Raw genomic sequence first — 144,179 nt, 5'->3', positions numbered from 1 at the left:
CCGGCAAGCCAAGGGCCGCCCTGATTGGGCCCCTTGGGCCCATTCTCTCGGCCCATCTCACCGGCCCATGCCAGTCCCATCCTAGCCTTCTAGCAACAACATCATTACAGTCGTAACTGGATTTTCAAGCATCCCCCTCAGATCCTATTCTCATTAATGACAGATTCCATCCGCATTAATGGGAGATCCTATCCTCATTAATAAGGGTCTCGTCGCGACAGGGACACCCCTGCGGCTATTCCATCCCATCACATCTACACGTACAGAACAGACAAGAAAGCTTTTTGTTGATATATATATCAACAAGTCCTCTTAAGGGCCACGGTACGTACTCTTTACAAAAAAACCTAAAAAACACCCAACATATTTGCTTACTCATTCACTAATTGGAGCGTCGGAGTATCTTGTAGGGACGGGTGGTGGTCGACTCGACAAACCAGACCGAATACCTCATTGTTCACCTCTCGGATCTACCATACAAGTGCGGATTAACAAATCTCTGTCGACGATTCAAAACGTCAACAGATTCAATTTTGGTTGTTAGAATCATTATTTTTATACTTTAACAATTATTCAACTAATGTTTAAAAGTAGAAAACGAGATATGATTGCGATTGAGAATTCGATACGAGCTCGAATTTGAGTTCAATTTTAATTGTTAGAGTCATTGTTTTTATACTTTAACAATTATTCAACTAATGTTTAAAAGCAAAAGGGATTATCTAACCCTTTTAAAAGTGCAGGAATTACTTTTAACCCTCTTAAGCCAAAGAATACGAACCAATTTGGCCAAGGGTTAATCACTAAAAATATTCATATTTTACTATATTTATAATTTATGTATCAGATTTTTATTTTTGCAATACTAAGTCTAGACCTTTAATTTGTATCAAATATGTAATGTTATTAATTTATCATTAAAATAAATCTTAATTGTTGACATGTTATTCTTAATTAAATGACAAAATTTTAAAAGAGATTAATTGATCAAATGAGGTGGTTTAAAATGCTATATCATTTCCCTCTAAATCTTTTACTTGCTAAACATGACGGATCAAATTAAACATTTGGGTGATGCAAATAAAAAATTTTATACCTTCGGTATAGTGAAAAAACATAACATTTCAAATTGTTATATTCTTAGGTAACGTTTATTAAAATAAGTAAGATAAGGTTGAAATATTTTCTAGACCAATATATGGAATAGTGAAGATAAAATTGTGAAATATTCTAAGATTTTTATCAAATTGTTTATTAAATTTTTTAGAATATACTAAATGACATATGCGTCATTTTTTTTTATCTATAAGATCCAAGATATGCTTATCTGGAGAGATAAAAAGTCACGTGTCTTCTTTTTAATAGTTGTCAGGTAATTTAACAAACACATTAAAAAAGATAAAAGTCTAAAATCTTGTCCATATCTTATCTTTCATGGTTTATATCTTGGTCAATAAATACTATCTTAATGAATTATTTTAAAAAAAGATAACAATATAAACTAATTAAACATTTTAAAAAAAATTAAATTTTGAAAAAAATAGAGGATTATTTTTGGTAATTAACCCTTATAATAAATAAGAATTCTAAAAAATATTTTAGATAAATTTTACAAACATTTGAAAATTGTCTAAATTACACCAATCACCCTTATATTTTTAAAAATGACATTGGCCTCCTTAAAGTCAATAAACGAAATACCATTTACCTTTATAGTTAGGATATTTTTTTCTTTTTTCTCTATCATCTTGCTTTATTTCTCTCTCTCGTCTATCTCGTTCTCTTTTCTCTATTATGCCATCGCCAATAATCTTTCTTTTTCTCTATATTGGGTCATTGTTTAACGATCTCTCCCCTTTGTATTCTCTCTTTCTATATAAAGTTAATTTATTGCTCTTTTTTGAAGTGATTTTCGAAAGATCAAAAAATGAAAATATAAAAAAATTTCTTAATCTACCATCACTCCCATGCTTTACTTTTCTTGAGTTTTATAACATATCTCTTTCATATAAATATGAGTGTTTCCTCAAAAATACTATTTGGTGGTGATTTTTGAATTCATGAGTATATATATATATATATATATATATCAAGTGGATTAAGTCATAACAAATTATTCTTATTTTCAATATGCATGCTATGTGAAAAATTAAGTAAAAAAAAGTTGAATACAAATACATAAATTTATATTCACTCAAACCACACCCTGGCCAAGAGCGACATAACCGCTCCCTCTTTTAACCGTACGTTTTAATTAGCCAGAAAAGGGCAACCCAAAGAAAGGTCAATGCAGTTTAAGTATTATCCCTACTTTTATTGATCAACTTTTGATTAAATATGGAACTGCACATGCATACATAACTACAGCTTCTTCTACTCTCAGAAGAAGGGAGGGAGGGAGGGAGGGAGATTGGCGTTGAGGTCGTTGCGAGTACAAAAAACCTTACTGGTGCTAGGCACTGATCTCTTTAGCGTTGAGGTAACTTACCCGGTGCTAGGGGCAGGGGCAGGGCTCATCCTTTCCTTCCTTTCCCGGGCGATGCGACTCGAGAGCATCCTTGGGAGACAGCAGTGGACAGACTTCGTCGACTTCTCCTCCTCCGGTCTGCTGCTGCTATCATCATTGGGAGTTCTTTCACTGCTGCACATAGAGTTGGTCCCGGAGACAAAAGGGGTACCATCTCTGGATCTTGGCAGTATGCTGCGTATAGTACTCCTATTTTCAATATCTCCATTCATACCGTTTTGGTTAGCTGATGCTGATGTGTTCTGGAAATCAAAATCTTGGTCGCGTCCTAAGCTCTCCTGGAAAAGTTCAGCCAATCTCTTTTTTTTCTCTCCTGGGGATGATTCTGCTATGGTACCGGGTGTTTTCTCATTCAAAAGGTCTGTAATGGGCCCCCGTGGGATCCCCACTGATAATAAGCTTGGGTGGATTGGAGTACTACCACGAGATGGGGTAAAATCTGCATTAGGACACATTAAATCTTAAGGCAATGTTAAGATACCAAAACAATTGTGCTAACACAGCTGTTGAAGAAAGGAAAGAAAAAGATTTTGCATCTTCAGGTTTCCCTATCTTTGGTAATTGTACAGTACTGGCATCCAACAAGAAAACTACTTTTGAAATTTATTGGCCTGTTTTAGCTGTTTTTAGATAATTCTTGTGATCATATGACACTGAGTCAGAGAAATAGTTATGAAAACTTCATTGCTTGTAGCATGTTCGTGCCAAGAGAACATAGGAGTGCAAAGGACAGCAGTCTACTGGGTTCTTACCGCCATTAACGCTCAAGAAATCATCTTCGGTGTCTGAATCTAGCCAGGGTCGAGAATCAAAAAATGCCTCTTCTTTACTACCTGCAAATAAACAAGACATCCATGAAATTCAGGCTTTAGACGGTTGACAATAAGTACCTGAAGATCATTGATAAAATGGAGTCAGATATGGAAGGATATTTTGGTCAACTCCTCCTCAGATATACACCAGCCTTGATCAATGCCTCAAATGAAAAATTTCCTTATGTTTTGCTTACTTTCATTGAAACTATTTTATGCTAAGTAATAAACTACAAATACAATTAACATGCGCCAGATTTTCTTAATTGCCTTCCAAGAACAATGGACCCAAATCCATCTGCTGTATTTTGCAACAACAATTCTGTGGATTTCCCTGACTATATTCCATTTCCGGATAACACAAAAAAAATGGGCTGCACATTTCAGCATGCTCTAAGATTTAGATAATCCAAAAATAGGACCAGTTACTTCAGGCTTCAAATTAGTATTAGCAAGAATTGTGTCGAATAGACATCTCACAATTTAGGTAGAAAGCTTTACCCATGAAGGAAAAGGAAAAGAAACTATATTGAACTGGAAGAAAAAACAAAAAACCCGAACTTACATTCAATCAACTCCTGTATGACCCAGAAAAACAGCGGAAAATGTGTATTTTGCAGTCAATCACCATTCAATACTAGGATGAGATTTCAATATGAAGTGGGTAGATTTCGCCCTATTGACTCCATATATACAACAGACTAGTGATTTCGTCAAACAAAGTTCCACCAACAAAGAGACATAAACCAGCAGTTTTGCCATTGCGTAGTGTCACAGGGTGTGTATTCAGTAATCCTGGGTTGTAAAGGGGTTAGACAATCACTAAAGCAACTGTTTTTGGGTTGGATCTCATTGTCAAGAACCCTAATCATGAGAAAGATATTTGAGGCTTTGAGCCACTTGAGGATAGAAGATGATTAGAAATAGGTAGGACTGTAGAAGCTTGTTTAGCAAAGGTGAGCATGAAACATGGGGTGCAACAGGAGAGGAACAAAAGGGGGCGCAAGTGGTAAAGAGATGAGTTGTTGCAAAAGAATGACAGCATATGAGACCTTCAAGAATCAACTCCAGTTATGCACAGCCTAGAAGGAATGGCACGCGCATGGATGTTGTTTCTCTGATATTCTACTTGTTAAAACAATTAGTGCATAAATTACAATAACACACATATCAGATTCAACAATAATAATCAACTGCATATTAAATGACCAAAGAAATTGTTCCTTAAAACACAACTAAATGAGTTGTTTGTTAACTTAAACCTATGACCTCCAAATCACAATGGAGCAAAAGTAATCTTACCATTACAAAGCTTAAGGGATAATACTTAATTTGAGAATAAAAGATGCCAATGCCCCAACCACAAGTTATTTCTTGATTTGAACTTATCACCTCTAATAAACTTAAGAACAACCTTACCATTGCACCAAGACTAATATTCAAACAACTTAATCACTACCCCAAGACTGCCTTCAAAACACAACTTAAAGAAATCATTTCTTGACTTGAACCTACTAAAAAAATAAAATAGTAGTAACATAAAAGAGTTGACAGACTACTCAACTCTTTAAAATTTACCGGAAAAAAAAAAAACATTGTTTATTAATACAAGCAAAAAAAAATAGTCCTGTTGGATGATCCCCAAAGGCTGCTGCCGCAGAAGCCCGAGTAAAAATACGATTATATAATATAGAGAAAAAATAGGAGAGAAATAGCAAAAATTGAAGAAAAATAGGAGAATTTTCTGTCAAGATAGAAGATCAAGCAAAGTTTCTGCATGAATCGGATGGACCATGTACATCATGTCGTTAGAGTCCTCCATTTACAGAATTTGGAGATCAAAAGAAGCAGTTCTTTTTGTAAAGGCACGTCTCATCGAGAGACATGACGTTAATTCAAATGTTAACTAGCCAATCAAAAGTTTAACAATAAATGAATTTATGAAACTTCAGTTATTTAAACTTCTCTTCACTTTTATGGTCAGACAAAAATATGGAGTCCCACTAGGACCATACAGACATAGCATAGGATTCCGTATAGCATTGACTATACGTTCTGGGAAAGCGTGCCACTGCATGATTTCACCTTCCTCAGTCTTACGCTTTTACTCCAAATTTTTTTATGATTTGTTTTCTACGCGAGTGTATGTTCCATTTACCTCTGTTCTGTCCTAAAAGAGTTTCACTCAGAAAGTGTACCAGTGTGAATCTATGGAGTTGTTACCGCCCAATTTAATAGTGATAAAAATCTTTGGCCCCATACGATATGTAGATAAATCAAAGACTCCAACAGTATCATAAATAAGCCATTCGTCCGATACGGCAGGTAAGCTGTTCCCAGAGGAGATAGACGTGTGCACTATATTGAGCTGAAAAATTGTCCCCCATAATAAAATAGTACACCTACCAGCACTGACGTAACCAGGACCATTTAATGTTCTCTTTTATCTAAGTGGGGCACTGGGTGTGCCATTTCCACTCTTATATCATTTCAACACTATTGGATCATGCCACTTCTCAGCAGGCTTTATCAGAGCCCTAGCCCGTTTTCAGTGAAAATCTTTTGAAAAGGTAATGTTATATTACATCCCTCTTGTTCACAAAAACAGAAAAAAAAAACAAAAAAGTCGGTACAGTGTTTATAATCATAGCGCTTTCTGTATATAATATTTGTAAAAAAAAAAAGTCTGAATGTAATTTTCCATCTAAAGCCCTCTGGCTTTTACCCACCCTCTTAACTTGGATTTGGGGAAGAAATAATCCCAAATAGTTAACTGATAAATGAAAACTTTGAACTTTGAACCTTAGGTAGAGGGACTACGCGGGTTGAAGTTTTCCAACCCTTCTGCTGTGTGTGTGTGTTTTTAATTTGTGAAAAAAAGGAAAAACACTCAGATAGGACAAGACCTCAGGAACTAGTACCACTACTCTACCCTCCAAATGCAGTTGCCGATCTGGGTACTCGAACTCATTGTCCACAAGCTTGTCCATATGCTATAATATCCAAAAACATGCAATCCAACTGCTACAGATTACAGTTCTATCTTCGAAAGAAAAACAAGGAAAAGAACATATATTCCCGCATCAATCAGATCATATAACGACAAAGAGAATTTGATCCTTTGGATTAACTTAATTGATAAATAAATGAATGAGAGGGAATGTGAAAATTTTGGAATCCGAGAAGGCCAGCTACCAAAAGTAAATATCACGCTTCTTCATCTAAGAAGCCAAATGAAACGTAAAGCGCCAATTGCTTCCAGCGAAAATGAACTAAAGAAATGCGAAATTTTATGATCCACGCGCGTGTTGCGTGTGATATGAAGAAAACGGATTTAACGCCAAACTTCAGAGCTTTATGGCAGAAATTATTCCATTTCCGAGCCATTTTTTTTATATGTATGCATGTACGTTTTGGTCTTGTGGAAATCCCAAAAAAATAGAGTTTTTACCTCTGTTTATTGAACATAGAAAAATCAGGCCTGCTTGGTTGTAGACTTACAGTTCATCGCTGGCTTTAGAAGTGAAATTATGGAAATTACGCAACCGTTATTTGCCACAATTTGTATTTCTGTACAATAGCCATTTTTAGAATCAGAGAAGCTAATTTTTATTATTTCTTTAAATCGAGTCGTTTTCGCATAATTTTCTTCTTTTTTTTTTTTTGAATTTTTCGGAACAGATCACCAGACGCCAGCACAGAAGACGAAGACGATCGGTGAAATAATAGGATTAGAAAACTACATAAAATCCAGTATAAATCTTTGAAAATCTATCCAAATAGTAAGATCAAGATCATACCAAAATCACGAAGAGTAGTCACCGGACGAGACGGTGACCACTGGGACTTGAGACCGGAGATCGGACCGCCAGCGTGGAAGACGGCCTTGTCGTCGACAGGCGACGGAATCACAAGCTTATCAGTCTTAGAGACGACCGATAGTCTGAACTGCTTCTTGCTCGAATCCGAAGATTCTTTACGAACTGAAACACAAGCCCCCATTTATGAGTCAAAAGCTCTCTCCATTCTGCATAAACATCCACTTGAGAGAGAGAATAAAGAAGAAGCAGAGGAGAACAACTTTTACTGGCGTTATGCTTCAACTACTCGAAAATTCTCGCAAAGAAAATCTAAGAGAGAGAGAGAGAGAGAGAGATTAAGCTTGAAAGCGAAGTTGTTGCATTCACAATAGTGCGGGTCCCAACGGAAAGCAATGCTAATACTTACTTCTCGATAGCGGTTCGTTTCAGATCTGGCCGTGAAAGCGGAAAATGACGGAAAAAGCTGTCTCTGAAAGTTAAAAAACAAACCTCGCGTGGCTGCGTTTTCATGTGGTCAGCGTTGGCGGAGTGGTCAGTTTCTCGGCCTTCTGTTTGGCTGCCGAGAAAGTTCAAAGCGTATATATATATATATATATTGGAGACGAGATTGCGCATGGTTTCCGCTCACCTCAGTTGGAAAAGCTACTGTGAGGATGACGATGCAGCAACAGCGGATTGCTTGTAGACCAGACGGATCATGGACGAAAGTCACGAAACGAATTCAATTGCAAATTCTTCGATTTTCCACCGTCGGATCTCAGGGGGAAGAAAGTAAGTTTAGCCAATCATGCATTCAATCCCATTCAATTCAATTTCTCAACAACAATATTATAATAATGACGTCTTAACAATACCCTCTCGTTCTTCTCAACCTAGTGGCATTGGTTCGAGGTATTGGAAGGATCACTTTAGTTGCAAGTAAAATTTATTAAGCTTAAATTTGTTAAAACGATTAAAATATATCTATATTAAGATAAGATTAAAATACTTTACAGATTAAAATATGAAATAGTTAAGATAAATTTAAAAATTATTTTAAAATTTTTAACAAATTATTTGTTAAATTTTTTAAAATACACTAGAGAATATATATGTTATTTTTCTTATTCGTAAAGTCTAACATAAATTTATTTTAACAGTAGAAGAGGTAAGTTTATCTGAAAAATTTTAAATAAAAAGTTACGTGATTTTTTTTATAAAGGTCTTCAGATAAATTTAACAAATACAATGAAAAATATGAAAATACTTTTGTCTGGAATATTTTCTATATCTCACTTTTTCGATCAATATCTCAGTTAACAGACACTAATTAAACGGGAAGAGAAAAAAATTTCACAATGAAAATAAAGGTTACAAGATAGAGATGGCAGCTACAAAAACCAGTGCTACACCTAGCAAATATACATGTATGTATATATATATATATACACACATGAAAAAAAAAATACACTGAGAAAAAGAGGTTGCAACTGCCCTCAACTACCTAAATTTGGGTCACACCTAATGTATAGTAAATCTCCACCTTGACATGAATTTTGTAATATCTCGAGAGCCCAAAATCAAGTCTAAGAAAGGACTCTAGAGAAGTTAGTATATATATCGATGATAATAAGAAAAAAGAAACAACACCAGCTAAATATTTTTTGGGCTGAATGTGAATAAAAAACTCCTGAATTAAGTGTGCTTGAGTTAAAGTAGCTCAAGGATGGATGATTCCTGAAAAATTCGTGTAGGCCTATCAGGGTAAGTTGATCTGGTCATTCATATCGTTCGATGCAGAATATTACAAATTTCAAATAAGAAAAAGATGTTTTGATCATCAATAACTCTCCCCATCTTCCAACAAAATCACAAAGAGTTAATCTCAATAATGAACAACAAAGAAAGATCGAGTAGCGATAATGGCATGATCTTAGTGATGGATTAAGCTAAGATATAGTGGCTTAGTAGACGCCCTAAGCTACAGTGGGATAACAAATAACAGTAGTAACACTACTAAGTGATGCATTGTACCTTTAACAATGTTGCCTTCACTTGAATTATATGGTTTACTCTTTTAGTAAGTTTCATGTCTCTTATTTTTGTTTATTTTTATAACTTAAAACACTTTCTTTTGATGTGTTCTTTCTTCTTACAATAGTTATAGGTTTTATCTCAATTTTTAGATTTTGATCTACCTTTTCCTTTGTCACCAAATTTTCTCTCTTGTGTCCTTCTTTTAAGAAAAAAATCCTCTACTTGAGCCCCTGAATTGCATGTTAGTTAATTATCAATTTTTTCCTTTGAGAACAAAATATCATAAACTTCATCTAAAATAAGAGTATCACAACTATATAGTATAATATCTCTAAAAGTTGCATATGAAACAAACAAAGAACACAATAGAATTAATCATAAATTTTCTTCATCATATTTAGCCTCCATCTCTCTAAATCATAAGTAATTTCTTTATTGTTAAATAGTCATCAATAGCCGTACCTTCTGGCATACAATAAGAATATAATCGTTACTTTAGATGCAATTTGTTGGTTAGACTTTTATCCATATGTAACTATTCCAATTTTAACCATAATGTAGCATCAATTTTCTCCTTCAAAACATCTTGCAAAATTTGATATAATAAATGCAAATAAATCTAAGACAAATCTTTGCGATCTTTACATTGTTTTTCTTCATCATTCCATGACTAAGGCATCTTAGCAAAATCTTAACAATGTATCGTCCAACTCCATTGGTGAAAGAACTACCCATATCTTAACTTACTAGTCTAACAAAAGAATATCATATTTCAAAGTTGACATTAGAGTAAAGGAACAAATCAGAGATGCAACATGATGACATAGGAGAGTGAACTTCTTGTCAACATCAATGACCACAAAGACAAAAGGTGTTGGCAATTGTAAAGGCAAAAGGCGTCATCGGTATACTACTTTTCGGAGGTAAAGAGTGCTTGGCTCCTAGAATGGAACGAGAGTTGGTTTCTGATTATGGAAGAGAAAATGAGAGGAGAAAATAAAAGATCAAATTTGAGACTTTGATATTAGGTTAATGGAACCATAGACACATCCACAACATAACAAAATACATGGACAACACAATCAACACAATGATTTACGTGAAAAACTCCAAAATCGGAGAAAAAAACACAAGCAAAGAAGAAGAATTCACTATGAAAATGGACATTACAAGGCAAAGATGGAGAACACAAAAAATAGTTCTACACCTAGCAAATATACATGTATGTGTAAATATATACATGAAAAGAAAATGGGCTGAGAAACAAAGGCTTCAATTGCTTGAATTGGGGTTATACTCAAGTAATATTTGTTAATCAAGATATAGACTAAAAAATGTAAGAAATAGAAAATATTCCATATTTTTGTCCTTTTTAATGTGTTTGTTAAATTTATCTGATAATTCTTGAAAAAGAAGTCACGTGACTTATTATCTGGGTTCTTCTAGTGCATTTTACAAAATTTAACAAATAATTTGATAAAAATCTTAAAATGCTTTACAGACTTATCTTAACAATTTCATATCTTGATCTGAAAAGTATTCTAATATCATTTTAATATAATTTTACCTTACTCGTTTTAACAATTGCTATCATTTACATCATATTCATTTCCACTTCACTTCATTAGTAATACCTTTCTCAAACAAGAAAGAACCTTCTTCTATCTCTGTCTTATTTTATCCCTCACCCAAAAGTACCAAATTCCACAAGAACCCACAAACTTTTCAATTGCACATTAGATAATTCTTGACACAATAGTTCATAAATTACATATACCAAAGAAATTAACCAACCAATGGACAATAAGCCCACTGCTTAATAAGTCATTATATATGATAACCATTTACCTCTACTAGTAACCCTTCTACCATTTTCCATGGTTGGTAGATAGCTATTGTTGGTCTATCACAATGTGATATTATCATGGCTAGTAACCCACAATTTATGGCTAGGGAAGTCTAAATAACCATCATAACAAATTGACAATTATGTTCCTGCCCATTTCTTTAACACGATTTTTTGTTAAGAATTCTAGCCATAATTAATGTTTATCCATTAAGAACATCCAAGACTTTTTAATCTCTTAAATTACATCATAATTTACTATTAATTTATAATTTTTTATTCACATCACATGATTCAACCACATATATATATATATATATATTATTGACTTATTTCGCCAACAAATCCAAGCAGATACCCTAATCTAATAATATCTATTATTATATAGATGATGCACTTAGGTGGGTTATTTTTTTTATAAGTATTAGTAGTACATTCATCTTGTAATCATCGTTTTTACACAGTTTCTCATCACTTGTATTCTCGATTTCGGTATAAAAGATAAATCATGAAAATTTTACCTCCCAAGATAATAAATTAAACCCATAATCTATTAATATAAACTTTAATTTATTATGATGTAATCACTTAATCTATACCCTAAAAACAATGTTACCTTTTATCTTTTTGTCTTTGAGTTGGAGAGCTTTGAAGCCCATGCAAATCTAGTAGGCGGCCGCGGCCGACATGATATATATATGTATATATATATAAGCTGCATAATTCTCCAGTCTTAGCCAAATAACATGAATAATACATGTGGATGTGACGCGTCCTTCGTGGCAAGTTGGGTTGCCTTAAATTAAAACTAGTGGTGTGGTCTTCCATGGCATGTGAATGAGATATTTTATATATATAATGACTCATTCGATGGTCGGTGATTTTAGCTGCCAAATTTAGATTCTATCTTTTAATTTTATCCACCTCTTGAAGTATTTCACTTTGGGCTTAATTTTAATTTCAAATTATCGTTAATAGTGTTACATTTTTATTTTTGATTAATTATAATATGATAAGATAAAGTGACAAATATTCATCAACATTATTATCATATTAGTCTCCGTTCTCTATTTCCCTCTTGTCTTTCTTCTCGGGAAGAATAGTAGCCATGTGATAGTCCCTTTCGTCGTTTGTTAGGAAAATGACTACCATAGTCTTGTCTTTTTCTTTGAATTTACTTTTTCATCTTTTTTCATTATTTTTTTTCTTATTCTTCTTTCTTGTTTTTACACTTAGGGGCAAAGTCAAAAAAAAAATTCGGTGCAAACGAAACTTAAGTAAAAATTTTGGGGGAAAAAGATGATTCAAACGAAGAAAGAGGGAAAGAGGAAATTCGGGGGTGAGATTTGAAATTGGATTATCAGATTTTATAATTTTAATTTATTAATTAACTTTTTTATAATTAAAGTAGTTGAATTTAGATAAAAATTCAGTTCAACATAAATAAGGATTATTAAAAATTTTATGCCAATGTAAGTCTCAATGAATGGCGGGTCAAGGCCCAATGAGAGCCAACAACCATGTCTAAAATCACTATTGGTTTGGCCATCACAGTCCAAAAAGGCCAAAATTGAAATTAAGCTGCTTGTGTGACAACTATGTAGGTGAATATTTATTACCTCAATTTATCACCTTAATAATTAATAATAAAAAATAATGATGTTTTTATCTTATAATAATTATTTAAAATAAAAAAATTATATTTAAATACTATTATTTAGATCTTTTTATTTCATAACAATTGATGTCGGGCGATTTATAAATTTTCGAGAGACTCTCACAAAAGTATGATGAGAGATTCTCGAGTGAAATCACTCGATTTCGATGTTAGTTACCTGGAATAGAGAATCTCTCGAACTTCATAATTTAATGATTTCAAGTCAATCATTTGATTATTTGGTAGTCATGTGACTTATTTGAAAAAAATTCTTCTTCTCACAAACTTTTCAACCCTTTTTTGCCGACTTAAACCCACCTTTTTGTACACAACGAAAGTGCAATGCGTGTGAGCATAATGTGATTTAAAATTAATAAATAAAACTATATAATTTACGTCCAGGGTGGCAATTGAGTGGTCAGCGCCCTAAATTTGTTTCCACGTGGGTACTAATTTAATTAAAGGCTTTTATATATTTTAAAATTTGATCTTCCATGATAGAGTTAATATATGAGATTCATATGAAATTAATGTGAATTAGAGGTTAATATTTGATAATCAAACTAAATTATTGGGGTTTATATGTAAAAGAGTCAAAATTTTAGAAACAAATTAATGATAATTTCACAGATAACTTAAAAATTAGTGGAGCCTTTTGTAAAATAACCATATATTTCTTCAATTAAAATCTAAAATATTAATATTAAAATACAAACTGATAAAAAAAACTTCAAACATGATATGAGATAAAATAATGGTTATACCAAAATAATTGACTCATGACTTTTGAAGAAGGTCTTGGGATTAATTTTCACGTGATTTGTAGTATTATAGTTGTATTCTTCTTAGGTTTCTTTTACTTTTGAGATAGTCATAGCTATTCTCCGGCTTGAAACTATTCTTCCTATAAAAGAAGGGTGGGGCCTAGTCTCTCAGTAGATTTTCTAACGTTCAAGTCAATCACTATATTCAGGAATGACACGGTAATAATATAATAAATGTCATACACGGCTAGAGGTGTCAAACTGCATAATGAGGTTGGGTTTGGATCGAGTCATTATCAGGTCACTCGCAATATATTAAGGCTCAATTCTAACATGATGTGATAACTTCTTGGTTCAAAAACTCTCAATCTTATACATTTTAATTAAGGTAGCGTTTGTTAAAATAAGCAAGATAAAGGAGTATCAAAATAAATCCGGAATGATTTTCGGACGAAGATATGGAATGATCCAGATAAAGTTGGGAAGCATTTCAATATTTTTATCAAACTATTTGTTAAATTCTTTGGAATGCATTAAAGGATACAGACGTCATTTTTTTCTTATATGTAGGGATCAATATATGCTTATCTTGAGGGAAATAAGAGATATGCATATCTTGAAAAATCAATATAAGAGGTCATTATAAAAAAATCTTCAAACATGATATGAGATAAAATAATAGTTGCACCAAAATAATTGACTCGTGACTTATGAAGAAGGTCTTGGGATTAATTTCCACATGATTTGTAGTATTATAATTGTATTCTTTTTAGGTTTCTTTCTGTAACATCCCGTTCGAGCGATAGGAAGAACCAGAACAACTTACCCTGATGGGCCTACACGAACTTCCCAGGGGGTCACCCATCCCTGGATTACCCCAGATCAAGCACGCTTAACTTGGGAGTTCTTTGCCAACATTCAGCTCAAAAGGTATCCAGCTGGTGTTGTTTCCTTCCTTACACTATCCTCGATATATACTAACTTCTCTGGGCTCTCGGGGTATTACATTCTCCCCCCCTTGAGCACATGACGTCCTCGTCATGCGACCTTACAACCGGTCCCAGATCTCCCCCCGATGCATGGCCGATGTGGGATTCGCCTAAGGTGCCTACACGCACCCCCCCTCGGGGACTCAGCGTCCTCGCTGAGGTTTGCCCCACCACCGCGCTCAGAGGCTTGGGGGTCGGCTCTGATACCATTTGTAACATCCCGTTCGAGCGATAGGAAGAACCAGAACAACTTACCCTGATGGGCCTACACGAACTTCCCAGGGGGTCACCCATCCCTGGATTACCCCAGATCAAGCACGCTTAACTTGGGAGTTCTTTGCCAACATTCAGCTCAAAAGGTATCCAGCTGGTGTTGTTTCCTTCCTTACACTATCCTCGATATATACTAACTTCTCTGGGCTCTCGGGGTATTACACTTTCAATTTTGAGATAGTCGTAGCAACCCTCCAGTCTGAGACTATTCTTCCTATAAAATGAGGGTGGGGCCTAATCTCTCAGTAGATTTTCCAACGTTCAAGTCAATCACTATATTCAGGAATGACACGGTAATAATATAATAAATGTCATACACAGCTAGAGGTGTCAAATTGCGTAATGAAGTCGAGTTTGGATCAAGTCATTATCAGGTCACTCGCAATATATTAAGGCTCAATTCTAACATGACGTGTTAATTTCCTAGGTCAAAAACTCTCAATCTTATACGTTTTAACTAAGGTAGCGTTTGTTAAAATAAGCGAGATAAAGGAGTATCAAGATAAATGCACTAGAAGAACATGGCTAAGGGTGTCAAACCAGATAATGAAGTCGAGTTTGGATCAAATCATTATCAAGTCACTTGCGATATATTAAGACTCAATTCTAACTTGATTTGCTAATTTCTTGGGTCAAAAACCCTCAACCCTAGACATTCTAACTAAATAGGTAAACATGTTAAAATGTTAAATACTTAGTTAAGGCTAACATGTACAATTTAGGCTGACCTATTAAATTATTTAAATACTTATTTAAATTTAAATAGTATTTAAAATATTAAAACTAAAAATAAAATAAAGTAACTCACAAATTACTAATTAAGTGATTAGTTTAATTCTGATTCTTCTGAACAATCCAAAATAGTCGAGACATAAACCAAGAATACATCCATCATCCATAATACAACTTGAAAAATAATCAAAATTATGTCTTGTTACTCGGCCAATTCCATATTTTCTCGAATTCACCTACTATTATCCCAAACCCAATAAACCCTTATTGAGTTAAGCCAATAACGACCCAAACTCACTAATTTTGTGTCAATTTCGTGGGTCGGACATTCTATTGACAACTCTATACATGATTTTTGACAAACTACACTTTTATTTAGGTAGACTAAAAAATCTGCATAAGTCAAGATAATGCCACATGAATAGTCAAATTTAATCCCCTAACATAGTATTTCTTAAAATGAGTAAGATGTGATTGTATCAAGATAATATTGGAATGCTTTCCAAACCAAAATATGAAATAATTAAGATAAAACTAGGAAACATTTCAAGATTTTTATCAAACTGTTTACTAAATTTTTTAGAATGCACTAAATGACATATGCGTCATTTTTTTTTATCCATAAAATCTAAAATAAGTTTATCTGGACAGAGCAGAGAGAAATTTATCTGAAAAATTTTAGATAAGAAATTACGTGATTTCTTTTTGAAATATTATTAAATAAATTTAGCAAACCCATTAAAAATAACAAAAAAATCTGAAATAATTTTTATATTTTAATTTTTAATTTATATTTTAATTAGCAAATATTATTACCTAAATAAATTAGATAAATTAACTATAGGTGAGAGTTGAACCCAAGCCTCTTTGCTAATCCTTGTTGAGATAACATTGAGCCAAATTTTTAAATGACCCAACTCTTCCGGCCGGCTGTATAAAGTGGCTTGGAAGGAACTTGAAATCAAATTAAATCTAAGTTAGTATCCATCACCAATGACAATGACCTCAAAATGAAGCAGCATCACAAGCTTAGGGATTAATAATAATCAGTATAAACAAAGAAAATGTAATTAAGACAAAACCACCATTACGTGTGATCCTGTTGATTCTCAGGTTGTGCTTTCCCTTTCCCCAAATCAAATAATAATTGAGTACATGCATGTTGTTTCTTTTTAATTAAAATTTAATATATTATCATTACTAAATTTTATTTTATTTTATATAATTAAAGACCGATAAATTAATTTATCGCTATTTGTTAGTAAACCCGATTAGTCAAAAAAACAATTATGGATCGCTATACTAAGAGTCAGAAAAAATTCAAACAATTATCAAGTATTAATCATCGCTTAAAGCGTCCTTAGATAATGTGAGAATTATCTCATGACTCACATGATAATTAATAGAAAATATCTCATCAGTGAGACAAAGTCTCCACTTGCGATTTACCTCCTCTGTTAAAATTGAGGGTACAAGTGGCGAGAGATTACGTAAGAACAGTAATCCCAAGAAAATATCTTATCGGATAAATCAATAATAATTATTTAATATATTACAATATAATCAATCAAATCTAATATCAGATATGATTGTGCTAATTTGGTGAGATAATTAAAAGATTTAATAAGATAATTAATTCTTTATATATTTTATTTAGTTTAGAAGATATAGAGAATAACTCATAAAAAATCTTGACGGGAGACTATTTTTACTATCATAAATAAGGGATTTGATCATCTTCTTCATCTAACACAGAAAAATAATTATAATTTTATTGTATATCCATCACTACGATTGAAGTGAAGGGAGAGAAATCAAATTTCAAGTATTTTGTCATCAATCGATAGTTCTCTTTACGATTTAATTTTTGATAGATCCAAATACACATTTAATTATTAATTTACGTGAATTACATGAATTTCTTAGATTTATGAATATAATATATAATTATATATTATGATTGCACATACAATATTATAACTTACAAACACATTCATAATCTAAAATTTAAAATATGGTGCCTCCTAAGATACTGTAAAAAATATTTATATATTATTTCTATCAATAATTCAATGTATTATTGAACAGCACAATGGCGGAGAGGGGACCACTTTTGGAGTTTCAGTTGACGTTTTAATGAGCAATTTGAGAGAAGGAGACATTAATATACAAACAATGGTTGATATGATGATGCCAGCACCCTTCCTTAAAGCCTGTCAATGGCTTCATCATTGTCTCCTCCTCCGTGGATGAATGACTTGTTTTGTTGTCGACTTCTCATTGGCTACCCCAAATGCAACTATCTACAAGGACAAAGTTTGTGAGGATGTGAATGTGACAAAAATATTTTACAAAATATTATTATTTTTTTTTTGTATTTTTAAATTTAAAATATTTTTTTTAAAAAACTGCACTAAACTAATACGAATGTGATAATAGTATTTGAAATTGATTACCACAAGTCTATCTTAATGCGAGTACCTATAAGAATAAGTGAGGTTTGTTGTTACGATATAGTCTTCGACTAAGAACATTATGAATTTTATAGTTTATCTTAAGGGTTCTATATTTTTGTATAGGTGAGGTGGGGTAAGGTATTTAGAGTTATCATTATCGAGATTTTTATGATAGTGCATGGTAGGCGCCAAATGATGATAGTATTGGGGATTGCTTCCTACAACTCTATTTTAATGCGAACACCTACAAGAATAGAAAGAGTTTGTCTTTCGATATGGTCTACAATGTTTAACTCAGTATAATAAATATGTATAAACGTTATGAATTTGTGACTTATTTGTGGATCTTCCTTACCTTTATACAGGCAAGGTTGACTAAAATGCTCAGAGTTATCATGTATGAGGTTCTCTTGCTTGATTATCTTGACTTTGAGTCAAATGTTTTAGACTAAATAAAGATAGAATTGAATTTTTTATATATGAAGTAAGTTGGGATATCGGAAATTTTTATCATTACTTTCGTGCTCGGTTATCTTGAATTAAATAAAGAGTTTATCGAACCAAATAGAAATAATGTCAATTCCAGAATTTTTAAAAATAATATGAGCTACATATGAATTGAGATATTCGAAGTTTATCTATAATATTCCCATGCTACTTTATTTCTCGTCCAAATAAAAATAAACACTAAGTTTGGATTTTTCGAAATGAGAATCCAAGAATTAGAGATTAGTAGTCATCATTTAAAATTAAAATAGACGATGAGACACATGCCATCTTTCTATTACTTATCAATAAGAATATGTGATTAAATGAGACTAGTCAATCTTTTAGGAGTAGCTTAGTAATTTTCTTTTTTTTAAGTTTTTCGCCGTCAAAATTGACTGTTCATTTTATTCAAGTTGTAGTTAGGCTACTACGTGTTTTAATATTTACCCTAAAATATGTTTTTTCTAAATTAAAATATACTACCTTAGAAAAAGTTATAGTAATATTTAAGATTTAAAAGTTAAAATATGACAAAATATAATATTTTTAAATTTCTTTGAGTTTCCTTATTGATGATAGTATTTTTAATTTAGAAAATATGTGATACACTTGAAAATAATACACGAAAGACAACTTTGTATTAGAGATTGCTGAAATTCTCTCTATTACTTTCGTACTCAATTATCTTGAATTAACAGAGAGTTTATCAAATCAAATAAAGATAATGTCAATTTCAAATTTTTCAGAGAGCCAAATATGAACTAAGATTTTTTTTACAAAAAATTAGCTCAAGAATCCAAAATTCAAAGTCTTACTATCATCGACAATGTTTTCTTTATAAATATATTAGTGACATCATCAAAGTGCCTAATGAATGAAAAAGAATCATCGTCAAATTACCCTTTATTATAATTTTAAAATAATAATTAAAAAAATTGAACTTCCAAGTAACAGTGAGTGATCTCAAGTTAGAAATGAAGCGAATCAATAATTTCTTTCATTCTGATTAGGAAAAAAAAAAGAAGAAAGAAAGAAAGAAGGAATAATGGAAATTAGTTTCAACATATGGCCACGTTACGTACGTATCAGTACTGATCGGGCCCAAGTCTTTTGGGCTCTCTTGAAACATAACTGGGCCTAATAAAAGCCCAAGTACGAGAAACTATATCTCCTATATATCAATCAATCATGAGACATCACGTTACGAAAACCTCGTGCCAGCAAGGTGTGTGAAGCCGCGGTTTTCCCGAAAACATTAACAGATACCATTAACAGATATCAATCGAATGGCGGCGCCGGGGGGAAATCATTAATGATAAACGTGTCAATTGATTAGCTGCATGCATGGCCCGCCACCACCATCATCATCATCTCTTTTTTAATCTTATCTTATAAAAAGGTCCCTACCGACCACCCACTTGTCCCAATTAATGTCATCTTATCATCATGCAATACAAGTCAAAAGACATATTATATATATATATATATAGTGAAATGTTAACGTTGCCCTATCGTGGGTCTCATTTGTGTGTTCATGCATAGTATCATAATATTTGTTTTACGTAATTAATATAATATTTGTTTAACGTAATTAATTTGAGAGTAAGTAGCTCGTATCGGGTATAATGTTTGTTGAAAAATTCTTGAAAGTCAGATAAGTTGATAAATAGACTTACAAAATGAGGTTATAAGACTAAAATGTTATCACTCATATTGTATTGTATTTTTTTTAATGCAATGTGGGTGAGGGTATTTTAATCTTTTAACTTTCATTCTGTAAGCCTGTCTGTCAATCTATCTGGCCATGTAAAAGAACTCTTGTTTGTTTGTAAAATCATGCTATTTGTACATTATTTATGTACATTTTAAACTACACAATATACATAAATGACATAAATACCTCTTATCTCATTGCATCTTAACGCCTTGAGTGAAGGCAGTTTAGACATTAGAACATCATTATGTAATCCAAGATGTACACCATGATGTATCAATAGTATTTTTCTTGAATTATTATGTAGTATTTATTAATTAAGATATAAATTAAAAAATAAAATATGAAAACATCTCCAACTTTTGTCATTTTTAATATATTTGTTAAATTTATCTGATAACCCTTAAAAAGAAATCACGTGACTTCTTATTTAGATTTTTACAAATATATTTATTTCTCTCCTCTTAATATAAACATATCTTGATTTTTAGAGATAAGAAAAAATTGATATTTATCCCTTCTAGTGCATTTTAAAAACTTTAGCAAATAATTTGATATAAAATTTAAAATACTTTCCAACCTTATTTTAATCATTACATATTTTGATTTAGAAAGTATTTTAATTTTATTTTGTACAACCTTATCACTTTAAAAAATATTAACTTAATATAAAAAAATTATATATATATAATTTGAAGGGGTATATTTTATATAATATAAAAGTCTTTATATAATAGTTATATATAATATACTTTTCATTGTCAATCATACTCTTTTATATTGTCCACTGTGCCATAAATTTCCCATGAAAAACACTTTGTTTAGTTTTTCAACACCGTCGTCTTATCATGGTCATTTATTATGATGTTAATTCTAATTTTAAAGTACAAATAATTAAGATTGTTATTGTTTGAATATAATAATAATATTTAGATTTATTTTTAAGTCTATAAGTTACTACAAGGACTAATACTCTCATAAAGTATAAAATGATCAAGATAAAATTGAAAAATATTCAAAAAAATTTATCAAATTATTTGTTAATTTTTTTATAATATATTAGAGGATTTATGCATCATTTTTTTTTATATGTAAGATTCAAGATATGCTTATCTGAAAGGGGAGAGAGATAAACATATCTGAAAAATACTAAATAAAAAGTCTCGTGAATTTTTTTCAATGGTTGTCAAATAAGTTTAACGAGCACATTAAAAATGACAAAAGTCTGATATGCTTTCTATATTTTGCATTTTTCGATTTATATCTTAATTAACAAAGACTACCTAAGAGAGATAGAACTTCTTACTAATATAGGATAAAGACACTTATCAAATAAATTTTATTTATTGAGAGATTTTGAGTAGATATCGAATGTAAAACTACACATTTTTTTGTGGAATACCCTATAACTGGTCACATAAGAGACTTGGTCAAAGGATGTTTTTTTTTACTCTCTCGCGAGGCAACTTAGAGGGCCAACGCAGAAAAAGTCTCCCAAAGACTTCTCCCTTGCCCGAGAGACTTTACCAGGTCTTTTAGCCTAGTTTTTTTTAGCTTTTTTTGTTTTTTTATTTTCTTATTTTATATTATTTTATTGATTATTTTTGTTCACTTTTTTTTATTACACAAATAAAAAATGTTACAATTAATGTCTTAGTAAATGATATGTTTAGTTCCATGACCAATTCCTAAGGGGAAAGAGTTTATATAGGGTTAGTAAAGCGTAAGGAATATGACACGTGAATCCCCTAAGTCTAGTTTATAACATGGACATGGGCTTGTGCCCAACCCTCTTTTGTCTTCATGACTTAGATAATTTTGAATTCGACATTAAGTCTATTCTAAATTTAGGCTCAACTCTTCAACCCTTTAATATAAATATGAATATGGGTTGTTGGCTTATATTTTATCCCCTTGTATGGAACTTTCACATTTTTTTTTTTTTTGGAATTGGGATGCATCAATGAAGAGTCATCACAAGTATCAAATTTGGGTCTTCGAATAGTATTTTTGTAATTTGAATAGGAGTTTCAAATAGAACACGCCTAAAAGCATATTAAAATTGAGAAAAAGAGAAGCACGTAAATACCACACCTATATATTATTTGATATGTATGTGGACCAAGACGTAGTAAAATAAACATAAAGGAAGACCTAGAAGGAAATTTAGAGAAAAACCCATAGAAAGACAAGAAGTAGTAAAATCAACACAAGGGGAGACCTAGAAGGAAATTTAGAGGAAAACCCATGGAAAGACAAGAAGTAGTAAAATAAACATAAGGGGAGATGATTTTTAATATTCCTGAAAATGTTAAGTTGTGAATTTATATTCCCATATTTGGTACAACTTTTTTATAAAAAAGAATCTTTGAAAATAAGATTTTCATAAATAATTTTTAAGCGACTTTCTTACAAAAAGATTTTTATTGAGGGTTTGGGAATTCAAATTTTTTATTGACTTGGGAATGTTTTTAATAAAGAAAAAAACTAAAACACCCCTTACCCTTTTATAACCCCGTACAAACATATTATATATATGTAATATATTTATATTAAATATTATATATATATTAAAGTAGATATTCATACAAATATATATATTATGTATATATTATATGTATATAATATGCACATGCTATATATATACATAACATATAAAAAAATGACATTTTTTTTACTTTCTAAATTAAGATGTTGTGGGTCTTAATATTTTATATAATAGAAGGAATTTATCATTTTTAAACAAAAAATCAAAGAAAGGTAATTTTAAAAAAAGAACATAAATTTTCAAGAATGTTACATTTAAACCAAACATAAGAATATAAGATTATCAAAAAAGAATACTCAACATTTTTTTAGAATGTTTAAATCTAACCAAATATAGAATTACATAAATCCTAGGAATCAAAAATTTCCAAGAGCATTCCCATAAATTATGAATTTCAGGAATTTAAAATTTTCTCCCGTACCAAACGCATCCTAAAGAAAAACGATATGGGTCAAACGGATCCATTCAATGAATACATATCGATTCAATCACAAAACTCACGAAGAAATAAAACCCAAAAGTAAAAGATAAAACAAAAGGATCAAAAGAAAAGTTTCAAGCAAAAAAATCCTTAGAAACCCTCTTAGCCAAGAGGTCCTTGGAAATGTCTTGGTAGATCTCGCCAAAAAGATATCTGAGAGACCTTAAAGTCTCCAGAAGAGTTCCTCACAAGATATTTCTAGATTTTTCAATCACTTTATAGCCGGAGTGGGTGACGTGGCGCTGATGTGACTAATAATAAAAATATCATGCAATAATATTTTAATATAATATTATTATATATTGACACGTAGTACGTTCTGATTGGTTGTTATTGCATAATAATTTTTATTATTTTCATATTAGCAAAAAAATCTTATATGTGATCACATTGCAAAACTTTTTAAACTTCTGTGATCACATTGAAAATAATTAAAATTTAGTGATCAAAATGAAAAACACACTAAAGTTTAGTGATCTTTGGTGTAATTTACCACACAAACAAGACAACTACGAATCTCCCTTCATAAATCTCACAAAAGATAAGAATTATTCATAAGAGTGCAAATTCTAATTGATTTCAGAATATCAAGAATGTTTATCACAAACTGTGACGCCCCGTCCCCATTACCACGTGTCACCGTAACCCAGGATTACGTCAATAGGTCATACTCCGAAGGTCAATTATGCCCTAGCAACAGGGGGATAAAGATAACGTGGGCGCCCTGGGTGGGGTCCAGGCTTCATCGCCTCCGGCCATCGAGAACTCGAGGTCTAGGACTCATTTGCAGCGGAATGACACTCGAGTCTCGAATCTAACCTGTGCCTTATGAGCAGATTAATAAATTGCAATTAGGGTATAACATAATTTGCTCACATGAAGTACTCATTAAAAATAATAAGTCCAACTGGAAAATACAAGCTGCGTTCAGCACAACCACAAAATAATTACATGACAGACACAAATTACTAGGTTGCATTCCCGTCATGGGTTGCCATTCCCATCATTCAGCTGGTCTTTGGCATACATCGCCTTCCCTTTACCAGACCCCGAGCTATCTGTGCGGTTAGTGGGAATGAAAATGTGAGTCCTAGGACTCAGTAAAGGTAATATGCACTGCAGTAAATTATTCAGCATGACATTATAGATAAATATGAAGTGCAACATGCATGCAAGCCTGTCCACCGCACCTATCTCAGGCTTTAGGTGGCCCCTAGTGGTTCCATTTATGACCCCGTCCTAGGACCCTCACGGTCAACAATCAACTGCCTCATGCCTAGACACTTCCTCAATATCTTATGCAAGCCATGACAAAAGAAATTTACATACAGAGCATATTAACCCTTACCTCGAGATACATGTCGCCTGATAGTTTGTACCGTTGACGCACTCAATTCCCTTAACAAAAATATTTTCAAAGCAAGGTTAACTCATAATTAAATTTATTAACTATCGAATCTACAAAGTTATTAACTAATTAACTAATTTAAACATTGTCTGTTATTAATTAATTTAACTAACTAACTAATAATTAAACTAACTAATTAGAATAGACTTTAACTTAATCAAATACACCACCTTACTAATCAATTCATCAATTAACAAACAATAGAATAGATTTAAAATTAAGCATACTTTACTGCTCTACTTCTCCTCAAATTGCCGTTCACTTCTCCTTTGGACAATATCATTGATATTCTTTACAAGTTCCTAGGGCAATTGCATCAAAATGTGAAGTGAATTTGGGTTGTGGCAGACAAAAATCAATAGGCAAAACAGAAGGCAGCGCATGGCTGCCACTTAGAGTGGCCAGGAAGGCTACGCGCGCCTACGCATTGGGCGCTGTTTAGCGCCTGGCTGGGAATTAAGCCTTTCTTTTGCGCCTGCAAGGGTTTGATCGCTCGCCTCTCACGTGCACACGAGCACTTCAGCCACTTGGTCCAACCACTCCTTACTTCATATTACCCCCATTTTATTTTTAAGGTGAGTTTTTCTCTAATTTTCAATATTTCTATAATTACTTCTAAGTGAAATAATTAATTACTTTAATTTTTCATTTCCTCGAAACACTATAAATAAATATTTTTTCCAAAACTTTCAAATATTTCATAATAACCTCAACCAAACTATTATTTATTTTTCAAAATTTTGGATTTACAAAAATTTGGGACGTTACACAAACCCTCAACCTCTCCCATGAGTAAGTGAGTTATATTAAAAAAAAAAAAATACATCTCTAATACTAATTCAAAAGCTCTGTAAATCCTTCAATATTATCAAAAATATGACTTAGTGCAAAAAAATACATTGAACTTTTTGATCATTTTCTTTCTTACAGAATTTTGACAGTTAAAAAATAAATTTTTTAATAAATAAATTATATTATTATATTCAGACAACTATTTTATTAATATTAATATTATTGTTCAAACATCTTAGACCTCGTGATTCCACCGACGCAAAGATACAAACTTAATAAATTATTTAGAATACATTTAACTACAAGTCACTCATTATATATACTTATATTTCTTTTTAACTTCTTATTATTCTCATAACTTAAATCGACGGCAAATGACAAATTTGAAAGAATGGACTTTTATTTTGTATTAAAAGAATGCCTTTACAAATAGAAACCAAAAATAGAAATTACGGCAAACAAGTAGTACGGCCACCGCCCACCGTTTGACTCCTTATATGTATGAGAGATCCGACCGTTGCGCGTACCGAACGCCATAATTCAAGACATCATAGCCCTAAACTCCTCAAAACTAAGGACGCCGTCGCCATTGATGTCGAAGCAGGAGATCATGAGCCTACACTCCTCGATGCTCTTCTTCTCCCCGAGCCGACGGAGCGTCCTCCTCAAGCTCTTCGCAGTAATGCAGCCGCTCCCACCCATTTCCTCGTACATTCTGAAAGCTTCTCGAAGGTCCTTGGCCTTCTCCTCCTCCTCTCCCCCTTCCATCAACTTCAGGAAGTCCTTCATCCCCAGCTCCCCGTCGCCGTCCGCGTCCATCGCCGCCACCGCCTCCTCCGCGTCCGCCTCCGTCAGCTCCACCCCCAGCGTCGCCACGCACTGTCGCAGCTCCGCCGCCGATATCTTCCCGTCCCCGTTCTCGTCGAAGCGCTTGAACACACGCTCGTACTCCCCGCCCTTTTCCATTGAGCTCCGCTCATCATCAATTCCCATCGCCAATGAATTCACTCTTGTATGTGTATATATATATATATATATATAGAAGATGAAGAAGATTCAAAGGTTAATCGAGTCAAAAACAATAGAGGGTATATATAAATACTACCAGAAAACGACAAGAATCGGGATATATATGGGCATATAAGAAGAAGACAAGAAATTAATCAAAAGGGAAAGACCTCTATATAAGAGAATAATTTTTGGGTTTATGTATAGATAGATGTATATATGTATGTATAGGTGGAGAGATTGAAGTGGAAATTAAGGAATGGATAACGAGAGACTGGCTGATTTGGTTTATATAGGGTGGGGATTCCGCGTTCCAAACGCGGAGGTGGACATGCCGACCGGGGGATGGTGGAAATGGAGGAAGCTGCGAGGGAGTTTCGTAATTAGATAAAAGTATGGGGGGGAAGTTGAAAGGGAAGACAAGAGAAGGGGGGGAGGGGATGGGGACGAGGCGACTTGGAAACGATACGCAAGCGGTGCCGTCAAGCCAGGAGGAGGAGGAAGCAGCCGGGAAGCCGCCCGCCCTTCAGTGGAAGGGCGTAGATGAATGATGACGTGCACCTTAGGCTGGATTCCAGAAGGATAACGGCGTCCTGTCCTGCCCTCTCAAACCGTCAAAACCGCCCTAACGACCGGAATTGGGTAAAACTGTTTTGACAAGTATTGGTATGAAAACAAATACAAAAATATTGCTTGACCATAAGGATAAATATAGGTTTACAGAATTCAATTAATAATAATGTGAATAAACTGAGGGCGGCCGAAGCCAGTTTTGAGGAGACAGTTGAGGAGTGAAAGCCTCTATGAATTGCTTATATTAGACTTATCAACAAAGGATGGAATATGTACCTATATATGAATATATATATATAACGGATAAGGTCAGTGTCCATTTAATTAAAATTAAATATTGAGGTTATGGTTGCGCAGTCTCCTTGAAGACCCTAAGTTGTGGAATATGAATTGGAATTCGGTCCAGCTCAGTCCTCTGTCAACCAGTCGATAGAGGCGCAACGCAAGGCTCTCAACACCCTTTTACTACGTTCTTTACAGCCTTTTTCCAATTTGGCTTTTTTCGGAGATTCCTACCTCCAAAATATATAACACTAACAGCTCATAACGAGTACCTTCAACTTCCAGATAAAAGTTTCATAGGCTCAGCAAAAACCAGCTGTTTGATTTTGTTACATTTTGAAGGTTTTGAATTGTGAGGAACATCTTTATTTTCTTCTTTTTATTTCATAAAAATTTTGCATACCCATACCATAAACAAAAATAATTATATAATTAAATCATAGCCAAATAGAAAATTTTTAAATAACTACAAACCCATTTATTTCAAATGACAATTTAAAAGGCAAATACTATTTAAAGAAAAATGCTATTAGTACACCTTTGTATATACCTTGAACTACATAAAGATGTACCAATGATAAAAAAATCCCTCATGAGGCGCGTGAGGTGCATATGAGATGAAGAGTATTTCAGTCATAATACTCCCTTATGTAGCTCAAAATATACAAAAGAGTTATACATCTAGCATGATTCCTATTTAAAATCTCTTTGTCCAAAACGCAAGCAAGCTTCGGGTTAATTGATCAAAATCTTCTAGAGGCCACAAAAATAAATGACAAAGATGGCTGTAAATCTATGTATAACATACAAGTATTTGAGCAATAAGAACCTTACAAAAGATCGGGACACAAGTAGAAATGATCAGCAATTCATGTATTCTAGTGAGAGAGAACGGCTTGTTAAGTTCCTGGGAGATCTAAGAGAAGAGCAGGCAATCACATGTCAAGTAGTGCAGTGTAAAGACTCTGGAAATTGTGCGCTTGAGAGAGATGATACCTACGCTATTACGAAACCATCATATGTGTACTTGTGATGTTAAAATTATTGATTCTTTTTGGCCCACGTCCTCTTTCACCCTGGTGAGATAGAGATACACTCACCTGGGGCTCCTAATCCCTGAAACTGTCGAGCTATTGCATGCTTCTAGTTTTTACCCAAAAAATAAAGAACTTACAGCCATGGAACTTGAGCTGTAAAGCCTTGAAATGAAGACTGAAGAGAGAGTTTGTACTTTCTGTAATATTTGAAATAGTCGGTCATAAGCCACAACTCAGCCTGCAGTGATCTCCTTTTCCTTCGCCTTGCACATATCGTCTGCTAACTTGATAAACTTTTTAGTCAATTCGTCAACCTAAGGAAATGTACAAGCATTAGAAACGAGCAACATCTTAGAAACACCAAAAGTGCCTCTTCCGATAGTTACTTATTAACTCACTTCTTTCTCCAGTCTTTTGGCTTCGTCTTTTGGGAAACTTGAACCTGCTTTCTTCGTCGAATCCAATGCCTGTACAACACAGTTTAAGTTTGCTCAGTTAGTTAAGCAATTAAGGCTTGTGATTGTTGCAGTTGATGTTCAAGTCTGTTAAGCAATGCCAACGTGGATCAGTAAATCAAATTAAAATATAATTTGCAACCAATTTTGTTACTTTTACCCTAGGTAGATGCCAGTAATATATTCATCCTTTATAAGATTTTAGCAGTTTAGTTTATAGATAAATGTTATGGTAGTCACTCAAAAAATGAAGAGAAATGGTGATTTAGAGATATTATATGGTCCTCTTTCCCTGAAATCTACAAAAATAAGCCAAAATATTGAAAAATAACAAGACATTCATTCCATCTAGTCACTACATTCATGACTAAGACTAACAAAAAAAAACACACACACACACACATTTATATATATCTTATGCAGAGGCGAGAGTGCATTCCTCTTTTAACTTTCCCCGACTCCATGGACCATAGTAACGGAATGGCAGCCTCCAGGCTCTGAGATTGCCATCCAGAATGTAAATTTGTGAGAAATTGCAATTTCTCTATTAAGCCACCACATTTACCAAAATGCAGAAATTCACAACTGGTGGTCAAGGTTGAAGGATTTAGATATTCATAAACATCATTTTAGAACTCTATTGTGAGGTTAAAATGAGAACAAATAATTCAAAGGAAATCTATGCCCACTGAGGCAACGGACTTGGGGATCCTCTAGGATGGACGATCAAGTGTTGTCAACCCCTTGACTTCTGAACATGCCTTTTGCAGCAACACGTGGCAGAAATGCCTTTAGTTTGGGTTCATTATTGGCATTTAGTGGTGTTCACTTCTTATTCAGTTTACTGCCCAAGGAATAATGGAACTCCATAAAAGCATACCTTGAATAGAGAAATAGCTCAAGCTGAAGAAATGAAAAAGAAAAAAGAAAAACATATTTTTCAGCTATACCTTCTGGCGAGCTCTTCTTATACTCTGCTTGACATCTTCGGAAGATTTGGCCACCACCTTACATAGGGCCTAATAGAAAAGCAGACTGATGGTGATGGACTTGACCAATTAATTGAAGAGATAAAGGGATAATGAAGAAAATCAATATGAACACACCTGCATATGCTCCTTAGTCAATCTGTTCATTGAAGTGTAAAATAAATATGCATTAGCCAAGAGATAGAAGAAAACAACCATGGTTCATATGTGTTAACTTTACGTAGTCCATATATGTGTGAAGTTTGAACTTCATATTTTCTATTGTGGATGATGAAGTTGGGTAGGGAAAATTCAGAAGCATATTAGAACCAAAACCATATAAGAGGATGTGAAATTAGGAAGGGCTGATGGGAAGAATGAAATAGTGATATAAATAGGGGTCTGGAAGATAAAGGCCCCTCTAAAGATGGCATGTATTTGAGCCAGAACAAGGACCAGTACTGTCAGATCCTACGATCTGACAGTGGCTATTTAGGGAAGAACTTAAAGAGTTAAGAGAGAAATTTGGAGGAAGAATTAGACTGATGAGGGAGAACAGAAAGAATGGGCGAAAAACACAGAGGGTTAGAGAGAGAGAGAGAGAGAGAGAGAGAGAGAAAAGAGAGAGGAAAAGGATTCAATTAATAATCGCATAATCCCCATCCTCTTACAAGCAACCTTTTATAGACATCAGCTGGCTGCCAACTGAAAGCATGTTCTAAAATATCAGCACCCATGTGCCCCTAACAGAAATACAAAATATCCCCTAACAAACAATTGTAGCCCAATGTTAGATCCTCGGGATCTAACAAGCAATCCTCAATAATTCGATGGAGAATTCTAGAGAATTTATGGAACCAATCAAAGAAAAGAGAGGGAAACAAGAGAAAACAGAAATGAGAGAGAATTCAATGAGGTTCAAATTCAAATTATCGATGCCTCATTACAAGGGAAAAGGGTCCTTAGAATCCCACGAACCAATTCCCACCAACCATACAGCCTTATTTGCATTACTGTCCCTTCTAGAATTAGCTAACATCTTCTAACTACCTGCACGTGTATCCCTTCGCCTCTACATCTGCCTCCAGATCATGACAAATTCCCCCCTACTTGGATATTTTTTGTCCTCAAGAAATGCTAAGGAGGCTGGCTGTTTGAGGGAACTGCCTAAGCAAATCAAGCAAGTATTTCCAAGCATTGTCATCCTAGTGACGATTGGACCACTTCACCAGTACCTATATGAGGGGTGCTCCATGCTTGTACATGACCCTCCGATCTAGAATGGAGCCGGACTCTGCTGTCACATCTACATCTTTAGATAGTTGAGGCAAGTAAGAGGCCACCTGCTGTGTTCCCACAGATCTCTTAAGTAAAAAGACGTGGAAAATCGGGTGGATCCTTTATTCTTTGAGTAGTTGCAATTTGTATGCCACCTTGCCAACATTGTTTACAATGAGGTAGGGTCCATAATACCTAGGCCTTGAGATGAGTTGGCGGGAGCTTCAAGTACACCCTCTCCCCCACCTTGAACTCCCTATCACTCCTCTTGCGATCCACATATTGCTTCATGCGGTTCTGAGCCAAGGGAAGCTCCTCCTTCAACTGCTATAACATCCATTGCCTTTTCTCCTTGTAGACTTCTATTGTGGCCACTGGGGTCTGCTCTCCTACAACTGGGAGTCATGGAGGTTTGTAACCGAATAAAGCTTCAAAATGTGATCTCTTAATTGATGTATGATGGCTGGAATTATACCACCATTGTGCAAGTGAGATCCATCTATGCCAACCCTTAGGATGTAGGAAGCATAGGCACCGCAATAACTCTCCACACACTTATTTACTCGTTCGGTCTGACCATCTGTTTGCGGATGGTAGGCTGTGGACATCTTGAACTTCACTCCCAAGGACTTCATCAACCCTTGCCAAAACAAGCTAGTGAATACCTTATCTCTGTCTAAGATTATTGCATTTGGAACCCCATGTAGCTTCACCACCTAATCCAAGAAGACCCTAGCCACTTCTTGGGCAGTGTAAGGATGAGTGAGACTCAAGAAGTGTGCAAATTTGCTAAACTAATTAACCACTACCAGAACATAATCCCTCCCTTTTGATTTAGGGAGGCCTTCTATAAAGTCCATAGTCACACTTTCCAAGGCCTCTGCAGGGTGGGCAAAAGGTTGTAATAGGCTCGGCTGAGCTATAGTCTCATACTTACATCACCTACAAGTATCACATGCCAACACAAATTCAGTGACATACTTTTTGAGTTGAGGCCAATGAAAAATTTGCTTCATCTTATGGTACGTATTCTGAATTCCCGAGAAAGGGGATTCATGAAGGGAACTTAGTATCCTCCTTAATTCTTCATAGTTGCCAATCACTAGCCTCCCCTTGTACCTCACAATCCCTTGGTTCAACGAATATCCAAGTCTCCCATTAGGGTTCAAGATTAGCTAATCCAACAACTCCTTCATTTCCTCATCTCCTTCATAGCTGGCTCCACTTCCCTATACCAGTCCAGTACAATAGTAGTGGTGGCAGTCACTTGTCCCTCTGTAAACTTGGACAAAGCATCTGCAACCACATTTTCTCTTCCCTTTATATACTAAATGGTGTAATCCAGGCCCATAAGTTTAGCCATACCCTTCCTTTGGAGGTGTGTGTGGAGCTTTTGATGCATAAAAACTTCAAGCTTTCATGGTCAGCTCTAATTATGAATTGACTCCCTTCCAAGTAGTGCCTCCACCTATCCACCGCCATCACCACTGCCAATAATTCCTTCATGTATATACTAAGCCCCAATTGTCAAGGGGACAAGGCTTGGCTGAGATAGGTCAGGGGTCTCCCGACTCTCCCTTCTTGCATCAATACCACCCCAACTCCCACACCACAAAGCATCAGTTTCTAGTATAAAGGGCTTACTAAAATCCGATAAACCCAACACTAGGGTTGATGTGCTAATATTTCTTATATATTTTCTATATCATTCTTACTTAATTTTATGCTTAATTTTTATGATTTTATATGTTTTTATATTAATTTTAGGTAATTTATCACTTTGATAGGATTAAAAGGAAAAGTGAGAAAGAAGAGTAAAAATTATAGATTTTTGTTTCTCAAAGAATTAAAAGAGGCAGCGTGCCATTGGAGGCAGAATTGGAAAAGAAGCTGCAATTGGAGAAGAATTTCAAAGGAGGCAACCGAAATTGGATTTGAAATTGAACAAAAAGTCCAATTGGACTATGGTGGCTTTGGTTTTATGCTTTTATATATATTATAATATTATATAAGGGATAAACTGGAGATTGAATTGGAGGTAGGGCGGTGCACATATATATATATTATAATATAAGAGATTGAATAAGGGAGGAATTGGAATTGAAAACGTCTTGGAGAATTGGAAAGTAGGTTGCATGCTTTACATATAATAATATAAGAGGATTGTGAGAAAGGGAAAAAGCTAGGGCAGCCCACATATTATATATATTATGCTAAAAAGTAGAGAAAGGCGGAAGAAATTGGAGGATCATGTGTTGCACATGTATTAATATAATAATATTATAGGGCAGTTAGAGGAGAATGGAAATTGAAGGCAAAATTGAAGGGAGCGTAGCCATGTCATGCATATAAATATAATATTATAAATGGAGGAGGAGGAATTGGGAAAGTTGTATACATATTTATATAAATATTAAATTGGAGATTTGAAAGGGAAAATTGCAGAAGCAAGGTGCGGCGGATTGATTTGGTGGAGAGAATTTCAAAAGATGCCGCAATTAAAGGTGGTGATTTGGTAACCGCAATTGAATAATTGAGAATTAGAGAGAGGGAGCGGCAAATAAAGGAAGAAGCAAGGATCAATATAAAAAGAACTAAAAGGAGTAGAGAAAGAAAGCATTCTTGGTGGAGGATTTCTTGGATTTTCTTTAAGGATTGGTTGTAGCATTTTTGGACAACGAAATTCTGCACATCAAAAGAGTTTTTATTCTCTTCTTCCATTTCCTTTAAATTCTAAGTTTATGTTTATTTATTTTGTTATGGATTTTATCATTTGTAATATAACTAAACTCTATAACTATGGTATAAAAGTTTATGTTTATTTATTTTGTTATGGATTTTATCATTTGTAATATGAACTAAACTCTATAACTATGGTATAAAAGTTTATGTTCATTTATTTTGTTATGGATTTTATCATTTGTAATATGAACTAAACTCTATAACTAGGGTATTTTGATCATTGGAAGGAAATGGAAGAAGAAAATAAAAACTCTTTTAATGTGCAGAATTTCCTTCTCAAAAAATGTTGTCACTAATTCTTGAAGAAAGAATAAGAAATTCTCCACTAAGAATGCTCCAATTCTCAACTCCTTCCAGTTCCTTTTATATTGATCATTGCTTCTTCCTCTATCCGCCGCTCCTTCTCTCCAATTCTCAATTGTTCAATTGCGGCAGCCAAATTGCTGCCTTTAATTGCGGCATCTTTTGAAATTCTCTCCACCAAATCAATCCACCGCACCCAACTTCTACAATTTTCATAGCTTTCCCAATTCCTCCATCATTTATAATATTATATTTATATGCATGACATGGCTACCCTACCTTTAATTCTGCCTTCAATTTTCATTCTCCTCTAATTGCCCTTTATAATATTATATTAATACATGTGCAGCACATGATCCTCCAATTTCTTCCTCCTTTCTCTACTTTTAGTAAAATATATATAATATTATGCAAGACGCCTTAGCTTTTTTCCTTTCTCACAATCCTCTTATATTATTACATGTAAAGCATGCCAACCTACTTTCCAATTCTCCAAAACATCTTCAATTCCAATTCCTCCCTTATTCAATCCATTATATTATAATATATATATGCACATCGCCCTACCTCCAATTCAATCTTCAGCTTATCCCTTATATTATATTATATATATATAAGCATAAAACCACATGCACCATAGTCCAATTGGACTTTTCCTTCAATTTCAAATCCAATTGCAGTTGACTCCTTTGAAATTCATCTCCAATTGTGGCTTCTTTTCCAATTCTGCCTTCAATGGCATGCTACCTCCTCTTTTAATTCTTTGAGAAACAAAAATCCATAATTTTTGCTCTTCTTTATCACTTTTCCTTCAAATCCTATCAAAATGATAAATTACCTAAAATTAATATAAAATCATGAGAATTAAGCGTAAAATTAAGTAAGAATGGTATAGAAAATATGTAGGAAATATTAGCACATCAAATACTCCCAAGCTTAAAAGTTTTTGCTTGTCCTCAAGCAAAACAAACACAAATAAAAATAGAAAATAAAGAGACTTTATTTGATTTAGATTTCTCAAAGGTTTTCCACAAAGATATCCACAAATTTATAACTTAAAAGAAAATTCCAAACATTACAACAATTTATATTTAAATCATGAATCAACTTATCTTCACAAAGAAATTTTTGAAGTGTGTGTGTAGCCAATTGTAAATTATTGATGCACTTAAGATGAGTTTATGCAAATAAGTAGCTATAAAATGAACTCTAGATGGAAAAAATTCAAACTCTAAAGGCATACTTTTCATTCCTTTCTCCACTAATGTAGAACAATGTACATTCAAGGATCAATAGGTCTTTATTAGGTTATAATATAAAGGTTAGGGTAAGGGTTAACAAGAAAAGATCCGGATTACAAAGTAAAAAAAGAAAAAAGTTGATGAAAATTTTTCCTCACTAACCCAAGAGAATTTCACTCAAAGCCCCAAAAACAATGCAAAATTATATTCATATGTTGAGTTGAATCCCACATGAAGAGCAAATTGCCGTTTTTTTTAAATATATATTTTTTATTTTTTTTTCATTCTTTCTCTCTTTTTTTTTTAATATATGTTTTTATTTTTTATTTTTTTAAAATATATGCAAATAAATGCAATCACAAATATAAATACAAACAAGAAATGATTACAAAATATCTATTGCTCTTTCACATTTTCTCTATTTTCACCATTTCCCCCCACTTAATTTTTCATCATGTATGCGAGAATGGTCACTTCCCATTTTGTTTCATCAATTTTAATAAATTAACTCTTAAATTTATAGCACTCACACTCACATCATCTCTCTTTCTCTCATATTTTTCACTAACAATTCCTTTTGAAGGGTAGGTTTGGTGTTTAGGCTATGAGAGATAGGTTAATGTTGTTTACCAAAGAAAAAGGCTCAAATATACACAAGGCTCAAAGGGGTAAATTAGGGATAAATTTAAAATACATGGTAAGTTTAAAGGCTATTAATTTCGATCCAAATAATGCTTAAATCATATCATTAATTGTGCAATGCCTAGGATTTCGCCTCTAGAGGTAAGCAAGCAAGTTCTAGAGTTTGTTGAGATCTATTTAAAGTTACAAAATTTACATAAACCTTCTCTAAGTAGCAAAACAATTCATTACTCAAGGCTATGTGCTCAAATTGTTCCAAAAATTTTAAATGAAAAATAAACTAACTCAATCTTTAAATACAAATTATCATAATGTAGAGTATTTTTCAAAAGTCATAATTTATTTCAATCAAGTCTTATCATAAGCTCTTCAATCATCCAAACAAACAAGCCTCAAATTAAAACAAGACAAAAAAAATATTTTTTTTTTCAATGTCCTCAATATTGTAAGAGAAATAAAATATATAAAGAACAAAAATTCTCCCCAGTCGCCCTAAAAAACCACTCAAAGCCTTAATGTTAACAAGCCTTGGCCAAGCCACCATTGCTGCCACTTTGTTAGGATCTATACTTACTCCTACACCCGAGATTACACGCCCAAGATACTCAACTTGCTTCTGGCCAAAGGCACATTTAGACTTCTTAATATACAATTGGTTGGATTTAAGTATCTCAAATGTAGTCCTTAAGTGTTGTAAATGTTGGTTAACGGTTTAGCTGTAAATCAAGAGATCATCAAAGAAGACTAGAATGAATTTGCATAAGGGTTCAAAGACTTGGTTCATGAGTAATTGAAAGCTGGTCAGGGCATTGGTGAGCCCAAATGGCATCACCAAGAATTCATAGTGGCCATGATGGGTTCTAAAGGCTGTCTTGTGGATATCATCAGAATTCATATGAATTTGATGATACCCCGAATGTAGGTCTAGTTTAGAAAAAATAGTAGCATCCTTTAGCTCATCAAGGAGGTCTTCAATTATGAGGATGCGAAACTTATCTTTGATGGTCAAGGCATTGAGTTAACGATTGTCAACATAAAAGCGTCATGTACCATCCTTTTTCTTGACAAGTAGGGAAGCAAAGGAACTTCGGTTGGGCCTAATTACGGATATGTTTACCATTTTCTTAACTATCTTTTCGATTTCAATTTTCTGGTGGGGAGGGTATCGATAGGATCTTATGTTGACAAGTTCTGAGTTGGGTTTGAGATTAATTGAATGATCAAAGGATTGCTTGGGGGGCAAGGTAATAGGTTCTACAAATAAGTCCCCATCAGCTGTAACGCCCTGCTCCCACCTACGAGTGTTACTCACGAATAATCAGCTTACTATTCACATGCTAAGACCAAAATGAAGAGACGGGCTACGTTTCAATGAGAAACGACCAACGTGGGAACTAGACTTTGCCCTCCCTTCGCTCCACTCAAGGATCCGGGAAAATATCGAAACAACCCCGCGAAAATAAACCCAAAACCTCGTAAAGTGTCACCCCTTCTCAAACTCTTAATGAAGAGCCAAGGATGACATTTCCCAGGATACGACAAAAATAAGCAAATCACACTTGCTTTATTATGGCATAAGGCCTTAATTATTAGAAAATAAATTTTGGCCCAATTATTAACCAATTTTTCTCACTTCCAAATCCTTAGAAAATTATTTGGGTTAATATTTCTTTGGAAAAATTTAAAAAAATTTCCTTATCAAATCTCCATTGATTTTTCTTTTTTTATTTCAAAAATACCTCAAATTCTCAATCCTTAGGAAATAAATTTTTTTGAAATTCAAACATCAGGCTTCCTCATCCATTTTCCAAAATTCAAGGAAAATACTCCCTTATTTATTTTCTAAAATATAGGAATTTTTCCACAAATGCCTCAAAATTTACATTAATTTAATAATTAATTTGGAGGCCTAAATACTTATTTATTTATTTATTTAAACATGCTTTTATTTCAGAAATTCCCAAAATAGCATACATAAATAAATAAACAATAAATAAAATAATAAAAAAAAATTAAACAGCAGCAGCAGGGGGCAGCAGCAGCACCAGTCACACGCCCCCAGCGCGGGGGCCGCGCACGCACAGGCCGCGAGCGCTGGCCACCTGCTGTGCGAGGCCGCACCCAGACACGCCCCTGGCCTCGCCAACCCAACCTTCACCAAAAATTTATTTATTTATTTATTTGTCTTTTAATCCAAAATTTCTAGAATACTTAGATACATCAAAAACCTTCCAAAACATCCAAGTTTTCCACCATTCATCCACATTAAGCATACATACATAAAAGCTAAATAAATACATCAACATCCACTATACCAACAAAATACATTCAACTTCACATGCATTTTTCTTGCACCATTACCTTCAACCTTCCAATACTTTCTTTCCTTTAGATGATTCCCCACCTACAAAGAGGTCAAGGACCTTATGAGCCATTGCTCAGTAAGGGTGCTATGCATAAGTAAATGTAACATGAGAAATGAACATGTAATGCAAATGCAATGCAATGAATGGGTAGTCTTCCATTGCCCTCATAACCACATAGGTTAAGGCACCAACTAACCCCTCCCACATCACTAGTCCTCCATATGGCCATAGGTACACTAGAACACAAATCATGCAAATATGAACATTATATGCAACTCATACAAACAATTACCAATGCAAGCAAACCCCACCACTTGGGGTCATCCCTTACCTCTATTTCCTTGAAACTTCAAGACTTCACTTGCCAAGACTCTCTTTGACTTTCAACCACCTTAAGAAAAGAATTCTTAAAGCATTAAATGATCTTGAAGACTAGAGAAATGAAATGAGAAATGAAGACTTTCTTTCTTTCTAAAAAAGATTTAGATCAAACCTTACCTTCCTCTCCTTTGGAAGCTCACAAGAGAACTCTCCCTTGTTCTCTAATTTCTGCCACCAAGCAAAACTTCCTCTTAGAGATTTTTTCTTCCTTATATGTAATGTCTTGACATCTCACAAGTTCAAGACTAATTTCTAGCCCTTGATCAATCTTTTGAAGAACAAATCCTAACCCTTGAAACTAGCACAATCCTTGTGCTTTTGATAAACTTAATCCTAGCCTTTGATTTTGAAAGAACTAATCTCTACTCTCTAGAAAAATACAATCCTTGCCATCTAGCCTCTTTAAATCTCCACCCTTGATGATAAACTAGAGACTAAATCTCCATCATCCATTCTTTTTATTAGGCTTATTAGATATTTATTTATTTACAAATTTGGCAATCATGCCACTTTCAAGAATCAATTGTAGCCATTAGATCTTGATCCTTTCCAAGCTAAATCCGCAACCATTGGATCAAAACTCTAATTCCCATAATTCCCCAATTTTCAAAATTAAGAAATATTGACTAATTTCAAGATTGACTATTTTCTCCATTTCTCATTTAATTTAAATTTCATAAATTTTCAAGCATTTAATGGAGACTAATATCTATTTCTTTTCTATTTAATTTAAATCACTCTTGAAAGACATAATCCCCTTTAATTTGCATTTACTTTAATCCACTATTTTCCCACATAAATGCATGACTAATTTCTATTTAATAAAGAATTTCTTTAATTCACACCATAACAACTCTCATTTAATGCTTGAGAGACTATTTTCCTTTTCTTTTTAAATTATTTTTAATCTCACTCTTGCTTCACAAGATCATGCCAAGTGTCCCACTTACACTTAATCCAACTAATTTCTTATTCCCATATTTAATTAAATCCCTTCCATGAGATCTTGCCAAGTGTCACCAATCTACCTTACTTGGCTTCCATTTTAATTCCACATTTTCCATTCATTTTTTCATGCATTTAAACAATAATTAATTTCTCCCAAAATCAATTCTCTAATATATAAATATTTTTTCTACAAAAATAATTTACCTTTTATGGGATGGGACTCCAAATTACCATTTTGCCCTTCTTAGGGCATCCTATAAATTAAGTGTCTTCTCTATGATTCAAGGGCAATTATGAAAATTTCCATATACCATTATTCTCTTAATTGACAATTTTATCATGACTCATCAAGGGTATTATATTTCACCCCTCTTAAAAGAATTTCGTCCTCGAAATTTCATTTCTATTAATATAATTGATCAATACATCAAAGCTACTCTTCTATTACATCAACAAATAATTCGGGAAATTGGCGCCTTAAATCTTCTTCTAGCTCCCATGTTGCTTCCCAATCAGAGTGATGGTTCCACTAAACTTTAACTAGCGGAATTGATTTGCTCCTCAACCTCTTCTCCTTGCAGTCCAAGATTTTCACCGACCTCTCAATATAGGTTAGGTTCTAACGAACCTCAACCTCTTCCTCTGGGACTTCCATTCTTGGATCCGGTATGTACTTCCGCAATTGAGAAACATGGAACACGTCATGAAATCCAGCTAATTAGTTGGGCAAGGCCAATCGATAGGCCAAAGGACCCACTCGCTCAATGATCTTGTACGGTCCCATAAACCTCGGACTAAGCTTCCCTTGCTTCTGATTCCTCATTGATGGTCTTTGTGGTGAAATCCGAAGATACTCTATCCCCTTCTTGAAACTCCAAATCCCGCGTGTGGTGATCCATATAGTACTTTTGGCGATCTTAAGCAATCTTCATACACCTTCTCGCCACATCAATCTTCTCAGAGGCTTGCTGCACCATTTCAGTCCTGGCCAACTGCCTTTCACCCACCTCAAGCCAGCACGAAGTCATGATAAAATTGTCAATTAAGAGAATAATGGTATATGAAAATTTCATAATTGCCCTTGAATCAAAGAGAAGGCACTTAAATTATAGGATGCCCTAAGAAGGGCAAAACGGTAATTTGGAGTCCCGTCCATAAAAGGTAAATTATTTTTGTGGAGAAAATATTTATATGTTAGAGAATTGATTTTGGGAGAAATTAATTATTGTTTAAATGCATGGAAAAATGAATGAAAAATGTGGAATTAAAATGAAAGCCAAATAAGGTAGATTGGTGACACTTGGCAAGATCTCATGGAAGGGATTTAATTAAATATGGGAATAAGAAATTAGTTGGATTAAGTGTAAGTGGAACACATGGCATGATCTTGTGAAGCAAGAGTGAGATTAAAAGTAATTCAAAAAGAAAAGGAAAATAATACCTCAAGCATTAAATGAGTTATTATGGTGTGAATTAAAGAAATTCTTTATTAAATAGAAATTAGTCATGCATTTATGTGGGAAAATAGTGGATTAAAGTAAATGCAAATTAAAGGGGATTATGTCTTTCAAGAGTGATTTAAATTAAATAGAAAAGAAATAGATATTAGTCTCCATTAAATGCTTGAAAATTTATGAAATTTAAATTAAATGAGAAATGGAGAAAATAGTCAATCTTGAAATTAGTCAATATTTCTTAATTTTGAAAATTGGGGAATTATGGGAATTGGAGCTTTGATCCAATGGTTGAGGATTTAGCTTGGAAAGGATCAAGATCTAATGGCTACAATTGATTCTTGAAAGTGGCATGATTGCCAAATTTGTAAATAAATAAATATCTAATAAGCCTAAAAAAAAGAATGGATGATGGAGATTTAGTCTCTAGTTTATCATCAAGGGTGGAGATTTAAAAAGGCTAGATGGCAATGATTGTGTTTTTCTAGAGAGTAGAGATTAGTTCTTTCTAAATCAAAGGCTAGGATTAAGTTTATCAAAAGCACAAGGATTGTGCTAGTTTCAAGGGTTAGGATTTGTTCTTCAAAAGATTGATTAAGGGCTAGAAATTAGTCTTGAACTTGTGAGATGTCAAGACATTACATATAAGGAAGAAAAAATCTCTAAGAGGAAGTTTTGCTTAGTGGCAGAAATTAGAGAATAAGGGAGAGTTCTCTTGTGAGCTTCCAAAGGAGAGGAAGGTAAGCTTTGATCTAAATCTTTTCTAGAAAGAAAGAAAGTCTTCATTTCTCCTTTCATTTCTCTAATCTTCAAGATCATTTAATGCTTTAAGAATTCTTTTCTTAAGGTGGTTGAAAGCTAAAGAGAGTCTTCGCAAGTGAAGTCTTGAAGTTTCAAGGAAATAGAGGTAAGGGGTGACCCTATGTGGAGGTGGCCTTGCAAGTTGGTAAATATGTTTGATAATGCTTTTATGTAGCATTTGCATGTAGTGATTATATCTTGCGTGATGTGAGATCTAGTGGACCTATGGCCATATGGAAGACATGATGCGAGCATGTGTCCTGGAATTTGGAGGAAGTTGGGATGAGTACTTGTCGTTGGTGGAAGCCAAAAGCATATTAAGTTTATGTAAGTCATGTACCTCCCAATTACTCTGATCTGGTGTAGAAAATGCTAGTTGTAACTCCCCTTCTCCTTCTGACTCCTCCATGACATGAATAGAGAATAGTTGGACAACTTGTGCTTGCTTACTCTTGAACAGCCTCAGAAGCTTCCTTCCCGTAATTCATTTTGCAGGTCCCTACCTCCTTACTTCTAGTGAGAGTTCAGTCTTCTTCCTTCCTTCTCGAAGGTCACTTCCATCTTGTTAAAATCAAAACTAATAGAGCTCACATTTTTCGTCCAATCTACTCCTAGCACCACATCACAACCCCCCAATTTAAGTAGCCTTAGATTAGCTTCAAATAATTCTCCTTGCATCTCCCAACAAAATCTCATGCAAGCTGACTTGCTTAGCACCTTGTTGCTAGGCAACAGTAACTGTCAAAGGTTGTGTCCTTGTAAGCTTACAATGGAGCTTCTTAGTAGTACCCTCATCTAGAAAACTATGGGTACTCCCACTATCAATTAAAATCATCAAGCTCCCTTCCTACACCTTACCCTCTACTTTAATGATCTCATTGTTGGTCAATCCCTTTAAGGCATGTAGAGAGATTTCTCCATTGTCCTCCCCTTCTAACTCCACTGCCTCTGGTGTTTCCTCCCCTACTTCCCATTCGCCATCCTCTCTTCCAGCAAGAGCAGTTGTCTCTTGCATTGGTGCCCTGGGTAATACCAGTCACTACACTTAAAACATAGCCTCCTTTGCTCTACTAACTTCCTATTCTAACGTACTGAAGAGTGAGCAGGAGCAGGCACAATCATTCCCTTCTGCCCAAGGTTCATCCTCATTATCTCCTTCCCATAGCCTTTACTCACCGGAGGTGCAGATTCCATACCAATTCCCCTGTTTTGTTACCTCTACTTCTTGATTATGGCTTCCACCATAATCTCCTACATCCTGGCATTCTCCGTTGCTTGCTCCACCATGTCCGAGTACAACATCTTAACCATAGGCCTGAGTTCTTCATTGAGTCCACTCAGAAAACGAAATAGAGTTCTGAGAGGTGAAGATTTAAATTGACCATAACATATCTCAACTCTTCAAATCGAGCCTAGTAGGCATGTATTCCTTCTTGCTTGAATTTATTAAACTCTTCTACCACATCCATCTTGTTCCTATCCCCGAACCTCTCACATAAATTGTCTACAAATTCATCCCATGTGCAATCTCCTCTCACCTTAGACCAACCTTGATATCAAGCATCCCCAACATCATTGAGGTAAGCAGTTGCCAAAGCTACTCTATGCCCTTTGGGTACATTGTACCAACTGAACATGCGTCCACACCTCCTTACCCACCATCTAGGATTACTCCCATTAAACAAAGGTATCTCCAATTTGGGCATAAGGAACCCTCGACTGGTTGGGGCCAACCGGTGCCTCTAGCCTTTGATCCACTTTCGTATCCCCTTCTCCTCCTGGGATCACCTCAATTTCAGAGGGCCCTACATTCGCATTCCTTACCCTAGGGTCGGTAAGGACCAGCTCTATTCTTTCTCTAACAAGGAATTCAAGTGACAGGCTTACCTGATTCTGACATGTGAATGTAACCATGAAGCTCTCCAATTGACCCCTAATCTGAGCCCCTACCTCGTCTCTAATTTTGCCCAACCTTCTCTCTAAACCCCCTAAGGAGGAATCCAACTTCCGACCCATCGCCACAATTGCCTCATGGTTGCGATTGGATCCGATCTCCAACAATTCCACTCGGGCTTGAAGATCAGTCACTGTCGAGTGGAATTGTTGCACCTGCGACTCCAAGTTCTTCATTCGAGTTCCTTCCACCATCGTTGCACCTACTGAATCTCCTCGGCCTAGATCTTGCTCCGATACCAAATTGTCAGATCTTCGGGATCTAACAAGCAATCCTCAAGAATTCGATGGAGAATTCTAGGGAATTATGGAACTAATCGAAGAAAAGAGGAGGAAATGAGAGAATTGAGAGAGAGAGAGAGAGAGAGAGAGAGAGAGAACATAAATGAGGGAGAATTCAATGAGGTTCAAATTCAAATTCCCGATGCCTCATTACAAGGGAAACAGGTCCTTATATACTGGATCTCGCGAACCAGTTCTCGTCAACCATACAGCCTTATTTACATTATTGTCCCTTCTAGAATTAGCTAACATCTTCCAACTACCCGCACGTGTATCTATTTGCCTCTACCTCTGCCTCCAGATCATGACACCCAATTACAATATTGCACCTAGGATCGTGACAATTCACCCCCCCCCCCCCCGGCACGTGTATCTATTTGCCTCTACCTCTGCCTCCAGATCATGACACCCAATTACAATATTGCACCTAAGATCGTGACAATTCCCCCCCCCCCCCCCCCTCCTTGGAAAGATTTTTTGTCCCCAAGAAATCACAACAGCTAAACCACCCTAGGGAACTATTTTAGTAGATCAAGAAGATACTCCCAAGTGGTGTGGTCGAGATGCAAGTGAGACCACTACACGACGACTTGTGTTACAAGCACTAATCCTTGGAAGATAACTCTCTTTTCCAGGCTTCCAACACTGCCAATGGTTCAACTTCTTCTGCCAAGTTCTCAACTGGTGGGGGTAAATGAGGATTGGTGATATCAGCGGGTCCAATTGATTTCTTTAGCAAAGAAACATGGAAAACCAGGTGAATCTGCACATCAGGAGGTAGCTGCAATTGGTAGGCCACCTTCCCCACTTTAACCACTACTAGAAAAGGTCCATAGTACTTAGGACTCAACTTGGATGCAGGGGAGGTGGAGAATGCATGCTGCTGAAACCGCTTCACCCTTAAATACACCTTATCTCCTACCTCAAACTCCCTCTCACTTCTCTTTCTATCAGCAATTTGTTTCACCCAATTTTGTGCCAATGCCAACTCTTTTTTTTTCACTTGCAACATCTCTTGCTGCTGCTGCTGCAAATAATAACCCACCGCTTTTTCAATATTAGGAGACTGTACCACAGCAGGTAACAGTGGGGGTTTGTACCCAAATAAGGCTTCGAAGGGAGCTCTCTTGAGTGAACTGTGGAAACTTGAGTTATACCACCATTGAGCAAGGGACAGCCACCTATTCCAGCTCTTAGACTTGGAAAAACAAATGCACTGGAGGTAGTTTTCCAAGCACTGCTTAAACCTTTCCGTCTGCCCATCTGTTTCAGGGTGATAGGCTATTGACACATGTAACTTCACCCCTAAATTTCGAAATATCTCTTGCTAGATGGTGCTGGTGAATATCCAATCCCTATCCGCCCATGGATTTTAAGAACAGAATCCAGCAATAAATGGGCCACTTCTTGAGCTGTAAAAGGGTGGGCCAAACTCAAGAAGTGTGCAAATTTAGTCAACCCATACCAAAAAAACATCCCCCCCTTGGACCTGGGCAACCCTTCCACAAAATCCATTGAGATTTGTTCCCAAGCTTGCCCCAGGATGGCTAATGGCTGCAGCAGACCAGGACAGGCAACCGGTTCATGCTTGGAAGCGTCGGCACACCTCACAAGCCAAAACTAATGCAGTTACATCCTTGTGATAAGTGACCCTTAACCCCGAATGTCCCCCCCAAGGGAGAGCTGTGCAAGGACTGCAAAATCCAATCTTTCAACTAGTCATCATCCCCTACGACCAGCCACCCTTTGAATTGCAGTAATCCTGCTGAAAGAGAGTACTCCGGTTTACTTGCAAGCCGAAATGCTAGCTGTGATAAGCTGGTCTTAGCCCAATCTCATTTTTTCATAACTATCTAAGATCTCCTTCACCCAATCAGGGACTATGGCAGAAATGGCTTGACAGCTGCCTGTTTCTTCCCTTCTTGATAAAGCATCCGCCACTACATTTTCCTTACATCTCCTATATTGGATCACATAATCCAATCCCAACAGTTTGGTGACTCCTTTTTTCTGCAACTGAGTATGCAACCACTGCTGTAACAAAAATTTAAGGCTCTCGTGATCTGTCCTCATCACAAACAGATTTCCTTCCAAGTAAAGCCTCCACTTTTCCACTGCAAACAGAATGGCAATCAACTCCTTAAAGTATATGCTTAGTCCCAAATGCTTTGGGGCTAAGGCTTGACTAATATATGCCAAAGGCCTCCCATCCTGCAACAAAACAGCCCCTATCCCCATGTCACATGCATCAGTTTCTAAGATAAATGGCTTTGAAAAATTAGGTAAAGCCAATATAGGTGCCCTAGTCATGGCTCCTTTCAGTGCTTGGAAGGCATCCTCAGCACTCAGATTCCATTGGAAGCTATCCTTCTTAAGCAACTCAGTTAGGGGCCTGCTCATTATTCCATAGCTTTGGATGAACCTTCTATAATAGCCCGCAAGGCCCAAAAAACCCACGCAGCTCCTTAACAATCCTTGAACTCGGCCAATCAACCATGGCAGCAATCTTTTTAGGATCAGTTTGCACTCCTTTCCCTAATATAATGTGGCCCAAATATTCCCCCTGTTCCTTAGCAAAAGTACACTCGGACAACTTTACATACAATTGATTGGATCTAAAGATTTTAAATGCTGTCCTCAAATGGTCTAAGTGCTGTTCAAATGTAGGACTGTAGATGAGGATTGTCAGCAGCAAGGATTCCTAATCTCGTTCCTATTCACGGAACAAGAAATGGAATAAGATATGATTGATGAATTTATTTATATGGAATTTATCTTTCAGATTTAGATTGATTGGTGTTTATTTCTATAAGTAGTCGTATCCTAAAGGCTGTATAGGTTTCCTAATCTAGGTTTAGAATCTTTCTTAAAATCCTTTTAGCAACTTCTTATTCTATAAAGGAAGCTGATGTATAAATAAAATCAACCTCCAGCGAGGTAAATAAGATTGAAGAGAAGAATTTTGAAGTCCTTTCGTGACATAATATCAGAGCTTTAGGATCGTCATTCCAGTTTCCTTGGGACAATAATAGCCTGTGTCTCAACCTTCCTTCTTTCAATCCTCTTCTTTTTCCCAGAACTCCTTGATATCATGACTTCTACTCATGATCCTATACCTGACTCCAGTGATTCCAGCTGTATGACCGAAGTCCCGTTCACTGGAACTCACAATAGTAGTGCAGGGGGAGAATTGTAAAATCTTCAAATAGCCTACCAGTTGAATGGTAAGAACTACTTGAAGTGGTAAAAGTTGATTCGCACCTTTCTTAAAGGAAAAGGGAAACTCAGCCACCTGATGGGAACAAGTCCTCAAGAGGAGGACCCGACAATTGGAGCAGCATGGAACGAAGAAGACTCCCTGATGAGGTCCTGGCTCTAGAACTCGATGACTCCAGAGATCAGTGACATAGTCATGTTCTTAACAACTGCCAAGGATATTTGGGATGCAATAGGTCTCACCTACTCTAAAGTCCGTGATGCAGCCCAGATCTATGAAATAAGAGCTAAGGTGGTAGCAACCAAGCAAGGAACAAGGACCATTACCAATATGCAAACCTACTACAAACATTATAGCAAGAACTGGATCATTACCAGTGCTTGAAGATGAAGTGCAGTGAGGATGCAACATTGCACAAGCGATTTGTTGAAAAAGAAAGGACATACGACTTTCTAGCTAGCCTTAACATTGAATTTCATGCGGTAAGGGTACCAATTCTTGGTAAGGAGGATTTGCCTTCCTTGAATGAAGTAATTTCATTGATTAGAGTAGAGAAAGGAAAAAAGGGTGTCATGCTAGAAACCCCTTTTGGAGAAAGCTCTGCCTTAGTCTCTTTGAAGGCTCATAATAGAGGGACTAGAGAAGAAAAGAAACCTATGGACAGGGATTCATTGTGGTGCACTATTTATAAAAAAACCTAGGCACACCATAGAAAAGTGTTGGAAGCTACATGGGAAACCACCTAAGGGAGGACCGGTGAAGAGTCAGGGACAGGTATATATGGCAAATTGCCAACCATCTAAACCAAAAAATCTAGAACAAGAAATCTTGGACCTCAATAAGTAAAAGATTGAATGGCTAAGGAGTTTTTTGGGATCCCTCGACAAGAAGACTAATAAGGGTACCTACTCTCTCGCTATCACTAGTAATTCTTCGTCTTCCTATTCTCTACAAGCTTCATAAATTATGCACCAGAAATCTTGGGTTCCAAATTCTGGTGCCTCGAACCATATGACCTTTTTTCCACATCTGTTTCTCCTATTGTCCATGTCCTAGTTCAAGAAAAATTACAATGGCAGATGGTTCTCTCATCATTATCGCTAGTCAAGGGGATATTTTTCTTAATAAATATCTCACTTTGAAAAATGTTCTACGTGTCCCTAAGTTGTTTACTAACCTTATATCTATCCAGAAATTCATTGAGGACACTAATTGCAGTGTGTTTTTTTACTCAAATGTCTATGAGATACAGGAGCAGGGAGAAAAGGATGATTGGGCTTGCTAGGGCTAGAGAAGGACTTTACCATCTTGCGGACTTAGGGGGGCTGTAACACCCCACTTTCTCGGGCGTGTTATAACTTAGAACAATTTTAGAATAATAATTTTTTTCTATTTAAAACTACAACTAAACCATATAATTGCTCTTATCCATCTCAAAATTTTCATACATTTATCTCAAAAGAGAATCATCATAAACATTAAATGCGGAAGCTAGAATCGAACCTAATATCTTAACATTAATCATAACTCAATTCTTACATCCTCATTAATCATAAATAAGGTTATACATCATCATTCTTCAAAACGTTCAGAATTCGAAGTAGTAGAACTTAAATACATGGGCTGCATAACATACATTCAATTCATCGTGCACTTTGCTGAGTGCCATTTCATGACTCATTCATCTTTGTTTCTGCTACAATCTCCATCTGGAACGTTTGAATATTTTAGGGGCAAAGCCCAAATTAGATGATGAATCATCTAAGTAAGGGTACAAAAATCATATTTCGTGTATGAATGCAAAATGACATTTTCCATTTCATTTCGGTTTGCGCCGACCGAACCTTAAGGCGCCGACTGAACCTTAAGGCTAGTCCCCGTTTTTTACAGCCTCCTTACCAAGCCGAGGTGTATGAGTGCACCCTTGGCAAAGCAACGATCATGACCCGTACTCTCAAACCTTTATGTGAATGCATGATCAATAATATCATCGTGTATATATGCACATTTCATCATAGCATGTAAATGTAATCTACATGACATATTCACATCAAGGCATGACAACATGATAAAATCATTTACGTAAAATCGGGTTTTGGGTAGAACTACTTACCTTCTCAAACTTATCGAGATACCTCGATATTCGCGCCTTGCCTCGAAATACGTGCATCATCTCGATTTGCGTGTCAATTTCAAAATTCGCACAAGTCACTCCAACTTAAGCCTCAAAGCACCCTAATCATCATATTTATTTAAATAAGCATTAAAACCTATTTTTCCATAATTTCTTACATTTGCTTTATTTTTTTCTCTATTTCTTCCTATTTTCCCTCAATAAATCCAAACTAAATATTTCTCAAATATTTCACTATAACAATTCATAAAATAACATTCCTGAATTTCTAGAATTTTTCTAGGAAATATTACTCACCTTGAAGGTTTATCTCTGGAAGTTACGGTTTCATAACAAGTGGCCTAGGTTTCTGTAGAAAACACGAGTTTCAGTAAACCTAACCTCCAAAACTTTTACATAGGGATGAAGGGAATTAAATATGGGTCATAACTGGAAAAAAAACCCACGCACCTTCACTTTCATATTTCGGCCATATCTCCATCATTTTAACTCCAATTCGATTCCCGTTTGAACCTACAAGTCCCTCTCTTCCCCCTTTACAGGAATATTAAAAAAAATTGGGCTTACCTTGCCCTTTTTCTGACTGTTTGGGACGAATTTCGATGAAGACCCGAAACTCCATCGAGGCTCGTTCTCCTTTGCTTCTCCTCCGATTCTTTCCCTTCTTTTTGCAGAATTTTCTCCCATCTCTCAAGAACAAGCTCTTCACCTTAGAATCCCTCAAGCCTCAAACTCTCTTGAAATGATTTGAGAACAACTCATGGTCCTTATTTATAGATTTCTCGGACCAATCACATGACGCCACTTGTCTTTTAATAAGCTTTGAACTCCAAAGACTCAAAACTAGAATTGAATGTTGTTTGAAATCGAAATCCATATTGATTTGAGTTTTGAAATCCACCAATTACATGACGCCACTTGTCTCTTGATAAGATTTATACTCCAAAGACTCAAAACTAGAATTGAATGTTGCTTGAAATCCAAAGCCATATTGGATTGAGTTTTGAAATCTAAAGCTAATACCCCACGCTTCTTCCAAATGCCATTTTTGCCCTTATTTCAACTCCTCAAGCTTTGATATTTTATCACATGAACTCCTAATTTAATCCTTATTTCATTTGGGTAATTCTTTAATTATAATTACACCCTCACATATCAAATTAATTCTCATTTTACATCTTTATTACCCTTGGGAATTTCTTAAATTGCAAATACACCCTCTAACGTCCAATTAATTTGCATTACGATACTAAAAATGCAAAATTAATAATTCATAACTTACTCGATAAGGATGATTTCACCCCAGTGTCCTCATCGGGCTATTGATTCATCCCAAAACCACATCAAGGTTGATCCTTACCCGAAACCGAAGCCCCCTTAGGGTTCGTTTATTTTTTGGAAGTCTCCTATGATGATTCAGTTTTTCAGCCTGAATTGAAGCTATATTTTAGCTGTGCCGAAAACCATCTCAATTCCGATTTTTTTTTATATCATAAATCCTATCTCAGGATACTCGTCAAGACCATATATGTTTTCTTAGACAATTACACTCCGGGACATTTCCTGCAGTTGATTCGATACTTGTAACTGCTATCAAGGAAATTTTTCGGTATTCTAAACTTACTTAAATTAAGTGGCAACCTCACAAAAATATAGGATCTTACAGGGGTAGGACAAACAAAGGATTCTTCCTCAGGTGTCATGCCTAGCTCAGTCCAATTCAAATCAGTTATGGTTGCACCATTATAGCCTCGGTCATCCCTCTTTCCATACCCTTAAGCTGATGTTTCCTAATTTAACTAGGGATCTAAACATTAAAGATTTTCATTATATTGTGTGTGAGTTTGCAAAACATAAAAGGGTGTCTTTTTCCTTATCAAATAAAAGATCTGATTCTCCCTTCTCTCTCATCCATAGTGATATTTGAGATCCATCAAATGTTCCCAACATTTTAGGGGCAAGATGGTTTGTCATATTTGTAGATGGTTTATCATATTTGTAGATGATTGAACTAGGATTGTTTGGTTATATTTGTTGAAAACAAAGTCAGAAGTGAGTCAAAATTTTCCATTATTCTATAACATGATAAAGAATCAGTTTGGGATGGGGATAAAACGGTTTCAGTCTGACAATGCTAAAGATTTCTTTAATCAATCTTTGTCAGTGTTCTTTCAGCAAAAAGGTATCACACATGAATCCTCTTGCCCCTACACTCCTCAACAGAATGGGGTGGCAGAGAGGAAAAATGGACATCTATTGGCTGTAACTAGAGCTCTTCTCTTCCATCATAGTGTCCCTAAACACTATTAGGGGGAAGCAGCTCTCACAACCACTTCTCTCATCAACAGACTTCCATAAAAAACTCTAGCATCTCGTAGTCCAATCCAATTGTTGGCCAGTTACTATCCTGATTTTCACATGACTAGTCATTGGCAACCTAGAATATTCGGGTGCATAACCTATGTCCATATTCCTATAGTCAACAGAGGGAAATTAGATCCTTGTGCCCTAAAATGTGTGTTCATCGGGTATTCTCCAACTCAAAAGGGGTATAGGTGTTATCATCCTCCTACAGAAAAAATCCATTATGTCTACAAATGTGACATTTGCTGAGAATGAGCCCTACTTTAAACATTCCACTGCCTAAGAACAAAATATACATCTACCCAATGAGGAATATCCTCTCATTCTCTCAACCCAAGACATGTTATCATCCCCTCAATCATTTGTTGATCTAAAGGACCCTGTAGGTCTGTCATCAAGGGAAAATTCTCCTAATACTCCTAAACCGTTGCAGGTATATTCAAAGAGGCAGAGACTAGAACCTAGCCCTATGCAAGCCTCCGCATCCACTACTAGTTCTGATTCAATTACAGACAGATGTTGAAGAAATTAACACTGTTTAAAGTCTGTGATTTGCTGATTAGTAGTATTGTATTGGTTCTGTAATAGCTACCACTTGTAGTTAGTTATGTGACCCTCTGCTATTCCGAAATGTTATACACACTAAACATTCTCTTGCATCTTCTCACCCACCATCTAGTTTTTGTTCATCAAATACTGGGATTTCCATTTTAGGTAGGGGCATACATGCTTGGAATTGGGTATTTTGCACCCCTTGTTTTCTTCCTTCAAAAGTTGCCCTGCCAGCCGGTGGTTCTTTAATTTCAAAAGTCCCAATAGGCTTGTGAACCGCCCCACTTCGATTAATATTGGTTTTGATCTCTCCCTAGGGGGCAATTTGGGAGAGAGACTTACCTGGTTTTATCTTGCAAACATTAGCATCAACTGTTGCATTTGTTCCCGCATTTGGTTAGGTTGTTCCCTTATCTGGCTTTTAATATTGTTCTTCAACCTTTCAACTACACTGTCTAGCTTCTTTTCCACCCTTGATTCTATGGTTCCCTCCATGGATCCCATTCGATTTTTCAGTTCTGCCATCATTGCAGCCAATTGTTGTAGTAGCAACTCCATTTGCTTCATTCTGGTGCCTTCTGCCATTGGAAGGGAAGATTCTTGCGAGATTGTTGGCCTAGGACTTGATCTAATACCAAAATGTCAGATCCTTGAATCTGACATGAAGTTCTCACTGAATTGGTGAGAATCCAGTTGAGAAATTAGAAGGAAATGAGAAGAATTTCAGAGGGAGAGGGAAGACAGAAAGATAGGAGGGAAATCCGAGAGAGAGAGAGAAAAGAGAGATTGAGAGAGAAATCAGAAGTTTTTGATTAATTTCTTTTCTTCCTTTTGCACTGAATGCAATCAGTAATTATATACTAATTGTAGCTAGCTTTTGGTGCCAAAAGGGCCGCCACTTTTCAAAGTTACAACTTTCAAAATATTGCAACTATCTAACTTCCTTCTAGAAGAATCACCTTTCATCTACCCATTCTTTCTACTCGAGAATGTATCCCCCCCTTATTTATTAGGAACATGACACAAAATTACAAAATATCTCCTAACAAACAATTGTAGCCCAATTACAATAGTGTCCATCTATTGCCCCAAGGGTCGTGACACTATCCCTCAGCCACTCTGATACTTTGTTAGTGGAATGCATCAGCGTGTATTGGAGAGCAAGGCATAAGTGGATATGGAACATACATCCCAACCATGGAGGTAAAGAGAGGAACAAACATGATGTCATGTCCCTAGGAGGATTAGAAGGGTAATATTGTGATAAGGATATAATAAAGGATAATATTGTAATAGGCTTATATTAGTTTGTTAGGAGATATTTGGTTGTTTGTTAGGAGTACCTATGCCTATAAAAAGGCCCATTGTAAGAGGAGATGATTATGCTGGAATGAATGAAAGAAAATCTGATTCTCTCTCTCTACAATTCTCTCAAATCTCCCTCTCATTTCTCTTTTATGCTCTCCCTCAATTCTCTCTAATTCCTCCCCCATTCTTCTTCAATTTTCCCTCTATACATTATGTTCTTGACCTTACTTCAATCGGATCCTTCCGATTGCCAATTTCAGCCTGGTATGAACCCTAGATTCATGACAAATGGTATCAGAGCAGTCCATCATTGGCTGTGGTTTTGATTCGAGTTCCGACAGTGATTATCAGTGAGTTCCTACGGTGATTATCGGTGGTTGATAAGCGATTGTTTCCAATTCGATTCGGAGGATATTAAGATCGGTAGTGAACAATAGAGAGCAAAGCAGTTCTAGCAAACTGCATCAATTAATCCTATGCCTTTGATTAGTTCGACTACAACTGAGTGGCAATCCTCAGCTGTTGAACTGGATCTAGACGATTCCGGAAGGTGGTTTCCAAAGTGGAATTCAGGCAACTTCTAAAGCCATATCAAAGTCGCTAAAGCAGAGTTAAGAGAATTCGGGCCGAAGCGAAGATGAGTTCCGGAACCAATGACGGTGATTGGGTGAGTAGGAAGATGCGACTCTCTGTGAAATCGATCGAGTAAAGGTTTAAGGTGGAGTTGGACGATGATTGGGGTGTGGGTTGCGATCGTTCAAGGCAAGCGTAAGTCCGTCAGAGGTGAAGCGAACAGCCCAGACCATTACGACCCAGACCAGTAAGCTTCCTATAGGTGTGGTTGTGGTAGTTTTGATCAGGAATTCCGTTCGAAATTCTGTGGGTGTGGCCGCTGGATCGAAAGGCACAGTGGTGTTGCAATTTTTGTGTCGAGAAGCAGTTCAAACCGTTTGGGTGAAGCGAGCTGCCCACCTTGATCGGTAGGGGATTCTGACCATTATAGAAGAATTGACCCAGAGAGAACCGAGTCCATAACCAGCGACTGAAGCAACGAGCAAGGTAGGTTGTTCCAACTGATCCTTGGTGGAATTCCTTAGTCATGGCTAATAGCGAGCAGTGATTTTCGTTGGTGATTTGGAGGCTACTACTAAGAGGAAGATGGCCATTGATTCTCGTGGTTAGATTCCGATTGTGATTTTCGGCTGGGAGTTGGATGCTTTAGGAAACTCTAGGAGGCCATCAAGTCGCTATAACTGGCAACTTCTTCTGTTCCCAAAATGGGCTGGAATTTGAAGCGAAACAACGCCTGAAATTTGCCACCTCTTGGATCAATTTTAGAGGTGACTGGGTAAGGCAGTTACGGAAGAGAAGTGCTAAGGATCCAGGATGGACAGTGCTCTGAATTCTTGGCTTGTGTCTCGTTCTGCTAGTGAAAGTTCTGCCAAGGCAGGCAGTGTGCATAGGAGACCATTGGAGCCTCAATTGCAACAGATGAATGCTTCATTTTCAGCTGGAATGGAGCTTCAATGGCAGCCAAAGAAGGCTGCATTTTCAGTTGACAGCAACAAGGATAGGCAGCAGTGTAGCAGGAAGAATCAAACATGGAGAAAAAAGTTTGAGAATGAGTTTAGCCGAAGGGACAAAGGAACAAGCAATGGGATTCATGAAGAGTGCGAGGAATTTGGTTGTATGTTCCGCGAGAAGGTACAGGAGTTTGCAATGATACTAATCAAGAAGTATCATTACAACTTTCCCATTGAATACTTCGATGATTATCGCGGGAGTTTTAACAAAGAGGAATTCCTTAAAGCGAAGCGGCCGAAGGAGGACAACCTTGCTGAAAGTAAATCCTTGGTATACTCCATCTACCAGCAAGTAAAAGTATTTCCACTGGAGGAGGCCCCTACTGAAGATATGAAAGGGTCTAAACATACTACTCCCTTGGTCTTGGCTATGGAGAAGGCTAAGGAGTACATGGAAGAAAATATTAGGGAGGAGAAAGTGGAGGATGACACTCAATCAATTGGCAGTCTCTCAATCACTGCCACTAGTGCTGAGACTCCTGATGCTATTGATCTCCTGAAACAGCAAAATAAGGAGTCTAAAGAGAAGGAACAAAGGATTGCACCGGGCACCTTGCTTGGAACATCTCACATGTATGTCATTGGCATGGGACACAAGACAAAGCAAAGTTAACATTGCAGCCCGAAGAGTTGGAGGATGGGGTTGTAGGATTGACGGCGCATCTAGAGCAATGGAGGACGCAGAAGGATAAAGTGAAACAAGATCAAAGGAAGAAAGGGAAGGACTTCTTTATTGAAGGGACCGAGACCCTTGATGTTTTGCTCATTAATGTTTCCATTAGTGTGGCAGCAAGCCATAATGTTGTTGTTGCTGAAGAGAAAGAAAAGAGAAGACAAAAGAAAAGGGAAAAACAAGATAAGAAGAAGGAAAAGCGAAGAAGAAACCATTGGGTGAAGATGGGCATTGGATAAAAAAGCAACGACTAGGTGGTAATAAGTTTCTTGGGGACAAGAAATATTTCAAGGGAGGAAATTGTCATGTCCTTAGGAGGATTAGAAGGGTAATATTGTGATAAGGATATAATAAAGGGATAATATTGTAATAGACTTATATTAGTTTGTTAGGAGATATTTGGTTGTTTGTTAGGAGCACATGGGTGCTGTTAGAAATTAGTTAAGGAGCTACATATGCCTATAAAAAGGCCCATTGTAAGAGGAGATGATTATGCTGGAATGAATGAAAGAAAATCTGATTCTCTCTCTCTACAATTCTCTCAAATCTCCCTCTCATTTCTCTTTTCTGCTCTCCCTCAATTCTCTCTAATTCCTCCTCCATTCTTCTTCAATTTTCCCTCTATACATTATGTTCTTGACCTTACTTCAATCAGATCCTTCCAATTGCCAATTTCAGCCCATTATGAACCCTAGGTTCATGACACATGACAATCAAGTAATTCATGAGTGCGCGACAAAGACAAATTGTAGCATGTGAGACACTCACAACTCAATAACTGGACCACACAACCTAGCCCAAACACGAATCATTAGGTAGCATGTGGCGGCTCCTTAGGGTGCCTGATGGCTTACCCTAAGGAGGTGATAGCACTTGCATCTCTGCATATCATCTCATGAGGATGTAGTGAAGAGAAACAATGACAATGCGAGATCATGTGGTGAGGCAGAGACATTCAACCACATCTTTGGAGAAGAAATAAAATAAAACTACGTTCATAAACACAACTTCAAGTTTAATCATCAATAATGTCAACTCATTAAAGAAAGACAAAAAAGGATTTCCTAATAGTGGGACTTCAACTGAGCAAGTATAAGTCAATAAAAAGAATTCAAATAGGGTCAGTGCTTACGGAGGAATAGCTGCAATCAGTCGCTGACCATCTGCTTTGGGATTTAAACCTAACGGGGATGAAACAATAGCACTCTCCAATTCCTTTAGGGTCTGCATAGGTACAGTCACTGTCAGGAGTACATTTTCAAAGCTAAAGGGTAAAGTATGTTATGTGATTCAGAAGTGGCAATGGGAATTAGTCCACAGCTACCAATATTTGCAAGACATAGGAGCGCATATTGATATAATACGATCGTTTGAAGTGAGTTTAGCTCACTAAGCACAAATACAAAAAAAAAGATGTAAACATGTGAAATTAGGTAAAACTGATGCAATCAACAAGTGTCAATAAAAGAACAAAAAACAGAATCATAACCAATATTGTAACATATTTCATGTAAAAACATGCTAAGCATAATTGTATAACTTGTATACAAAAAGCACGCCGGTATAAAACCACTTATGTAAAGCAAGATTCATTACATTTGGATCATAAGGAGTTACAGATAGCGTTTTTGAATCTACGACAGAGATAACCGCCAGATGGTTCAGAGACATCTTCACACCACCAGTTTCCACGATAATATGGTCAAGCATCCCTGCAAATAAATCTCAAATGCAGACCAATTAATAAAATATACCACCAAAATTTTACCCCCCAAAAATGATTAAAATCAGCATCATACCAGCAGATGCTCTCCCACTCCGAAGTTTGCTTAGGTCTCTGGAGAGTGCATCAACTGCTGCCTCCATCTGTGAGACAGCAGTGGCTTTAACGGTAGGGCCAATATCCACAATTTCAACTGTGCTCGCATCATCATTCCCTTCTAAAAATTTTATAGAGCACAGATCAATGCATAAGAACTAAGATTCCAAACCTGTAATCTGTTCATCTTTGACACTACTAATCTGAAAAAATTGCATTGCATTTTCTACAATGTAAGCAAATCCTTTAAAAAGGCAAGATAAATTGGCATCAATTTATCAAAAGTTGCTAATTAAGCCAAATGAAGTATGGTTAATTTTCTACATCTGGAAATTGAATTTGTCAAGCCAAATGAAGCAATTACTTTGTCACCTTCGTTGTCTAAGCAAACCAGAAATAAATAGATCTAGGCTCGATCCCTTCATTTCGTTTTACTATTTAATTTCCTTCCATTTCTTTTCCTCCGCATTTCAAATGTCCTATTTCTAAACATAAAGAAAATTAATATCCCGGCACACGAAAAAGAAAGGGAAATGAACGTGCTGTGGATGAACAAAAGGTGATTTCATGAGATTGATGCATCTTGTGAATAAAAACACAAAGAGAGATGGAATTATACTCGACTTTCTCCCTTTGGCAAAACCTCTGCGGCTTTCTCTGATGAAATCGATCGCCGGAAAATTGGTGGTGGCGCGAGTAACAGACGACCTGTAGAGGTTCGAAGAGGAAGCCAAGTGTGAAAGATCGCGCGAGTAGAGAGATGTCCGGAGTAGAAGAGAAATGCTCCGAGAAGAGATCAGTGCACGTCTGAGCGAGATCGCCATTGCTGATAACTCTCACTCAGAGGGTTCCATTTATCTTCTTCTTCTTCTTTCTTGTCTGAACAAATATTAGGGTTTTGATAAACCCCCGCCTCACCCCTAGCTTGGCCCCTGCTGCTTTCCTTTGAATTACCATAATACCCTGAACCTTTGGGTCCACCATCCATCAAAACGGTAATTTTCTTGGCTTGCGTAGCATTTATTAAAATAAATAAAATAATATTATATTAAGATAAAATCATAACATTTTTTAAATTAAGATATATAATAATCAAAATAAATTTAAAATTTTTTATAGTTTATTAAATTATTTAAAATATACTAAATGATATATGTATTATTTTTTTATATGTAAAATCCAATATATGCTTACCTTAAGAGAAAAAAATAAATATATTTAAAAAAATTAAATAAGAAGCCACAAGAGTGTTTTTTTTTAATAATGATCAAATAAATTTAATAAATACGTTACAAAGAATAAAAATTTAAAATACTTTACCTATCTTATATTTTTTTATATATATTTTGATTAACAAATATTAATTTTAAAAACTCATTATCTAACCAACAAAGTAACAAAATATAAAATATTTTATATGTATTTATATTATCAATGATAATTAAAAATTCAAATTAATTAATTTGAGTCACACCCATAAGATTGGAAGATTGTCTTTTTTATTTTTAATTTTATAGGCGAGATTTAATCAAGTAAAAATTTGTTATATGTTATTCTAGCATCACTCCTTATGGGCCAAACTCAGTCCAGTAAGCCGCCTCAATCACCTAGAGCCTAGAAAGCCTAGGCAACCTCGTCAAAAGAAATCCATACACCAACGAAGTTTGAAGCCCATGAAGCAAACATCTTGCGAGCTCCTGGTAAAGCCCCCTAGTGAACTCTCAACAATCAACTAACAAGCTTCCAATAAAACTTTCAATTCGTTGGACCATCTAGATTGCTGGCCTAAAACCTCCAGCTCATATAAGTGGTAAGGCTACTGTGAAGTCAGAGATAAGGTTCGTTTACTTTATCTGTAACTGCCCATATTCCTCGTAATAGGGATCTCACTCCTGATTTTGTGTAGATGATAAGGGCTGTTTGTCCCTCATTATGTAATCATTATATTTATATATGTTATTTAAATTGTAAAGACCCCTCGATACAAAGAGAAATAAGAGATATCATAAGGGGCAGAGACAAAGAGAATAACCAGACACCACCATTCTGAGAGAATAATCAGAGTGCGGTCGTGGAGTAAATATCGTTCTGGTCGAACCATATAAAAATCCTTGTGTTGACTCGTATCTGGGATTTTTTGTTTTCCTCTTCTTGGCACTTTGGACTTACTCACTACGGCCCAAAACGAATCACGGTTGGCTAAAATTGAACATCGACATTTTGGCGCTAGAGGAAAGGGTCGCTCTGATCGATAGCCATGGCAAGAGGAAGGAATACACAAAGTTCTGAGGCGGCGATCGATCCACCAGAAAATCATCGCAATCGATCGCGAGACTGTCCACCAAATGGAGGGCCTGTTGCCTCGACGACAGATATCCCTTTACCACTGCCATCTAGAGACGCCACCGGCATACCACCGCGATTTCCTATTCAACCTACTGTTCAAATCGCCGGAACAAGGACGATCCAGGACTGGCAGCAACGCCATGAGGCATTAGAGAATTAAGTGATGCAGCTCGCTGACGCGATCAGAATTTTGGCCCAAACTCAAGTATGGGCTGCCCACGATCCACCGGCTTCGCCTCGAAAGATCCGCCAACCACAGGAAGAAATACCTCCACCTACAAAAGAGGATATCGGGGATAACTATCCATTCTCAAATCACCACTCCCCGGTCTGGGAAAGAAGTAGGCGATCGCAGGCCCAGCAATCAGCAGGCCCGGACTCAACTGTGGATGAGCTATATCAAAAAGTACGGCAACTGGAAGAACGACAAGGAGTCCGCAGCCAGAATAATAGCCGTGGGGACAGGACGCCATTCACCAGAGAAATTGAGCTCGAACCCCTCCCCTGGAGATTTAAAGTCCCAAGTATGCCACAGTACAATGGGGATAGCGACCCCTATGATAACCTGGATGCGTACAACGTACAAATGGATTTGCAGATAACCAGTTCGCTGGCTAAATGTCGCGTCTTCCCTGCGATCTTGGGTGACATTCCTCGAGCTTGATTCAGGAGTCCTCCGCCTTGCAGCATCAACAGGTGGGATAAGTGCCAACAGAGGTTCCTCAACCAATACAGGGCTCTAAGGAGGCAGCTCGCACCACCTTGTCACCTTGCCACAGTGTTTCAGAAAGAAAATGAGCCCCTGAGGGATTACATCGCTAGGCTCAGACATGAAGTGAGCAACATCGAGGATCCCTCTGACGAAAGTATCCTGACGGCGATTTCCGCTGGCCTTCGAAAAGACGAGAAGCTCTATGAGAGCATCTACATGACCCCAGTTAAAGACCTGGGAGAATTCTATGAACGAGCTTCCAAGGAGATCTGATGGGAAGACGCCTTCGGGTTAAAGAAACCTATCGGGTCGAAAGAAGAAGCTGGGGGCTCCAATCAGAATAAGAGAAGGAATAACGGAGACGCCGGAAGGGAAGCTTGGGGGGAGCGCTCAAACAATGAACTCTTCAAGCGAGCTCGCAAGGCAGAGAGATGAGCGACCTCCGCGGTCGCAGCGCTTTGATAACTACTGTGTCCTGTCTGACCCCTAAGAAAGGATCTTCGCCATGGAGAGGAACAAAGAGGAGTTCGGCAAGCCCAATCCGTTGAAAACTCTCAACAAATTCAGAAATAAGGAAAAATTATACGTATGTCACAACGAGGCGGGGCACAACACCTTTGAATGTTGGGCCCTAAGGGACGCTATTGAGGATCTAATAAGAAGAGGTCGCTTGAAAGATTACGTGGTGCGACCAACCAATCAACCAAGCCAGCCACCGGCACAGTAACCGCCCCCCTTCGATAATGAGAGCTCACCGGCTGTGCGAACTATCTACACGATTCATGGTGGATCTCATCTCGCGGGATCCTCCCTGCAAATCTCGTGATAAGTACGTGCGTGAAGCTAACCATGTCTTGCTGGCGAGATCGGACGAACAGTCAGTTCCTACGAAGCGACCTAGGGGTAACCCAATTATAAAAAAGATGGTATTTTCGAAAGAAGATGCCAGAGACGTCAATTGGCCGCACAATGATACGCTCGTTATACGGGCCCAGATTAGCGACTTCGAAGTGCGAAGGATAATGGTGGACACGGGCAGCTCGGTAAATGTAATGTACAGAGCATGCTTCGATCAGATAGGTTTAGGACTAGAACAGTTGAGCTCGTCCCCAGAACCTCTCTATGGATTCACGGGGGACGCAGTGATCCCTGTCGGTCGGATTAGCCTTCCCTTTACCATTGGGGATGCGAATCGACAGGCCACCACTTTGGCGGAGTTTCTAATTATAGACTGCCCCTCAGCATACAACGTCGTGCTTGGAAGGCCGGCAATGAACGACCTGGATTTGGTCACTTCGACCAGATCGCTAACAGTAAAATTCCCGACCCCCAATGGAGTTGGATGTGTACGGGGCGAACAAGACCTTACGAGACGTTGCTATGAAGATGCCCTAAAAATGGGAGCCAAATGAAAGAAAGTAAATGTCATCGCAAAAGATGACCCGTGACCAACCAGCCAATTGGGGGCTAATCACGACCTGGATCCCTGTGAGGTCGACTGTGACAGATCCACCGATCCGGTGGAAGAGCTTGAAGATATCTCAGTCAATGATGCGGACGAAGAAAGACACCTCAAGTTAGGAAAAAATCTAGGCCCCGAGGTAAAATACCAACTTACCAATTTCCTTAAAACTAACCTCGACATATTCGCATAGAACCATGAGGATATGGTAGGGATCGCCCCAGAAGTCATGTCACACAAGCTTAACGTGGATCCGAGCTACAAGCTAGTGCACCAGAAAATGAGGCCAATGACTCCAGAGCGTTATGCCGCTCTCAACGAAGAAGTGGACAAGCTCTTAGCAAACAATTTTATCAAAAAGGCTCACTATCCGGTCTAGGTGGCTAACCCGATCCTGGTAAAAAAGAAAAATGGGAAGTGGAGGACCTGCGTCGACTTCACTGACTTAAACAAGGCTTGTCCTAAGGACAGTTTTCCTCTCCCTAAAATCGATCAGCTCGTGGATGCAATAGCTGGTTACCAGCTCCTTAGTTTCATAGATGCCTATTCAGGGTACAACCAGATCCCTATGAACCCCACCGACCAAGAGCACACCTCGTTCATTACCGACCGGGGGCTTTATTGTTACAAGGTCATGCCTTTTGGGTTGAAGAATGCTAGCATGACCTACCAAAGGCTGGTCAATACGATGTTCGAAGCACTGATCGGCAGAACCATGGAAGTGTACGTTGACGACATGCTGGTAAAATCTGAGCAAGTAACAGACCATGTTTCCGATCTGAGATAAACGTTTGGAGTCCTAAGGAGCTATCAGATGAAGCTCAATCCACTCAAGTGCGCCTTCGGGGTAGCCTCTTAAAAATTTCTCGGATTTATGGCAAATAATAGGGGCATCGAAGCCAATCCGAACAAAATAAAGGCTTTGCTAGACATGAGATCGCCCGTAAGGAAGAATGAGGTACAGAGCCTCAATGGACAGGTCGCAGCTCTGAGCCGTTTCATTTCTAAGGCAACTGATAAGTGTGCCCCGTTCTTCGAGCTTCTAAAAAATGCACAAGACTTCAAATGGACAGAAGAATATGAGTCCACATTCAGGCAGCTGAAAGAGTACATGGGACAAGCCCCACTGCTTGCCAAACCCAAGGAGGGAGAGAAGTTAACCTTGTATTTGGGAATATCCCAACAGGCTCTCAGTGTGGCCCTCGTCCGGGGGGAAGATGGGGTGCAACACCCCATATATTACATCTCCAAAAGCTTGATTGATGTAGAAACAAGGTACGCACCGATTGAAAAATTGGCTTACTGTTTAATAATGGCATCAAGGAAGCTGCGACCTTATTTCAAGCTCATGAGATCGAAGTCCTGACTAAGTACCCGTTGAAGCAAATCTTGCAAAAGCCAGATACCTCAGGTCACTTACTAAAATGGTCTATCGAGCTCGCTCAATTTGACATAAAGTACAAACAAAGGACGACGATAAAGGGTTAGGCGTTGGCAGACTTCATTGCCGAGTTCACTGGACCGATTGACGAAGAAACAGAGAACTTGAAAGGACCATCATGGGAATTATACGTCGACAGGTCATCAAGTGAACAAGGAGCGGGAGCCGGGGTTATGTTAATAAGCCCCGAGGATCACAAAATCCTCTACGCCCTGAGATTCGGGTTCCCGGCCACCAACAATGAATCCGAGTACGAAGCCTTATTAGTAGGGCTCCGCCTGGCAAAGGAAATACGAGCTGAATCCTTGGAGATTTTCAGTGTCTCTCAGCTAATTATCAATCAAGTACGGGGAGAATACCAAGCCAGAGACACAAAGATGATGGCGTATTTACAAAAGGTACGCGAACTCTTAGCCACTTTAAAAAAATATGAAATGCACCAAATTTCCCGTTCTCAGAACTCTCATGCGGACGCGTTAGCTCGCTTAGCAACTGCTCAGGATGTGGAATTCTTGGGGACATACCTGTCTATTTTTTAGTTGCCCCGAGCACAAAACAATGAGTTGAAACGCTGGTGATCACGGTGTCCTGAGACTGAGACTCATGGATGATTCCTATTCTGGAGTATCTACAAGACAGGAAACTCTCGGAAGATAAATTGGAAGCACGTCGGTTGCGAGCTCAAGCAGCTCGATATTGCATATATGATGATAAACTGTACAGGAGGGGGTTCTCAGCCCCACTCCTGAGGTGCATTGGCGGCACCGACTGCCAGATCGTGTTGGAAGGGGGGTACTCTCATTGGCACGGAAGGCCCTTCAGCAAGGGTTTTATTGGCCCACCATAAAGTAGGATGCCGTAGAGACAGTCAAGAAATGCGAAAAGTGTCAAAGATTCGCTAAGGTTCCGCGAGCTCCGCCAGCTTATCTGCAGTAGATGAGCAGCTCGTGACCCTTTGCCATTTGGGGCACGGATCTAATCGGGTCACTCCCAATGGCTCGTGGAAGGTGCAAGCATGCCATAGTGGCAGTTGACTACTTCACCAAACGGGCAGAAGCCAAAGAGCTCGCACAGATCACCAGTGCGAAGGTACAAGCGTTTACATGGAATAACATAATCTGCAGGTTCGGAGTGCCACATCAAATAATAACGAACAACGGGACCCAATTCACCAGCGAGCAATTCATCCAATTCTACGAATCAATGGGGATCTGAAAAATTTTCACCGCTGTGGACCACCCCTAGGCCAATGGACAGGTCGAATCTGTCAACAAAATAATCAAACAGACCCTGAAAATAAAGTTGGAAGCTAGAAAGAGGCCTTGGGTGGATGAACTGCAAACAGTGCTTTGGGCCTATCGAACAACAGCTCAGAGTAGCACCGGAGAAACTCCATTCTCAATGGCGTAGGGGTTGGAGGTTATGATCCCTGCTGAGAATGAAGTGGCCAGCCACCGAAGGGTCACCTTCAACTCAGATCACAATGACGAGCTGCTAGCGACTAATCAGGACCTGCTCGAGGAATCAAAGGATATAGCTCGTGCAAGTGTCATCGTCTATCAACAAATGGTGGCGCGATATTACAACAGAAAGGTTCGAATTCGACATTACAATGTCGGAGACCCGGTATTATGCCCGGTACTCCCAAGAGCTCGGATGCCGAGAGATGGCACCCTAGACCCTAACTGTGAAGGTCCATTTATCATCAAGGAAAATCTGGGTAACAGAGCGTATCATCTGACAAACATGGACGGGGTTCCTCTCCCACGGGTTTGGAACGCGGAACACATTCATCCTTAATTTAAATAAATGTAACTGTTCTTGCCTATGCTTCGTTTTTTTATTGCAAGTATTTTTCATAGTTCTGATTAGAATTTATGAATTTTCATTGCACTTCATTCTTATTGGTATTCGATTGAATATCCTTGAAGTGAGGGGTCGAGAAACCATGGTTTGCAAGTTGGGGCCTAAGCAACTTAGCCACTATGCTACGATTTGCGGCTAACTGAGCATTCATCTTGGTCCCCTATCAGGTCGTGGATTGCGAGCTGTGAACCATTCATCTTGACTTAATGTCATGGTTTTGAATCTACTGAGCAACTGACTCTGAGCCAGGGTTCACTAGCCGAGGTCTTTTCATCTTAACTCAGATCATGGTCCACGACCCACCTGGGTGTTCCCTCTCGGTTAGCTGAGGTTGCAATACGGCCTGCCAAGACACATAGCTCGCCCATACAAGTCAACGAAATAACAAGCCATGATATGTTAGCTGGGGTCACCCTATGATCCGCCTGAACATATAGCTTGGCGGTACAAGTTGGAGTTTCACTAGCTAGGGTCCCTTTATCTTGGCTTAATCCATGGTCTACGACCTACGTGGATGTTCACTCCTGATTTGTTAAAACTTGTCAGGAGCCACGATATGCTGGCCAAGGCCACGACACAATCTCATATCCTAACAAATTTTTCATATTAAAATGTGTTAGCTGAGATCCGTCTCAATTCGCCTAAATAAGACTATTCGCGACCTATCAGACACGTGTCCTGATCGTCTATCACGAGCTGCTCAGCCACGATATATTAGCCGAGATCGCGAGGCGATCTGCTTTTACATATATCTCGTCTACGAGCTAGGAATACTCTGGATCTATCTGGACCTATGTTCGGACAATTCATTCTCAAGTTATATTCTTGAAGACTTCTTCTGAGTTAATCTTTCAAGATAAGATATACGGAAGTTTGCTGAAGTTGTTTTCAAGTTATATCTTGAAGATTGGTTCAAGAATCATTATACTAGGACTTCGTTAGAATTTAAGTATGATTGGCCTGGGTTTGTGAAGAAATGTGAAGCGAGATACACAAGTATAGAAAGAGATTTCATTTCATTGAATAAATGTTCAAGTTACAAAAAAAATAAATAAATAAATAAAAAATACATATGGGAGTCCTAGCTAGAAGGGGCGGTTACTTTCACAGGATCAACCTTGGCGGGCTGGGCAGCAGTAGACGGAGTCGGTTAAGGTTCAACAGCCCCGACTGGACGGACCTCGGCAACCTCCGCAGGATGCGCCTCAGCAGTCTCACCGGGCTGAACCTCAACGGCCCCAAATAGCTCAACCTCGACCTGGGTAGCCTGCGTCGCGACCACAAACGAATCAAGTGGAGTGGCATCATCAGTGTCCTCTGCAGCCTCGACAGCGTACCGTTTCACCTCCTCGACGGCCTGAGCACCAGAAGAAGGAGAAATCCATCTCGAGATGGTTTACCCAAAGGGCGTACAGGAATGCCGAGCAGGTGTCGGACCTGATCTCCCAGCGCACAGAGTCCATCCGTGCTCCCACCTCCGCCTTGATATCGTCGATGGTCCTCTTAGTAAGATGCTCACATCGAGCAGTTCGATTATCCGCCTGATTCCGCTCCTCTTTTGCTAACTTCAGCTCCGCCTCAGCCGATTTCAGTTGGTCCTGAGCCTTCCGCAACTCCTCTTTCGCTTTATTCAGCTCGCTAGTGAGCTCGGAGTTAGTGAACTCCCACATGTTCTTCGATCTGCGAAGCTCCTCGTCGAGATCTTTATTTTTCTGGACTTCTACCCTCAGGTGCATCTCGGAGCCCTCCACCTTCTTTTGGGTAGCAAGGAGCTCGGCCTGAAGGCTTTTTCTCATCTGCGAGCTTCGTTATTTCAGCCTGCTGAGCATTCTTCCCGTCCTCAAGCTTCACTATCTCAGCTTGAAGGGACGTGCTCACCGTCTCAAGTTGCTTCTCGAAGTCCTTATATTGAGCTCGGAGCTTCATGGCAGCGAGGCAAGCCTGTGAAAGAAGAAATGTTAGCTCATTAAAAAGCAGACTAAGGAACCAAGGTACGAAAAATTTCGACTTACCACCAGGCTGTGACGGGCCATGAACTTGCAAGGAGGGATTCCCTTTAGCTTTGAGTCGTCGAGGGGCTTCGCGTTCGCACCCAAGAGGTCGGGCATGGAGTCCAGGAGGGGGCCAACATAGATCCCTCTTGGCAGGGCCTCCAAGGCTGGCTCTTCCCCAGGACCCTAGCCCGTTTGACCCTGTTATCCTCTCTCTGGTGCGGCTGGTCAGGCCTTCTCTTCGAACCCACAGTAGGAGCATCTTGAACCTCCGCTGCGACCTCCTTCCCACGGGCTCCACTCGAACCATGGTTGCGGGAGGCAGGGGCCCGATGCCTTTGTTGCTGTTGGGGGTGCTTTTGTTGTTGTGGTTGATGGGGTAGAGCTCTTATCCGTTGCTCTTGCTGATGGCTCCGCGGCTGCTGTGTTTGCTGTTATTGTTGCTAAGGGCGCGGCCGCGGCTGTGACTGCTCCGACCTACCTTCCCGCGAGCTAGAGCTCGAGGTTATGGACGAGGTAGCCTCAGATCTCACCCTAGATCACTTCAGGCTAGAGGAGGTTGAGATCAACCATATTTTCATCTTGATCGGCTTCCTATCTTGTACTACTTGGCTCTGCGACTTGGAAGGCAGACGGGGGGATCTCCGTGCCCAAGTCCCTGATGTGATCTCCCTTGATGGTCTCAACGCTGAGAGGAGGGGCGAGTTCATTTTCCTGGAGAAGCTCGTCAGAAAGCTTGAGAATCTCAGAACTCAACCCTACAGCTACGAGCTTGTTGAGGACGTCGGTCTTCTCGACTGATAAAATTGGTTTCTTGCCCCCAAAATCTGCATCAAATGATGAGCAAGTTAAATCACGTACTTAAGAAGAAGGAAAGACCCGTGCGAGCTGATATTCTCTTACCCGGGGTTAGTACGAAACTATAGTTTCTGAGAAGGGAAAGCGAAGGGTAAGACACAAAAAATCATCTGGACTTGTAATCGCCCACGTTGGACTTGTAATCCACGAGATTTGAAACAATTGTGCAGAAGTCGGAGTGATGGGTTAACAACAGGCACACGTCAGCTCCCAGTGCGAAGATCACACCGCGAGCTAGGAGGGCATGTGTTATACATTATTCCCGCATCACTCCTTATGAGCCAGGCTCAATCCAATGGGCCGCCCCAATCACCCGGAGCCTAAAAAGCCCAGGTGACCTCGTCAAAAGAAATCCATACACCACTGAAGTCCGAAGCCTGTAAAGCAAACACCTTGCGAGCTCCTGGTAAAGCCCCCTAGCGAGCTCTCAACGATCAACTAACGAACTCCCAATAAAACTTTCAATTCGCTGGACCGTCCAGATTGTTGACCTAAAACGTCCAGCTTGCAAGTGGTAAGGCTGCTGTGAAGTCAAAAATAAGGTCAATTTACTTTATCTGTAACTGCCCATGCTCCTCGTAATGGGGATTCCACTCCTGATTTTGTGTAGATGATAAGGGCTGTTTGTCTCCTATTATGTAATAATTATATTTCTATATGTTATATAAATTGTAAAGGCCCCTCGATATAAAGAGAAATCAGAAATATCATGATGGGTAGAGATAAAGAGAATATCAGACACTGTCATTTTGAGAGAATAATCAGAGTGCGGTAATGGAGTAGGGATTATTCTGGCCGAACCACGTAAAAATTATTGTGTTGACTCGTATCTGAGATTTTTTGTTTTCCTCTTCTTGGCACTTTGGACTTACTCACTGTGGCACAAAACGTATAACAGTCGGCTAAAATTGAACGTCGACAAAATTAAAACTTAAATTTGTTTAATAAAAAATTATAATAACTATCCCTTAACTTGGGATGTCCTCCCTTGCAGGGTCCTCATGCTCAATCTTATGATTTTAACCGAGGAAATAAATCTAAAACTGATCCATAATGACTATACAATGAGTGAATTCGAAAATAACTATCTTTATCAACTTTAAATAATTATAAATTTAGAGTTTATTTATAATACTAATTATTACTATTCAGATATAATAAATATATTTTTGTCATACCTTATTAGAAAATAGAATATGTTTGTGGTATTTTAATTTTAAATAATTTAACTAATTAATTTATTATTTGAATTATAAAATTATGAGATTTAACATGGACAAAAATCTGAGGTCAATTCAGTTCAACCATTCGTTTCACGTGCTGAGCAGGAATATCCTGCGGTGAGGGAACAGCAATTATCCAAATTCCCATTTCCCTCCTCTTCTCCAAAGTGAAACCCTAGGCACGGCACACAGACAGAGGAAGAGAAAATGCAAGCTTTTGCTGTTTCACGGTGCTTCAACGTTTCCCCTGTCTCGAGGGCAGCCTTGTCCGTGTCAAGGTAACAGCAAATGTGTTCTCATGTTATTTATGTTTGGATCTTTATATAAAACAGCGCCTGTTTTGCTTCCTAGATTACATGGGTTTTTTGTGGGCATGGATGTTGTTTTCTGGGTGTAGGAGCCTATGCTCGGTGATTGTTTGGTGGAGTTTCGGGGTTTATTTACTGTTGCTGTTCCGGTTGAGTTGTGAGAAGAAGACCAATAGAGATTCTTGCGAGGAGAGTAGATGGAATGGAGCAAGTATTTAGCAAGGGAGGTTGAGGAAGACCACGAAAAACCTAGTGAGAGATGCTCATCTTTGATATTAGTTAAAAGGGTAATGAATAGAAGATAAGACCATAAATGGTTATATTGGTATGTTTTGTTGTTGTGTTGTTCTGGTTGTGTTATGCTACCTGATACTGCAATGGTGAATTACCTAAGGATGGCCTCGATTTTGTTGTTAATCATGTTTACTGTTTTGTGCTATGTTTTAGGCCTTGAAAACATGGTAGTGAACTTGGATGTTGCTCATTGGACAAGCCTCCCATAATGTTTTAGGCCTTGAAAACATAGTAGTAAACTTGGATGTTGCTCATTGGACAAGCTTCACACGCGTAAGAAATTTATTTTGAGGATTTTGATAAATGGAGCAGAAATTTATTTTTAAGATTTTGATACATGAAGAAGAAGGTCATGAGCAAGAGTGGTTTACCTTAGGCTATATATCCTGTTATGATTTAGAGGGTGTTTAGCTTAGCTTAAATTATGGGAGTTTATAAGCTCTAGAGCTTTTTGTTGTAAATTTTAGATTTTAAGGAGAGGCTATTTGGCTTACCCTTTTTTTACACAGCTTTTAAGCCTTTCTACTTATAAACTGTGTAAAGCTTTAGAGGGTGTTTAGCTAACTGGTTTGACTACTTAGAAGCTACTCTTTTAGCTTGTAAGTTAAAAGCTTATTTTGTTACAAATTTGTTAAAATTTAAGAGTTTAAACGCTACCCAACTTTTAAGCTACTTTAGCAGCTTGTTTAAAAAGCTCCCCCCACCCCAACTTTTCCAAATAAGCTCTCAGTATCTTATTGCATTGACCAAGCAAATGACAAATTTACCCTTAAACATTCCACATATTTACACTCTATCCCTTATCCTCTCTCTACCTTCTCTCTCCAAAACCATCTCCAACTTCTCCATCACCATCAGCGCCTACACCTCCTCCATGGCGGCGGCCGACTGTTGCATCCAGCCCCATCCACATCGACTGTTGCCTCCAACCTCCATTGTTGCCTCTTCCATGTCCGTTGCCGTCATCTGTCACCCGCACCTCCATCGTCTGCTGCCTCCTCCATCATTGTGTGTGTATATATTTATTTAACAACCACTATATTTAACATATATATTGTATTAATATATTTTTTAATAATTATCTATAATTTATCAACATCTAATGATAAAATTTTATCAGTTGGACATCAATTTATAATTTATTTTTATTAAAAATTAGTATTTTATTTGTATTATTCAGTTATATGTCCATTTTAATATTTTTGTTAAGTTCTGATAGTTTATCAGTTTTTTCAAACCAAACATATAACTATATAAATGACAGGTTAAAGCACATTTATCTAAATACGTTATCAACTTAAACGCTACTTAGCTTTTAAGTTTTACACAATTTTAAAGTTAAATAGCTTATAAGTTCTGGCTTACCTTTTTTTATACAGCTTTTAAGCATTTCTACTTATAAGTTGTGTAAAGTTTAAAAGCTAGTTAGTGTTTAAATTGATAACGTATTTGGATAAATGTACTTTAAGGTGTCATTTATATAATTATTTGTTTGGTTTGAAAAATCTAATAAGCTATCAAAACTTAACAAAAAGACTAAAATGGAGATGTTGCTGAATAATACAAATAAAATTTATAAAAATATTAATTTTTAATAAAAATAAATTATAAATTGATGTCCAACTGATAAAATTGTTACAATTACATGTTAATAAATTATACATAATTATTAAAAATATATTAATATAATGCTTTATGTTTAAATTTAGGTTTAATTCATAAAAATATTAAATATATTAATACAATAGACACTAAAATATATATGCTAAATATATATATAGAGAGAGAGATGGAGGAGGCAATGGATGATGAAGGAGGAGGCAACAACAATGGAAGAAGTAGCGATGGAGGCAACAACGACGACCGGAGATGGAAGCTTGCGATGATGAAGGGATGAGAGAGTGTATGTTTAAGGGCAAAGAGTTGGAAATAGTTGAGTTTTTTTACGGCAAAATTGTAAGTAATTTGGTCAACGAAATAAGCTCTCATAAGCATTTTGAGAAAAGTTGGGGTGGGGGAGGGGGCAACTTTTCTAAAATGCTATTAAAACAACGTTTAAGCTTGACAACATTTAAGCTCTTTAATTTTTAATAAACGTGTAACTAAATAAGTTATACAACGTATAAGTTGAAGGGACAACATATAAACCACTAAGCCAAACACCCCCTTAAAGTTGACTAGCGTTTAAGTTAATAACGTGTTTGAATAAATGTGTTATAAACTGTCATTTATATAGTTTATGTGCTTGGTTTGAAAAAATTGATAAATTATCAAAACTTAACAAAATGACTAAAATGGACATGTTGAATAATGTAAACAAAATTCATAAAAATACTAATTTTTAATTAAAAAAATTATAAATTGATATCCAACTGATAAAATTATTACTATTACATGTTGATAAATTATATATAATTGTTAAAAAATATATTAATACAATGTTTTATGTTTAAATTTAGGTTTAATTCATAAAAATATATGTTGAGACATTGTATAAATTCTTTATTTTTATATTTTATCAATACATATAAAATATTAATATTTAAATAAATTCTTTGAGAAATTTATATTTGTTTCATCTATAAATTTGATATATATTTACAATTATATTTGACAATTACAAAATTAGAGTAAATTTAATAAGACACAATAATTGAATTGAAGTTCAATGTTCCCATACATATACAAAATTTTTTAGTAGTCTAAAATTAAAAAATTACATACAAATATCATGATTGCCCAATATCTAAGACTATAACATCACGCTGCCATCCAAAAATTATTATTCCGGTTCACTTCATTGTCAAATTGACTTTCAAATGGCGTGATAGATTGTGCATCAAGAATATAGTTTTTATTTTTAGTTGTAGTGAATGTATTATCCTGTACCCCTTTCTTCCTAATATAGTTACGGATGACCATTGTGCCTAGAACTATGTCTCGTTAGGTGCCAATACTCTGCAGACATAACTCCCAAAATCTTAAATCTAGCATTCCACACTCCAAAAGTACGCTCAACAATCATTCTGCATGAAGAATGTAAGTAATTAAACGACTATTTATGTCCTCTTTGGAGCACATAATCGTGATGTTCTTGCACGCTGAAAATCTTCAAGGTGATATCTTACATTCTCACCCTTGTATGGCCTCATTTATCTAGTCATATGAGAGTATCATGCATCTACTAGATAATATTTCCCTCCTCTTAGTTGTGGAAAATTCAAGTCCAACCTACGAATTGCCTCACCAAATATTTTGGCATCATGAGTTAATCCCTCCCACCTAGTCAATACAAATGTAAAACACATGTTGAAGTCCACAATTGCAAGGATATTTTGGATTGGATATCCTTTGCATCTTATATAGGATATTTCTTAACCTCGTGGCAGCCTAGTTTTACATAAGTACCATCAATAATTTCAAAACAATCTTGCAATATAATGTAAGATGTTCGAATTTTAAATCACAATTAAATTAATAATAAGCACAAGTTAATAGAAGGTATTATGTACCTTAAAGAATGACAAATACTTAGGGTTATTCGGCTTGTGGTATCCTACCCCATCATTGTAGTTAGGATGGGGTTTAATAATATCACCAACTAACCTATTAACAACACTCGAAACCCTGTGAAAATTCCAGCTAATTGTCTCACTAGAATGATTGAACATTTATTATATCAATCGATTCCCAGCCCCATGCGCATAACTCATCTAAAATATTCCCACTTCAACCACAGACATCCCCCGTGTGGGGGTTAAACCATATTTTTATGTTAAATCACAACAAAAGTCCAAAAAAATCAATTTCGTCATGCGAAAATCTTGGTAACATCGAGTTTCATTACCATGTAATAATATTTCTTAAATAAGTCTGTGCTTGTCCGTTGAGATGTATGTCATGGTTCCTTAAGAATGTACTTGACGTAATATATTAGAATAGTCCATGTAATTTGTTTGAATAAGAACATTTGATCAGGTATATGCTTTTGCATTAACCTGCTCATCAATTGTTTCATCACCATCATCTATTTTATCATAGTCATTCTCCCAAGGCTCGATTACACTGTAAGTCAAGCATGGAGTTTTGTTAATATCAATATTAGCTTATCTTAACAAATCAACTCAATTCCACCAAGATGCACACATGCATTATGGGAAGTTAAGAAATACAACAACATTTCAACTACAATAAACGAGTCAAGTCTATAAAACATTAACAAACCAAAGTTTTTTCAAACATAAAACACCATAAGCAACAAGTGATCCCGATCAAATCCTAAATTTCGAACAATAGTCTCAAACATTTATTCAAATATAAATCAAATTAGTTTGAACTTAACAAAGAAATATCTTCATGGTGGAGGCAGTTTATCCTCATCCTTCATACGGAGATACTCCAACCAAGACACACGTGCCTCGTCATTTGGTTGACTCGTGAAACAAGTCCTTATCCTGGCCTTGGTGAGAAGGGTGGAAGCCAAATTCCACAGCAGACTCACAATTTGAATGGAGAGATTCTGCAATATACTCATGCATTTTGGAATGCTTGGTTCTAATGGTCCTCCAACAGAGAGTAAAGTATATGTGCTCTTGGTTGGAGTACCTTCATAAGAGGGATGAGAATAAGCGGTCTCCACCATGAAGATACTTCTTTATTAAGTTCGAACTAATTTGGTTTATGTTTGAATGAATGTTTAAGACTATTGTTCGAAGTTTAAGATTTAACCTGGATCACTTGTTGCTTATGGTGTTTTATGTTTGAAAAAAAAACTTTGGTTTGTTAATGTTTTATAGACTTGACTTGTTTATTGTAGTTGGAATGCTGTTGTATTTCTTAACTTCCCAGAATGCATGAGTGCATCTTGGTGGAATTGAGTTGACTTGTTAAGATACAAAGCTCAATGCTTGACTTACAGTGTAATGGAGCCTTGGGAGAATGACTATGATGAAACAGATGATGAGCAAGTTAATGCAGAAGCATATGCCCGATCAATGTTCTTATTCAGGCAAATTGGAAGGGTTATTCTAATATATTACGTCAAGTACATTATTAAGGAACCATGCCATGCATCTCAACGGATAGGTCATAGACTTGTTTAAGAAATATTATTACATGATAATAAAACTTGATGTTATCAAAATTTCACATGACAAAATCGATTTTTTTGGACTTTTGTCGTGATTTAATAGAAAAATATGGTTTGTCCCCCACACGAGGGATGTCTGTGGTTGAAGAAGTAGGAATATTTTTTATGACTTGTGCACAGGGGTTGGGAATCGATTGATACAATAAATGTTAAATTAGCTAGTATTTTCACAGGGTTTTGGTTGTTGTTAATAGGTTAACTAGTGATATTATTAAACCCATCCTAACAACAATGATGGGGTAGGGTACCACAAGCCAAATAACCCTAAGTATTTGCCATTTTGTAAGGTACATAATACCTTCTATTAACTTGTGATTATTCTTAAGTTAATTGTGATTTGAAATTCAAATATCTTACATTATATTGCAAGATTGTATTGAAGCTATTGATAGTATTCATGTAATGGCTAGATTGCCACAAGGTTAAGAAATATCCTATATAGGACGCAAAGGATATCCGACCTAAAATATCCTTGCAATTGTGGACTTTAACATGTGTTATACATTTGCATGGGCCAGGTGAAAGGGATCAACTCGTGATGTTAGAATATTTGGTGAGGCAATTCGTAGGCCGGATTTGAATTTTCAACACCCAAGATGAGGGAAATATTATCTAGTAGATGTAAAATACTCTCATATAACTAAATAGATGGGACCATACAAGGGTAAAATACCACCTTGAAGATTTTCGGCGTACAAGAATATCACGATTACGTGCTCCAAGAGGACATAAAGAGTCATTTAATTACTTATATTCTTCATGCAGAATAATTGTTGAGCGTACTTTTGGAGTGTGGAATGCTAGATTTAAAATTTTGGAAGATATGTCTGCATACAATATTGACACCCAACGAGACATAGTTCTAGGCACAATAACCATTCATAACTATATTAGGAAGAAAGGGTTACAAGATAATGCATTCACTACAACTGAAAATGAAAATTATATTCCTAATGCACAGTCTGTTACGCTATTTGGAAGTCAATTTAACGATGAAGTGGACCAGAGTGATAATTTTTGAATGGCAGTGCGTGATGCTATAGCTTTAGATATTGGGCAATCATGATATTTTTATGTAATTTTTTAATTTTAGACTACTAAAATTTTTTGTATATGTATGGGAATATTGAACTTCAATTCAATTATTGTGTCTTATTAAACTTGCTTTAATTTTGTAATTGTAAATATATATCAAATTTAGAGACGAAACAGATATAAATTTCTCAAATATTTTATATGTATTGATGAAATATAAAAATAAAGAATTTATATAATGTCTCAACATATATTTTTAGGAATTAAACATAAAGCATTGTATTAATATATTTTTTAACAATTGTATATAATTTATCAACATGTAATGGTAACAATTTTATCAGTTAGATATCAATTTATAATTTATTAAAATTTAGTATTTTTATGAATTTTATTTACGTTATTTAACAACATGTTCATTTTAGTCTTTTTGTTAAGTTATGATAATTTATCATTTTTTTTAAACCAAACATATAGCTATATAAATGCTAGTTTAAAACACGTTATTAACTTAAACGTTAGCCAACTTTAAAGCTTTACACAGCTTATAAGTAGAAAGGCTTAAAAACTGTTTTAAAAACCGGTAAACCAAACAGCCTCTAAAGCAAAGATGTTCAGGCCCTGGTGGCACATTAGAACAGAAGTATGATGGCCCAGGAACAGGAAGTTTTCAGGGAATGTCAGGCTAGTTGCGAAAATAATATGATTTGGTTCCAGATAATTTTTCAATATTTGAAGATGAGCCAACAACAGCCAGCTTAGAACGCAGTAGATCATCATGAATTTTAGAGAAATCCAAGTCTTGTGATTGTTGTTGTTGAAGATGAATCAAACTAAATACGCATGTTTGCCACAAAGTTTATTCTGAATAGCACAATCAGACTGTCTTTGTTGTATGTTAGTTTTACTATGTGTGTTATAGACACATTATAAAAGCCAATGTCAGAGTGAATTATAAGGAACTGGTAGAATGAGCATACATTCTAAGTAGTTCAATAGATGATTGCGTCGAACCAGGGCATTTTTTCCTTAGCCAAACATGAGTATTATGAATTTTATCAAATTATCATTATTTTAATTATTTGAGATACTAAGTGCAAGTGGCTAGCATCGCAAAACTAGTAATAAAGACAACAGAACAGCAGTGGTAACAGCTTGCAGTTCTTTATCTTCTGTCTCTGGTGATAAACTGATACTATTTGTTTATCTCCCAAGGTCTTGTTTCTCTTACCCTTCAAGGCTGTTCTGCCAGGCAAAGTTTGGTAAGCAATTTCTTGTTCATTCTTCTCCATGTTGCATCTGATGGATCATTCTTACCTCCACTCTGAAGTTCTCAGACGTGCATATATTATTTTGTTTCTTTAACAAATATGGAGGTTTTTTTGGGGGGCGGGTACAATAGCAGCTGAATCTGGGAATGAAGGGTCACTCAGCTTAAGATTGGTGCCTCCAAGTTTGTTAGCAGCAGAAAAAGAAGAAGCCAGGGCTGTACTGACCTTGTTCTTGAAGAAACGGGGTTTGAGCAATGCAGTTGCTGCAAGGACTGTCAACAAATCAGAACTATTCATTGATCACCTTGTTACAAGGCTTCATTCTGTCCATAAAGCTCGGTACCTAGTAGGTTCGATTTTGAAAAATCACTATTTTCCCTGAAGCGCATTTTCTTACGATTGTCTTTTCCTCAAATCTTCGACTCCAGCTTGTCACATTTTCTTTGGCATTTCAGGACGGGAGCTTACAACTCTCGAGATCAGGGATGCTCTTAGTCCATATCTTGAAACCCTTTATGAGGAGTATGGAGACATTCTTGTAGATGTAGTGGAAAACTTTCCAAATCCAGCTATTAAAGAAAGTGTGTTAGAAAAATTACCAAACCCACCAGTTGAAGAAAAATCAGCCGCCCCAGTTTCACCCCCAATTACCGCCCTTAACTCCAGGAAGTTGAAAGCTTTGGCTCGAGTAACCCAGGTCAGCTCTTTCAGGGAGCTCCCTCCGAGCATTATCTACCTCACAGAACTTGGCATGGAACTCGAGGTGATCAAAGAAGTGACGCGCAAGTTCCCTGCCTTTGCCTACTACAGCTTGGAGGGGAAAGTTAAGCCTATTGTGGAATTCCTTCTCGATCTTGGGGTGTCCAAGACTGATATTCCCACCATCCTCACCAAGAGGCCTCAACTCTGTGGAATCAGCCTCTCTGAAAACTTAATACCGACCATGAGGTTTTTGGAGAACTTAGGCATGGACAAGAAGCAATGGGCAAAGGTGATTTTCCGGTTCCCAGCACTTCTCACTTATAGCAGGACAAAACTGAAAACAACAGTGGATTTCCTTTATGAGATGGGGCTTTCAGCCGAGAGCGTGGGCAAGGTTCTAACTCGCTGCCCAAATATTATAAGCTACAGCGTGGAGGATAAGCTGCGGCCAACAGCTGAATATTTCCATTCTATCGGAGTGGATGTGGCGCTGCTTCTCTACCGATCTCCACAAACGTTTGGTCTTAGCATCGAGGCCAATCTGAAGCCCGTGACAGAATTTTTCCTAGAAAGGGGATACAGCATGGGGGATCTCGCGACCATGATATCAAGATACAGGGCCTTGTATACTTTCAGCTTGTCAGATAGCTTGGTACCCAAGTGGGAGTTCTTCTTGACAATGGGTTACCCAAAATCCGAACTGGTAAAATTTCCTCAGTATTTCGGATACAGTTTGGAGGAGCGGATTAAACCCAGGTACACGATCATGATGTCGAGCGGGGTGAGGTTGCTGCTAAACCAGGTGCTCTCTCTTTCAGATGGCGAGTTCCATAAGGCTCTAAAACGCAAAATAAAGAAAAATGCTGGATGACAGATCCCGATATGCGTGGATCTGGTTTTGGTCGCGCAACAATGGTAGTTCTGCAAGCTGGTTTTGCTCATGATAATGCCTGATTCACTTAGGCGTTTGAGTGCTCTCTCTCTCTCTCCATCTCTCTCTGGTCCAGAAGGCAAGCAAGTTAACGAATATGTATATGTATATGCCTTAGTTCGCATTGCAGTACTATATATATATAGATGTTCCAATGTCGTGTTCATATAATGGGAGATGATTATTTGGTGTATAATTGTATATGCACATGGAAATGAAGAAATGTTCTCCGTGCTCCCCTGTTTCTCTGTCCAAATATTATTCCTATTCATGTGGTGTTGTCTTCTTATAGTTCACTTTCTTTGCATTGTGTGGGTTGTATAATTGCCCTATGGTGCAGGTGGTTCCTTGCTTTTCTGAATGTTAAAAAGGGCTGTTTTTTACACAAAGTGCAGGTGGTTCCTTGCTTTTCTGAATGTTAAAAAGGGCTGTTTTTTATACAATTTTACTCTTATTTGTTAAAATAAGGGTACATTTGATAGGAGTGAAAAATGAGAGTGAAATTCATTTTTCATTCAAATTTTAAAAAAATTTATCAAATAGTTGTTTTTTTTTTTATGGAATTCGAATTCAATCAAGGAATTAGAATTTTTAGAGAATGGGGTGAGAATTGGAATTCCATAAAATTTAGAAAGTGGGTGAAATTCTAATTCCATGAAATTTTAATTCTTATCCCACTCTCTAGAAATTTTAATTTCTTAATTTAAAAAAAAAATCTTCACTTTTTAAATTAAGATGGAATTCGAATTCCATGAAAAAAAAAACTGTTTGATATAATTTCTTGAAATTTGAATAAAAAATGAATTTCACCATCATTTTCCACCCCTATTAAACGCACCTTAATTATTTTTATTACTCAAGCAACTATAATCCTTGATATGAGTAAGGATAATGTATATTAATGTTTTTCTTTTCCCTTTTTATTGTATTGTTCTTAAAGTCTTTCGGCTACTCCATCTGCCTAACTTTTCCTATCGTTACCATGTCGACCGACCTACTACTGTAGTTTCATTCTTCATCACGGTCAGGATAACCTTGTTGTTTGAAGATCTCTGCATGTGAAGAGTTTTTGTAGGGTTATTTTGTTTTTCTCTGTTTTTTTTTCTTCCCCTATTTGAGACATTTTTATTGGCCCCGTTTGTTGCAGCTTAATTAAAGAAATTATAGCTTATAGCTTCTTAGATTATAGGTTCGAAAACTTAGAATAAGTTGTGAACCTGTTTGTTACAGTTTTTTATAAGTTGTAGTTAAGTAGTTGTAGTATTTGATACCATAAGCTATAAAATAACTTATTTTTGTATAATTGTCCATAATACCCTTAGTAGTTATAGAATGATAATTTAAAAATTAATTAGTGTATATGTATAAATTTCAAGTGTTATAAAAAAATTAATTAAAGTATAGAGAGAGGAAGATGGCAAGAGAGAGGAAGATATCTGAAAATGGAGATGGCGGTGGAAAAGAAAAACCCATGATTGCGTAGACAATAAGGTAATTCTTTGTTAAAAATAAGAACAAAATTGTCATAAAACTATAATCATTTAAGCAGAGGTTGTAAAAGGTGGGGTACCCCAGCTTTGAAAAGGTTAACTTCTATCCCTTCTAAAAACTAGTAAAAACTATAAGTTAGAATTCTATAAGATAAAACAAATACTACATCTCAACTTTTTTGAAGCTATAAGATAAAAGTTATAATTTTTAAGCTGCAACAAACATGCCCATTATATTATTGCAACTCCTCATTGTTTCTTGGTAAGCTTTGTTTTTTTTTATTCATATAGTTTTCCTGTTGACAAGGTATGTTTGTGTTTTTTCTTTTAGAAGTTTTGCACTTTTTCTTATTTAATGAATTTTATTTAGAAAAAAAAAATATTAATGTTAATAAGAATTTAATTAATGTTAAAAATGTATATTAATGTATTATCGTGTTACAGGTATACAAAAATGACTATATAAAATGTTAAATAGTTATTTTGAAAAGTGAAATAATTATGAAAAAAAATAATGACATAAAAGTAAAGAAGCTATTAGTAATAATGGTTGTGGTCTCATTAAATTTGATGTTCCTTTTATATACTTTTTATAACCACAATAAAATATTCTTATGAATTTTTTGGCCCATTAATTTATTTTAAAGTTTTGGTTTTATCAATTTAGCTTTTAATGTGTTAAAATATTATATTATTATTGAAACTTTATCATACTTATTTTTAAAGGTAATTTAGATAATAATTAATACTTTATAATAAGTATGACATTATAAATTTAAATTTTATTTCCGTTCCTTAATATGAGATTTAAAAATAATTTTAAAATATTAAAAAAATAATTATATTTTAATTAAGAGATAGCAAAAGTTCAATTTACTCAAACTAACCCAACTAAACTTATAGATTCGGTTCGATTTTTTTCTTTTATCGGTTTGATTCGACTAATTTTTTTCAAAAGTTTAGTTTTCAATTTTTGATTCGATACTTTGATTGAAACAATATAATTAATCGAATCAGCCAAAATTTAAAATGATGTTATTTTGATATTTATAAAATGAAATCATTTTTTTTATTTTGTGTGTTTTTTATCGATTATTTCGATTTTCTTATATTTCTTCGATTTATACGATTTGAATTCAATTTTTTAATTATCAATTAGTTCTATTTTTTAGATTAATTAGCTTGTTCAGTTCAATTTTACTCTTCAATTTGATTTAATTAGTTAATAAATTTTAATTAATTTAATAATTAAACTAACTTTTTGTATACTTCTAATATTAACCAACTATCTTCCAATAGTTTATAATAAGAAGTTAATGAAAAGGCAAAATTATTCACTGAAGCTTAATGATATTAAAGTATTACTAATGATGAATTATGAGTGGTAAGTTACTAAAATTAAAATTTTAAATAAATTAAAGGAAAGTTTTAACATTTTTAAAGTCATGTTTAATCTAAAAAAAATAATAATAATAATATCTGGAAATTCTGACTGCTTTCAGTTGTCCACACGTGGCAGGAGGAGGGAGATTGACATTTGGCGCGTCACTTTATCAGAATGTTCCTTCCTTACATTCCCGCTCAAGTAACCGGACAAGGACACGTATCAAATTACGTGTTGCCCCCTAAAAGGAAATGGTGAATTCCGTTTCCATGTAATTTCTATTTTCATTTTTAAAAAATATTTCTCCTTTTTATTTTAAATAATATATATTTAAAATAATTAAATATTTTTATAAGTTAAAAATGATTTCATATTCTATATTAATTCATAAAATACATTCTCTTAAATTAAAAAAATAACAAAACAAAATATATCAAATAATTTCTCAATTTCATATCTCAATATAATTAAATTAAAAAAAATTACCTCAACAACTAGAGTTACCGCTTATATATTATGAACTGATGTAGTTGAGATTATGTACTCAAGAGTAAGAATTTTGAAATTAGACAAATAAAATTTTTAAAGTGCGAGTCAAATAACGAAAAATTTTCAAGAGTTTTTCAAAACTATATTTTTTATTGAGACTACAAATAGTTTGAGTGAGATTCTATCCAAAAAAAAAAGTTGGAAATGCGCATTTGCTTGAAAAAGCTTTCAAATAACTAGTTTGTATCTTTAGATTTGTTTAGAGACTTTGACTATGTCTCGATGAAAATTTAATTTTTGGTGTGCTAAAAATAGTTTGTATGTTTAGATTCAAGAATTTGTTCGTTATAAGAAAAAATTGATACTTATTTATTTTTTCTTGAACGAATATGATGATCTAATGGTACTTCTTCTACTTTACTGTATTTTTTTCAGTTGTTTGAATTTTTTAATTAATTAATTTGTATGATTATCGAATGGCTTTTTACTATTTTCTTTTATTTCAATGGATATATTTTTTTATTAGATCATTAAATTAAATATTAAAATTGATGTAGCACCACCTAAAATTACCAAAATACCCCTACGCGGCAATAGTCTTACTCGCCACGTGGATCGCTTGAGAGACTAACACGTGGCAAGTCTACAATCCGGAGCGGAGGTCGAAAAATCCAGGCCGGGCTGCAAGACCCGTTCCAACTTGACCGAGATCCTCGAGAGTCGTGCCCCACCCGCTCATCACGGGTTTATTTTGGGTACACTATAACGGGTATATATATAAAAGACAAGAGTTCTTACCAGGTATGGTTAAGCTCTACAGCTCTCACAGTTATTACTACTTGTATTTATTCTATTGATTTGAGCGTCGAAGTCCACCCCGGGGGACCTTAACCCCACCACTCCGTTGTCATGCAGGTCCTATCACCGAGATCAGACATCGCCAAGTCCGAGGTCCAATTCCCGAGGTCCATTGACAGAAATGGCACGTTGTGGTCGGTCCAAAAAACCATCATCAAAAATCAAAATAGATTACTAATGTTTTGTGTGTGTTTCTCTTAATTTGTGAGCTAGATGTGAATAATTCTACCTTAAGTCATATTTATTTTCACATTTAAAAATTATATATTATCAAATAGAACGGGTATCATCTCATAAGTTCATAATGATAATTGTCAAATTAAAAAATTAACGTCAATATATAAAATGACAAGAGTATCTTCATTATTTACCTTATAAGAGCGACGTTGTGATTATTATATTTTATATTTTAATAAGTACTAGCTATTCTCACTATGCTTTTCTGATTAATTATACTCATGCTCTTGTTGGTTTTAAATTTGAATTAGACAAATGAATTTGAGTTAACTGCATAAATGGAAAATAATAATAATAATATTTAAAGGAAGGACATTATCGTCATTTGAAGCTTCCCCGACACTCTTCTCTCGTGTCGACCGTTTCTTCTCTGCAGTAGTAGTTTTGTTTCCAACGTTGAGAAATGCGGCGTATATGGAAACATATATATATATATATATACACACACACACACACGCATACACAGAGCGAGCTAGAGAGAGCGTCAGGGAGAGAGAGAGATGTTCGACTCACAGTCTCTGCTGTATAGAAAGGGGCCTTTGAGAAGGATATGGGTGGCTGCTCACTTTCCTAAACGCTTGAAGAAAAACGAAGTTGCTGAGACCGATATCTCTTCTTGCGTCGGTCAGTCCTCCAATCTCGCTCTTTCTTTCTGTCTGCATCTTTTCATTAGGACTTTCAAATTGCTTTTCCAGCCTTGGAAAGCTTCAAGCGAGAAAAAGAAAAGAAAATAAACGAGGAAGGCTGGCTTTGATTTGGGTGAAAGTATAAGATAGCAAGTTGTCTTTTTTACACAATTTGGAATGAAACCATTGAAGCTACCCTAATGTCAAATAAACGAATCATAGGGAAAATGGGATTCCATGAATGTATTATGATTAAATATGCACAAACTCGGTTTGGTTAGTCGGATAAGTCGTGTTGTCCATTTATCGGGTTAGGATTTTTATTTCTGGCAAATTTGTAAACAGAACTTGCGTTTTAGGCTTGTTGTATTCCAATTTTGTAATATGTGAAAGGTATGCTTGAAATTTTGAGAAGATTGTTGTAGGCTAAAGAATGAATAACAATGTGTGCTCTGTTTTGTGCACACACGCACACACACACACACACACACATATATATCACATACTTAGGCAAGCAGGGTTGCAGAACCATAGAAAGAAGACAACTTGGATTAGAGAGAGAAATGTGAAGTTCTTAGATTATTCAAGTGTGAAATCAAGAAGATTTGCTTTTTTTTTGTGGTGGTTTTTAGCCAAATGGTGATTGCGTTCATCAAGCATGGTAGCAGCGTCTTATGGGTTCTGGGGAGAGAGAGAGAGAGAGAATGCGTGTTCAAACTTAAGGTTATGAGTTCTAGAAACTAGGAAAAAGTTGGAAGCTACTTCACTCTTGTAACTATGTTTTCATAATATTTGATTGGTCCAATTGCGTCAGTTAATTTATGGCATACATTGTGCTTAGGTTACACCACACCACAGTGATAGTTTTTGTGATTAAGGAAAATCCACAGGTTGATTTCTTACTGCCAATTGTGAGTAGTCCAAAAATCAAGACTTCTTTGAGATCTTTTGGAGAGAATGGTAAACTCTTGATTTGGCATATTTAGGAAATGGATGTTCCCCAAAGCAGATATAGAATTTCCTTACAACATGAATGCTAGTTTTTCAACCATCTCTATCTAGATCTATATGTTCTGTAAGGCCATTATATCCCATATTATGTTTAAAGGTTTCGCATCATGTTTTCTTTGCTATAACTTTTTTAAATGAAAATGAGTCTTAGTGCAATGGTTGGTTACTCTTGCTCTATTGTGATTTGGAGCTCATAGGTTTAAGTTAGGAAATGTTTTATTTTGTTGTTGCATTTTTTAAGTAAAATATATAAAGAGAGTTTTAGGAAATCAAAAACCCAACAATGGTTCATAACACCAAATCTGATACTTGCTTGTGTAGTAGAATAGACATATAATATTATTCTTAATAAAACTAATAATAATTAATTAGTTATATTTAAAGTAATACACATTACACAATTATATTATGTATTACATTTTATTTACATGTTTAATAAATATTATTAGTTTGATGGTAATGGTAGAAGGCTGCCACTACCATCAATTTGATGTGTCGCAACACCCGCTGGCTGGATCAGCGGGTGTTACTTGCACCAAGTCAGTGCCCCGTTCAATTTGATGTGTCGCAATAACCGCAGGCTGGATCAGCGGGTGTTACTTGCACCAAGTCAGTCCCCCCTTTTCATGTGCGTCCAGTCAGCATCGTGGTGATATGGAATAGTTTCTAGTAGATTTCAAAATAGGTTGGAATGTTAAGTAGTTTCCTAAATAATTTGTTGGAAGTCAGTGCTTTTATGAAAAACTCCAGTTATAACATGTTCAAGGATGGAGTTTGTATTTTTTGAGTTAGTTCTAGTGTTTAGTTTGGAAAACAGTTATTTGTTGCCATCTAATTTCTGACATGTCAAGCTTTTCAATGGCCTTAATAGTCTTGTTTCTTGTTACAGATGAGATATTGAAAGAAGAATTTCCTGATGTTCCATATAGAGTACTAGGCTACCTTCTCCTTGGCATTGCGAGGATATACTCGAAGAAAGTCAAGTATCTACTTGATGATTGCCATCATGCGTTGCTTAAAATTAATGACTTTGAAGGCCAAAAGAATGCTGCCAAAGACATTGCTACTCCATTTGTACCTCGTTCTATCACCCGACCAAAAAGATTTGAACTTGATGCCTTTGATCTGCAGATCTTGGGAGATAAGAGCAGGTAAGCTGAATATGCTGATTATCAATCTAAGAGTTTTAAGTTTTGTGTCTCTCCTGCTACTAACCCTGAACCACCTCTTATTGTTTAACTTTATTTACTTATTTTTACAGTGCTGACATTGCTACTCCATTTACACCTTGTTCTATCACCCAACCAAACAGATTTGAACTTGATGCCTTTGATCTGCAGATCTTGGGAGATAAGAGCAGGTAAGCTGAATATACTGATTGTCAATCTAAGAGTTTTAAGTTTTGTGCCTCTCCTGCTACTAACTCTGAACCACCTCTTATTGTTTAACTTTATTTACTTATTTTTACAGTGCTGACATTGCTACTCCATTTACACCTTATTCTATCACCCAACCAAACAGATTTGAACTTGATGCCTTTGATCTGCAGATCTTGGGAGATAAGAGCAGGTAAGCTGAATATACCGATTATCAATCTAAGAGTTTTAAGTTTTGTCTCTCCCGCTACCAACTCTGAACCACCTCTTATTGTTTAACTTTATTTACTTATTTTTACAGTGCTGACATTGCTACTCCATTTACACCTTGTTCTATCACCCAACCGAACAGATTTGAACTTGATGCCTTTGATCTGCAGATCTTGGGAGATAAGAGCAAGTAAGCTGAATATACTGATTATCAATCTAAGAGTTTTAAGTTTTGTGTCTCTCCTGCTACTAACTCTGAACCACTTCTGATTGTTTAACTTTATTTACTTATTTTTACAGTGTTGACATTGCTACTCCATTTACACCTTGTTCTATCACCCAACCAAACAGATTTGAACTTGATGCCTTTGATCTACAGATCTTGGGAGATAAGAGCAGGTAGCTGAATGTACCGATTATCAATCTAAGAGTTTTAAGTTTTGTGTCACTCCTGCTACTAACTCTGAACCACCTCTTATTGTTTAACTTTATTTACTTATTTTTACAGTGCTGACATTGCTACTCCATTTACACCTTGTTCTATCACCCAACCGAACAGATTTGAACTTGATGCCTTTGATCTGCAGATCTTGGGAGATAAGAACAGGTAAGCTGAATATACCGATTATCAATCTAAGAGTTTTAAGTTTTGTGTCTCTCCTGCTACTAACTCTGAACTACTTCTTATTGTTTAACTTTATTTACTTATTTTTACAGTGCTGATATAAGGTCTGATAGAGATATCATCCTCACAGGTATTGACATTAGATTAAGTTTCTTCCTAAGCTTATTGACTTGGTGCCTTTTTACATAATTTTACCTTTTTATAAACAGATGTGAGGGAAAATGAGGTCATTGGACATTATTCATTTGATAAGGTATGACTTGTTTTCACTTTGATGCCTTTACTGCCCATGCAAGTGTCATACAAATTACCAAATTTTATGTTCTTTATTTATTCTCTTTAGAAAAGAATTAAATAAAAATTAGCAGTGGCAACCAAATTCAATAAAGATGATTCAACACCATTGCACAAGGGTCACCACTTTGAGGGTCAGTTGTATGCGTACTTTTAAATTAAATGTAACAGGTTATGAAATTCCTTTTGACTTCTGGAGCCCATTAGCGTGCTATTTATTCTTCAATTGACCTCTCATGATTTGATTTGATTTGATTTTTCTCAGACTCTGTTCTGATCATGTTGGCTGGTCTGAGACCACAGTGAATTGAATTATAACATTACATGTCTTTTTGGGTTTTCTGGTTATGGATATTCTTATATAGGACCTTATAAATAAGTAGTTCTTTAGAAAGTCAATATTCAACTATCGCTTTGTCGGGTAAGTATTAGTGAACCGATATGGAATATTTGAACTTGACTTGGATCTGACTATGGCTCTGGACCAATGGAACCTCATTAAATTGGATTTGAATCCAGTTTCTCTCTCTCTCTCTCTCTCTATATATATATATATATACAAAATATATACATGGGTATAGATATGTGTGTGTATATATATCTAGAGGGAAAAGGGGTTTTTGGAGGCAGTACATAAGATCCACAAACATTTTGAGGGTTCTTAACTAGTTCTTGTTCTTTTAGAATTTTTGTTACCTCATGTAATTATGTATCATTGAATACTCACAATTTCCCTTTTGAAAATTGAAGAATCATTCTGAGGACAATGCTGCTCATTTTACAATGTACTCTGAAGCTCACACTCCCGTTAATGAGTATGTACACAAAATCCTTTTCTTTATGAAATTGCTGTGGATATATTTCTTCATGCCGGATGACGTTACACTTTGCATCTCTGTTCAGTGTTCTTTCACCTTACATGGAGAACAATGTGGTGGCAATTTCATCTCATAGTTTAAGCAGCTCAGAAGCAAGCATTGAGAAACTACGATGCAATGATTCCTACCTGGAAGAATGCCTTGATCCTACTTCCTCCACTGAGGTTGAGGAAGAAGCAGGCCATGTTAGGATACTTGACGAGTTTAATGCTGACAGAGAGCAGATAAATCCTGAAACAGAAGATGTTACTAGGGCTGAGAAGGAACCCCAGGAATCTGTTATATCTTTGGCTGAAGTACATATGAATGTAGAGCAGGAAAAGTTCCCAAAATTGACTCCATCAGGTTATGGAAAGTGTCACATTACTACTAAAGATCAGTTTTCATTCACTGCCATTGATTTAATACATGGGTCCAAGGGCCCAGCCAGTTCAGGTATATGCTAACTGAAAACTAGATTTATGCTCTTCGTTCATGGAATGACGTACTCTTTGAAAATGAAAATCGAGAATCTTTCTATTTTATGAAGGCTGGTTGAACATACACCAGCTTCAGATGGACCAAATAGCTGGTTTTCATCTGTTCTAAAAATTCACATTGTTTTTCAGGTTGTTTAATGTTTTGCAGAATGTATGTGTAATATTTCTGATAGCAGGTTCTGATAGACATTGATATTTAGAAAGTTGACGTATAATTCTTCCTTTGATAGCTGCTACTGCACCAGAGTTTATGTGTTTTCAAACTCCAGCTACTAAGGAAAAAGCTAGTACTTCAAGGAAGAGAAAACGGTTGTTTGACAATGTCGTCATCTTGTCTAACAAGTATGTGAGAAGAAGTTTGAATCTTTTCAGAATGGTTTTTATGGTATTTTAATTGTTAGTTCCAGTGGTATATCATTCAATTAACAGTGAATTGTGGAAAGTAATAATCTTATATGGTTATTGTTGTCTTCTAACATGTTTGGGTGCTCTTCACGTAAATGAAGGTTGTTCATGTTCAATTATAATCCAACTTCACAATGAAAATGAAATTTCTCCTATGACCAGGAAGTTAGCTCACATGATGATGGTGAACTTTTTGTTGGACTGCAGTTGTTGCTAAATTCAAAATCATTTATAAATGGATCAGTTTTTTTATTTCCACTGGAGATTAGGAAGAGATGGACTTTCTATAGGACCCATTTTATTGACAGGATTCATCACTACTTTAGCTACTTTAGCAGCTTTGCCCATTACTCAAGATTCTCAATTATTTCATTTCTTGATGTTAGCAATGTACAGGGGTCAAATAGGGTTTATTTGGAAATCTAAGGTATTTGGGTACTTTGACTTAGTTTGAAGGAGGTGATAGGACCATAAATAATGGTGGAGGAACTTGACTCAAAAGGAAAACACACCATAGAGGTTTGGGTCACCCAATTACCAGAATATCTGAGGTTTTACAGTCAAGCAAGGTGAGGCCAAAAATTTTCAGTGCAGTTTTTGGTAGGGATTTCCTACAAGCAGTCAAATATCAGTTTCAATTTGGTTCTTTTTTATATCTTAGCACGAGGACTGAATCACCAAACCTTGTGAGGACTTGAACCTAATGTGGAATAGGTTCTAATTCCTGGTAGTTTGGAATCTGAAATTGAAAATATGTCAATATTCCTAAGAGATGTCTATAATCACTATCAAACATACTTAACTTGAAATGGACCATCATTAGCAGAAAAAATTTGCTTTGTGGAATTTCATCTCTTCCTTTTTACAGGGTACTGAAGGACAGGATTGAAGACTCAGGTGGCTTGGTTCGTAAACGAAGAAAAGTTCCTCATACTGCTCTTGAAGCCTGGAGAGCCCACAAAATTTCTCATCTGGCTGGCACTTTCATGGAGCCTTCTATTCCTTGTGAGTTCTATTTCTTCTCTGACATTTTGTGCCACAAATGTGATATTGTTACTAATGATAACCCCCTGCAGGTGTTGCGTCAGAGCACATATCTCGTTTCTGCTGGAAGAAACTAAAGATCTCAGAGGCAGTTGAAATTGTGGAAGCTTCTGAAAAAATAGATATGTGTGGATCCCCAACAGTTCAGACTCCAGATGATGCTGATAATGCTCCTTCAACCCCTCTTACCTGCTCAACTTCTTTAACGTCATACAACTCCAATGGAGCAGGAAACTTAATTGGGGATGAAGAAATTGATGCCTGCCTGATAGAGGTAATTTCATCTTTTCTGTAGAACCAGTGGTTTCAACTTGGACTGAGTTAAAAAACAAAAGGGAGTGCTGATGGTTCTTATGGTTCCCTAAGAATGCTGCAGATCCAATTCATGGCCTACTAGCAGTGGTACAGTGTTCATGGAAATGGATGCTGTGGTTTTATGAGAAATATGGGTTGGAAACTATTATATTACTTATTATTTACTATTACTGTGGTTGTTGCAATAATCTTCCATTTCCTTTCCCCATCTTATCTCATCTTGGGTTTGAATTATAGAAACAACTTATTTTCGAAAATGCTAAGGGGAAGGCTGCATACCAATACACCTACAACTGTCTCTTGACCCTCACAAAGTAAGGAGCCTCATGCACTAGGGACACCTTTTTAGTTGGTTGCCCCAGAATTTCCTGGTCTATAACATGAATATTCAAGTAGTTTTGGCTGGTATAACCTTTTGAACCACAACTTTTTCCTTTCTCAAGTTAAAATACCCAGAAGATGTGACTTTTATTTCTATGAGGTACTAAAAACATAGAAATAAACTGTTGAGGTAGTTGGCCTAGTGTTCTAAGGTTTACTCACACAGGTCATGATCCAATTCCTAGCCTCCTTGGTGGGTTGTGGTTAAATTGTGGCTGACACCTGTGGTGTGGGTCAGTTTATGGTTTTCCCCTATTATCCTTTGTCATTAGAAAAAACATAATACTGAAGTAGATGATGGATAAATGGAAGATTTCGTTGATCCTTTGTGGCCAATGTGTAACAGCACTGGATCGATTCAGCATTCTAAACTTCCATGCCCATTGTTATCGTTAGTGGTACTTCTGTAATCTGCTTTTTGATGGCTGGATTGTTTAATTTCTACAATTTTTTTCTAATTCATTTTACTTGGCAAGTCTTGATGATAAAATGTTGTTAATTCCTCGTACAGGAGATAGATTCACGTGAAAGTGTTGACCTGATAATGAGTAAGGACAGTTCCATATTGATTCCATTCTTATACTTCTGTTTGATATTATTCAGGAAAATAAAAAATGTTTTGGAGAGTAATTTTTGTCAATCTCGTGTTTGCTTCTGTCTGCTTAATGTGGCATTCACCTGATTTTGTGTTTATCTTGGTTGTAGATGGTTGGTCGGCCCGAACCAGGTTAGTTAATAATGTTCATAGCGCTTGTGAAATGACCTCAAATTAAGCTCACAGTTTGAATTTGATTGCAAAACTTTAAACTATTGGTTAACTTGTGAACAGAACAGTAGCACTGCATCTCGACAGAAGCTGCCAAAATCAAAAGAAACAAGGACAGGACGAGGAAGTTAGTTTGTCGCGGCTACTGAAACAGAAAACCAAGGGTGAAAGCGCCAGGCTATTCTATGAAATACTGGTATGCCATTTTCCTTCAATTATTTACTTCCAATACCAAACTTGTGCTGCACAAGAAGTGCAACTTTTGGTCACAGATGAACAACTTTAGCATTGCTACCAAAACTCACCCTCTTGTCATGTACAACATTGTGGTCTTGAAAATCTTTCTGGTCTTCTGGTGATCAAATCAGCCTCCCATCAAAAAGATATACACTGGTTATGTTTCATCACCTCGACAAGTTTTATCAAGCACAATGGCCCTATAACTGTCCTCTTCTTCGCGAAGAACCCATGTTAGCCTTTTGGTTAATTTCTAAACCATCACTTTCAATTTCTTATTTTACCATGCATTTGCAGGTTTTGAAATCTGGGGGTTATATTGATGTGAAGCAAGAAGAACCCTTCAATGACATACTTGTACAGGAAACCCCCAAGTTGAAGCAGGCTTGTGAGGCTGATGTAGTTAATCCTAGTTAGGATCCAATCCAAAGCTTTGGGCCTCCAACAGTTATATTGAAATTACTAGAAGTATCTGATGTATATATGAATAGATGTTATGCGCTTGTTAAAATCATGGCCTAAAGATTGCCTATCCTCTTTCAGTTGGCTTTCATGGGGATGATGAACATTTTCAAAACCCCATTTGCAGTGTGTGAAACTCCTAATTTTATGAGCATTAGGAGGGGCTTGCTTTTTGTGTGAAGGTTGCTTTTTTCGAGGTGTGAATCTATAGTTTGTTAGTTTAAGATCTTCTTATCATGTGTTTTCGATATATAGCATTTTAAGTTTTAGATATTTTTATTGTTTGATGATGAATAAATAATCCTTTTAGATATCTTACTAATTTATGTAACTGTTTATAACTTGTAATAAATGTATCTTATTTGAAAATTTTAAAAAATGTTAAATATCTTGATTTTTCTTTTAAATTTTATTTAAGTTTGAATAAGAAAGAATTATGTATAATATTCTTGATATTTATTATCGTTAATTTTTGAGAAAATATAAACAATTATTTTTGAAATCTTACGTTACGTTGTAATTTTATTTGTCATTAGTTAATTTTAGTTAAACATTTATAAATGATTAAAATATCCTTTTATATTTAAAAAGTTTTATCTTTTTCTCTTTGACGATGAAATTGCTATTTTCTAGTACTTTGTTTTTAGTTTTTTTTCTCCAATTATCTTGTAACCCAACTATCTTTGGTCTCGTCATTAGTGTGCAACTATTGCTATCATGTCCATCACCATTACTTGTCTCTACTCTTATTCAATATAAAGTAATTATTTTTTCGTATTTTCTTCTCTCTCTCCATTTATTTATTTTCGATAATTGAAATCAACTACACAAGAATATACCAAATTAACCCAACGATCATTAGGTTGCAAGGTGAAATCTATAATAATAAAATGTGATTGAATAGGCAAAATCTATAATAATAAAATTTGCCCTTATCTAAATTATTACAAATTTTCCTTTATCTCAAATTATAATAAAATTTCTTGGCTATTTTTAACCTCTAGGGACATGATAAAAGAGAGCTTTGCTTTTGCTCGGTCAACTTCTTGAAGCTTTCTGACAGTCGGACCGCTCCGAAACGCGGCGAACTCCGATGGGTTCCCGATTTCAATGAACTTTTCTCTATTAGTTGCCTCTCGATTGACTCGGTTAACATCAATCTGAGAGGCTGTTTGGCTTAGCGGTTTGACCACGTATAAGCTATTTTGCAGCTAATAAGCTGTATAGCGTTTGATGCTTAAGTGTTTGGGATCAATAATAAGTGTAAAAACTACCTCACTTATACGCTGTTGTAATAGCGTTTAGCAAAAGCTAGTACCCCCCAGCTTTGCCAAAAAACGCTATTGCGTTGAGCGATAAAAATACCAAAATGCCCTCAAAGCTCTCTTCTCCCATCATCTATTCCGAAGCTCTACTCTACCATAACCGTCGCCTTTGTCCAGCTGGGCCGTCGCCTTAAGTTACATATATAGCCTTCTCCTTAATTGTTTAACTATTACAAATATAACTAATAACTGTCTTACAAATATAACTAATTATTACAATAACTACTATCTAACTAACTGTTACAAATATAATTGACTATTACAATTATGATTATTACAACTGTAATTTATTAGTATTCCCCTCCTACCCCTGAGATTGTGACACATATTAATTGTCTAGTTACAGAGCATGTCCCTAGCATCTGTCAATTTTTTCACTCACATTAGGACAATTTGCAATGATAGACCTATGAGCTGATTTTTTGTTGCTAAGCTTATATATTAACTTTGTTGCAGTTAGTCTGGGTCTTGGGAAGAGTTATGTAGGGTTATTAGAGGAGTTCCATAGCTTTGCTCATCCGCCTTGCTTAAATATAAGTTAAAGAGCTTTGAATTGCTAAAGGCCTGATATAAATTTGTTTCACAAGTAATAGAGCTGGAAAAAAAAAAACAAAGGAGTAGTTTGCACATAAAATGTCATATTCATATATTCAAATGCTACGGTTCATTTGTGGAACACATGCTAATGTAAAAGCTACAAGCTATTGATTAATCAGTGCTGAAACTATAAACTGTGATAAATCTGAATTTATTTCTTGATAGTTGATTTTTTATTTCACTCATTATTTAGCCAGGGTCCCATTGCTCAGGGCTGTAGGTGCTACAGTAACAAGGACACTTCACTACTGAATTTTCTGTTTCATATCTTCACAGAGGGATGGTATACATAGGAAAGAAGTGTTTCCTTAAAGCATTAGAGCTTTTGCACAATGTGTGTTCCCTTTTCTCAGCTTAGCCATATTATATAATATTGATTGAGTTTCTGACTAATTTCAATGTTCCATCAATCTAATAAATTGCTTCTGACAGGTTGTAACCTCTCCAATGTCTACTACAAATGCAATAGCTATTGAAGCATACAAAAAGCATATACTTGTCTCACTCATTCACCTTGGGCAGGTTGGCTTGCTTTTATATCTATTCCTTGTGTTTGATGTGATGGGCTTTGTAGAGTTGAGAGATGGTTTACAAAGAAGTGTCCTAAAGAATACATAGGTGGTCTTGTTGTTAAAGGTGAATCATCTGTGGGGATATAGTTAAGGAAAAAGTGTCATGCTACCTAATCATTTTGATTATTCTGCTTGTTAAAGGTGAATCTACTTTGATGATATAGTGTTTCCTATTTTCAAACGAAAATGATCATTCTACTAAACTGTTTTGATAAAGGGACGGTAATATTCATTTGATCTATTAAAATCTCATGTTACTGAGTGGTTATTTTCTAATAAGTTAATGTCCCTTAATTACTTCCACTATTTCCAAATCATCAACATTTCAGAATGAAACCATTATTTGAATGATATTGCTTGTGTGCTTGCTCTGGTGGAATAGCTTTTCCTTGGACAACTTCAGCATTAATGATTTCCTACTTGGAAACTCTTATCTTTTTTGCCTTATTGCTTCTCGGATAATATTTACTTCTATCTTTTCTGATGTAGTTCTCCAACAGTTTCCCAAAATATACTTCTTCAGTTGCTCAAAGGAATCTAAAGAATTTCTCTCAGGTAAGGGTTAATGATTACATGTTTCATTTTGTGTGTGCCAAGTACTAGAACTTGCACAAGCATGGCTAACTTGGTCAGAGAAGAAGCTTCTTGACTAAATTGGGGGCCAATTTGTGGTTCACTAGAAATGACGTGCCAATTGATCCAATGCATACAATTATGAAATTCTTGAAACCCAAGAATTCAAACATCTAATTTTTGGGTCTGAAAATTCTAGGACCAAGTCAAAGGGTCATTATTTGCAAATGCGCAGTATTTGTGCAAGGTTCAGATCATGTCCACAGAAAAAGCATGTTTTTTGAATTATGATTGGCCCAACAAGTTTTATGCTGGTTGTCAGCTATCTAACCCAACCCTCCTTTATCTGGCCACCACGTTCTTCTTCTGCCAATGCCATTACCATCTCATTATTTTCATTCAAGACACCTTTCACTGCCTGCTAACTTTCTTTGCTGCACACCTCTTGGTAAAAAACAAAGGAAAAAAATAGTATTAGAAAATATCAGTTAAAGAATCCTCAAGGATCTTGTTGTCATGAATTGACTATTTTTTTTTCTGCCTTTTTTTTTTATGGGAATTTTTTTTTTTGAAAGCACAAAAAGAAAAAAAAAGAGCAAATGAATGCAAAGAGTTGTTTTTACTTGTTTTAAAAACAGTGCTGCCATTTTTCAAAAATCTGTCTTTATGTAATATCACTTTTATTATATTGTACTATTTGTGGTATGATATCATTGTTGTGATGTAATGTTTGTATGTTATTAATGTTAATATTGTCCTTTCAAAACTTCACTACTGCCTAACTTTATCATCTTTAATTTTTTACAATGCACTGGATTACACTTTTTGTATGTATTTAGTTTTGTACTGTCTAAGAAATTTTTGAACAAGCAAATACAGACATATAGGATTGCTTTAGATGTGTACCATTTTTTGGAACAAAAGTGTACCGTATTTCAGAACATCTATTCCAGTTGATAAATAGCTCGAGTAGTAATGTTTTCCTGTGACATTTTCCTTAAAGCAAACTCAAATCAAATCCACCAAATCATGATTGACATTCTTTTGCTATATCTGTTGGTATATAACTGTATGTGTAACCAAATTTAGTTTCCAAGTTACGTAAATCTTAAAATTTCCATGAGTAAAATGTATACAATGCATTTCGTTGGTCTCAGGTTGGGTTTCAGTTGGTTTAATGTATATAATGTATTTAATTGCAGTGCGTGTATGCATATAGATTTGGGGTGTGTTTGTGTGGATAGTTGTGTAGTGTCTTAGTACAAGCAGTGGACCACAGGGACAAGTTACCGGAATGGGTTGAAGGTGGTCAATGAATTGATGGGTCATGTGGGGTGGTGGTGGAGGCAGTAGAGGGAGCTCAGAGATGATGGCAGGGAGGTGTCGGGTTTCTATGTTTCTTAACTTAGTTTGGAGGGCAGGACTTCTTAAATTAGCTGAGGGAGTGTCTCCTATTTACATCAGAAGATTCAAGTATTACATTTGTTATTCAACATCCGCTTTCTCCTCTGTTAGGGGACAACTCCTACACCAGCTTGGTGAAATATTGAGAAATTGCAGGAGGTGGCGTGTGTATGAGTCTCAGAGCTCAAGCCTAGGTCTAAGTTACTGAAGAAATGTACTTTGTTTTTGAACTGAACAACTAAGAAAACAAATTTTGGCAGGCCCCAATTGATTATATTCCCTAATTGTTTCTGTTTAACTGTTTTTCTTGGATGAATTTTTTTTGCTAATTTCTTGCATATTTTTGTTTTAAACTATGTGTAAAACCACTTAAGTGGTTGTTTCATTTTAGTTCTCGTTCTCTTGTTAGAAGCCCTGTATTGAGCTGGCAATGGAAAGATTTCAGAACTTGAGGCATATGTCCAGGCTAACAGGGAGAAGTTTGAAACTGTTAGTCCTCCATAGCCTGCTTCAGTTAACTTTTAAAGTGCTTTTAGGTGGAAATCTGACAGAAGGGATGCTGACTGAAGTTTGCTTAATGAATTTGATGAAGCTTTTTTGATAGGGATATTTTGATTTTGATTTTTAAAATAAGATTTAGCCTAGGTTTTATCATGTTTTATCTTGTTCTATTGATAGACTTTTAGTTGAACTTTATTTACAGTTATATTTGATTTTAGAGATTACGTTATCTTTTACATAGGCTATATTTAATTGCCTATAAATAGGCAACATAATGGAACCTTTTTTTTCATACTTGATTGAATATAATTGATTTCCCCCTCTTTGAAGATTTCTCTTTTCTTCTTTTCTTCTCTTCTCTTCCCTGCTTCTTCTTTTCAAGCTTCTTCTTCTTCATGATCACTTATCTCTCTTTTCCTACTTTCTGCAAATTTTACTGTCCTGCATCATTTTCCGACATCCTTGGATAATCTGATTTGTTTTATTTGTTTTTCTGCTCAAGGACCACAATCTTGGATTGGTGAAGCAGGTTGTGTCGTTCATATATAAGAAAAATATCCAGAGATTGACTCAGACATACCTGACTCTCTCACTCCAAGACCCAAAACCGTGAAGCTGGATAACCCCGAGGAGGCAGAAAGGCATGTACTTCAAATGGTAGTTGTTGAATGTCACCCCTGCTTCTTTATTATTCTTCCTGCTGGTGCCTTCATAACTGTTAACTTTCTTCATGTTTATTGTTGTGTTATAGATCCAAGATGGTGAGATATATGCAACAATAAATCAGAAGGATGGAATGGTTAGGTTTGTAGAGGATCCTAGAAATACAAAACTTGTGAGATGATCCAACATATCGATGCATCAATCCAGAGGTATGATGTATGCAAACATTAATAAAATAATTTCCTGAAAATTTGGTAGGAAAAACAGACCAAGGAGCTATCCTTTCTGTGACATGCTCAATAATCTAGCGGAGCCATTGATTGCTAAATGAACTAGGCAATATTACCAAGTGGATTTCACCTACAGTTATTCTAATTAATGCAATCAACAGAGAGCCAGAAACTATTACAAGATGTATTTCACCCATGGTTTGCCTTGGAGCTAACAATGTTTATGGGGTTGTTAATAGCTTGTCATTGGAATGACAACTCTCTAGCAATTAGCACATGGCAATGAAATACAACAATATGACTCGTTGAAGCCATTTTCCATTGTCTGTTGCTTATAGTAAAAAACTGGAGCAAACAAGCATCGTAAGAGGAGTCGTGAGATGTTCTTTTCCTCATGGTTACAGGATGATGACCCTTTCAAGGAAGGTGACTTCTATAGATGAACTCATCTCATGCCACCCTCAATACTTGGCAAAGGTGAGCCCTTTCTTTGACATTCCCCTGGAAAAGTATCACTAACTCAATTACTAAGCTCTGGTAATTTCATCAATCAACATGGGCTTATTACATCCAGGCTGGGAAAGAGCACCAAAGAATTGACCTCAATGACTTCGACTCTGTGCCTCATAAGTTCAACTTATGAAACATGGCGATCATCAGTTCGGTATCGCAAGGCCTATTCTCGCTTGTCAACAGACATTTCCCGTCATTTTGTTGGCAAAAGGAAAATGTGGAGATCAAAGTCGTCAAAATCTTGTCATGCTTTCCTGTGTCATCTGGTTTAGTTGCTCTGTGATATGAAATATGCAATGCTCTAAATTATATTTATGTTTTGCTTTAGCCAGCCAGGAACGAGAACAATGTTTTGACTGCCATGAACAAAGGGTGTTGTGCCGGAACCCAAGGCGTTGGATTTGATAAATCTGCTTATCTATAACAAAAACCACCAGAGCTCTTGTACAAGTAGGGAGTTGGATCCATTGGGAAAACCTTTATTAGCAGCCCAATTGTCTTCGTCTAAAACAGATAAAAGGGACATCAAATAGTACTGATATTAAAGCAACTCAAGCGTGAATGATCCATGTAAAGTGCCCAAAAATGGTGTAATTATGTCTACAAGATGTATGAGAAAAGGAGGAAAACAAAATTTACAGATGTCGAGAAGGGATTGAAAAACAACAATACTAGCACTCTTCTTATCTTCAGATCAACCAAGTACCGGATAGAATGGGCCAAAAAGAACCCAACAAAAAAGACTAATAATAATGAAAGTACAAAGAATACACAGAAACTGGACGACAAAAAGAAAGAAAAAATTATGATAACCAAATGAAGCTACTTAACTTTAGCGCTTCTGTCCTTACAAAGCATGTGCCATTCCTGCAGAACTGCTGATTGAAGGGCTCGATGCTCCACTTCCTCTGCAGTCAATTTCGACAGTGTAGAAGGTCCCTTGGGCTTGCCATCTTTTTCGCCATTTTCTTTCTTCTTTCCATCCTCGTCTTCCTCGTCCTCTTCCTCTTCTTCTTCGTCAGATTTTGGAGTCTTGGGAGGAGCTTGGGCTGCCTTTAGCAAGGCTATCCTCTCCATAGAGATCCGTAGCCTCTCAGCAGCAGCCACCTTAACTTCATCTTCAGGCATGTACTCGACGCCACCATCTGTGAGGTCGTCCAACCAACCCTGAAGATCGGATCCAATCTCTTTTGTGATTGATGCATCAGAAGCTCGGACCACAAATTTGCATATCATAGTTGTTGTCTCGTCACCTAAATCCACATTCCTGCTCACTTCACTGGCACCAAAAACCATCATGCCGAGGAATCCTCCGTACCAGGTTTTTGCAGCAAAGCAAAGCTGTGGCCAGGACCGAAAGGAGATTAAAATCATTATCGAATAGCTTGGAGGAAAATAAAATTTTCATTCCAACAAGATAGCCCCGTGGATGGTGGCCTGAATAACAGTAACTATCAGATATTAAATTTAGGGACCCAAATATTTAAGGCTTCTCAGAGACTTTAAATCATTCTGTGCTCTGCCGAGCTTCAACCATATTCTTTCTTTTTTTAAAGTCGGGATAACCCAAGAGGCTTATTTAAATTTCAAAGATTTTGTTATTATCTTCAACAGGTAAGAGCCGAACAGTAACTGGATTCATCAATAAAATAAAAATCATACTCCAGACCATGTGAAAATACAGTAACTGAGTAAAAAAAAGCCAACACCAAAGTTAGATTTGCCAAATAAATACAAGAAATCAGCATGGAAGTGATCAGATGGAGGGGGGGGAACATGCGCATCACACTTACAACGGGAAAGCTGAAACATCAAGAAAGGACAATAGGACTCACCTGGAACCCAGCAACAGTCCGGATGGCGTGTGAGCAAACTTTATGGAAAGGCTTTGAAGATAGAGATTTCAGCCCACTTAGAAAAGGAGAAGCGCCATATTGCTGTGCAGCAGAAGCCATAAACCCACTTCCTTCATATGTGTAAGTACCAGTGTATTCCACTACAGCAGGTAAACTAGGCCATAGGCGGAAGTACTCCACAGGTGAGATTTTATGTGGTAGAAGAAGTTCAGTCAGTGGAATCTTGTAAGGCTGACATCTCAATATAACAGGCTCTCCTGTTTCTGGCCTCAGGTTTCTTTTGTGTCTCGTAACCTGTGGATCTTCTTCAGCATAGTCCGCTTCATAATCTACTGATTCACTTCCATAGAAGGGGTAGTACAAGACTTGAACCCAGAGGGCACACCTCTCAAAATGGGAGACACCAACAGTCACACTACACAGTACTGGATCCTACAAAAAAGCAATCAAGTAAATTGGCAAGAGAACTTTGTACATTTGGAAATAAATGCAAGTGGTTGAGTTTGGCGCAAAAACACAAACTCCAAAACACTAAGCAATAATTAGTTTGGTTGAACATAGTCCTCCATTCCATTAGGCTATTTGTTTAAGTAGAAAAAATTCATTATATTTACATTTTGACAGTCTAAGAAATTCTTGAGGTTGAGCCTTAGTAACAATGGTAAGGTTGCTTATTTGTGACTTAAGAAGTCATGGGTTAGAGTTGTGGAATAATCTCTTTGCAAAGCAAGGGTAACGCTGCGCCCAGGGGGTGTTCATTCAATGCAAGAACGGCACTTAACAAACTGAATATAGACCATGTGGACATGGGCTATGGCTATATCTATTACAAAAGAGTATGTTACTCATCATATCAATAATCTTCATTTATTTTACCCTCTTTTTATCCAGTCCCACAAGAGGCCAAGAAGGACCAGAACAAACCCACAGGTAAAGGCACCATAATTGACAGATCCAGGAACAGAAATAAAATCTTAGAAACCAAATCCAGATCTGGAATATTCCAAAATGCAATAAGGGATATGGGACAGCTCTTCTCAAGAACTTCAACCATATGGCTATCCAACTACTAAAATGCCACACTTGACAAGGTTCCCCACTCTGTAACACCAAACAAAAATCAAGAAAGGTAGAGAAAACCAATCCTGCCATCAACTGATGATGGGGTGATATTGACCTTATCAGGCCCCCTGTCAGGAACACAATGATAGCTCTAAATCTTTCCCTATCTTAATAAAAAAATGTCAACATGGTCCAAACTACCATACCAAAATAGAAAACCAAAACCAGTACAATGACAGAACAGAAGTGAGGAAGAGGAAGCAGGAAAAAGGAATCCTTAGAAGAACTTGTAGAAAGCACACATGAAAAGAGTAGAGAACATTGCTTTAATAACGAGTACATTATTTGATTACTAAGGGAATATTATCTGAGAAGCGCACCAACAATTCTTAACTGAATATTTCAGCACTCCAAGTTTAAGCGATGAAGACATATAATATTTCACATAAAATTATCTTGAAGTAACTTCTAATTTCTTCCTTTAAGAAAGTAGAGTAAATTAATAAAAATGGAAAAGACGGGATTTCCACTCAATATTAAACCATGCTTCCCAATTAATTTGAATTAGACAACAAAATCTTATCTTGCCCATGTATGATAAAAACCGGGAGGGTAAAAAACGCAACGATCAACCTATTGTGTTGAATACGCAAGAACAGCAATAAAAGAGAACCACAATAAAGGGAGCAAACAAGGCATGCACAAAAACCTTTGCATTTAGAAGCAATAATAACTGATTCACCAACTTCAAAAAGAGTAATTACAGAATGGAACATCTCTCTTAACCAAAAAATGGAACAAGAATGGTGGCCGTGAGATAACAAACTAAACTCTATACCCCTTCAAAAGTTCTATTATTCCTCTCATGGCATATACTCCAGAAAAATACGAAAGAGTGGTAGCCCATGCATGTCAGAAAACTGTATTTATTTCACACACAACAAGCTGGGTAACAAGTAGCATTGGTATTCCAGGTTTAGAGGCACTCTGTGGGCACAGTTGGATAAATTCATATGCAGGTGTTATTCCTTGCATCTTTGGTAACTTAAATCGTACCCTGGAAATGTTGACAAATAGTATCTATGAAACGATACTGACCTGGTTACCAGAATAAGTGAAACAAATCTTGGTCATATCAATATTGGGACAGACAACTCGCTTTCAGTCAGTTAAACCTTGTTTTATCAAACTATATTTTTCATGGATTCCAAGCCATTAAATCCGACTTAAATCTTAATCAGAAAATATACACAGCCTATATGAATTGTTGAACAATCAGTCCCACCACCAGTAAAGCAATCAGTTAATTACAAGTGACAAATAGCTGTCACATGGCATGTTGTTTAAGAAAATTTCAATTCAGCCCTAATAAATGGCAAGAAATAATCAGGATGGAGCAACAAGATGCATATAGACGCAGGAAACAATATGCCAAACCATGTTATGAAAGTAACCTGTGAATTAAGATTACGCAGCTGCCTAACTGCTTGAGGAGATCCATCCATGAAGTACAATGCACCAGATAACCCTACCCTGATATCCACCCTGTTGAGGTCAATTTCTGTCAAATTTAGAACCTGCAAATAATCCTATGGTCAGCATGACCAGAAGCTAACTATGAACAATCTTGCCATTACTCATATAAAGATCACCTTTAAAGAAAGTAAAATAAAAAACAATTAGAACCTAGAAATATTAGAAGTAAAAATATTACAAATATTAGAAGTGATTAAAGTAGTTTCCTCTTTTTCCCTGAAGAAAACACTGTAGATTGCTTATCTGACGAGCAGCCAGTCCATATCTCTTCTCTTAAGCTTCCAATCACATGAAATAAACCATTTTTATTCGAATATCTCCCTATATCAAGGCATCTGTTCATGGATGGAGGGAACAGGATCAAATCCGAGCTAAGTTGAATCCCAAAAATAGAGTTGCTCAATCACTTGAATAGTGGGAGGTTCCGAGTCTCCGACTATATTCACGAAGCGTCATTGTGTCTCTTAGCGAGATATTTGGCATTCACTACAATTATGGTTTTTCTAACAATAGCAATTCTAGTTTTCTAAAAACTTCCAATTGCAGCCAATAAACCTCCAAAAACATACATCTATATAGGAACAACTCATGGCAAATCCTTCAGGAAATATCTATTGAAGTTAACAAAAATAAATTGCAACACAAATTACCCTCCCACCAAGCATATACAAATAAACCCCTTCCAAAACAGGCATTTGGGGCAAGGTGGCACATCTAATACAATTAGGATAAGACCCTTTTTTACCTTTAAGTGCAGAGTAATCCTTCCATCACTTGAGTCTGCCAAATGATATGCTTCGACATAACAAGGGTCACTACTACCAGTCAAAGTATTTGCAATTGGTGGAACCTTAAGTAACTTAGAATCTATTCCTTTTGCCAACAAAAGAGTTAATTCACTGGGGTCAGGCCTCCAGAGTTCCAGAATAGCCTTGTGAACTAATCCTTCCAACTTTCGGTCCTGAGCTGCAGATGCTTCATAAAATTGCACAGTTAATTGGTGGTGACTAAATGGGTAATCTCCTCTGGCCTCGCTAACCCCAGCCCACCTGAAAGAGAAACACGCATAACTATGAACATAATTGAAAATTTTTATATATAATTCTCAAACGAAAAGGTCCAAATAACAAAGTAAACAATAGAATTGACCACTGAAATTGATCACCTACAGAACCAAAATGTTCTTAACAAGTGAGAAAGGTTACAGCATACAACCAGGCATATATATCTTTTAAAAGCACAAAAATCGGAAGCTTTCTGTTTCTTGTTTTAAGATGACAGGTATTGCACCATAGACAATCTAGATGTCAGAAGAGTGGGTGGCAATTCATTCCGACCAACCAAGACCATTGTATTCAACTGGAGTCTGCGCAACATACCTCAAACAAGGAGAAATGTTGATTAGCTTGCACGATGTATTCTATGTTAATATTGATTTTTTTACTTGGAAAATTGAGTTTATCATTCCATACAGAATATATATTTATATGTATCAACTTCCATCTTTTGGGGGGACGGAAAGACCATGGATCCAGCATGTTTGATTGCTCTAAACACACTAGAGGAGGTATCACACTCTGGTATGATCAGGGATATCCCCATCACCAACTAGAAAGGATAAGCCCACGCACTAATCTTTTAAGAGTGCAACATACAATTTAAGTAGAAAGAAGTCAACTGGAAAATGATTATAAGAAGCTCATCTCTGATTGACACAACTGGAAAAGCTTCAGATCTCTAGTTTTTAATTGAGTGGCTGGAAAGTTTAGGAGGACTCGGACATCCTTTTGAGGATTATGTGCAGCAGTGGCAGTTAGGAAAATTAGGCTAACTGTATATTATATTAAGTGAGGGGTAGTTAGGGAAATGTTCCGGTTATATCATCCCTTGTAACTCACGCCCTTGTGTCTATAAATAAGAGGCGTGGGGTAATCTGTAGGACACTTGAGATTGATCATTCTTATTGATAGTTTCCGAGAGCTGTATTGTAAGAGAAAGCCTAGAAAGATAGCTTTGTAATCTTGCAGTGAGAGTTCTTGTGTATCAGTGAGGGAAGAGGGATTGTACGAGTGTGATTGTACTGTTTTTCATCAAGTTCTAGTAGATTGCTCTCTCTGAAAGCGGCTGGATGTAGGACTGATTTTATCAGTTTGAACCAGGATAAAATCTCGGTGCCTATTGTGTGGTTTGATTGTTCTTAACTTTGATCTTTTCAATTCTGTTTTTGTTCTTTATTTTTGGTTTATGTTGTATGTTGTATCGGCCAGTTGTGAGGGTGAGAGTTAGTGATTTGTTGGCATAACAGACTGCCAGTGCTCCCAATTCTAACATTTAAGATTAATTGTAACATACAATAGACAACTTTGACACCAAGGCGTAGCCAGTATCCTGTTCTGATGAACCAACACTACGGTATCCAACTGTTTCCAGGCTGTATTCCTTAACCAAGGAATAAGCATTATAAGCTTGATCAGCTCGGATATATATTTGTCATGACCCAAGGAACAATAAAAGGGCATCATGGTAATATGGTTGCAATAGTTTGTCACGAGACTAGGGAGACTATAATTTTGCAGCCAAGTTTTGTATCGGTTTGGATATTACTTACTTGTATTGCCTTAGTATTTCATTCTCTTGTTTGTATTTCATTTCCAGCTGGTTAGTTTGTTATGGCAGAATCTGCCAGGTGTCCATGTGTTAGAATAGCCAGGTGTCCATGTGTTAGAATAGGACAAATCAGTTAGTTAGAGTGGGTGTGATATGCTGTGGCAGCACCCACGGTTCAAGCTATATAAGCCTGGTCCTTCTTCTGTAAAAGATATGCTGAAAATTGATAATTGAATCTCTGATTTTCCTCTGCATTTCTCTCTAAATCTCCCTTCCGTTTCTCTCTATTACTCTCTCCCTTTCTACTTATTTCTTCCCCCCATTTCTGCTCCATTTCCTTCTCCAATTATTCTGTTATCAGTTCTATTTCAATTATGACTTCTTCCCCAATTCAATCCCTCCCCAATTACTTCTTAAACCTGTTATGAACCCTAGGTTCATGACAATATTCCATACTAATACTAACTTATATGAAGAATATTCTATGTTGCCTCTGTGGGGAATGGGGAGGGTTGGGCCATGGGATCTCAAGTTTGGATTGCATGTTTTTGAAAGGGTGTACCCACTACATGAGGCTCCTGATTTTGCAAGGGTGATCTATCTTGGATTGTATTACAGCTAACTTTAAACCACCCAGCCTTTAGGAATTGGTTTGAGCAAACCAAATCTGACAAACAGGGAAAGCTGAGCAATCAGAAATGTACTTTGTATGTGGATTACATGTACAGGTCACTAATATTAAAACAAAAATGGCAATCAGGAGAGTAATCTAATACCTGTTGCATTTAATAATCGTTTCTCTAGGTAGTGTTTGTTAAAATGAATAAAATAAGATTTTATCAAGATAACTTATTTGTAAAGTTCAAAACAAGTTATCCAAAGGGGGGGGAGGGATAAATTTATCTTGAAAGTTCAAGATAAGAAGTCATGTGACTTCTTTCCAGAAAATTTAACAAACACAATGGAAAACACTTTTGTCCAGTATGCTTTCCATATCTCATATTTTCCAGTCTATATCTTGATAAACAAATGCTACCCTAACAAACAAACAAAAAAAAGTTAGTTTTTAACATGGTCATCTATCCCGTTTGTCCATAATAGACACAAGTCTAGTGTTAGCACCTACTATCTGTAACGTCTCGACAGAAACCACCTCAGCCCATTTCATTTTTTGTCCAAATTAAATAAAAATAACCATGCAAATGACGCTTACTTGCTTTCATGGTGGTTGGTAACATATTTAATCCTCTGTAATATTAGGCGGCACTGATGCTTATTGACAGAATCAGCTAAGCCACCATTTCTGAACTCTTCCAACTCTTTGATCAGCAATTGCCCTGCCCTAGCATGACGTGATCCCAACCGCTGAGCACAAAGAAGAACAGCCTGAACATCCTGAAGCCTATTTGTTGAAGTTGGAGCTGCGTCTATGTTAAACAAAACCTTGTGTACATTTGATATAATAATGTTCAGCGGGTCCTCTGGATCATCAGCAAGAAGTGGGTCCAAACCTTCTAAGTCAATGTGCTCTGAAATAGCCCATAAAAGGCGGGCACAAATTCTAGGGGTGTTCACCTGAGAAATGAGGAAAGTCATGAAATAAGGGGTATAGAAATTGGCAGTTGAACAATAGATCAATTCAAAACCAAAACAGTAACAATAATAAAATAAATAGACAAATAAAGAGTGTGTGTGTGTGTGTGTGTGTGTGTGTGTGTGTGAGAGAGAGAGAGAGAGAGAGAGAGAAGTGTCAGTCCAGAATGAACAAAAATCTTCTTGAAAACATGGGGACAACAACTATGATTGTAAGGGATGTCTTGGCGTCCAAGGACCAGTCACCCCTCTCAACGGTGGATCATATGTTGGTGCTTGATTTGATTAAGGCTTTGGAGCTACATCAATTATTCCTCCTCATGCCATTCCCAATTATTCTCCCACAATCCAGTTTCTGGTGGATGATGGCTAGGATTCAAATGAGGTCCAGTAACTCTTAGCAGGTACCCAACCCTAGAAAGGAAGATTTAGATAAAGGACGAGGAAGTGGTGCCTAAGTTTTCAGGGGATGAGGGCTCTTCAGGTTTGGAAAAATTTATGTTTCACACCAAGTTCACTATAAGATTGGTGTGACCTCTCAAAATCTGAATCCCTAAGACCTTATGGTTGGCATAGGATCTCAAAAGGGTTGAGCATGTGCCTAACGAGTAAGTTATCCATGAAGAAGATCTATCTCAATAACTTGCTATGCAGATACGTTAGAGACACTGCCAATAGGAGCCCCAAGCAAGTGGGAGGACTACCTATCAAAGTCCTTAGCTTTCCAACCCGCACAACCCCTTCTACACCAAGGGCAACCACAAGTGAGCTTGGCTGAGCAAAGAACATCTTTCCTCAAGAGGATGTTGCAATGCTGAGCAAGGAAAAACTTCTTAACGGAGTGAGTAAATCCCATCTTCCTATGGCAACAAAGGCTCTATCCATTACTCAAAAGACTTTTGCTTGGGGTTGTCAAATTCCCTTATACTTTTGAAGGCTCGGAACTCACAATGGAATAGGTCATCATGGTTTGCCACCTACTTCATAGGCTTGGTCTGGGGGATCCCTTGCACTTAAGCAGCTACGGTTCTTCAAGTAATTGATCCAAACTCCAGAAAGGGTTTAGCTTAAGAAGAGCATCAACATTGTGTAGTACCATACCCAATCCAAGCAGTGTCACATCCATTTGGCTAACTAAACTTCAAGCAAAGTTGCACATGTGGAAGACTACCTCAAGAAAATGAACAGGAGCAAGTCTTGGATATAGTGTATGCTTCTTATAGTGACAGAATGGAGGTCCTTTTGATTTAGAGGGATGTGACTGCATGTGATCTTGAGTCATGAGAATGATCCTCTAGAGGTGGAACTTGAGGAATAGTGACTTAAAATTTGCTGGTTCAGGCCCACTAGAGGTCACAACTGCCCTACATCCTTGTCATATGCCAGCTGCTTATAGAAGTTGTACACGATTGGGTAGTTATAGCTGTTATGGATAGTACTTAGATAAGAGCTATAATCAGTTGTACTCTCTGTTTTTCCGTTGACTGCTGGGATCAGTATATATGCAGACTGATCCAGCCCAATTGAGATATCTAGAAATTACAAATTCTCTCTCTCTCTCAATCCTTCTCTCCCTCACTCTCTGTTCTTCCAATTCCCCCTAAACCCTTCTTTGATTCTCACTAAATTGGTGAGAACTCATTGTCAGACCCTTAGATCTGACAATCCTTTCTCAGTGGCGCAATGGTCAAAGATTCAGTAGTGATTCCCGAGTAAGTGAATGTAGGTGGTCTTGCCTAGGGTGATATGATGTTTATGTGGTATGTTCACTAAAGTGAACCGCTAGAGAGAAGGGAGTGAAGAGCGACTGAAGCAATATGGAGGATAAAAGAGAGAATTCAGGCATAGTTTAAGTAATAATGAAGGATTTATGTGATGTAATTATTCTGAAACCCCTCCTTATAGAAGGTCATTAAATTCCCAAGTAGTCATATTGTCTAAATGAGTGCAAATGTTTGTTCAGGTGCAATTTTGGGATTGGTCCACCCATATAAGGGTGATTCACTCAAATGCCCCATTTCTTTCTCCAGACTGGTAACCAAAGTCCCTGAAGAAAAAAGGCAATGCCCACAAACTCTTTTGACTCTTGAGTGGGAGGTTCCTATGGGTTCTCTCCTCAAGGTTGATGCAATTACAGGCAGTTCTTGTGATTCTTTGGGTGCTAAAAGAAAGGCATCGAAGAAGGTTGTCGAGGAAACTCTCTCATTTTGAGGAGAATGGAAGGTTCAATTGCCCTATTCAAACTAGCCCAAAGACAGAAATTTTTCTGCTAACTTGAGATAAATAAAAGTTTAATGCATAAGGTTCGTTAAAAGCACTAATGATATCCGAAAAATCAAGCAGTGTTAAATAGAGATACAAGATTTTTGTTTATAAATTTTAGAAGGGCTGTAGGCATGCCTATACAATCAAGAGATGAACATATTTTTTATTTGCAGAAGTATTAAATTTCATAGTTAAAAAAATTCCTCAGATCATAAATGAGCTAAATTCTACCAAGTTACAGGAGCTAGTTTGGAAGTCAACAAACCTCGCGCAGATCTTTCACAAGTTCACGTTGCAAATTCTGTAACCGTGTTTCATTCATAATTTGATCCTGAGAGGCACCATCTTTGACTCTTTTAACACCTCCCCTGGTATCATAAATATGGCAAAGCCTAACCAACAATTTCAAATAACAATCAATGGCGTATGTTCGACCCTCACAATCCCATTTAACGCATGGCCTACACACTTCCACAACTTCCAAAGCAGGCTCTGTCCAATTTAATGCTCCATAGCCAGTTCCATATGCTAATGCTCCAATAACTCTGCTCTCCATACCTGAATTCTTTTGTTCAGGCAGTGGTAAGGACAACTGGAAACAGCTTTCGACAAGTGTAGCGACCAATTCTTCTCTGAATAAACTTTTACTTGTGGTGCTGTTGAGATCATCTTTTATTCTTGCTTCTTCAAAGAGTGAAGCAATATCAGTTCCTGGAAGAGGTTTTTGGCCTCTTCGAACACTTTCCTTTGCAAAAAGGTCAACACAAAGAGCAGTCCGACAGATGCATGCTAAAGCATGCATGCGGTCTGATTCTGCTCTCAAGTTTCTCACCATGATCAGCAACCTTCTAAACAATGAAACCTGCAAGCAGAAAATTCGTAAATCAATCTGCATTCTTTCACAAATTAAACATAAAGCAACCCAAAAGATATAACAAAGATATTTCCATATTAAACAGCACATTTGTTACACTACAGCCATTGACTTGCAAGAAAATAAAAATGTTAAACCACAACTTTTAACATAATAATGATAAGGATAATGATGAAACTAGAATAGATACTATTTTTCCTCTTCTCATGTAAATGGCTATAAAAATCTTTATTTTCCAAGGCAAAATAGATACATATATGCAACATATCTGTTAAGCATCACTTGGAGAATATGCTTGAATATTGTTTAGTTGATTGGGAGTCAGTTTTTTATCTCTTGATCCAAGGTGGCTTGGGGATTCTAAAGCTAGATATCTGAAACCAAGCTCTCCTTGGTAAATGGCTGAAGAAATTTGACGTAAGCAGGTGAAGTATTGGAGGACGCATTCTCCTCTAAACATGGGCCTTTAGGTTGGTTGGTATTGGAGAAGTTTCCTTGCCTTATTGTTGTAGTTAGCGCAGAGATGCATGCCTTTGCCGGGAAATTTTCAAAGTGCATTTGCTTTGAAGTTGGGGAAGGGACGAAAATGCCCATTAGAATCACTCTTGGTGTGTTGAATTGAGATTGAAGAGCATTTTTCTGTCTTTAGTCTGTAGCAGCATTTGATGACTATTGTGCAGTGGAAGGTGTAACAGGTATGGGACATATCTTCCAGGACAAACATGAATGATCAGGCAGGCAGAAAGTTCCATGCACCTTAGTGATCATAGTTTGAGAACTTTTGCTGGAGAGGAGTTTTGGCTCTGAAGGCACCTTCTACAATGGCCTTTATTTTTTTGTATTTCATTTCAGTGAACAGCATTGCACAACAAAATTCTAACATAAGATGTTCGTCACTTAATGCTGTACATTTCAGCATATAATGAACAAGTTAATCATCTCCTTGTGCATTGTGTTGTGGCAAGAGAATTGCAGTTTCTTATTCTTGGCCAGTTCAGGTGGCTTGGCTTGAGTTCCCTTGACACATCCTCAATCTTATTCCAGCTAGATAGGTGCTTGTGTGAGGAGAAGAGAAAAAAGCTTGGTTCCTTGTATCTCATGCTTTAATATGGGTGGCAATTGCAATTGTAGATCTTTTCAAGATTGTGTAACTGCAGTGTGTAAATTTAAGAATGGGCTCTTCTCAATTTTGTATGGCCAGTTCTTCTGAAGGATTGAACCTTCATTAGATAAACTTTCTGATTCTGTACAGGATTTTTAGTAATTGTAATTTGTGTAATATAGATGATTTCCATTTTTACTAATCTTCTTCCTTTGTACATGAATGATACCCCCTTGATACTTCTTTCAGTAATCTTGCTTACCAAAACAGATGGTACAACTTTTAAACCCAACAATAGAAATGCTACAGAGAAAAAGCCACCAATAAATAAAGCTAATTGCAAAATTTAATGAGATAAATGTATTGAGGAAATATGTGGAACAAAATACATGACAGATGATACTAATTTTTTTCATAATTGGATTGGTATACAAGGAACAACACCTCAAAGTAGCATAAAAAGATTATCGACTAAAAAGACTAATCATAAAAGACCCTAACTAGGAAGCATCAATTGTTTAGGATGCATAACCACATACTCAAATCCAAGGGTCGGACACAACTGAGGATACAGTGGGATAGTATTTTAAAATATTATTTATGGTAAAAATATTGAGTAAAGAATAAAAAATACAAAATTAAGCCAAATCATAGTTCCAACAAACATAATACCTTCTTCTAGGGTATATTGTATGTCTTTGTATCATTATTAAGATTTAATAATATTTATGCTCAATTGGTGGTCACCACATATAGGGATTAAGGCTTGTGATTGTTGTTACATTGAATTAGTAGTATTTTTTTAATATTAAGGTAAATTATTAAAAAATATACCCAATTTTCACCTTGTTTTCAATTTTAGACAACTTTTAATTTTATCAATTGAAGCAGCCAACTTTTCATTTGTTGCCATTACATTTTATCATTAATTGCTGATATGGCAAACTATGTTAGACAACTTGATTGATGAGATGGTAGGGGCTAAGCACCTTGGAATGGGTTTTGCCATCTTTTTGTCTGCTTAGGTAGCAAGACTGTCAACAAGCCATTTAACATAGCTTGTCATGTTAGCAATTAACCAGAAATACTAACGACAGAAACAGTAGTCAGTAGTCCATAATTGAAATTAAATAATAAGTTGGATGTCCCTATTGGACAAATTAAAAATTGAGTCTAAAACTGAAAACAGGGTGAAGGTTGGGTTTCTTTTTTTGGTGATTTACCCTTTCAGAATCATTAAGAATAAAAAAATAAAAAATAAAAAACTATTTTCTTCATATCCTTATTTTTTTCTAAATTGTTTTTTTTTTTTTTTTGCTGGCATTTAATTTTTTTTCCAAATTGTTGTATTCCATATCCATGTCTATGTATGTGCTCCTTAGAACTCCAAACACATGGATAATAATTTGCAAGATAAACTTCAAAAGATGGTACTCATCTTTTTGGAGAGCGGCTATATAACACCAAAATTTCAAAGCTAAAAGAGATCATTCTAAAACAACCAAGGCATCTGAACTTCAACCCCTAAAGCATTTTGGAGAAAAAAAATCTAGCATGGTTGAATAACAAGCCTACTAGCAATAAACAACTGTATTATACCCAAAAATGAATTGTTTCAAACCGCTTTCAGGATCAAGGCCCTACTGCTAGACCAAAAGTTATAGCTGTTAGTCAGCAGGACTTCATTTCCTAACATGTTTGCAGCGCAGAGCACCACATCTGTACATGCTGGCATGAGGGGCTTCGCAAGGCTAACGTGGCCCATCAGCAGCTTGGGTTGTCATGCTCCGATATTGTGCTCTTACTCCATAGGGTGATCACTGCCCCCCCACCCCCAAAATATATATATATATATATATAATAATAATAATAAGGCCTACAAAGGTAATGCATTGTTGCTTCCTTTTTTACATTCCTCCCTTTTCCTTTCTCTTTCATGATGACTAAAGACATTTTATTAGAAGGCACAACCTAGTTACATGCTTGTACCAATGGATGTAGTAGATGGCATAATTCAAGTTGCAAACTTCCAAATGAGAAAACATCTCATCACTGTTAATCATATGCAATATATACACAGATATTGCTTTCAAACAGAATTGCGCTTCTTTAATGTTTTCCAAAAAAATGTAGAAACATTATACATCGGACTAAAAATAGTGACAAGTGACAACTGACAAGCAAAATGGCAAAACTAGTTCTAAAAATAATAGAGAGAATAATAATGCACTAAATCAGTGTACCACTTAAATAAGTTCAGACTATAATTTTGCTCTAAACATGACGAAGATAAAACTAGGTCTGTGGATTGAATAATCCCCTTAAACACTTCTAATGTTAAAGGTAATACCTTGTCACAACCGGCCCTGAGCCCAATGAATGAGGAGGGTTGTATTAGGCAGCCAACATAAAAATCATCAAGTGGGCTTAAATTGGATTCTGGGGAAATTTGGATTCTGAGCCCAACTTATTTTTCCCAGAATCTTCTCATTATGGATTCTGGGAAAATTTGGTGAGGTAGAATTCATGTAACCAACCCTATCTAGTGGGCTTAAATATCAATATATTGCTGCTGTTTTATGTGTGCATGCGCATTCACATGTGCACATGCGTATGGTCATTCTTGGTAGGAGAAGCTGTGTGTCTGGTTAATTGATGAAAAAGCTGCCTGCTAAGAAGTTATGTTGGGGAAACCCTCTGCAAGCAGCTTCTTAGAGGGTCTATAGTCTTTTAGGCCACGAAAAAGTTTAAAATATCAACAAGTCTAATATGGCTGGAGAAATTTTAGAGTACAACACCATACAGACTTATTCATGTCATACCAAATTATTTTTAAACTTAATCAAATGATAGAGAGAAGACGAGGGTTAGATGACTGACAACAATAAAAGTTTCTAGGCTTCAAAGTTATATTGTCTTAGCAGTTCAAATAAGAACAAGCAGCTCGTCTACCATTTGCTCTTCTACTACTAAATAGTTTCATGTATCATTAATAGCAGTATGCTGCCGTAATCAACTGACACCACCTAGTGGGATTAAGGCTTGTGATTATTGTTGCTTGTATGCTTCTATAATCAAACAAGAAAAACTATAAAAGAACTGCATCACATACCTGCATATTCAGATGAAAAGAAATCAAAACAAGTTCACAGATTACCTTCTGTTCGAAGTCATAAAACTCTTGGAAAGGACTGAAAGGATAAGAAGCAATGAATAAGAGATATCTCCATCCATTTCAATAGCAACAGAACACCTAACCATTTCTTAATCATATTTACAAAAAAAAAATGACAAAAACGGTTTTTGCAATGATAGTACTTCTATCATATCCAAGTATCCAGGAAACAGGGGCTAAAAGAAAGACTTCTTGCATGACCTAGCCAAAAACAAAAAACAAAAAAATGGAGAGATAGAGAGGAAACACTGTTAATGTGAACTGTATGAGAACCATAACAAAGTAACTCTTCAGACAATTTATGTTCTAAGATATTTCACATAGACAAAATTTTAGTTCCTCTTTCTGCTGGGGCGACAAAATTTTAGTTCCTCTTTCTGCTGGGGCATCAAGTTCTAACTTTACATGTAACAGAAGGAATGGTCAGCTAAAAAAGACACAATAACTGGGGCTTTTTAACTGACTCAGATTTGAAGTTTCCAACAGATTTGTTGAAGCAAATCAAGCATATCTTTACCACAGGTTGTTGAAGCAAATAGTCCCGACTTTTATATTCCCAGGAGTGCAGACAAGCAGTACAAGAGTACTATTCAGATACTACAGGTTCACATGCATGAATAATCATTGCCTTTTCTTTTCTTGATAAATAACAACTAATATATATGAAGACAAAACGCCTTAAAGGGGCAACGACCAGGGATTCTGGCCATTCACAGTCAAAGATCTATAAGATCATATATAAACTGCAAAAAGGGTTACCCCTTAGCTTTTCTTGCTAGTTTAATGAGAAAAATTAAGCTGCAAGCGGGAAGTAGGGAAACATACCTGCATATTAAGATCAAGGAGGTGTAGATTCGTGACAACGGCTCTGACAATACTTTCTCGAGCTGATGAAAATTCTTGCCTGTCCCAAAGTGTGAGAATTGCAATAATCGACTGCGAGGCCCACTCAGTCTTCCCTCCAGGAACATCAGCTAAGTATAACATGTTAATCGCCACCTCAAAAATCAATGCTGGTTCCAGTGACGATGCCAGAAATGGTGCCAAATGCGAAACAACATCAGATACTCCCACGAGTTTCTCTGCATTGGAGTCCAAATCGTGGCTGTTGGCAGTTCTAGACATTGAGAGCTTCCGAATAACCTCCACTGAACCTGAAGCCACTGCCTTCACTGCATAAACTAACGGATACACCGTCGCCCTGAAACTCTCGACTGGTAGAATCAACGATCTGGCCATCAACGCGTTGCGCTTCCTCCAAACGAAATCAATCATTGAGGAGACCCAATTCGACCGAATTGCAACTGAATTCTCACTGTCAATAAGCTTATCACCTGCCAAACGGCTCATTCTCTTCGACTCGAACTCCTGAAACAACCTCCCCACCGACTCAAAAGCGACCTTCGAGACCGCGTCGGATCGGTCCAGCATGTTCTGCCCAATCCTAGTCCACCACACCGAAACCCTATCCAACAAATTCATATTATTCTCGCACAGAGTCACGAGATCGTCCCTCGCCAGAATGCAACCAAGAGTCTCGGTGATGGAAAACCGCAAATTGTCGCTCGGGGAGTCGAAGCAGTTGGAGATTTGCTTGTTGCAGTCGGCAATGAGCTTCCCAAGGCGGTAGGAAGGGATGGCGGCGAGGATGGAGACGGCAGCGGCAGTAACATCGGGGTCAGGAAAGTCGAGATCGGTCCGGATGCCAGTGCACACGGTTTCCCAAAGGTCAGGGGTGAGTCGAGTGGATCGGATGAGGTCGAACGCGAGCTTCTTGGAGACGGCGGAGGCCGGCGAGGCGACTATCTCTTCCACGGCGGACTTGGCGATGATGGAGATGTCGCGGCCGGCGGCGGACTGCTGCAGGGCCTGGAGGAGAGCGCCCGATTGGCGCAGGGCGTCGTTGGAACGAAGGTCCGCTTGGATCTGAGAGAACAGAATGTCCATTTCTACCGCCGGATTGGTTCCCAACCGTTAGGGTTTGTGAGATTGCGAGTATGAGATCAGCTAAATTTTGTGTTCAGCTGCGGAATTCAGGTTGTGTACTTTTCGGTGATTGATTTCTCTCCCCGACACAGAACAGAGAGAGTGTTCTCATCTCATCGCCACCATTGCTGCCTTTCCGCCCGACGCATTGCGCACTGGCAGGAGTCGTTGAACTGTCTTGGCTGTGATCATAAAATTTCACTATTATTAAATTATATCTTATCTAAGTTATAATTATTATCGGACGAGGCCATCAAAATTTATTTTTTACATATAAATTTTGTGTTTAAAGATTTAATTTGTTATTTATAACAGTAAAGTAGATCTCGCTACCAAATCGGCTATCACTTTCTAGGTCGAGAAAGAAAAATACGTAAATTAATGTTGTTAGTATAGTGGACACTAATAGTGAATCGTCGCCAATATTATGAAAGTTTTGTTATCTTTCTTATTGTTATTAGATAAAACCTATCTTTGCAATATTTATAGAAAACGTCGATCAATTTTCAGAATAAGCAAAATAAAGAGAAAGATGAGGGATAATAGAGAAAGATACTTCAATAATAAGGGTAAAATAGTCTATTTATACAAATAAATAACATCTCTATCATTTTTTATATGTTAGGCCAGTATATGTCATTTTATTGAATTTTAGGGGTACTTGATGTAATTTACCCACAATTTTGTAGTTTTTGGGATTATCATCATTGTGCAATCTCCCACCGAACTCTTAATTTCAACAAATAAAGTAAATTGCAGGTGAAGATTTTTTCTTACTGCTCAATGTAGAGAATCGAACCCACGACCCATAACTATTTCTTTCTCTTATTTATTCTCTTTTTATCTCAAAAACTCGCTATTAGGTAAGTGATTGATAATTATATTTATTCTCTATTATCTCTTTCACTATCTTTTTATTCATTTTGCTTGTCATATTTTCTCTATTTTTTGTTTGATAAATGTTAAAATCGACACCGAATAGACATTGTGAAACCCTAAAAAAGTTTTTGATAAGCTCATCAATAACAGCAAATAAAATAACATCAACAATAATAGTTTAACAATAAATCTTTATTTCTTTTTCTTTATTTTTATCTCTTTCATTTTTGTGTGTCTTTCTTTCCGTGTCTTATCATTGATATCATTTTTATCTTGAATAAATGAGTTAGCTTCAAAAGAAAGTGAATTAAACTTACCATACATTTTTTATACAAATGAGTAACACAAACAAGTTAAAAACTAAAATTAAAAAAAAAAATACAAAACACTATATTTTTATAGTGATTCAGCCCTAATTGCCTACATATACTAGCTTAACACACTATTAAGGATTGGAATCACTTATTATATAGTAAACTTTGTAATAAAAGTCTAGTTTCGCTGCCTCTTAAGCTTAAGCTCCCATCAACCAAGATTGTCCAGGTTTGGGGTACCCTTTTGAGTACTTCATCATCTAAGGTGTCTTCAACTATGAAGCTAGCAAAGGCTTGAGCTTTTACTATAGGTTGAAGTTAATATTCAATATCGATAGAGCTAAGTTTCACCGTTTACTTTAATGTTATTCTTGAGAACTCAAGCCTCCCAATCATATATTTTAGAGGTTGATTAGTCAAAACAATAATTCAGTATACTTGGGGTTCATATGCCAAATTCTTAGTTAAAGTGAAGATGACCAGAGCATTGGAAAAAATACAACAATATAGAGTTTGAAGATGTTTATGAAAGTAGTAATTGAAGTATTTGTCGAGCAATATTTGAGACAACTAAATATTATTGATATAGCAAGATTCATGATCGTGGCTGGGCAGGTTTCTAAGAATGTTATGCGGCATTGATTGTATGCATTAGAAGTGGATAAATTGCCTAGTTATATGATATGGAATGTACACAGGTCATGTCAGTAAACCAACAATTACTTCAGGATGACGACATTCTGCCAATTTTGAAAATACATTAGATTTATCTAGCACATTAATGTTGCTTAATGATCCCAATAATCCAAAAAAAACATGTCATAACCATATATCATATGAAGTTATTGCTTTCAAAATAATTGTTGGTTCATTGGCATGACCTATATACATTCCACGCCATGCAGCTAACAATTTATTCACTTTCAATGCATATAATCAGTGATGCCCAACATTATTGAAAACCCATACTGCTTAGTTATGGTTATCAACATTGCAATATCAAAACTATTTAGTTGTCTCAAATATGACTTGCTAAATACTTCAACTACTACTTTCACAAACATTTTCAAACTCTCTATTATTGTACTTTTACCAATCCTAACATATTTATCCACAATATTTGAAAGTAATCCATATGCAAGCATCCTTAATGCAAACTATAATTTTTTTGGAGTGATGAGAATCCTAAAACTCACACAATATCAAATATTTAAACAAAGTATTGATCGTGTGATTCAGAAGCTATTTTCATTTGTAGAAATAATGACCAACGCATACAAAACCTTTTACGAAATAATTGTCATGGATATGTGAGGAAATTAGCAAAATAATAATGATAAAGCCTCTTATTACTTTCAACTCTATTGTGATTGATGACACGGTAGTTCATCACGGATTCACAATGACGTGATACAAAGCCATGATTTGTGGACTAAAAATAATGTTCAACTAAATCTGCAGCAATAGCCTTCTCATATTTGTCGTCTTCTTTATGGATCATTCGGAAGAACATACTGATGTTGTTGGACATGGTGACTAATGCGAGGTTATCAAATTTTGGTGATAACAATTGGTGTTTCAAATTTGTGAGTTGTAATTTTTTTGATCAATAAATCATTTATTTATTAATTATTAAAATATAACTGTTGGAATATAGTCATTGAAATATAACTATTGTCGAAATTTTATTTTTAACATGTTAAATTTTTAAATTTATTATTATGTAATTATTTCAAACAATTTTGTTAAATAATTGTATTTAAAAAATAGTAAATTGATTTAAAAATATGTTAAATATTATTAAAATTTAATATAACAATATTTATTGTTAAAGTATAAAATAAATATTAAATTTTTGAAGCAGTAAAAGTTATAAGTAAGCTAAAATAAATAGAACTAAAACTTATTAATAAACAAGTGAAAAATATAGTCAAATAGAAAGGAAAATAAGGAGTGTGGTTGAAGCAATTACAATTTTTGAGGTTAAAAAAAAAGAGTGATTATTTATAATATAATGGAAAATAGAATATGGAGCATAATTGAAGACAACATAAGGCTCTCTTCAAGAGTAGTGAAATCTGCTCACCAAGCCAAAAATTGAAAAGCTAAATCAAGATTTTGAGCTCTAACGCAGCTCGCCAGAGCCAACTTCTTTTACCAAAAATTCAGTAACATTGAAAGTTTTGTCAGAGTTAGTGATCGAAATTTCCTCGTCATCTATTTTCCATCCTCCAACGACCATCAATGTAGGAAGAGAAATAACTAGACATGACAAAAGTTGAATCGGTCAAAGAATATGAGTTCTAGGTGACAACAAGGAGCAAAACCAGCAATGGAGGCAGTAGCGATATCTTTTTCTTCGTTGAATAGATCGAACACTATATGTGATTTTGTGGCGGTGACCAACAAAAGTGACGATGGCGAGTAGAATGACGGAAATGTCTTATTCGGTGAGGAGCAAATCGAGCAGAATGTGGGTTTGTGAGATTTTGGATAAATTTTTTATTTATTTTTGTAGTAGATGATTGATATTGTATATTTAGTTATTGATTTGTGTATTTAATTATTGATTTTGTGTATTGTGTATTTAATTATTAATTTTGTGTATATATACAAATTATAAATAAGGTAAAATAAATAAAATTATTTTTTTAAATAAAAAATAAATAAAATAAATAAAAAATAATATAATGGAGAGCATGAATATAACCTAAGATGGGAGCACTGTGACATGTACTCGCTTCACAACAAAATAAAATTAAAAATAAAATTTCTCTCTTACCAGGTTCAAAGCCCGTGAGGGAAGCCCATGCTTGTGGCCCAAAAGCCTACAAAGCCCAATAACTTCCGACGAAGCGAAAGATAAAACTCACACAGTAAATACCTTCCATTTCTACTTCGTTGAAGATCTCTCTTCCTCTCTCTGCGCTCGGAGCCGGGACTAAAGTCGCCGTCGATCTACCGCCGTCGCCGTTTCTGTCACTGTAAGCGTTGCCTCTCGTGATTTGTTTCCCCTCCTAATTTAACTGTTCGCAATCATCGTATTAGGTTTCTCCGTCTGTAAATAGACAAGTCAACATGCATGCGAATCTTCGAGCTATTTGATCCCCTTTTATCCTTGTCCTGGTGCTGTTACCTAAAGATTGCATCATATTTTGTTTGTTATTCGTTCCTTTATTGGCGAATTTGAATGTTGTTAAGTCTCTGCTGAGGTTATTGGTGCGGAAAGTGGGGCTTGGCGCTGGTGCAGTGCTTTTTGGCGTCTTGTGGGGAAATTTTGGCTCCACAGAGTGATTTTTTGGGTTCTGCTTTGAAGACTGCTTTTATGGACAACAAAATATATATATATATATTTTTTTGATAAACATTGTTTCGTATTTTTTGTTCATAGTGGGATTAAAGCTTGATATGTTGTTGATGTTGGAAAAAGAAAACAATTTGACTTTAACACATTGGCAAAGGATTGGATTTTGTGCTATGTTTGGAAATAGGCTTTGTTGAAAGAAAAAGAAAAAGAAGAAATAAATATTTTTATTCTTTTTCATTTTCCTTTCTATCAGAAAATTCTAATCCGTACATAGTCTAGAGAAAAGTTGCTTAGTCTATTCTGATTACTGTAGCATTTGGTTGCCAAATTACACAGCATGTCTTTTGAATCTTTGTTGATATTAAGACTGTCAAAACAGGACCAAACCGAAGAAAATTCCCACTCGAATTCTTACACACTTACAAAATTAGAAACCAATTAAGAAATCAGACAAAAACAGAATGAAAACGAAATTACGGAAAGATAAATCAAACCAGCAAAGAGACAAGATTTATCATGGTTCGGAATGCCTTTGGCAAACCTACATCTAGTAGTCAACACCCACACAGAGCAGCCTTTTATTCAGATAAACCGATCAGTACATCAAGCTTCTAACCCTTATCTATATCCCCGAGTACACACAACTCATTCTCCCAAGAATACACAAGACTAAATACTAATCACTCAGCCTTTTTTTCTCAAGAATGAAACCAGCACTCGATCATAGATGAAATAGAAACTCTCTCTCTTGGATTGCCTCTCGACTGCCTCCCATGCCCTCTTATTTATAGAAAGGGTGGACACCCCAATATAACTAACTATTATTGGGATATTACAATTAGACCCCCAAAATACTAAGCATATTACACTTGGTATTTTAACCCTAATTGATCTAATCTTCCAACCGATGCATCTCCAATATATTACCGATCTCCTATCGCATAAACTTGAGGCAAACACAACAATCTTTGATATGGATTGTAGCTATGAGTTCTGTTTTGCTTGTTCAGTTGCTTTTCGATAGGAAGGGGACAATTGTAATGGTTATTCTAGATTTTTCATTTTGGGTTTTACCACCGTTACCACCACCACAGGAACAAGAACAAGAACAACAAAAGTAGAGAAGAAAATCTTCATATGCTCACTTTCTATCCTATGCTTTCAAAACTATTCAATTGCAAATGAAGGTTGAACAATTGAATACAAATAGATTGAGAGACAGCTGCATTTGCCAAAAAGCTCTAAAGCCTAGCAAAAGGGAGGGTAAAAAAAATAGAGAGAGATGAAGGCATCTCATGTTTTTAGTACTAGCAGACTTGCATGCCCCAATCGTTGCACCACATGAATTTTGTGAAATATTGGCCATGAGGGATGTAGAATTAAATATCTAAGATGATATACTTAACTTCATGTAATTGTCCAAAGGTGTGAATGCATCCCTTAGTAAGATAGATGGTAGACTCAAATTTGCAAAACAAGAATACTTGAGACACAAAGCCAATGAAATAGGCTGCTGCAATAACTAAAATGTGAAGTACTTCAAGCTAGTTGATGGTAGAAGCCCAATTCTCTATAATGAGCTAGGTTCTCCAACTCCGAGCTTACTTTGTTGCCCAAGGTTACCGCAACAATGATTATGGATAATGAGTCCAAGTGAGTCTCATGCGCAGTTCTCTTGAATTGAGTTACTCATGGAAGATTGTTTGAAGTCAATTTCTACACTCCCCATATGACTATTTTATTCTTTTTCTTTCTTTTTGACTATGTATGTATGGGGGCAGGGAGGTGGTGTTATGGTGTATTATTACATCATCCTTTTAATGATTTCCCTATATGTGATTCATGAACTTTTTCTTATGGGTTTTCTTATTTTTCAACATTCAGGCTCTTATATCCCTCAGCCTCTTACTATTTGTAATCTTTTCTTGGCACTTGACTTCTGTAGATATGACAATATTGCAGTTTACTTTTGTATGCTTGACATATATGGGCCAATGCTGCAGAAAATTTGAGATTTTGGGTTGGAGTATGCATGAATGTGTATACTTCCTATTTTGTGACAAAATGAATTTGACCCCAGATCCATAGCTATTTTTATTTCTGTTTTGGTGTAATATATCAACAGATTGACTAAATGGCTGGTAGAGCAATCAATCAGTTACTGAGGTGCAGACTTCAATTGCAATCTGCTGTAAGCTTTCTATCCTCATTTTCATGTTTCATATGGGCTTGTCACAAATGCAATCTTATAACACGTGTTGAATAAGTTTATAATATTTGGGTTTCAAGTGTTTCTTAGTATCTGTCTTTGCGATGAGCGTCTTTGGTGAAGGCAGGGTGTGGTTTTCATCACAAGTTTCCTGTGTTTTCTTCACTCATTGACTCTTGTCTTTGTGCTTTCTTACTCAAAGAAGCATGTATAGGGACACAAACATGGATACCTCACAACATAAATACTCCGACATAGTAATTTTCAAAAAGAATACAGATATTGCTCAAAATGGAATTGTCAAAAAATAAATTTCATCTTATGTGAAAATAATTCGGGTTGTGTTTCCATATTGTACTTGTTGATTTCACTATGTCAATTAAGTGATGGAACACAATTATATCAATTATCTTCATTCACCACCATCTCATGAAACTTCTCCATATGAAGATGGTGTTGAAACTTCATTTCATCATTACTCTGCCAGGGAATATTATCCACTGCCGGTCCCAAGCCCGGATAAAGGAGGAGGATTGCGTTAGGTAGCCGACAGCCAGCGTAAAACCTAGTCGGATCTAAATATGAATTCTAGACAAACTATCTGTTGGGATGTAACCCATATAGAAGTCTAGAATTTATGTAGCCAACCCCACATAGTGGGATAACGGCTAGATATGTCGTCGTTGTTTATGTGAAAATAATTCACATTCTATAGTAGAAAATAAATATGATTAAAAAGTCTTAATTAAATTGAAGTTTTTGAACTCAAAAGTCCTAAGATTTGAACTAATAATCTGGTTCCTTTTTGTATACATAATAAACATACAAGATCCAGGATAGACAATGGTGTTCCCCAGGGCCCAATCACCCTTAAAGTATTTGTTTTTTTTTTTTTTAAATTAAGAAATAGAAGAGCAATTTGAACAATTGTAAAACACATATGTTGAAAGGTTTGATGTAGTGTTGGTGTCTGACATGGTGTTGGTGAAAATGGTCCCTTTGTGGAAGTGTCTATGCTTCAAGGTGGTATTAGAGACCTTGCCATCAAGATTGAGGTTCTGAGTACCCACCCCCCAACCCCCTCCTGCTTTTTAAGTAAATAACTTGTAGATAGATGAATGATGAATTTTTGAACAACAATCCACATCTGTCAGCAGTACTGTTTTATTTTTTCTTTTGTAAGCTTAATAGTTTAGAACCTTACTGCTTTCAATAATTGTTTCTCCATGTGAACTGTAGAATGGTGGTATTCAATATTGACTAATGGTATCTGCATGACATTCTGCAGGTTGCCCCTCCAGTTTTGTCATCCCTTGTTTCAAAGAAAGATAAAGAGGGAGTTGAATCTGCTGGGATCAAGTCCCTGAGAGCATTTGCTCTTCTTGGAGCAGGTGTATCGGGGCTTTTGAGTTTTACGACAATAGCATTTGCTACTGATGAGGCTGAACATGGTCTGGATTGTCCAAACTATCCTTGGCCTCACAAAGGCATTCTCAGTTCATATGACCATACTTCGTGAGTAAATGTTGAGAATAGTAAAAGCTTTCTGTATGCTTTTTCTTAGCTTGCAGTTGTTCACAGCTTTATTTGATTTCTGACAAGGTACATTATTTCTACTACTTTTTAGATTATTCCTTCTTGGGATGCAACTTTTTTGCAGGTTGTTCGTTTATGTTCAACCCTTGAATAGAACTATTTTGGCCTTATTCTTGATAATTTGGGTGAAATTTGTTCATCTGTACTCAGTTGTTTCACCACATGATGTCATGGAATCAGACCATTCATTTCATTGGGAATAGCATAAATTTTTTATTACTTTATTATGGCTATTCTACAGTTTAATGCTACCATTAATCTGTATGCTCAATTTATGCAAGCAGGATTCGTCGTGGTCACCAGGTTTACCAGCAAGTCTGTGCTTCTTGTCATTCAATGTCCCTAATATCATATCGTGACTTGGTGGGTGTGGCTTACACAGAAGAGGAAGCAAAAGCTATGGCAGCTGAGATTGAGGTTGTTGATGGACCTAATGATGAGGGTGAAATGTATACTCGACCTGGTAAACTGAGTGATCGTTTTCCGGAGCCATATGCAAATGAGCAAGCTGCAAGGTTTGCCAATGGGGGAGCATATCCTCCAGATTTAAGTCTTATCACTAAAGTAAATTCCTGTCTTCTGCTTCTGATTTGCTGCATTTTTTTTTTTTATCTATCTTCCATTACATTTCTTACTATTTGGCATTTCAGGCTCGTCACAATGGCCAGAATTATGTTTTTGCGCTTCTAACTGGTTACCGCGATCCTCCTGCTGGTATTTATGTAAGTGCTGATTACTAGTCTGTTTCTGGATCTTTCTGGTTGAACTTGTATGCAATGGTTTTATGTCCATCTTTAGAGACCGGCAAGCATGAATGATAAGATGCTTCATAATGACTGTCACTTTGGTTTATAATACTCCAAGAAGAAAATGCAATAAATAGAATAATAAAGTAGAAGGAATAAGGATTGGGGGGGGGATTGTAGCGATATGATATAGGGTCAATATAACTAAACTTTTTACAAACTACTTGTGCTTGATTACTTGGATCCCTTGGCACTTCTCTGCTTATCAAGGGCCATATTTCTTGTTAAACCAATATTATATCTTTCTTTTAGGTAAATTACATCCCACACAAAGATTTAAGGTTAATACATTTGTTGAAGTGTATTAAGTATATAAGTGAGGCAAAATTAAAATGGTAATGGATCTACTCGAGGAAATTCACCTTGTTGCTTCTGTGGAGGCAATTTCTCTTGGTGTTTTGTCTTTAATGACCAAGTTCTTCATTCCACTTCTCAGTATCTTTGGGTGTACTTGTTTTGTTCATTAACTTGCTCCTAGTTGTGATACACTGTTAGCTCGTTTTCTCAAATGTCTTTTTCTGGCTATTCACGTCTCCAAAAGGGTATTGATGCTACTCCCACAAGTTAGCTTGCTATTTTGTTTTTGCTCATGTTACCTTTTTGAGTCCTCTCCTTATTTTCCTCCCTCTTCTACATTGCCCAAGTCGGTGTCGCCTAGCTTGCATTTGCCTGCTCCTTTTCTTGATTTCCCTATTTTTCTCCACCTCATCTTCATCTTGCCTTGATCGTGTTGATCTTTAGACCTATAAGTGGCGTCCTCAACATGTGGATCATCGCCAGAGCTCGTTGTTGATAGACATATGGAGCCTTCACTTAACTCATTCTTCGTGCCGATTGGCCCTTCCACCTCAAATTTGTTTCCCATTGTTCTTAATATTGATTTGCCTATTGCTTTTCATAAAGGTACTTGTTGTTGCATTACTCAACATCTCTTTTCACATTTTGTTAGTTATCACTCTTTATCTCCTTAGTATTTTGCCTTTATCTCTTCCTTATCTTCTATTTCTTTTCCTAAGATTGTTGCAAAAGCCCTATCCCGTCTAGGTTGGTGGGATGCTGTTGAAGAAATGTTTGTTTTACATTACAATGGAACTTAGGACTCAATACCTCTTCCAATGGGTAAGTCTATTGTTGGACATTGCTGGGTTTTTACTGTTAAGGTTGGCACTGACGGCCATATAGAACACCTCAAGGCTTGCCTTGTAGTTGTCACAACCCCAAGGGTGTTTCAGTCATAGTATACTACATGTATTAGTTAGGTGTTATACTTGCTGCTTTACCTGTTTGTACCTTTCAGTTGTAAGCCTAGACAACCTATAAATAGGCTATAGTAGTTAGTATGCATGGTGTGGAATGATAATAGATTGATCCTCTCTCAAATTCTATCTCGAATTCCCTCTAGTTCTCTCGGTTCTCCCTGATCTCTTTTTGTTCTCTTTGGATTTCGTTCTCTATTCTCTGATTTCTCCCTTTTATTATGTTCTATCTCTCTTCTCTCTCTTACTTCCAAATTACTCCTAAAACCCTAGTTGCATGACATTTGGTATAAGAGCCAATGATTTTTGGCTGTGATTTCTGGCAATCTAAGCGAATTCCATTAGCAAATCCAATTAAGCCGAGCCATTTTCGATCGATTCTCAGCTCAAATTTGAAGGCAAAGTAGGGAGTTTGATTCTCGGTTGTGAATTCTGATAATTCTTGCGTGGAATTGGAAGACGAAGCAGAGCGGGGCAATTTCTGGCGGAATTCCAACGAATTCAACTAGTTGCATCAGAGTTGATCAATATGGGAGGTGGATTTAGAGCATCCGATGCTAGGTTGCCGATTTAGATCTAAGCAATCATTGACGATTGTTGATTATAATAGTCTTTGGAAGTAGATCACAATAGTGTTATTAAAGGCATGCTTAGGCCCAAGGCGCACCTTTGGTGCCTAGAAATGCTCCTAGGTGGGCGTAGACCAGCCAAGTGCGCCTAGGCCCTCAGCCCCAACCTTGGACTTAGGTGCGCCTAGCTTTTTTTATTTTTTTTACTATTTTTACTGTTTAAGTGTTTATTGTTGTAATTTTTAATAGAATCCTAATAGGAAAATGAAACTTTTCATATTCTAATTCCAATTATAACTAAATACTAAATAAACAATAAATCAAAAGAAAATAAAACAAAATAAGAGCTGATAACCAATAAAAAAAGAAAGAAATCTGAAGAAACTGTCAAACCAAAGAGACTCTCTACTCTTCTTTCTTCAAACGACACATCTCCTTCTTCAAATTTATTGCATTTTAAGTGTTTATTGCTATATTTTTTAATAGAATCCTAATAGAAAAAGGAAACTTTTCATATTTCAAGTCAATTATAATTAAATACTAAATAAACAATAAATCAAAAGAAAAAAAAACAAAATAAGAGCTGACAACCAATAAAAAAAAAAGAAAAGAAATCTGAAGAGACTGTCAAACCAAAAAAGCTCTCGGCTCTCCCTTCTTCAAATGGCACATCTCCTCCTTCAAAGTTACCGCATCATCTCCCTAATTAGTTAATCTTAAATAGGATTTAAGATGTAGAAATTGTTTAAGATTTAATTTAAGTCGATTTAAAGACTTTTCTTACAAAGCTTTTTAACTTTTTGTGATGCTTATATACTGGTTACTAAAATATGATGGGATGTGCTTTGTTGAAATTTACAGGTATTTAACTTGTTTTAATATTTTCTTTAGTTAGTATATGTTGAATTTTTTTAATTTTCTTGATAATATGCTTGTGAATATGTTATTAGGAGTTGAGACATATTTTATATCTTATTCTTCAACTATGACATATTTTTCTTTTTTTAGTTAGCATGCGCCTCACGCTCCAACACTCTGGTGTGCCTTACAACCTTTAATAACACTGGATCAAAAGCGAATTTTGAAGTAAGTAAATTGAGACATGGCAGAAGGTACAAGGATGAAGCAGTTTGAAGTAAGGTTGGATGTTATAGAACTAAGTTTAAGGCAGACTCAGAAGGAGGTAAATCTTAACAGAGAGGAGAATGTGGCTGCAACGGGAGAACCTATGCAAGTTTTGGATAGAAGGATTATGGAACACCACACTAATGTCAACCAAAGGCTAGATGAAATCAACCAAAGGATGGATGGAACGATGAGGATATCTTCTGCATTGCTTCCAAACAGGTTACTGGAGGATTTTTCTCCAAGAACAGAGGCAGCTCTAGTTCTAGTAGAAGTTGGAATCCTTCCTCTTGCTCCTGTTCTATAGGGAGCTGAGGGATGTAATGAGATGGAGCTGAACATTCAAGGTAGAGGTTTCATTCCAAATCACCACCACACTCCTGTGCCGAGGTTAGAGATTCCAATCTTTGAAGGAGATAAACCTAGGTGGTGGATTAGGCGGTGTGAGAGGTTTTTCACTTGTTATCAAGTGGTTGAGAGTCAGAAGGTAAATTTAGTAGCAACATATCTTAATGATATGGCCGATGCATGGTTCCAAGGATGGAGTAGGCTGAGAAATAATTTCAATTGGCAAGAATTTGCGGATGATTTTTGCGATAGATTTGGCGAGAGGTTGATGACAGAGTGATCAAAGAATTTAACAAGTTGCAACAAGAAGGCTCTGCCATGGACTATCTGGTCAAATTTGAAGAACTAAAGTCGTCAATGATCATTTACCGCCTGACTTTGAATGAGGCCTACTTCGTATCTAGCCTTATTAGTGGCCTCAATGAGGAGCTGAGGCCAACAATGAAGATGATACAGCCTACTACTGTTAAGCAAGCTACTGAGAAAGCTAGGCTACAAGAATTAGCATTGGAAACAATTTTTAGAAAGCACCAGCTTCTAATCGAAATTCATCCTGCAAACAGTCCAAAGTTGGAAGGCAATTTTGGGGCCATAACCTTAGGAATGCACCAAGGGAATCTGACTCATGGGGTTTATATTAACCCTACTTCAATTAAATCTCTTTCGGTGGAATAAAAGAGAGAGTTGGGGTGTGCTACCGATGTGGAGAAAAATTTAGCCTAGGCCACCAATGCAGAAAACAACTATAATATATGGAAGGACTAGAGGAAGGAAAAGAAGAAGAAGAGCAAGTAGGGATTGGCTAAAGAATCAAGACCAGTTGCTGCAAGTTCTTGGGGTCAAGAACTCTCTCAAGGAGGAGGGAATTGTCACAACCCCAAGGGTATATTAGTCATAGTATACTACATGTATTAGTTAGGTGTTGTACTTGTTGCTTTACCTGTTTGTACCCTTCAATTGTAAGCCTAGACAACCTATAAATAGGCTATGGTAGATAGAGTATGCATAGTGTGGAATGATAATAGATTGATTCTCTCTCGGATTCTATCTCGAATTCCCTCTAGTTCTCTTGGTTTTCCCTTATTTCTTTTTGTTCTCTTTGGATTTCATGCTATGTTCTCTGATTTCTCCCTCTTATTCTGTTCTATCTCTCTTGCTTACTTCCAAATTACTCCTAAAACCCTAGGTGCATGACATTAGCAAAAGGGTACACTCAAATTTTTAGCCTTGATGATGGGGACACCTTTTCTCATGTTGCCCAAATATCCTTTGTTATTCTCTTCTTGTCTCTTGTTGCTATGTTTCATCGGCCTCTCCATCAGTTAGATTCAAGAATGCTTTTCTTCATGGTGATTTAAAGGAAGAGGGGTATATGGAGCGACCTCTTGGGTTTGTTGCTCAATGGGAGTTTGGCCTAGTGTGTCATTTGCGAAAATCCTTATATGGCTTAAGACAATTTCCTCGAGCTTGGTTTGGTAGATTCAATTCAATCGTCTTGGAGTTTGGTTTAACTTGGAGTGGAGATGATCATTCTGTCATTTATTGCTCTTAATTTGGTCACTATATTCTCCTGGTGGTATGTAGTTATCACAGGGAATGATGATGTTGGTATCGCTGAGTTGAAAGCTCATGTTTAATGATAACTTCAGACCAAGGATTTGGGTCCTTAAAAATATTTTTTTTTGGTATTTAGGTGGTTTAGTTAAAGTAAGTAATCCATATTTCTCAAAGGAAGTATGCATTAGACATGCTTGAGGAGACCAGGATGCTTGGATGTAAGCTTGTAGATACCCTCATGGACCCAAATATCAAGTTGCTTCCGGGATAGGGGGAGCCTATTTTTGACCTTGGGCCCATCGTCGATTAGTTGGCAAGCTTAATTACCTCAGTCACTTGTCCTTATATCTCATTTGTTGTAAGTGTGGTAAATCAGTTTCTAGATTCACCTTGTGACAATCACCTGGATGCAACAATTCATATTCTTCGATATATTAAATGCACCTTTAGTCGCTATGTGATGTATTGAGATTATGTACACAACCTAATTGTGGGATATACAAATGCTAATTTGACAGGATCTCCTACCAATAGATTATCCACATTTGGATACTGTGTATTTGTTGGTGGCAATTTAGTCTCTTGGAAGAGTAAGAAACAAAGTGTAGTTGCCAGGTCCAATGCAGAAGTTGAATATAGAGCAATGGCTCTAACAACTTGTGAGTTAGTGTGGTTGAAGCAATTGATTGAGGAGTTAGAAGTTATTTAGGTCAAGTCTATGCAGCTGATTGCGACAAATTAGGCTGCCATGTACATTGATTTTAATCTTGTATTTCATGAGATAACCAAGCACATTGAGATTGATTGTCACTTTGTTAGAGAAAAAGTGCTTTTTGGGGATGTTGTTACAACATTTGTGGGCTCCAATGATCAATTGGGTGATTTACTCACTAAGTCACTTAGAGGTCCTTGTGTGAGTGACATTTTTGTACCAAGTTGGGCATGCTTGATATATGCTCCAACTTGAAGGGGGGGGGGGTGTATAAGGATATAAGTAAGGATAAATTAACATGGTAATGGATCTACTCGAGGGAATGTTCACCTTGTTGCTTCCTGTGCAAGCAATTTCAGGTGTTCAGGCTCAGATTCATCCACAGAATATTTTGTTACACTACAATGTTGTTTAACTGCCTTTCTATACACTGTACAAGGTAACAAAAGATACATAGAACAGTTTAGAAACTTTCTAAAAGGCACATATCACTCTCCAAATGATTGGAGACTGTGATCTATTCTGATTTAGGAAAGATGGTAGGTGTCCATGACTCATCCAACACTCCCCATTAAGTTGGTGAATGAATATCCATCATTCCCAACTTGCTTACAAGATCTTCAAACCACTTGAGAGGTAACCCTTTGGTGAACAAATCAGCTAGCTGATTTCCTGAAGGGACAAAAGACAAACAAATTTCTCCAACTTCTATCTTTTTTTCTTTTTTTTTGATGAAATGCCAATTAATCTCAATATGCTTAGTGCGGTCATGTTGCACCGGATTGGGTGCAATGTTGATTGCTTATTGGTTGTCACACATCAATTTCATAGGACAATGATCAAGAATTTTCAAATCACTTAGCACAATTTTCAGCCAAAGTAACTCATACAAGCCAAGGCCCATTGCCCTAAATTTTGCTTTAGCACTAGACTCGGCCACAACCCCGTGTTTTTTGCTTCTCCATGATTCTAAATTTCTCCCAAAAAACACACAGTATTCGGTAGTGGACCTCCTATCAATAAGTGAACCTCTGTAGTCAGCATTAGTGTATCCCTTGACTTCCAACTTCTGCCCTGACTTAAACAATAGACCTTTTCTAGGTGTTGACTTCAAATAGCACAAAATCCTCCAGACAATATTCATATGCTCTTTAGCAGGGCTATGCACGAATTGACTCACCAAGCTGACAGCAAAAGTTATGTCAGACCTGGTGTGGGATAAGTAAATCAACCTTCCCACTAGCCTCTGGTACCTCCCCTTATCAACTAATGGACTGCCACTTGGTCCTAATTTTAGGTTAGGATCCAAGGGAGTATTTGTTGTCTTGCCAACTAGCAATCCAGTCTCTTCCAATAAGTCCATGGTATATTTCCTTTTGGAAAGAAATATACCCTTCTTGGAGTATGCTACCTCTATTCCTAAGAAATACTTGAGCTTACCAAGATCTTTGATGTCAAATTCAAGTGCCAAATTTCCCTTTAACATTTTTGCTCATCCTTATCATTGCCAGTAACACAAAACAATTATGTTATCAACATAAACAAGTAGAGCTGTTAAGAGTACCTTTCTTTGAATGTTTTATGAATAAGTTGTGATCCCCTCTACTTTGCCAATACCCCATTGCCTTCATAGCCCTTGAGAACCGATCGAACCAAGCTCTTGGGGATTGCTTTAATCCATACAGAGCTTTCTTTAATCTGCAGACATAACCTGTAACTTCATTAGGAAAACCAAGTGGGGGGGGGGGGGGGGGGGTCCATAAATACCTCTTCCTCCAAGTCACCATGTAGGAAAGCATTTTTTACATCTAGTTGCATCAACTCCCAGCCATAACAACTAGCTAAAGATAGGAGAACCCTTACTGTAGTCATCTTTTCCATGGGTGCAAATGTCTCCAAGCAGTCTATGCCATACGTTTGAGTATAACCCTTAGCCACTAATTGGGTTTTGTATATTTCCAATGTGCCATCAGTATTGCATTTCACATTAAACACCCATCTACACCCTATCAGTTGAACCCCCTTCGGTCTAGGCACCATTTCCCAGGTATTATTCTTTTCTAAGGCCCTCATTTCTTCTTGCATAGCTTGCACCCAATTCTGATTTTGTAATGCCTCTTTTACAGTCTTAGGAATAGCTATGAAATCAAGGGAGGACAAAAAACTTTTGTGTTGTAGGGACAATCTGTGATAAGAAACAAATTTGGCTATAGGGTGTTGTGTACAACTCCTCTTGCATTTTCTCACAGCAATAGGCAGATCCAAATATGAGTTTTCAGGGTTAGAACAAGCAGTAGGGTTAGGTAAATTAGGATGTTGAGTGAGTTCCAAACTTGGCCGAGAGGTAGATGATGGATCTTGTGTAGCACTTGGGTTAGGCTGTTCCATCCTTTTATATACATATGGCGAGCCTTTGAACCAAACATGCGATATGCTTGGCTGGACAAAGATTGAAGGATCAAAAGAGGATTTTGCGTCTCCTGAATCTGCTGTCTTGGGATTAGGGGAATCAGAAGAATTAGGATCCAAAGAAGAAATATCTTGATAGGGCTGAGATTCTACTAGAATAGGAAGATTATGATCAACAGAAACAATCTCCCCCTGAGGACTAGAAGTAGGAACTTGGAAAAAGGATTGATTTTCCACAAAAGTTACATCTTTAGATACAAGGACCTTTCGGGTAGGAGGATGATAGCACTTGTATCTCTTTTGAGTAGGAGAATAGCCAAGAAAGATGCACCTAAGGGCTCGGGCATCAAAATTATCCCTATGATGTTTAGATACATGGACAAAGGCCGCATAACCAAATATCTAGAGAGGAAGGGAAGTATGCAAACCAATTTCTAGAAAGTGGGTAGAGAGACTGAAATGGGGAGAGTTGATTTAGAACTCTTGAGGGAACCCTATTAATTAAATAGGTTGTTGTCAACACTACTTCACCCCAAAAGGATTTAGGAACTGAATGATGGTGCAAGAGAGCCCTAGCAACATTTAGGTGATGCTTCATTTTTCTCTCAGTAACTCCACTATGCTGTGGAGTTTCCACATAAGAGATTCATGAACAATCCCCTTTTGTTGGAAAAAATGATTGAGATGATGATTGAAATAGTCCCTTGCATTATCAGTCATAAACTTTTAATAGAAGCCCCAAATTAAGTGTGTATCATGCTATCAAACAAGGGTAGAATGTTGTTGATGGCTGCTTTGTCTTTGAGTAAGTAAACGCTTGTCATCCTAGTGCAGTCATTTATAAATGATACAAACCATTTGGCCCCAGAATAATTAGGCACTCTAGAAGGCTCCCACACATCAGAATGCACTAAAGAAAAAGGAGACAAGGAAAGTTTATTGCTGATAGCATAAGGCATCCGATGGTGTTTGGACAATTCACACACATCACAATGAAAAATACTGATAAATACCCCTTTAAACAAGTCTGGAAACATGGATTTTAACAAAAGGAAAGGAGGATGATCTAATCTAAAATGTTGCAGCCAAATGTTGGACTGGGTAGAAGTAAGCAGAGAAGAGGAATAATTTAGGTTAGGTTGATCTCCGACGGTGGCTCATTGCTGTCTTGTAGGTAGTATAGCCTATTAAGTGCCTTAGCAGCACCAATCGTCTTCCTTGTGGCTCGGTCTTGAAACACACAATCATAAGATGAGAAAATTACACAACAATTAAGGCTTTGGGTAAGCTTGTGAACTGAAAGTAGGTTGGTGGAGAGGCTAGGCACATAAAGCACTTGTTGGGCAGATATAGATGGGTTCAAACATACCTTTCCTTGCCCAAGTATAGGGATGGCTTGGCCATTTGCAACAGTGATTTTTCTGGAGCTAGATATTGGTTCAAATGTCTCGAATAATTTTAGGTTGAGTGTCATGTGATCGGTGGCTCTAGAATCTAAGACCCATAGATTATTCCTAGTTGTATATGAGGCATTAAAGTATTCAAAATTAAGGCACATACCTGCTTGAGTCAAAGAACATTCACCTTGAAGAGTCCTTAAGAAGGACTTTAGGACCTGTTCTCTTTGTTGTTTTTAGCCCGTTTTCCATTTTTCAGTTTTTCAAAACACCCAAAACACGTTTCCATACCCATTTTCAAAAATACATTTTTCAAAACATAAAAAAAAAAAAAATGTACAGAAAACCCTAAACGCTGAAATCATATTTTGACTGTTTTCAGCCAAAATACAGCCTCTGAATCCAAAACACGAAAAACACTTTATTATCTTCCTTCTCTCTTCTCTTTCTCTTCAAGCTCGGTCACCACCACCTTCCACGCCCGCCACCGCCACCGCCCTCGCCCTCCACTGTCCGCCACGCCCAGATTCACCATCCACGCCCGCCTCCGCCATCATGCCTGCCACCACCGGTCGTTTCTTCTTTCTGCCCTTCTGCCATTTCTTCCTTCTGCCACCGCCCTCCACGCCCAAATTGAATATGTAATATGTTTTTCTTATTGATTTTTCTTTTCAATTATATTTTTAAGATTTTGGATTATGTTTATGATAAATCAATATTTTGCTATTTTATGATTTATAATTTTTTTTTTAATGTTTATGTTGTGGGTAATCTAAATCTCAAAATTAATGTCAGATTTCAATTTGTAGGTAAAAACAAATTTATCATGGAATTAATAGTTGAGTCAAATTAAAAATTGCTTTAGAAAGCACTTTATAATTTTAATGCATTATATATGGTTAGATTATCAATTATCTCTTGTATTATATTTTAAATCATTTGAATTAAATTTGTAATTTATTAATAAATGTTTACTTTGAATCAAATTTATTAAATAAAATATTATAAAATAATTTTTCTCAAAATTTCAAAGAAAACGTCTTTTTTAGTTTTTTATTTTGAGAAACAATTTTTCAGAATAACAAAAAAAAAAAAGTGTTTTTAATAATCTCAAAACAGATATTCAAAATACAAAACTGAAAATGAATTTAAAACAAAAACTAAAAACTGAGACATGAAGAGAACACCACCTTAGCTTTCCAATTTCTTCTCCATTCAACATCTTGTCAGAACAGAAGACAGAGACAATAGGACAGCAAACTAATGAACCCTGCTAGTAGCATGAGGAAATGTTACAGGTGGGGAGCCTTCTCAGATCTGGGAAAAAAACTACTCACAGCAAGGTGAGTTTGGATAGATTTTTCCGCAAAACTAGTCACTGGCAGACTGGTTACTTGGCGAGGGCAGCTACTGGGGGCAGAGGAGGCCCTGCAGTTGTCTCTGATGAGAAGCAGCGATGAACAGCTTGGTTCCAGCACCAAGAGTAGCATCAGAAAGGTTGCCGGCAAACCTGCAATGCTGCAGCAGCAGCAAATGATGCTGTTCCCCTTGGCTTGCAACGGTGCAGGGAGCTGGATGGCTGTCGGCAGTGGTGAGAACAGTGGCGGCTGTAGCGGGGTGTGGTTGCTGGACACTCGCCGGAGATGCCAAGGTGAACAACAAAAACAAGGAAAAGACCGAACAGCGGCCCGAGGGAGGTGAGGCAGTGGTGAGGGCGCCGGAAATAGTAACAGCAGCTGCCCCTCCTCAATCTGGGTCAGTGATGGCAGAGATTGGAGATGGGCGACGGGAAAAGCAGTGGCAATGAAGGCCGATGAAAAGAACCCTAGGGACGATGGAAAAGCTTGGCAGCTATGGACAGCCGATGAAGATGAAAGGGACAAAGACGAGAACGACCTGCAGCGGGATGGAAGCCAATGGGGAAGAACTGACGGCAGCAGCTATGAAGGCCAACAGGGAAGAACCCTAGGGATGGTGATTAAGCACTGGTGATGAAGGCCAGAGAATGTCTATGTAGGCCAGTGAAACAGAGGGTATCGGAAACGGGCAGTAATGAAGGCCAGAAAAACAAAGCTCCCTTAGGCAACGACAAGCTCTGATACCATGTAGAAAATAAAAGAAGAATAGTGGAAAAATCTCTGTATTCACTTGATGATATGCACAAGATTACATTCCCTATTAATAGGGGAGAGGACTACAATTTAAGGAAATTATAGATTTAGGAAACTACAAACAAATGGAAAACGTAATCTATAGATTCTATACACTATACAAGGAAACAAGAGATACATAGAACAGTTTAGAAACTTTCTGAAAGGCACATATCGCTTTCCAAATAACTAGAGGCTGTGATCTATTCTGATTTAGGAAAGATGGTAGGCGTCCATGACTCATCCAACAAGAGTCAATGATCAAGTTCCACTTTCAAAGAAGAAGAAAGGAGGGAGAGAAGAGGAGAAAATGAAAGAGAGAGAGAGAGAGAGAGGGAGAGGAAAGAAAAGAATTCTGTTATTCATTGCCTTCTCGGTACAAAAATCAAGTCTATACATCTCTTTCTAGCAACAACCTTTGTAGAGGCTATAGGAGATCATACAACCAATGCTAACCACTAAAAGCATCTCCAACCGAACATTATAGCTCAGCATATCAGAAAACAACCACCCACCTTAACCAATGCTAACCACTAAAAACATCTCCAACTGAACATTATAACTCAGCATTTCAGAAAACAACCAACCGCCTTAACTTTAATCCTCTGCTTTTCCTTCTTGCTTCTAACTCTGCTCCAGCATTTTCATTCCAGCTGCTTCAATCTTGCTCTTGCTGATTCCTTGCTTCAGTTACTTCCAACCAGCATTTAATCAGTCTAGGTACCTTCTTGGAACTCTGATCTTCCTATTCATTCCTTCTCTTGGTTCAGCAACAATTTTCCCTTCTTGCACAGCCTGGATCCCATCCTTTTCTTCTGGCTTGAGCACTACCAGAAACTGCTCTTTTTTTCCACTTGAGGGTCCTTTGCCTTCATATCACTGTCTTTTTGCCTTCATATCACTGTCTTTGGGACCCAATGCTTGCTATCCTCCCAACCAACAGCCACCATAGAGTTTGCGGACAATCACAAATTTGAGGGTCTTCCACTTACGAGAATCTTTTGCCTTTATAACACACTCCCTCCAAACTCAACCTTCACTGTCCTCTCAAATCAGCAGCCACCATAGAGTTTCTTGCATAGGCATAAATTTGAGTATTTATGTTCCTTTTGCTTCAAAGATGAAAAGAGGCTCCCAGTGAAGGAGAGGAGAATGCAGAACTCCATCGAGATTCCTTGAGTTCCCTGTGCTTTGTCTTGTCTGATTCCCCCCTGCCTTCATCTAACCTTCTGTCATTGAAGCTGTTAGCACAGATGGTCGTGCCTGGCCCACTCACACATCACAGCTACAAATCCTCTAACCTCTCACTTCACCATTCTGTTATGTCTTTAGGAGGATTAGAAGGGTAATATTGTAATAGGCTTATATTAGTTTTTTAGAAGATATTTGGTTGTTTGTTAGGAGCACATGGGTGCTGTTAGAAATTAGTTAAAGAGTTAACTATGCCTATAAAAATGCCCATTGTAAGAGGAGATGGATATGCTTGAATTGATTAATGAAACTCTCATTCTCTCTCTAAGAATTCTCTCAAATATCCCTCTTATTTCTCTCTAATGCTCTCCCTCAATTCTCTCTAATTTCTCCCCCATTTCTGTCCATTTCTTCCTCTCCAATGTTCTGTTCTTGATTCTATTCCATCAGTTCCTTCCGATTGTCATTCTATTCCTCGGCTAAACCCCCTCTTGAATCATTCTGTTTCAGTCCTATTTAGTTGGATCCTTCTAATTGCCAATTCTAACCTTGTTATGAACCCTAGGTTCATGACACATTCCCTTGCCAAAATTTATCCAGTTGCACCACTTACTCACCATCACCAGTTCCCCTTGCCATCTCCACTGACCCTCCATTGTGCTTTTTCCCAAGAGCCATTCCACCATTATCAGCTTGTCTGGTGGTTTCTGCAAAATGAAATGCAAATTTATGAAATTATTTGAAATTGCGAGTATAACAACATATCAAGTCTTTATCCCACTATGTGGGGTTGACTACATAAATTCTAGCTTTTCATTCATTTCTATCCATGTCTTTATCTTCTGTAAGTTCCCATATGATTATTATGAAATTGTGAGTGAAATTAAAAGTGTGTATATATATTGGTTGTCTGTGTACTTAACTGCAATAAGAGGAGAAAAGTTGGAACTGGCTAATCTGGTTGAGTGGATTAGGACTACCTTTTCTCTCTCTCTTCTCTCATTTTTCCTTCTTATTTATTTTCTTTTTGATAAATTGGTTAGAGAAATAGATTAAGGAACATTTGAGAACTCTACTTGTTCTTATTTGAGCACCTGTGGTCGTATTGGTAACAGGTTTGAGGTGAGGTGTTTTTTCTTATGTACAATGTTGGCAAGTTGTTTGATAAAATGCCAAAGAGAATTAGCAACCTGTGTATGTGTGTAGTGATGACAGATGGCGTGAGAAAGGGTAGTCTTGGGGTTTTGGAATGTTACATTGAGGTGGGATTGGGTCTTGTGCTATTGTTGTTTAGTTCCTTTATACTAGATGCCATTTAAAAGCCACAAGGGAGGAGGGAGCAGGCAACAGGTGTGCTGGTAGCTGATGAGCTGTGTAGAATTTACTAGTATTCTGATTATTTGGTTTATACGTTTTCTTTAAGTTCTAAAGGTTATAATAAATATGTAAAGTGGGCAAAAAGAAGTTAAAAAAAAAAAGCACCAAAAGGTTTCTGCACTTGCAGGATACCAGTTACCATCGAATTTAATGTGTGATGTTGCTCATTGTTAGAAACCGTTTTCTCATAAATTTAGGTAATGGCCCTCCCCCTCTGATTAATCAGTCATGGTTCATTGGTGTTGTAGATCCGAGATGGCTTGCATTACAATCCTTACTTTCCTGGGGGAGCCATTGCCATGCCTCAAATGCTTATTGACGGTGCTGTTGAGTACGAAGATGGTACCCCTGCTACGGAAGCCCAGGTGAAGTTTCTCTTGCTCTGCCCTGGACTATTGTCTCCCAAATTTGATTTCTTTATTGTACTGGCGTTTTGCTAGTCTTATCCCTTGAAGGACCTAAACCTTGTCGTTGGAACATGGAACTTGGAACTCAATTCTCCTTCCTAACTATTGATGCAGATGGGGAAAGATGTTGTGACATTTTTGTCATGGGCTGCAGAACCAGAAATGGAGGAGAGAAAATTGGTATGTTGCCGTCACTATCACTCTTTATGGTTAGTATTATTACATGGTGACTGACACCTTAATTAGGAGGTAGTTAATTTTCCCAAAACATGCTTTCTTTCTTAAATACAGATGGGATTCAAGTGGATATTTGTACTCTCATTGGCTTTGCTTCAAGCTGCGTATTACAGGCGCTTGAAGTGGTCCGTTCTCAAGTCTCGTAAGCTGGTACTCGACGTCGTCAACTAGGAATCCTCCTCGTCATCTTGATATGATGCTTGTAGGGAGGAATTGAATTGACTAATATAGTTTTGTCATTAAGTGAACTATGGCTTTTGGTTGTGAAGAATTGGTTCCAACTGTGTATTGGTGATGCAGAAAATAAGATAATAAACTCTCGACATTTTCTTTTCTTTTCTTGGAAGTGTTTTGTCATCTTGGACTCATCTTCAATGCAAATTTCCCTGGATTGCTGATGCTATCCATCAGTTTAGTATCAATCTTTCTTTCTGGTTCACGGTGAAACAAAATCCAAGAAACTTTATGCAGATGCCACTCTTGATTGTGTTTGATTGCCCGGGTGAAAGTGTGTCTAAAATACATTATGTAACAAAAATGAAATATAACCGTAACTGAGATGCGTTGGTCATTTTTGTCGAATGGCACAAAATATTGTATAGTAAAATAATAACACATGCAAAATATGATCGATACAAGATTCTTAAGATAAATGTGGCCAAATAAAAAAAAAGATTATTCATATTAATTTAATGAAGTTAAATTAACTCTTATTAAAAATAAGATATGTGAGATACAATTACGATGAATTTGATCATAATAGAGTGACATATGACCTTTTTAGAATGAGTGGAGCAATTTCTTTTCTTCTTCTCTTTGTTGATGTTTCTGGGCTCCACTAAAGCCACCAAAGCAAACTATTTGTGGGACATGGGGGTGATAATATTGGTTTGCTAATATACATACATATATGGAAGGTGGGATGCTTTATTCCTTAATAACTTAGCTTATCATTTTTTAAGGTTGTTCTCTTTTTGACCTATTGTTTTGGAAATTTGCTAACCTAGTAACAAATAGGCAGGGAGTTGCATGCAACAAAAGCTTTACCTAATGGGGTGGAGGGGAATGGCATGAACCATAATTCCCCAGTGCCAAGAGCCCAATCTTATACTGAGAGAGGTCTTCATTATTCTTGATGATATGCTAATATATGTGGATTGCATGTGCATTTATATGCCTTCCAACATTCTTTATCCTCAATTACTTAACTTGTTTAATGAATAAAATCAAACTTTCTACCACTTGAGAAAGTAGTCAGGGCATCATATGAGCAAGTTCACCGGTCCTTTCCCCTTTGTTTCCTTTCCAATATCTTTGCATTTTTACTTTTATTTTAGTTCTCTCTATACAAGTGTTATTATTGTTAACTATATACAGTGTATTTTTAAATTTAATTATTATTTATTTAATAAAATTATGTCCTGATTCAGCTCAAATTAAACCTAAAATGATCGTTAACTCTTTTGACTTTTTCTCCTTTCCAATTCAATAGCTTAATCTAATTTTCAAAACATTAGGGCTTGTTTACTTGTAAAGAATGTTTTATGTTTTTATCTCTAATTTTCATCTCTATTTCTATGTTTTTGTTTCTACAAAAAATCAGGAAAAAATAGAAAAAACGTTCATTTCTATTAAATATGAAACTAGTTTTATATTTCATAAAGCGAAAGAATGTGTTCAAAATCATGCAGAAGAAGATATGCAAAGATCAAAAGCAAATGGAGAAGTGAATCGTTGGGCGAGCTCTAATGAAAAGATGAGTTGTTGCCGTCGCAATGGCAAAAAAAGACGCGGTGATGTTGGTCGAGGAACGAGGACAACAAGAGAAAAGAAATAAAGTGGCCAAGAAGAAAGCGTTGGTGCTTTCCATTGTAGTAGCAAGGATAAGAAGGGCAAGAAAAGAGGTCGGTGTTGTGGTGATGGCCTTGTACAATACAAACACAAATTGGCTAGCTATAGAGTGTTCGAACAACAAGAACTATACAAGATGAAAGAAAGAAATGAAATGAAATTGAAAAGAACACACTTGAATCATTATACACAGAATATTACGATGTATGTGTTCGGATTTGTAAGAATCCTACTCACAACAAGGGGGTTCCCTTAGTCAATCCACTAGAAAGATCGAATCAAATATATACACAGTACACGCACATAAAATCCTCATAGCCACTCAAACATTAAAAATCAAAAAGGACACAAAAGAACAGAGTACAATGCTCAAACAAAACCCGAGCACCCTAGCACTCTTTCCTTGCAATCTTTCTCACAAAAACCTTAGTAATTTACACTTACAGTGAGAAGAAATCAGAGATGCCTTGCGGATCTTCTGATCTTTCATCAAGATAGTTCTTTAGATCGCACACAATGAGTTGTTGTATTCCAAAACCCTAATCAATTATGTATATATATGGGAATATAATGCAAGGCGATGATAACTATTATGCCAATATATACATGTATAAAACATAATAAGGGTTAAGCGGTTAGGAGCCTAAATATTTTTGAAGTCACATATTAACAATCAGATATGCTCACCTCTGTAGTGGCAAATGGTGGGAAGGAAAAGGATATGAAGGTGTGGTGAGTAAGTGGAAACAAATGAAACACTAGGAAAAAGACAAGCAAAACGGAAAAAAATTATTGTTGATAGGGTTTCAAGCAAGGTTTAAATTAGAAAAACATGTTTTCCTTTATAGCATTTTTAAGATGTTTTCTAAAGTTTAATACACTTTTAAAAAATAGTCGATTATGAAGGAAGCATTTGTGTGAAAAAAAAAGATGGGTGAGGAAAGAAAATAAGGGTATATTTAAGATATATATTTTAAATATTAATATATAATATATTAACACATAAGTGTCACAATAAATATAATAGTTTATTAAATAATATCATAAATATTCATTGGTCATGAAAAAAAAGCAAAAGCCCCCGCCATCTTAAAATCACATGCCATAATGTCCCTTCAATTCGTATATTTATGCTTCAGCCCCTCTAATATTAATATTAAGGGTTGCATGAACTTTTGTTTATTACACATTAATAAACAATAA

The 144,179-nt window shown here is 36.5% G+C and overlaps 7 protein-coding genes and 1 pseudogene across 13 annotated transcripts in view; 4 read left to right on the top strand and 4 right to left on the bottom strand.

The window, feature by feature from the left end:
• LOC127799021 (uncharacterized protein At3g27210-like) overlaps positions 1 to 7,781 on the bottom strand; it is a 48,384-nt gene extending 40,603 nt beyond the window's left edge. Inside the window, exons 1-4 of one of the 5 annotated variants that reach the window (XM_052332715.1) lie at positions 7,650 to 7,781; positions 7,140 to 7,366; positions 3,280 to 3,360; positions 2,289 to 2,966 (exon numbers count right to left, since the gene is read on the bottom strand). In XM_052332715.1, coding sequence (XP_052188675.1) covers positions 2,485 to 2,966; positions 3,280 to 3,360; positions 7,140 to 7,341 — 765 coding nt within the window. In that variant the 5' untranslated portion in view covers positions 7,342 to 7,366; positions 7,650 to 7,781 and the 3' untranslated portion in view covers positions 2,289 to 2,484. The other 4 variants (XM_052332713.1, XM_052332707.1, XM_052332711.1 and 1 more) reach the window with 4 other exon arrangements.
• Positions 7,782 to 25,707: 17,926 nt separating this feature from the next.
• On the bottom strand, positions 25,708 to 27,686 carry LOC127799023 (putative calcium-binding protein CML19). Its single transcript, XM_052332717.1, has one exon. The coding sequence runs from the start codon at positions 26,316 to 26,318 to the stop codon at positions 25,866 to 25,868; it is 453 nt and encodes a 150-aa protein (XP_052188677.1). The 5' UTR covers positions 26,319 to 27,686; the 3' UTR covers positions 25,708 to 25,865.
• A 271-nt stretch (positions 27,687 to 27,957) lies between these two features.
• Positions 27,958 to 58,587, bottom strand: LOC127799020 (uncharacterized). The gene is made up of 8 exons (XM_052332706.1): positions 58,309 to 58,587; positions 57,670 to 57,810; positions 57,467 to 57,582; positions 57,003 to 57,094; positions 29,787 to 29,808; positions 29,631 to 29,699; positions 28,624 to 28,692; positions 27,958 to 28,539 (listed from the first exon to the last, which is right to left on the bottom strand). The coding sequence occupies exons 1-8, from the start codon at positions 58,511 to 58,513 to the stop codon at positions 28,459 to 28,461; spliced, it is 795 nt and encodes a 264-aa protein (XP_052188666.1). The 5' UTR covers positions 58,514 to 58,587; the 3' UTR covers positions 27,958 to 28,458.
• Positions 58,588 to 69,672: 11,085 nt separating this feature from the next.
• On the top strand, positions 69,673 to 79,574 carry LOC127800099 (transcription termination factor MTERF5, chloroplastic). 3 transcript variants are annotated; one of them, XM_052334529.1, is made up of 5 exons: positions 69,718 to 69,866; positions 69,986 to 70,183; positions 77,590 to 77,636; positions 77,751 to 77,995; positions 78,101 to 79,574. In XM_052334529.1, exons 2-5 carry the CDS (start codon positions 70,094 to 70,096, stop codon positions 79,216 to 79,218), a joined length of 1,500 nt encoding a protein of 499 aa, XP_052190489.1. In that variant the 5' UTR covers positions 69,718 to 69,866; positions 69,986 to 70,093; the 3' UTR covers positions 79,219 to 79,574. The 3 variants fall into 3 exon arrangements, with proteins under 3 accessions (XP_052190491.1, XP_052190490.1, XP_052190489.1); XM_052334531.1 differs by lacking the exon at positions 69,986 to 70,183 and having other exon boundaries at positions 69,673 to 69,866; positions 77,780 to 77,995; XM_052334530.1 differs by lacking the exon at positions 69,986 to 70,183 and having other exon boundaries at positions 69,673 to 69,866; positions 77,777 to 77,995.
• Positions 79,575 to 84,061: 4,487 nt separating this feature from the next.
• Positions 84,062 to 92,908, top strand: LOC127800431 (sister chromatid cohesion 1 protein 2-like). The gene is made up of 18 exons (XM_052335031.1): positions 84,062 to 84,360; positions 86,263 to 86,524; positions 86,635 to 86,733; positions 86,844 to 86,942; positions 87,051 to 87,149; positions 87,260 to 87,358; positions 87,468 to 87,566; positions 87,677 to 87,714; positions 87,794 to 87,837; positions 88,629 to 88,693; positions 88,782 to 89,191; positions 89,466 to 89,577; positions 90,509 to 90,645; positions 90,717 to 90,958; positions 91,892 to 91,928; positions 92,086 to 92,107; positions 92,210 to 92,342; positions 92,681 to 92,908. The coding sequence occupies exons 1-18, from the start codon at positions 84,237 to 84,239 to the stop codon at positions 92,798 to 92,800; spliced, it is 2,241 nt and encodes a 746-aa protein (XP_052190991.1). The 5' UTR covers positions 84,062 to 84,236; the 3' UTR covers positions 92,801 to 92,908.
• A 2,057-nt stretch (positions 92,909 to 94,965) lies between these two features.
• LOC127799837 (COP9 signalosome complex subunit 3-like) lies at positions 94,966 to 99,728 on the top strand (annotated as a pseudogene).
• Positions 99,729 to 99,878: 150 nt separating this feature from the next.
• LOC127800673 (protein TPLATE) lies at positions 99,879 to 117,468 on the bottom strand. Its single transcript, XM_052335421.1, has 7 exons — positions 116,119 to 117,468; positions 110,408 to 111,004; positions 107,498 to 107,859; positions 104,423 to 104,726; positions 103,596 to 103,718; positions 101,059 to 101,511; positions 99,879 to 100,564 (listed from the first exon to the last, which is right to left on the bottom strand). Exons 1-7 carry the CDS (start codon positions 117,238 to 117,240, stop codon positions 100,046 to 100,048), a joined length of 3,480 nt encoding a protein of 1,159 aa, XP_052191381.1. The 5' UTR covers positions 117,241 to 117,468; the 3' UTR covers positions 99,879 to 100,045.
• Positions 117,469 to 121,320: 3,852 nt separating this feature from the next.
• LOC127800672 (cytochrome c1-2, heme protein, mitochondrial-like) lies at positions 121,321 to 141,460 on the top strand. Its single transcript, XM_052335420.1, has 8 exons — positions 121,321 to 121,456; positions 123,905 to 123,970; positions 125,277 to 125,503; positions 125,869 to 126,148; positions 126,235 to 126,306; positions 140,730 to 140,846; positions 141,003 to 141,068; positions 141,180 to 141,460. The coding sequence occupies exons 2-8, from the start codon at positions 123,914 to 123,916 to the stop codon at positions 141,294 to 141,296; spliced, it is 936 nt and encodes a 311-aa protein (XP_052191380.1). The 5' UTR covers positions 121,321 to 121,456; positions 123,905 to 123,913; the 3' UTR covers positions 141,297 to 141,460.
• Positions 141,461 to 144,179: the final 2,719 nt, after the last annotated feature.

This window comes from Diospyros lotus, chromosome 4, assembly GCF_014633365.1.
Source record: "Diospyros lotus cultivar Yz01 chromosome 4, ASM1463336v1, whole genome shotgun sequence".
Taxonomy (NCBI): domain Eukaryota; kingdom Viridiplantae; phylum Streptophyta; class Magnoliopsida; order Ericales; family Ebenaceae; genus Diospyros; species Diospyros lotus.
Note: the sequence above shows the minus strand (reverse complement) of the source record. Positions and strands in the feature narration are given on the sequence as shown.

What these genes read in the sequence shown, in the direction of transcription:
- LOC127799023 (XM_052332717.1), bottom strand. Translation starts at nt 26,318, where the DNA reads ATGGGAATTGATGATGAGCGGAGCTCAATGGAAAAGGGCGGGGAGTAC.
- LOC127799020 (XM_052332706.1), bottom strand. Translation starts at nt 58,513, where the DNA reads ATGGCGATCTCGCTCAGACGTGCACTGATCTCTTCTCGGAGCATTTCT. An exon ending in TAAGAAGAGCTCGCCAGAAG is followed by an intron (nt 28,693 to 29,630) that starts GTATAGCTGAAA and finishes TGTGTTGTACAG; the next exon opens with GCATTGGATTCGACGAAGAA. An exon ending in CCAAAAGACTGGAGAAAGAA is followed by an intron (nt 28,540 to 28,623) that starts GTGAGTTAATAA and finishes ACATTTCCTTAG; the next exon opens with GTTGACGAATTGACTAAAAA.
- LOC127800099 (XM_052334529.1), top strand. Translation starts at nt 70,094, where the DNA reads ATGGAATGGAGCAAGTATTTAGCAAGGGAGGTTGAGGAAGACCACGAA. An exon ending in CTTTGATATTAGTTAAAAGG is followed by an intron (nt 70,184 to 77,589) that starts GTAATGAATAGA and finishes TTATCTCCCAAG; the next exon opens with GTCTTGTTTCTCTTACCCTT. An exon ending in GTTCTGCCAGGCAAAGTTTG is followed by an intron (nt 77,637 to 77,750) that starts GTAAGCAATTTC and finishes ACAAATATGGAG; the next exon opens with GTTTTTTTGGGGGGCGGGTA.
- LOC127800431 (XM_052335031.1), top strand. Translation starts at nt 84,237, where the DNA reads ATGTTCGACTCACAGTCTCTGCTGTATAGAAAGGGGCCTTTGAGAAGG. An exon ending in ATCTTGGGAGATAAGAGCAA is followed by an intron (nt 87,150 to 87,259) that starts GTAAGCTGAATA and finishes TTATTTTTACAG; the next exon opens with TGTTGACATTGCTACTCCAT. An exon ending in GCTCACACTCCCGTTAATGA is followed by an intron (nt 88,694 to 88,781) that starts GTATGTACACAA and finishes ATCTCTGTTCAG; the next exon opens with TGTTCTTTCACCTTACATGG.
- LOC127800673 (XM_052335421.1), bottom strand. Translation starts at nt 117,240, where the DNA reads ATGGACATTCTGTTCTCTCAGATCCAAGCGGACCTTCGTTCCAACGAC. An exon ending in TTGTGAAAGATCTGCGCGAG is followed by an intron (nt 107,860 to 110,407) that starts GTTTGTTGACTT and finishes CTCATTTCTCAG; the next exon opens with GTGAACACCCCTAGAATTTG. An exon ending in GGATTACTCTGCACTTAAAG is followed by an intron (nt 103,719 to 104,422) that starts GTAAAAAAGGGT and finishes GATTATTTGCAG; the next exon opens with GTTCTAAATTTGACAGAAAT.
- LOC127800672 (XM_052335420.1), top strand. Translation starts at nt 123,914, where the DNA reads ATGGCTGGTAGAGCAATCAATCAGTTACTGAGGTGCAGACTTCAATTG. An exon ending in GACTTCAATTGCAATCTGCT is followed by an intron (nt 123,971 to 125,276) that starts GTAAGCTTTCTA and finishes GACATTCTGCAG; the next exon opens with GTTGCCCCTCCAGTTTTGTC. An exon ending in ATTTAAGTCTTATCACTAAA is followed by an intron (nt 126,149 to 126,234) that starts GTAAATTCCTGT and finishes TTGGCATTTCAG; the next exon opens with GCTCGTCACAATGGCCAGAA.